The 144,179-nt window shown below is 44.4% G+C and overlaps 1 protein-coding gene across 1 annotated transcript; it reads right to left on the minus strand.

Moving 5' to 3' along the window:
* Positions 1-23,383: 23,383 nt before the first annotated feature.
* B3GLCT (beta 3-glucosyltransferase) lies at positions 23,384-118,358 on the minus strand. The gene is made up of 14 exons (XM_052650025.1): positions 118,281-118,358; positions 112,206-112,245; positions 103,910-104,019; positions 83,197-83,273; positions 82,588-82,699; positions 75,101-75,237; positions 67,183-67,246; positions 60,156-60,275; positions 58,195-58,264; positions 47,799-47,912; positions 45,113-45,212; positions 41,171-41,290; positions 34,723-34,867; positions 23,384-24,543 (listed from the first exon to the last, which is right to left on the minus strand). The coding sequence occupies exons 1-14, from the start codon at positions 118,356-118,358 to the stop codon at positions 24,376-24,378; spliced, it is 1,455 nt and encodes a 484-aa protein (XP_052505985.1). The 3' UTR covers positions 23,384-24,375.
* Between the last annotated feature and the right edge of the window lie 25,821 nt (positions 118,359-144,179).

The following is a 144,179-nucleotide window of genomic DNA, read 5'->3' on the forward strand; positions in this document are numbered from 1 at the left end:
ATCTGGGCCTTTTTGGCACTAGCCCGGTAACCTAAAGTCCCAAAGGTTTGGAGAAGGTCACCTGTTGCCTCTTGGCACTCTTTTTCTGTAGCCACCGCCAGCATAAGGTCATTAACATATTGTAATAAAACAATGGTAGGGTGTTCAACCCGATACTCACGGAGGTCTTCGTCCAGGGCCTCATTAAATAACGTGGGTGAGTTTTTGAAACCCTGTGGTAAGCGAGTCCATGTCAGCTGCACAGGGGTCTGACCACCGTCTTCCTGCCATTCGAAGGCAAAGATCTCTTGGCTTGCGGGGGCAAGAGGCAAACTAAAAAAGGCATCTTTTAAATCTAAAACAGTGTACCAAATGTAGTTTGGAGGCAAGTTGCTTAGCAATGTATAAGGGTTAGGAACCATAGGATGAATATCATTCACCCGTTTGTTGACTTCTCGTAGATCTTGAACCGGTCTAAAATCAGTTCCCCCAGGCTTTTTCACAGGCAACAGGGGAGTGTTCCATGGGGACCGGCACCTTTTTAGGACCCCAGTGTCTATGAGGTGTTATATATGAGGAGTAATTCCTTGTCGAGCCTCCTGACTCATGGGATACTGTCGTACCCTCACCGGGGAAGCACTGGCTTTCAGTTCCACAATGATAGGGGGCCTCTGTTTGGCCAGTCCCATTTCTGCTGTTTCAGCCCAGGCCTGAGGGTATCTTTGAACCCATGGTTGTACTTTGGGGCTTATTGTCCCTGGGGCCTCTGGCAAGTAGAGTCTGTATTCATCTTTTAATGCCAGACACAGGACCTGAAGAGGATGCCCGGTCCCATCTAAAACCGACACTTGTCCGTGGTCGAAATGAATTCGGGCATTTACTTTAGACAGTAAATCTCTTCCTAACAAGGGCGCTGGACACTCAGGTATCACCAGAAAACAATGGGTTACCTGGTGGGCCCCCAAGTTTACGTGCCGTTTTGTAGTCCATCCATATTGTTTAGTCCCGGTTGCTCCCTGCACCCAGCTACTTTTTTTTAGACATGGGTCCATCTTTTTGGTTTAAGACTGAGTATTGAGCTCCTGTGTCCACCATGAAGCTAACCGGTTTCCCCTCCACATTTATAGTTACCCAGGACTCGGGGAGGGGCTTCGAGCCCTGACCCCCTTAGTCGCTATCCTCACCCGTGTAGAGGATATGACTGTCTGGAGAGGGAGTCTTGTTCTTGGGATTCTTGGGCCCCTCTTTTAGATTTTTCTTGGGGCATTTATCTTTCCAATGTCCAAACTCTTTACAAAATGCACATTGGTTTTTCTCAAGCTTACGCCTTGTCATTTTTTTTTTTCAGTTTTTGAGTCCAATTTTTTTTTCCTTTCTGGAAACTGTTTTTGTTTTCAACCCCAGCAAAAAATATCTGGGCCAGCTCTTTTTGATTTTTACAGTTTTCTTCAGCTGTAAATTCTCTTTTTTTTCTTCTAATGCGGTCCTCTCTCTCTTCTGGGGTCTCTCTATGATTAAAAACTCTCTCGGCTGCCCTCACTAGATCTTGCAAGGATTGTTTATTTAACCTCTCTATCTTTTGTAATTTTTTTCTAATATCGGGGGCTGCTTGATTTACAAATGCTAACATAACTGCCGCTCGTGACTCATCTGCCTGTGGGTCCATAGGGGTATACTGTCTAAAAGCTTTCATTATCCTTTCAAGGAAGGCTGCTGGGCTCTCATTTGGCTGTTGTCTCACTGGATTTATTTTGGCCAAATTAGTTGGCTTTCTGGCGGCCCCTCTAAGGCCGGCCATGAGAGTCTGACGGTATACCCGGAGACGCTCCCTACCTTCAGCGCGTTTGAAGTCCCAGTTGGGTCGCACCAAGGGGAACCCCTCCTCAATGAGGTTAGGCTGTATTGTGGGCCTCCCATCCACCCCTGGCACATTTTTCCGGGCTTCTGACAGGATCCGCTCGCTCTCTTCTGTAGTGAAAAGCACCTGTAACAGTTGCTGACAATCATCCCAAGTGGGATTATGAGTAAAAAGGATAGACTCTAACAGATCAATAAGACCCTGCGGTTTTTTAGAGAAGGAGGGAGTCTGGGTTTTCCAATTGTACAAATCACTAGTGGAGAAGGGCCAATACTGATATGTCCACTCTCCACCCTCTCTGGCTGGTCCCGCCCGGACCGGAAACACATGAACAGTGGAGGAGGGGACTTCTGGGTCTTCTTCCGCTACATTGGCCATTTCTCTTGTTTTTCCCCGAGTTCCCTGGGCGGGGCCCCCTTCTCTGGGATGAGCTGAAGGCTCGGTTCTCCTCCTGGCTTCTCCCGATGAAACCTGTGAAAGCAAGGGCGGATGTGGATCTGCATACGGGGGTGGGAACAATTCGGTCTCCAGATCTATCAGATTAGGATACAGAGAAGATTGCTGGAATACCGGCTTTGGTCGATTTTCGTCCTTTTTTTCTTTTTTTTCTTTGGAAGCCTTCATTACTAACACCTGTGGGCTTGGTGAGGTTGGAGTTGGGGAAGAGGGACGGGGAGGTTTAGGAAGAGTGAGAACAAAGGGTTTAAGCCATTTTGGTGGGTTCCTCACTAGATCCTGCCAGACCAGAATGTAGGGAGTCTAATCTGGGTGCCCGGCAGGACTAGGAGTAAGCACCCTCTCTTTAACTGCCTGGATAATTTGGGGATTGAAGGTTCCCTCTTGTGGCCATCCGACGTCAAAGGTGGGCCACTCGACAGAACAGAAAGTCACCAGTTTGCTCTTCTTTACCAGTAATGAAAGATTCTGAGCTCTAGACTTGAAATCAGAGAAGTGGTTAATCATAAGAGATAAAGGAGTAGAAGCTGTTTGTCCCATGATCACAGAAAAGTACACTGGGAGCCAACAGAGCACACGAAGAGCAGCGCAGACACCACAAATAGACAAACAGATAACAAACACAAGGTGGCCACCGACAATGCACTCAATCTTACCTGCAGGATGTTCACAGAGCCAGCTGCCTCCCCAGCACGAAACTAGGCCCCGGCCTTATGCTGACTTAATCCAGTATCAGAGCCAGCTGCCTCCCCAGCACGAAACTAGGCCCCGGCCTTAATCTGGGCTTCTGCAACGTTAGCACCAGTGCTCAGAGCTCTTATCTCCTAACGAGGTTACTCCCTTCTACCAGGAGAGTTGTCCTCCCCAGCGGGATGGAGATCCCGGACGAGCCCCCAGATGTTATGCTCCAAGCCCGTATCTCCGAACCGACCGAGAGAGCAAGTCCACAACAGTAATGCAAAAACAAGAAGGGAGTTTATCTCTAGCGCGCTAGGGCTCAAGTCTCATCCCACACAAGGGAATCTGACAAGAGCCGCGAACAAAGAAGTATGGCGGCTTATATACAGGCAGTTCTTTGTCTCAGTTACAGGAGTAGCTGGCGTTACATGATTGGCCAGGCAGGATGAGCGCATATCCTGTCTCCTTCTGGTAAACATGACTCAGGTCCTAGAGACCGTTGTTTGGTCCCTAACAAGCACAAGGATCAAACTCATAAAATTTAACATAGGAGCTGATCCACAAATTTCATCATTTATTCTAGTCCTTTATCAGCTATTTTCCCCTGACATCCAATATTTGAGGCTGTGTGATACTTACCAAAAGAATTCTCTGATCTTTCCCATTTATATAGATAGAAAACAATCTGTGTGGGACTGGATCTCAAGGGCATGAAATCACGATGGAAAGGATGTAAAATTGGATAAGGCTGAGATGGGCTTGCAAAGCACAATTCTGAATACAATGTTTTAGCTGGAACAGAGAGGAAGAGCTCTTTTTGGTGGACTGTCTGAAATATGGACTAACGATGGCATCTGCCAGGACTGCATTGGTAGACTGCCTTGGTGGACTGCAGAGAAAGGCATCCAAGATTGAGGGATGTTGGAATGTTACAGTGGATTTATCATACAGACCCTGCTCTCCCACCTAGAGTGGGACCAGAATGCACACTATTTACTGTCGGTTCAGTTTATTCATCTCCCTTGGCTCTTGTCTTGTTGTAACAAAGATTTGAAACGACAGCCTAACCCACAACTAGAGCAGATGGGATTTCTCTGCTCTTCTCTCATCCAAGCAAGCATTTGAAACAACAGACTAATTATAGCTCAAGTACGCAGGATTTATTAAAGAGGCAGCAGACAGGGTACCCTCAAGTTTCTTGTCTCGACAGACTAGTTACAGTTCCAAGAGGCAGCAGATACTGCACCCTTGTGACTGACTTCATAAACATGGCTTCCTCTTCCTTCCCCTCTTATAGGGTCTGTCTCTTCTCTCTGGAGCCCGATTGGTTCAGCCTTATGCAAAATAGGGCTTGTATCCACCACCAATCAGGGAAGGGAATGCCAAGAGGCCTACGCCTAAGGCCAATCAGAGGAGGGGAGGTGTTTGGGGCATGTTTGTCCTGTCAGAGGTTCTCAGTCCAGTCCTCGGCTTCCTGTTTCACAGCCTTTTTCTTTTGTTTACCCAATGAGTGGTTCTTCTAGCCACCATCTTGGACTCGTTCTGTTCTAACTACCCTAACACTGTCATGATCGTGAACAGTGGATTTGGTAGGGGGCCCCAGCAACCCCGCGAGCTGTGTGGTTTCTCTTCTTGGACAGAAATTGCAGTCGGAACAACTACCAGACAGCAGGAGTCTCTAAATGCAGTGTGAATTATGGGGTCCCAGGGGTGGCAGAGGTCAGGAGGTGGCACCTAACTGGGAAAGGTGGGAACTATTTAACACGACCCCCACACCCCCAAAGACACCAGCATATTTTCTTTTTCCTCCAGGGTTCAGTAACACAGGCTTGTTCTTTGTATTTCTGTACTTGGTAGGCACTCCTTTTCTGGGGTGATTTTTCTGTGTGCTACAGTGACTAGCCACCCGATCTGCTCCCTCTTCTTTTCAGAGTCACCATGGGATTCTGGCTCCTCCATCTTCTGGAGAAGCAGTATCTCCAGGGAACAGTTCTGAGTTATCACAGTGTTTTCTAACCTGTGCTCCCCCTCCCCACAGTTGGCTGTTACCAATGGAGCCTTCCTAACTCCCTGTGGGCCTGTCTGATCTGACTTGAGGTACCACATGGCCCACAGATGCCTGGCAGTTTCCTCAGGGACTTGGTATTTGGTTCTCTGCTCCCTCAAAGTGCAAATAATAGAACTTAAATGCAATCATTTGAAAACAATTGTAAGAAATAGAAACTTGAAGTGGTCCATTTTCAAGACAACATTGTTGCCTGGACTCTTTAGACAAAACTGAAGCCTGGACTCTTTAGATGAGGCTGGGGGAGGGAGATCAGACTGGATCCTAAAGAGACAGGACTCCACCTGTGGCCTGTGCCCTGGCCATGAACTTGCCTGATGGCTTGTGGATGTGATGCAGCACATGTACCTGGAAGTGAATAGGATGTTGGGGAAGGGACAAACTAGCAAGAAAGTCTTTGTTTTACTTTATTTTATTTTATTTATTTATTTATTTTTTAATTTTTTAACTTTATTTTACTTTACAATACTGTATTGGTTTTGCCATACATTGACATGAATCCACCACGGGTGTACATGTGTTCCCAAACATGAACCCCCCTCCCACCTCCCTCCCCACAACATCTCTCTGGGTCATCCCCGTGCACCAGCTCCAAGCATGCTGTATCCTGCTTCGGACATAGACTGGTGATTCGATTCTTACATGATAGTATACATGTTACAATGCCATTCTCCCAAATCATCCCACCCTCTCCCTCTCCCTCTGAGTCCAAAAGTCTGTTATACACATCTGTGTCTTTTTTGCTGTCTTGCATACAGGGTCGTCATTGCCATCTTTCTAAATTCCATATATATGTGTTAGTATACTGTATTGGTGTTTTTCTTTCTGGCTTACTTCGTTCTGTATAATCGGCTCCAGTTTCATCCATCTCATCAGAACTGATTCAAATGTATTCTTTTTAACCACTGAGTAATACTCCATTGTGTATATGTACCACAGCTTGCTTATCCATTCATCTGCTGATGGACATCTAGGTTGTTTCCATGTCCTGGCTCTTATAAACAGTGCTGCGATGAACATTGGGGTACATGTGTCTCTTTCAATTCTGGTTTCCTCGGTGTGCATGCCCAGCAGTGGGATTGCTGGTGCATAAGGTAGTTCTATTTGCAATTTTTTAAGGAATCTCCACACTGTTCTCCAAAGTGGCTGTACTAGTTTGCATTCCCACCAACAGTGTAGGTGGGTTCCCTTTTCTTCACACCCTCTCCAGCATTTATTGCTTGCAGATTTTTGGATCGCCAACATTCTGACTGGTGTGAAGTGGTACCTCATTGTGGTTTTGATTTGCATTTCTCTAATAATGAGTGATGTTGAGCATCTTTTCATGTGTTTGTTAGCCATCCGTATGTCTTCTTTGGAGAAATGTCTATTTAGTCTTTGGCCCATTTTTTGATTGGGTCGTTTATTTTTCTGGAATTGAGCTGCATAAGTTGCTTGTGTATTTTTGAGATTAGTTGTTTGTCAGTTGCTTCATTTGCTATTATTTTCTCCCATTCAGAAGGCTGTCTTTTCACCTTGCTTATATTTTCTTTTGTTGTGCAGAAGCTTTTAATTTTAATTAGATCCCATTTGTTTATTTTTGCTTTTATTTCCAGTATTCTGGGAGGTGGATCATAGAGGATCCTGCTGTGATTTACGTCAGAGAGTGTTTTGCCTATATTCTCCTCTAGGAGTTTTATAGTTTCTGGCCTTACATTTAGATCTTTAATCCATTTTGAGTTTATTTTTGTGTATGGTGTTAGAAAGTGATCTAGTTTCATTCTTTTACAAGTGGTTGACCAGTTTTCCCAGCACCACTTGTTAAAGAGATTGTCTTTACTCCATTGTATATTCTTGCCTCCTTTGTCAAAGATAAGGTGTCCATATGTGTGTGGATTTATCTCTGGGCTTTCTATTTTGTTCCGTTGATCTATATTTCTGTCTTTGTGCCAGTACCATACTGTCTTGATGACTGTGGCTTTGTAGTAGAGCCTGAAGTCAGGCAAGTTGATTCCTCCAGTTCCATTCTTCTTTCTCAAGATTGCTTTGGCTATTCTAGGTTTTTTGTATTTCCATACAAATCTTGAAATTATTTGTTCTAGTTCTGTGAAAAATATGGCTGGTAGCTTAATAGGGATTGCATTGAATTTGTAAATTGCTTTGGGTAGTATAGTCATTTTCACTATATTGATTCTTCCGATCCATGAACATGGTATATTTCTCCATCTATTAGTGTCCTCTTTGATTTCTTTCACCAGTGTTTTATAGTTTTCTATGTACAGGTCTTTAGTTTCTTTAGGTAGATATATTCCTAAGTATTTTATTCTTTTCGTTGCAATGGTGAATGGAATTGTTTCCTTAATTTCTTTTTCTACTTTCTCATTATTAGTGTATAGGAATGCAAGGGATTTCTGTGTGTTGATTTTATATCCTGAAACTTTACTATATTCATTGATTAGCTCTAGTAATTTTCTGGTGGAGTCTTTAGGGTTTTCGATGTAGAGGATCATGTCATCTGCAAACAGTGAAAGTTTTACTTCTTCTTTTCCAATTTGGATTCCTTTTATTTCTTTTTCTGCTCTGATTGCTGTGGCCAAAACTTCTAAAACTATGTTGAATAGTAGTGGTGAAAGTGGGCACCCTTGTCTTGTTCCTGACTTTAGGGGAAATGCTTTCAATTTTTCACCATTGAGGATAATGTTTGCTGTGGGTTTGTCATATATAGCTTTGATTATGTTGAGGTATGTTCCTTCTATTCCTGCTTTCTGGAGAGTTTTTATCATAAATGGATGTTGAATTTTGTCAAAGGCCTTCTCTGCATCTATTGAGATAATCATATGGATTTTATTTTTCAATTTGTTAATGTGGTGAATTACATTGATTGATTTGCGGATATTGAAGAATCCTTGAATCCCTGGGATAAAGCCCACTTGGTCATGGTGTATGATCTTTTTAATGTGTTGTTGGATTCTGATTGCTAGAATTTTGTTGAGGATTTTTGCATCTATGTTCATCAGTGATATTGGCCTGTAGTTTTCTTTTTCTGTGGCATCTTTGTTAGGTTTTGGTATTAGGGTGATGGTGGCCTCATAGAATGAGTTTGGAAGTTTACCTTCCTCTGCAATTTTTTGGAAGAGTTTGAGGAGGATAGGTGTTAGCTCTTCTTGAAATTTTTGGTAGAATTCAGCTGTGAATTTGTCTGGACCTGGGCTTTTGTTTGCTGGAAGATTTCTGATTACAGTTTCAATTTCCGTGCTTGTGATGGGTCTGTTAAGATTTTCTATTTCTTCCTGGTTCAGTTTTGGAAAATTGTACTTTTCTAGGAATTTGTCCATTTCTTCCACGTTGTCCATTTTATTGGCATATAACTGCTGATAGTAGTCTCTTATGATCCTTTGTATTTCTGTGTTGTCTGTTGTGATCTCTCCATTTTCATTTCTAATTTTATTGATTTGATTTTTCTCTCTTTGCTTCTTGACGAGTCTGGCTAATGGTTTGTCAATTTTATTTATCCTTTCAAAGAACCAGCTTTTGGCTTTGTTGATTTTTGCTATAGTCTCTTTTGTTTCTTTAGCATTTATTTCTGCCCTAATTTTTAAGATTTCTTTCCTTCTACTAACTCTGGGGTTCTCCAATTCTTCCTTTTCTAGTTGCTTTAGGTATAGAGTTAGGTTATTTATTTGACTTTTTTCTTGTTTCTTGAGGTATGCCTGTATTGCTATGAACTTTCCTCTTAGCACTGCTTTTATAGTGTCCCACAGGTTTTGTGTTGTTGTGTTTTCATTTTCATTAGTTTCTATGCATATTTTGATTTCTTTTTTGATTTCTTCTGTGATTTATTGGTTATTCAGAAGTGTGTTGTTCAACCTCCATATGTTGGAATTTTTAATAGTTCTTCTCCTGTAATTGAGATCTAATCTTAATGCATTATGGTCAGAAAAGATGCTTGGAATGATTTCGATTTTTTTGAATTTATCAAGTTTAGATTTATGGCCCAGGATGTGATCTATCCTGGAGAATGTTCCATGAGCACTTGAGAAAAGGTGAAATTCATTGTTCTGGGGTGAAATGTCCTATAGATATCAATTAGGTCTAACTGGTCTAATGTATCATTTAAAGTTTGCATTTCTTTGTTGATTTTCTGTTTAGTTGATCTGTCCATAGGTGTGAGTGGGGTATTAAAGTCTCCCACTATTATTGTGTTATTGTTGATTTCCCCTTTCATACTTGTTAGCATTTGTCTTACATATTGCGGTGCTCCTATATTGGGTGCATATATATTTATAATTGTTATACCTTCTTCTTGGATTGATCCTTTGATCATTATGCAGTGGCCTTCTTCGTCTCTTTTCACAGCCTTTGTTTTAAAGTCTATTTTATTGGAAATGAGTATTGCCACTCCTGCTTTCTTTTGGTCTCTATTTGCATGGTATATCTTTTTCCAGCCCTTCACTTTCAGTCTGTATGTGTCCCTTGTTTTGAGGTGGGTCTCTTGTAAGCAGCATATAGAGGGGTCTTGTTTTTGTATCCATTCGGCCAGTCTTTGTCTTTTGGTTGGGGCATTCAACCCATTTACGTTTAAGGTAATTATTGATAAGTATGATCCTGTTACCATTTACTTTATTGTTTTGGGTTCGGGTTTATACACCCTTTTTGTGTTTCCTGTCTAGAGAATATCCTTTAGAATTTGTTGGAGAGCTGGTTTGGTGGTGCTGAATTCTCTCAGCTTTTGCTTGTCTGTAAAGCTTTTGATTTCTCCTTCATATTTGAATGAGATTCTTGGTGGGTACAGTAATCTGGGCTGTAGGCTATTTTCTTTCATCACTTTAAGTATGTCTTGCCATTCCCTCCTGGCCTGAAGAGTTTCTATTGAAAGATCAGCTGTTATCCTTATGGGAATCCCCTTGTGTGTTATTTGTTGTTTTTCCCTTGCTGCTTTTAATATTTGTTCTTTGTGTTTGATCTTTGTTAATTTTATTAATATGTGTCTTGGGGTATTTCGCCTTGGGTTTATCCTATTTGGAACTCTCCGTGTTTCTTGGACTTGGGTGATTATTTCCTTCCCCATTTTAGGGAAGTTTTCAACTATTATCTCCTCAAGGATTTTCTCATGGTCTTTCTTTTTGTCTTCTTCTTCTGGGACTCCTATAATTCGAATGTTGGAGCGTTTCATATTGTCCTGGAGGTTTCTGAAATTCATTTCTTTTAATTCATTTTTCTTGTTTCCTCTCTGATTCATTTATTTCTACCATTCTATCTTCTATTTCACTAATCCTATCTTCTGCCTCCGTTATTCTGCTATTTGTTGCTTCCAGAGTGTTTCTGATCTCCTTTATTGCGTTATTCATTATATATTGACTCTTTTTTATTTCTTCTAGGTCCTTGTTAAACCTCTCTTGCATCTTCTCAATCCTTGTCTCTAGGCTATTTATCTGTGATTCCATTTTGATTTCAAGATTTTGGATCATTTTCACTATCAATATTCGGAATTCTTTCTCAGGTAGATTCCCTACCTCTTCGTCTTTTGTTTGGTTTGGTGGGCAACCCTCCTGTTCCTTTACCTGCTGAGTATTCCTCTGTCTCTTCATCTTGATTATATTGCTGCGTTTGGGGTGGCCTTTTATATTCTGGTAATTTGTGGAGTTCTCTTTATTATGGAGCTTCCTCACTGTGGGTGGGGTTGTATCAGTGGCTTGTCTAGGTTTCCTGGTTAGGGAGGCTTGTGTTGGAGTTCTGGTGGGTGGAGCTGGGTTTCTTCTCTCTGGAGTGCAGTGGAGTGATCAGTAATGGGTTATGAGACATCAAAGGTTTTGGAGTAACTTTGAGCTGCCTGTATATTGAAGCTCAGGAGTGTGTTCCTGTGTTGCTGGAGAATTTGCATGGTATGTCTTGTTCTGAAACTTGTTGGTCCTTGGGTGGAGCTTGGTTTCAGTGTAGGTATGGAGGCTTTTGATGAGCTCCTATTGCTTAATGTTCCCTGAATTCAGGAGTTCTCTGATGTTTTCAGGTTTTGGACTTAAGCCTCCTGCTTCTGGTTTTCAGTTTTATTTTTACAGTAGCCTCTAGACTTCTCCATCTATACAGCACCGATGATAAAACATCTAGGTTAAAGATGAAAAGTTTCTCCACATTGAGGGACACCCAGAGAGGTTCACTGAGTTACAAGGAGAAGAGAAGAGGGAGGGGGTAGTTAGAGGTGACTGGAATGAGATGCAGTGAGATCAAAAGAGGAGAGAGCAAGCTAGCCAGTAGTCACTTCCTTATGTGTGCTCCATAGTCTGGACCGCTCAGAGGTATTTATGGAGTTATACAGGGAAGAGGAGAGGGAGGAATTAGACAGAGGTGGCCAGGAGGATAAGAGAGAGGAATGAGAAGGAGAGAGACAAATCCTGCCAGTAACCAGTTCCTTAGGTGTTCTCCACCGTCTGGAACACACAGAGATTCACAGAGTTGGATAGAGAAGAGATGGGGGAGAAAAGAGACAGAGGCCACCTGGTGGAGAAAAAGGAGAGTCCAAAGGAGGAGAGAGTGGTCAAGCCTGTAATCTCGCTCTCAGGTAAAGTTGGGTAGTGAAGTTTGGGTTTTTAAATGTACAAAATTGACAACAAAAACCGAAGAGCAAAGATTAAAAATCTAGAGTAGAGGTTTGATTTTCAAAAATACAATATTAAAGAAAAGAAGCAGAAGGAAAAAGGAAAAAAGAAAAAAAAAGCCACAAGAATTATTTAAAAAAACAAACAAACAAAAAACAAACACCAATAACCACCCAAAGACTATATATGGTGTTTGCCTTAAAAAAAAAAGTCTTTTTTTTGAATATTAATAATAGGTTATAGAAATAAAAATCAGAGGAGAAATAGAAGACTTAACTATTTTTAAAAAGTCAGAAAAAAGGGGAAAAAAGGAATGATTTTAAAAATAGTAAAAATACATCTGGCCCTTCTCTGATGTTGTGGGCATTGTGGGGTCACTTCCAAGGCGGTTCCCTCTGTTTAACTTCTTCTTTATGCCAGTTTTTTAGGCTCACTAGTTCAGTCGCGCTCTGGGGAGGGGGGATGCTGCAAACAAATAGTGCTGTCGTGTGCACACAGTGTCTCAGCCCTGCTGGACCTGTTCCTTCTCGCGGCGTACAAACCGCTCCGGCTCTACGATGCTCAGCCGGGAACCGTCTGAGGCCGGCCCTAGGCTGCGTGCACTTCCCCGGTCTAAGCTGCTCAGGTTCGGCGCTCAGGTAGCCCTCAGAGGCACAGATTCGGTTGGGACTGCGCTTTGTGCCCTTCCCAGGTCCGAGTAGCTCAGGAGTTTGGCAAGCGCGATCGCTGCGACTTGTCGCCTTTTCTGCCTCTGCTGCTCAGTTTTCTGGGTGGACCGCTGGCGCCCCTTGTGAGGCAGATGGTAACTGTCCAGCATCCCCAGAAGTCTTAGCAAAGAAGCCTGCTTGCAGTTTGGTAAGTGAAGTCTCTCCAGGTCTGCAATTTCCCCTTTCCAGCCCTTACGGCTCTGGCTGCCTGTCCCCGGCGGGGGATGGTCTGCAGCCGGCTTTTTCCATTCCGTCCTTTGTTCTGTGCTCGGTCCTGGAGGTGTCTTATGTTTGAGCTTTTCGCGTGGTAGCTATCCCACAGTCTGGTTTGCTAGCCCAAGTTAGATCGTTCTGGTTGCACGTGGGGCGTTCCTGCCCGATTCTTACAAAGCACTGCAGCCCGCGCCTCCTGCTCTTCCCTGCCCTGCCCCCACTTCCCAGTGGTGGATGCAGGCGTCTGTGCTGCTTTTCCACTGGGGGAGTTACTGTTGGGCTTGTGATCTCTTGGTTTTAATTATTTCTTTATTTTTCCCTTCCTGTTATGTTGCCCTCTGTGTTTCCAAGGCTCGCCACAGACTCGGCAGGGAGAGTGTTTCCTGGTGTTTGGAAACCTCTCTTCTTAAAATTCCCTTCCCGGGACGGGCTTTCCTTCCTGGGACGGAGCTCCCTCCCCACCTCCTTTGTCTCCTTTGTCGTCTTTTATATTTTTTCCTACCTGTTTTTGAAGACAATGGTCTGCTTTTCTGGTTGCCTGATGTCCTCTGCCAGCCTACAGAAGTTGTTTTGTGGAGTTTGCTCAGTGTTGAAATGTTCTTTTGAGGAATTTGTGAGGGAGAAAGTGGTCTTCCTGTCCTATTCCTCTGCCATCTTAGGACCGCCTTCGAAAGTCTTTGTTTTAAAATGAGGATGTAAGTTGGGAAGGGAGAACGAAGGATACCCTGTAAGGAAATAATGAAACTTAGGTGACATCTGGGAAGATGATACATCCCAATGAGGAACTGGGGGGAGGGACCTGCATGTTAGGAAACAAATTGCTTGTTGTAACTGCCCTGAGGGTGCCTGCCCACCAGACAGCCGATCTTGCAAGACCATCATTGAAAGTGTCATTTCTGCTGTGCTTTGTATCTCTAGGCCATCCCTTGGTTTTGGGCTGGTGAGCGTGTTTCTCAGACAGCTACTTTTCTTCTTCTTTTGAACGCCCAGGTTTCCTGCCAGAAAATTGCATTCGTAAGTCTCATAGTGAGGGCTTGTGTCATTCATGGCATGCAATGTAAAAGCAGAATTTTTGTGAATTTGTGCTTTTCAGAACATCCCTGTTTAAATCCATTTTTCACTCTTAGGGGGAATTGCAGTTGAAATCATCTCTTGGAATAGAATTCACCATGAAAGTGGCAATGAACTCAATTTTTGCAAAGGCTTCTAAAACTGTTTGTTGGAATTCTATTTAAATTTAGCTGTGATTTCATCCATAAGGTCATTTCCCTTACTTGTAGTTCCTAAAGAGCCACTGTGGAAATTTCCTAAATTAGCTAGTGCTAAGCATCTTAAAGGCCAAGCCAGAGACCTTATCCTTGGAAACAGTAAGAAACGGTAGCATGACAAAGGAGGCTGGCTTCCAGACATCACCAGGCAGTCCTCATGTCACCTTGTTGCCAGCATTTCTCTGAGGTGCTCCACCTCCCATAACAAAATGTGAGAACACCAGGAGGTGATGATTGTGTGCAAACCAACATGATGAGCTGTTACAGAACTGTTAGGGGGCCTCTCGTCCATTGGTTCCACACATCCTGTGTGATGACAGGGAGAGAAGTGTGTTCAGCTGTAAACTAAAAACAGAGTTTTAGGACAATGTCGGTTGCGTTCAAGTTGTACAAAAATGCATGCAGAGTTGAGTTGGCAGAGAAAACGTTTGTCACACACATAGCGTCATCATCCACGGAGCCCAAGGTAGCACTGAACAGAAACACACCCAAGTAAATCTGACTTCAAGGAAGAACAGAGCCTCGAATGGTGTGGTGGACAGAACCGCGGTCCCCAGAAACGTCCACATCCTCATCCCTCAGGGCCTGTACACGTCACCTCAGGTGGCAAAAGGTGTGCAGATGTGATGAAGGAAAAGACTTTGAGACGGGGAGGGTATTGTGGGCTTTCCCAGTCAGTCCAATGTAATCACTGGACCCATTAAGAGGGAGGCAGGAGGGCCAGAGGTGGAGAGAGGTTTAAACGTGATGACACGCTGCCATCTTTGAAGATGGAACCAGGAGCCAGGAGCCGAGGGGTGCACGTGCAGGTGGCATCCGGGGGTTGCAGGGAAATAGATCCCTTGCTTAAAGGGAAGGAGATGAGTTCCCCCTTGGAAGCTCCAGGAGGAAAGCAGCCCTGATGACCCTTGATGAGCCTGCGAGACCCGTTCCGGACATCTGACCCCCAGAACTCTAAGATAATAACTGATGTTTTAAGCCTGCTGAGTTGCAGTCATTTGTTACAGCAGCAGTAGGAATCTAATAACAGATGGCAAATCCTCAGCTAGGTGAAAAGTTCCCACATTCCATCTCATATTCCTCCCAGTTGGAAGTTGAAACTTTGGGATTTATAGTTTACAGAGCGCCCCAAAAGTCTGAGTATGTGTTTTATGGTATTATGTTTTCAGAGAGTTTTATGATTCTGTTGCCTAATGCGAAAAGGAAATTGAATTTTTAACTAATCCTTTGGGTCCTTGGAAAACCATGTTATCCCCATTACAACTCTTCTATACCAAAGGTATGTGCAGCTTTAGAAGCAAATATTTGCACCTTTGTTAGAACTAGCGCCAAGGATAGCTCATGCTATTTTTCTCCCAAGATTTCTTGTTGGCAACTTTACTAAATCCCTTTTGCTTGGAAATTTTAAAATGTCCTATATCCTTTATTTCTAAGTTTTTTTTTTCAATTATAAGAGCTATTTACAAATAGCACAGAAATATTTTAAGTTAGCTATATGGCTCTATCAATAATTTTTTTGTTTTACTAGGGAAATTTATCAGAATTAGGAAGATAAGCAAAATGGCATGAATAATTTTTAAACAAGACACAGCTTTAATGTAGGTTTCTATATATTGTGCTGGGTATTCTCATTGATTATATCACTTAACTCATTTATTCCTCACAACAGCCTAAAAGATAGGAACTATGGTTCTATGCATTTTACAGAAGAGAACACTGAGGTGTAGAGAGGTTAATCAACTTGTTCAGCATTACATAGTAAGTTGTAGAGTCAGGATTAAAATCCAGGTTTTATGACTTTGGGCTTCCCAGGTGGCTCAGACAAGGAAGAACCCGCCTGCCAATGCAGGAGACCTGGGTTCGAGACCTGGGTCAGAATGACCCCCTGGAGTAGGAAATGACAACCCACTCCAGTATTCTTTCCTGGAGAATCCCATGGAGAGAGTACAGTCCACAGGGTTGCAAAGTGTCAGAAGTGACTTAGCACAGAGTTCAATCCATGACAATTTATGTTATAGCTCTTATACAACTGTGAAAGGAAAACTAATTGATAAATGCAAATGGCATTCCCAAACAGATAAAACTAATCACATTGATTTACTTCAAGTATAGATGATTTACAGTGTTGTTAATTTCTACTGTATACCAAAGTGATTTACACCCACACACACACATACATATTCTTTCCCATTATTGTCACAGATATTGAATAGAGTTCCCTGTGCTAAAAATATGGCAGGACCTTGTTATTTATCCATCCTATATGGATGGGCTAGGACTAGTGCATCTGCTAACCCCAAACCTCCCATCCTTCCCTCCATACCCTCTCTGCCCCTTGGCAACCATAAGTCTGTTCTCCATGTCTGTGAGTCTGTCTCTGTTCTGTAGATATGTTAGTGTCATATTTTATATTCCACATATTTGTTGTTGTTCAGTCACTAAGTTGTGTCTGACTCTCTGCCACCCCATGGACTGCAGCACACCAGGCTCCTCTGTCCTTCACTATCTCCTGGAGTTTGCTCAAACTCATATCCAGAGTTGGTGATGCCATCCAACCATCTCATCCTCTGCTGCCCTCTCCTTTTGCCTTCAGTCTTTCCCAGCATCAGGGTCTTTTCCAATGAGTCAACTCTTCACATTAAGTGGCCAACGTATGAGAGCTTCAGCATCTGTCCTTCCAGTGAATATCCAGGGTTGATTTCCTTTAGGATTGACTGGTTTGATCTCCTTGGTGTTCAAGGGACTCTCAGGAGTCTTCTCCAGCATCGCAATTCCAAAGCATCAATTCTTCGGCACTTGGCCTTCTTTATGGTCCAACTCGCACATCCATACATGACTACTGGAAAAAACATAGCTTTGACTATATGGACTTTTGTTGGCCAAGTGATGTCTCTGCTTTTTAATACGCTGTCTACATTTGTCATTGCTTTTCTTCCAAGGAGCAAGCTTCTATTTAATCCCTTATAAAAATGAATCCAAAGTGTGGAAATGGCAAATGGTCAAAATAACTGATACTGGAGAAATCCTTAGATGAATTACAGTGTAAACATACATGCAGTGACCACTCTGTGGGATTCTGTTATGGAACAGTGAGCGCATGGAAAGGCCCGTGAGAAAAGCCCGTCACAGGGGACGTGAAACGCGACCCCAGAGCACGGCAGCCTCACTGGCTTCCCTCAGTTTCTCAAAGAAGCTGAGATCCCTCCACCACAGAACCTTTGCATCTTCTGTTTTTTCTTCCTGAAATGCTCTCCTCCTGACCCTTTCCCTGGTTAACTGCTTTTTAGTTTTGTATCTCAAATCAAAGCCCAAGTCCCTGTGAGCCTGTGTGGAAGTTCACGGTCATGTGAGTCAGTGGCAGCAGTCTGCCTGCTTTGTTTGGCTGTGCTGGGTCTTTGTTGCTATGAGGGCTCTTCTCTGGTTGTGGTGGCTGGCGGCTCCTCTCCACTGTGGTGCTCAGCCTTCTCACTGCGGCAGCTTCCCTTTTTGCAGAGCACGGGCTCTGGGGCTCCAGGAGCTGCACCTCAGTGGTTGTGGTGCACGGGCTCCAGTTGCTCCGTGGCTTGTGAGAACTTCCCAGACCAGGGATTGAACCCACGTCTTCCACAATGGCAGGCAGAATCTTTACCACTGAGCCACCAGGGAAGCCCAGTAGTTTTTGATTCCTATCTATGCCCTTGGTGATAAATTCTGCAAGAACAATAAACTTTCTGTTTTTGCTTACTATGAGATCTCCAGAACCTTAAAACCTAAGAGAAAACTTAGTATCGATTGAACGAGCCAAAGTTAACTTTTGTGTCCATACAAAGTATTATCTTAAAACCCTTATTACAGTTCTCCTGGGTTTCTGAATCCGTGAATGAAAGTCAGATGTACTTCAAATTGATTAAACTCAATCTGACAAAATTTTCCAGATTGATAGAGCAGATAATTCATTGTAAATCGAGATTAAGGTCTTTTCAGAATGGAGCACAGATGTGGAAATAGCACCTATGGGGGGATAGTCAGTGATAGGGGCCCTCTATTTAGATAGCAGAATCATAGCATTTTAAAGTTCAAACTGCATTTCATTACCAAACTGAGGCCCAGAGACACGACGTGACCAGCCCAAGGTCACATAATAATGAGGCCAGCACAGGACCGTTTAACTCTGTGCTCATCCTGCCCTGATAAAAAAGGAGCAGAATAACTCCCAATTTGGGTTATAAAATCAGTAGAAACTCGATGGTGGAGTGGGGAGGGGGTGTGGAAATAAGACAGGAAGATAATCTAGTAAAAAGAAATTCTAGGTTTGGGAATGTCTGAAAATGTCCAGCAAACTTGTGGGCAGAGAAGCCCAGAATAATACCAGACAGATCTTTAGGTCATTCTTTCTTTCTTTGGCCACATAGGAAGCAGGATCTTAGCTCCCAGACCAAGGATCAAGCCCATGCCCCCTGCAGTAGGAGCTTTTTTTTAACCACTGGACCGCCAGGGAAGTCCCTCAGGCAGGTCTTTAGCCTAATTTCTTCTCTGTGTAAAGAATGACTGAAGTTAAGGTGTTGGTCGCTCAGTCATGTCTGACTCTTTGTGACCCCAAGTGCTGTAACCCACCAGGCTCCTTTGTCCATGGGATTTCCCAGGCAAGAATATTGGAGTGGGTTGCCATTCCCTTCTCCAGGGGATCTTCCTGACCCAGGGATCGAACCCAAGTTTCCTGCATTGCAGGCAGATTCTTTACCGTCTGAGCCACCAGGGAAGCCCAAGAATGGCTAGCTATGTAAAATAAATTTGTGTTTGTGTGGGTGTTTGCTGGTAAGAGATGATCTAGGTGGCATCACCGAGCACCCAGTGTTTACCACAATGCCTGGCACGAAGTGTTAGTCTCTCAGTCATGTCCCACGCTTTGCTACCCCATGGACTATAGCCTGCCAGGCTCTTCCAGGCAAGAATACTGAAATGGGTTGTTACCACTCCCTTCTCCAGGGGACCTTCCTAACCCAGGGATCAAACCTCCGTCTCCTGCGCTGCAGGCAGTTTCTTTACTGTCTGAGTCACCAGGGAAGCCCCCTGGCACAAGGTAGTTGCCCAAAATATATCTGTCAAGTGTGAATGAATGAGTGAAGGAAAGGAGTAGGCAGGCCATCCTCAGATTCCCCTCACTCACCTGTCTGCCAAAGTATCACATCACATACTGTGGTGAGCTGATGACACTCCCTGAAAAGATATCCAGATACCCACGTCCTAACCCCTGGACAGTGGCATGTCACATGGGAAACAGAACTTTCCAGATGAGGGGTGATTAAGTAAAAGGATTTAGAGACGGGGAGGTAACTACTATCTTGAATTTTGTCTATCCTCTTACTTGTTTTAGATGTGTATCTATATACATTTATTTTTTCATTTTCCACAGTTTCAAGTTACATAAAGGAGATCCAACTGTAAGTTTTATTCTGTGATCTTTTAAAACTTGCTTAACATTGAGGCATGTCATGTAGCTGTATTTCACCCATACTAACCACAGCATAATGTGACACTGTAAAGACATTGCAGAACTTACCAATTCTCCAAGCGGTGGACACCTAGACTTTCAGCTCTTCTGAACTGTGTATGCTACTCTGAACATTCTTGTTCAAGCTTATCAGGGCAAGGATGTGTCTCCTGTCTCCCTAGGGTATGTGCCTCCGGGGAGACCTTCTGGGTCAGTGTATGAGGATCTTAACTCTTACCAGAGGTACTGTTTTTCAGAGTTCTAGAACAAAAATTCAGTTTCAGTGAGCCGGTTTTTCCTTTTCTCACCTCGTAGTACATATTGCTTCTGTAATTTGATATGTAATCATACTTGCCTTTCATCTCTTATGTAGAGTTACTTCATGATTAACTCTTGGATTCTAATAGTCATTTACCTGGCAGCAGGGGATCTTTAGTTGTGGCATGTGAACTCTTAGCTGCGGCACATGGGATCTAGGTCCCTGACCAGGGACGGAACCCAGGCCCCCTGCATTGGGAGCGTGGAGTCTTGGCCACTGGACCACCAGTTAGGGTTAGAATCCCTAACTCTTGATTCATGGCCATCTTTACCTGTGCTGGTGTTTTAGAACCAGATGCACGGTCTGGGAAGAGGCTACGTGTTCTTGACCAGAGGTGGACGAGCAAAGAGATTATATGAATAAACTCTAGAGCCAAAATATCTGGGTTCAAAACCCAGCTCTGCCACTGACTTAGCAGCTGTATGACCTTGGGCTGGATATTAAATCCGTGCCTCAGTTACCACCAGTATAAACTGGGGAACACTCTAGTATTCACTCCAGCGGTTGTTGTGAAGGGTCAATAACATAATGTGTGAAACACTAGGAATCGTGCCAAGTATAATAAGTATCACATAAGTGGTTGTCATCATTGTCATTGTTATTAATGTTGCCATTTCTGTAAAGTAAATCTGTGTAAAAAGTCAGACATTCTCAGCAAGTAACCCTGTCTCACACTTAACAGAAATGATCAATGTCAGTACCCACATCTTCATGTCAGCAAATCGAAAAACCTTCCTCTTGACAGTAGACCCTCCTGTCAAGATTCCTGCACTGGACTCCGGGGATCCCCCACTCCATGTCACCAGGACGCCAGTCCAATCACTCATCCTTTTCCCCTCTACTTATCACTCACATCTCACATTGACGTCTCCTAGAATCTCCCACCTTAAAATAAAAACTCCCGGGATCCCATGGTTTCCCTCAAACTACCTTAGGCTGCCTTTAAATCGTAAAAAGAACTAACTATAGACCCTTCCAGATGTTTATACTTGCTCTCTACAGTCTCAGCTCCCACTCTGCCACCTTCCTGGGAGCCATCTGTCAAGGTCACTCCCATGCTGCTAGGTCACACTGTCCCTTCCCCGTTCTCTCCTAATGGGCCTCTTGGCAACACGTGGCACACGACCACTTGCTTCTCAGAACGCTTTCCTTGGTTTCCTTTACACAAACCTGTCCCGAGTTTCCCTTCCATTCCCCTGACCCTCCTGCTCAGGCTGACTGTTTCCTTCTCTCCCAACGTGATCTTGTCCAGTCCTGTGGGCTTCCAAAATCTTTAAAAATTACTGGTAAGTCCCCAAATTATAACCCTGGCTCTGACTTCTGCACTGAGCTCCAGACTTCCATAGCAACTGTTTATTTGGCATCAGCTGGATGTTTAATGATAACTGTGACAACAGCCAAGCAGTCACACGGGCTCGCTCGTGTTTTCGGACACGCCATGTCTGTCCCCACCTTGGAGCCTTCAGGTCTGCTGTCCCCCCTTTCCTAGACACTGCGCGCATCCATCTCTGCATTCCTGACTCCGTCTGTTCAATGCGGTCTTGACTCGGCTTGCCTTTCTCAGTGGCCCTCTCCGACCACTCCATCCAAAGGAGTCCCCAGCCCCCACCTGGTTCTGTCTCCCTGCTCTCATTGTCTAGTTTAGAGCATTTATTATTATTATAAATCATCTTATTACTGGTTTATGTTCCTTTTCCCTTGTACCTACCCCAACTCCTTCCAGGAATATGTGTCTTTAAAGTGAAAACATGTGCTAAAAGACTTAATGCCAGAAACAAAGTCTTCCCTTTCTTCCAATATTTATTCATCTGTCTGCACTGGGTCTTTGTTGCAGTATGTGGGATCTTCAGTTGCTGTGTGTGAACTCTTAGTTGCGGCATGTGGGATCTAGTTCCCTGACCAGGGATGGAACCCAGGCCCCCTGCATGGGGAGCATGGAGTCTTAGCCACTGGACCAGGGAAGGCCCAAAGCCTTCACTTACTATAGACAGAAGGAAAGCATCTTTTGCAGGTGACATGTTGACAGAAAGCTTGGGGACATAAAATGATAGCACCTACTGTGTGCCAGGCATTCAAGGATGCCGGGAATAACATGGTGAGGAGGACAGACAAGGGGCAAGGGTCATCCTGGAAGGTCCGACATGTAGTAAGGGTTTAAGAAATAGTTGCTGAATGAATCTACTGATTGATCCATTTCAGTCCAGGTAAGTTCCTCTCTGATTATGAATGGAAGACAGCAGAAACATTCTTACAAATGTCTACTCTGTTACAAATGTTTGAGGAAAATACAGAAACAATCGCAATGGATATGTTTGTGGAAGCACTGCAGTATTCAGTAAATCAGGAAACTCAGCACTGGTACTTACACACCCATATTGAGCATCACTGGCAGTCTAGCACGCCCACAGCCTTTGTTCTCAAACAGTCTGTAAAGGCTGTGTTTGCGTTTGGATTTCTATTTTGCTACAAGATGTAAAAGTCCTATTTAGTCAGGCAGCTTGCTTTGGCTCTATCAGCAGAAGTGGCTTAAAAGCAAAAATGGCATTCCAGTGACTCCACCTGCAACTCCTTGACGGTGATACCCCTGTATTAAAATAGCCATTTGAAGTAAATTCCTATTTAAAAGGCACAGAAAGTATGCAAAGGACAGTGTCTGTCCAGGAAAGTTCAGATTCAAAACTAGTCCTTAAGATACGGACTCTATGAGAATCAGTTCCAACATATTTCCAATTCATTATATAATAAAATAGATAATGGTTTTATAGACCATGTGTAAATAGATCTTCAACGTCCATGGTTTTCTCTCAAAAGGATAGGTTTTTCGTTTTCTTTTTAAAAACTGTGTTTACCCAGCTGCCAACTTCCTCCTCTGACTTCATTATTTCCCTTTCCCCATGCCCCCCGCCCCCCACTCCCACTCCACTTGGACTCATAAATAGATTGGTGAAATCAGAAGCTTAGGCAAAGTTCTTTTACTTATTGTTAGGTTTACACAGTCCCAAAAAGTAAACATAATTAACAGAATACCTAAAAGTACCAGAGGAGGCGCCCCGGTATCAGCAGAAGGCACTGGTCGTCGTAACAGAAAGCTTGACAAGGACCTTCACGTAGAGGTGCTTCACGTTCAGTCCTGTCAGAGGAACACACTGTTCTCTGAGTGTGAACGGCCGGCACGAGTAGAAGCTGAAGGCTTTTCTCCATAGGGTCAGGCAGCCCAGCCCTCCAGGCGCACGATTACAGGAGCCACGGAGGTGCCTATGACAGCGGCGGCGGCAGGAATCCCAGCTATCACAACAGTACTGATGTCAGCAGCAGCAGCTCGGCCAGACGTCTAAATCCTTCAGGCGCTTCTCATCCAACCGATCCTGCTGGATCCATTCCCCAGACAGACCACAAAATCCACCTTCAGAGAGATGAATCCAGTGTGTTCAGCTATCACTGGAAACACACCAGTCTCGGTATTGGCTAGTTTGGAAAAATGATAAACACTACTGCATTGTTTTGGAAATCCATATACGCTGCAAGAAAAATGTATCGATAACACACACACATGGGTACGCTTGGTGGCACAGCTTTGAAACCCTATGCTTGGATATAAAAACATTACAAACAAAATTAATAATTTTATTTAAAAAAAAAGTATTTTACTATGTCAAAATTAGTTTAAGACACAGTAAAATCAAATTTTGTGCAAATACCTTTAGAAAATGGAATTATATAATTAAATGTTAAATACAGAATAAGCTTTAAAAATTAATAGTGTATTAAATTACTATATATTAAAGCTATGATGTGGAAATGAGCGCAGTTTCAAAATACTGTTTGCAGATTTCATTCCTTGAGAACCCTCGGAAGTTGCCAAATCACCATGCAGCCCTCCCTGACACTGGGGAGGTCCTTTCTGAGTCTGGAGTCATTACGTAATATATAATAAGAATAAAATACCAGGTACAATTAATTTAATATACTTTCTGAGACTTTACACAGAGCTCAGTGACTTGAATAAAATACAACGCTGTTTTTTAAATACTGAGAACATTTTTCTGGCAGCAGTCAGTACACTTTTGTATTATAAGTAGGTCATAAAGATAGGGCTTCAGGGAGAAATAGAACACAGATGAACCTCTAAAGAAGCAGAAAAGTCTCGCAGAAGACTTCTTATTCTCTTTTTATGAGGCATAAACAGAAAAACAGATAAAACATAACAACCCTGATTACAGACTCCAGGGGATTTTTTCATTTGCTAGACTCTCACGATGTTTTACGAATGATCCTTAATATAGCAGTCTTCCCACTGAGTTACCAGGAAATCATTTTGATCAATAATATGGTTTAAAAGTTGGCCCCATGGTAAGATCCAGGTCAACACACCTTCTCTTCTTTATTTTACGTATAATGATGAAGACAGTCACGTCTCTCCAGCCTTATGCCCAGCTGACACATCCGTTATAATGAAGAGCGAGGACAGGAAGGAGACTTCTGGTACCATTTATTTTTCTGTGACAGAAATAAAGCTGCTGTTTCACAGCTTGAAAAATACACAGTAATCATTGTGTATTACAAGAACTGCATAATGCCAACGCAAGTGATTTTTTTTCCCCAGAAAAGAAAAAAAATCTGTTTTCCCTATGACTTCTTCCCCGCTCCCAACTCAAAAATGACCACGTCACACGTCCACCTGCAGTCAGGACGCTTCCGACGCCGTGTGTCACGCACAGGTGAGCCGTGAGACGCAGCCCAGTAGGACAGCGCGAGTCTCGGCCTCCGACCGTGCCTGCGGGCCCCGTGCCTCACAGCTCCTCTCTGAGGCCTCTTCGACTCTGCTCCCTGGCTCGGTCCTCCTCACCGGGCGCCAGCCACGTGAAGTAGACCTTCACAGGATCAATGTTCCAGTGCTTGTGGAAAGACACGGGAACCTGGTGAGACAGGAAGTCCTTAGGGTAATCCACGGGCCGCGCCTGCAGACAGAACAGAGAATCGCACCCTCTCACTTACCAGAAACAGTCCTGCTTCAGAATAGCATTGAAACGTGGATTGACTGCTTCCCTTCCAGAGCTGGTGTTGGCTATGGGAATCTAACAGCAAAGAGGAGAATCCTTTCCAGGAAAATCTGCCTCTAGGCTCCTTGCTTCTGCATCTCCAATTACTTCCTTACCCCCAGCACAATGCTCCAAACACATCCGTGCTCTGCTCCTAGGTTCCACAGCCATGCCCCTGAGAGATCAACCATGGTAATATGAAAAGGTTTCCTTGGTAAGTCATTTAAGTTACTATTACATGCAGTTTCTGCAGAGAGGCAGAAAAACTTACTTCCCAGGCCTAAAGAAACTCTGGCCGTACATGGTGCGTGTATGGCGAGGTGGGGCAAGGCGTGCTGGGGGTTCCCGTTGCCCGTCTGCTGTTCTGACATGGAATCAAGCATATGTCTTTCAGAGAAGGGAAACACAGATCTCATCGGGGACAAGGACAGGTCTAGAAAAGGAAACACTATAGAGACATATGGTTGATGGCTGGATGGCATCCTTGACTCAATGGATGTGAGTCTGAGCAAACTCCAGGAGATAATGAGGGACAAGGAAGCCCACTGTGCTACAGTCCATAGGGTCGCAGAGAGACACAGTTTAGTGACTGAACAGCAACAGCAGTGGAGACACAAGGCAAACCTGTGGTGCCCTGGGTCTGCAAATGCAGTGGGGAACGGCTGCAAATGCCTTCAAGGGAAGTGTGGGGGGCATGACCATCGGGCCATAAAACCAGGTTTGTGATGGTCCAACTCTGAAAATTTGCTAAGATGTTTCAAGCTGCCATTCACACCATCACTGTGTGAGAATTGTGTATGGGATGTAAATCACAGCTGTAAAGCGTCTAAAATAGTTTTACCCTCCACTTGTTGCGCTGTTCACTGAGCTGTCATCTCTACAGATAAGGTTTACATTTTGCCCAACTTACGTCCTGCAGTTTTAAGCCATCTCTCTCTCTGTGTACACAGCGCCCCCTCTGCCCGTGTCCATTCTCTTTGGTATTTGGGCCCAGAGGCTGGTTATCAGAGGCAGTACAGACTTCTGAGCATCACAGATGCTGCTCTGGGTGCACTCTACTTTTCTGGTTTTGTCTTGTTCTCTTCCGTGACCTCATTTATCAGAAATGATTTCGCAAAGAGTCGGACACAACTGAGTGACTGAACTGAACTGAACTGAATGCTTAATAAGCCCACACTTCACCTGCGTGGATGACTCCTGAGATCCAATCAATTACTTGTGGAATCTGCATCAATAGAGGCAAAGGTATTATGGATTTATTTTTTCCTTTTAGATGTAATTATATTTCCCAACAGTTCATTTTAAAGTGTGAAAAACAAGCAACACTTCTGACACATTGCTAGATTTGGCTGGTTGACATTTGATTATGAATTTTTACATCTGTGTTCAAGAGAAACGCTGGCCTGTGGTTTACTTTTGTGATATCCCATTTTAATCCCTTTGTTAATTGTTTAGCTATTTTTTAAGTGATCTTCTCAGTGCTTGCTCCTGGGGATACAACGTACATCTGTGGCATCATAAACTGAGTTGGGAAACATTCTTGCCGCTTCTCGAATTCAATTTCATCAATGTATAAAGGTTTAAATACATTTTCTATTTCTTAAGAAAAAGACTTGCTTTAAAAGTGTGATTCTAGAAATTTCTCCACTTCATTTAAACTGTCTAATTTGTTGGCATAATTTTGGTAGGGTATATAATAATGCCCCTTTTTCACTTCTGAGTTTGGCAACTTACATCCTCGCTTATGCAAAGCAGGAGACTCAGGATGGATCCCTGGGTGGGGAAGATCCCCTGGAGAAGGGAATGGCTACCCACTCCTGTATTTTTGCCTGGGAAAGCCCATGGACAAGGAAGCCTGGCAGGCTACAGTCCTCAGGGTCACAAAAAAGTTGGGTACAACTTAGCAACTAACCAACAAACAGCAGCAAAAACAAAACAACTGGTTTTCTGTTGGTCAAGCTAGTTAAAGGTTTATCGGATTAGAACTAATTTTTGGTTTAACTGATTTTCTGTTTCCTATTTTATTATCTGTGCTCTGATCTTTAATATGTCTTTTATTCCACAGAGTTCAGATTTGATTTTATATTATTCTGCTCTCAATGTGGAAGCTTAGACTAGTAATTTAATATCTTTGTTCCTTTCTAACATCGCAGAGAGCCGGACATGACTGAGCGACTAAGCACAACCCAGCACGTGTTTAAAACTATCAATTTCCCACTAACACTCTATCTTGTGAAAGTGAGAGTGTGAGTCGTTCAGTCGTGTCTGACTCTTGGTGACCCTGTGGACTGCAGCCCGCCAGCTTCCTCTGTCATAGGATTCTCCAGGCAAGAATGCTGGAGTGGGTCTGCCATGTCCTTCTCCAGAGAATCTTCCCGACCGAGGGATCAAACCCGGGTCTCCTCCACTGCACGTGGGTTCTTTAGTGTCTGAGCCACCAGGGAAGCACAGCACAGCACAACATATTTAAAACTATAAATTTCCTACTAATCACTCTATAGCTGAACTCAGATTTGTGGATATGTTGTGTTCTCATTTTCATTTTCTAATTTTCCTTATGATTTCTTTTTTCAACCCAAGGGTTATTTTAAAACATGTTGTTTAATTTCCAAATATTGGGGGAATTTCCCCCATTTTCTATTGATTCTAATTTCATTCCATTGTTCTGGGGGTATACTGTGTATGTTTTCAATCCTTTTAAATATATTCGGCAAAACAATATTACTTAGCTTATGGTCTCTCCTAGAGAATGGACATATACATTTGAAAAAGAATGTTTATTCTATTGTCAGAATATTATTCTTTATGTGACAAGTCAAGTAGCTAATACTTGTCTGTCTCTCCTTTCAATTCCATTTGTTTTGTGTAATGTGAACATCTGTTAGCTGTAAGCATGTGTTATATTATCATCGTTTTTCCTCTTGATGTTTTGACCTTCTGTCATGAAGTGTCCCACTTTCTGTCTAGTAATATTTCTGTTCTTAAAATGTGCTGTTTTTAATGTTACCCTAGCCACTCAAGCTCTCTTGTGATCAGCTGGTTGCATAGTGTGTTTTTTTTTTTTTTTAGTTTTCTATACCATTTTTTAGGTTGAAATATAGTTAATTTACAGCTTTGTGTTAGTTTCAGGTGTACTGCAAAGTGATTCTCTTTGTTCCAGTGCTTGTGGAAAGATACGTGTATATACACATACAGATATTTTATGCTCACATTTTTCTTAATTTTTTATACATGTGTATATATACACACAAGCATGTATATACATATGGTCTTTCCAGTGTACTTACTCACTCGCTTATATATTCCAGGTACCACATGGTGTCATTTTCTCTCAGCCCAAAGGATTTTCTTTAGCTTTTTTTTAAGGGAAGGGAATGTCTGCTAGCAAAAAGCTCTTCTCACTTTTTGTTTATCTGGTAATGTCTTTATTCCACTTTCATTTTGGAAGGATAGCTTTACTGATACAGAATTGTTGGTTAAATTCTTCCTTTTCTTTCTGCCTTCAGGTCTCTATTATTTCTAATGAGACATTAGCCAATAGCATTTTAATTTCAATTTTCATTAGGTTTTTTTTTATTAAGGTTCTCACTTTGTCACTGTTTTTCAACGACTGAACTATAACATGTTCATGTGTAATTTTTTCTGATTATCATGTAAGGGCCTTGTTGATTTCCTCAGATCAACAGACTGTTTCTCATTACAACATTTGAGAAAATGTTGTTTCTTCTAAAAAAAAAAACAAAAACAAACTGTCCCATTTTTTCTCCCTTCTCTTTTTGAAAAGAACTCCCATTAAATGCATGTTGGTATACTTTATGTTTTACCACTTTGAGGACACGTTCATTTTTCTTTAGTCTCGTTCTGCTCTCTGGATTAGGTAATTTCTATTCATTTGCCTTCAAACTTACTGATGGTTTCTTTTGCATCTCCAATCTACTGTTAAGTTCATTTAGATAATTTCTCATTTCATTTGTTGCGTTTACAACTATAGAGTTTTCATCTGGTTCTTTATCAAAGTTTCTATCTTTCTATTAAGATTTGCTATTCGTTGAGTTACTGTGATATTTTCCTTTAACTCTTTGATTATTGTTTTTTTTTTAATTTTTTAATTAGGTGCTTTGAAGGCTTTCTCTGTCAAATCTAATACCTGGTCCCATTCAGAGTCCATTTCTGTTGACTACATTTCTCCCTGAATATGTTTCTTTGCAACTTTCACCATATTTGGTTGGAAACTGGCTATTTTAAATAATGTGTTATAGCAACTCACAAATTTGTTCACTTTTGCTGCTAAGCTGCTGCTAAGTCGCTTCAGTCGTGTCCGACTCTGTGTGATTCCAGAGATGGCAGCCCACCAGGCTCCCCCATCACTAGGATTCTCCAAGCAAGAACACTGGAGTGGGTTGCCATTTCCTTCTCCAATGCATGAAAGTGGAAAGTAAAAGTGAAGCCTCTCAGTCATGTCCAACTCTTCGCGACCCCATGGACTGCAGCCTACCAGGCACCTCCATCCATGGGATTTTCCAGGCAAGAGTACTGGAGTGGGGTGCATTGCATTCTCCACCTGCAATTGCCAGGCACTGTTAATTTTAAGTGCTTTAAATAAAATAACCCATTCAACTTTCTTGGATTAGGTAATATTATCTCTCATTTTACAGATGAAGTCTCTGCAGTATAGAGTGGTTAAGAAACTTGTCAAGGGTCAAACAGATAGTGAGTGTTGGAGCCAGGATTTTTCACTTTTACTACTCTTTATAAAAGACTAACTTACTTGAACTTATACCATAGACTCCTTCTCCCTGGAATGTGTGGCTGCTTTTTCCCTCAAGTTTTAATTCTCATTTTTTAGCATGATTTTCTAGAAGTCATTCCTATGTGTGAGCAACTTAATCTAATCAACTATCAGTCAGTTTAGTTCAGTCCCTCAATCATGTCCAACTCTCTGCAACCCCATGAATCGCAGTACGCCAGGCCTCCCTGTCCACCACCATATCCCAGAGTTCACTCAAACTCACATCCATCCAGTCGGTGATGCCATCCAGCCATTTCATCCTCTGTCATCCCCTTCTACTCCTGACCCCAATCCCTCCCAGGATCAGAGTCTTTTCCAATAAGTCAACTCTTCGCATGAGGTGGCCAAAGTACTGGACTTTCAGCTTCATCATCATTCCTTCCAAAGAACACCCAGGGCTGATCTCCTTCAGAATGGACTGGTTGGATCTCCTTGCAGTCCAAGGGACTCTCAAGAGTCTTCTCTAACACCACAGTTCAAAAGCATCAATTCTTCGGCGCTCAGCCTTCTTCACAGTCCAACTCTCACATCCATACAGGACCAATGGAAAAACCATAGCCTTGACTAGACGGACCTTAGTCGATAAAGTAATGTCTCTGCTTTTGAATATGCTATCTAGGTTGGTCATAACTTTTCTTCCAAGGAGTAAGCTTCTTTTAATTTCATGGCTGCAGTCACCATCTGTAGTGATTTTGGAGCCCAGAAAAATAAAGTCTGACCCTGTTTCCACTGTTTCCCCATCTATTTCCCATGAAGGGATGGGACTGGATGCCATGATCTTCGTTTTCTGAATGTTGAGCTTTAAGCCAACTTTTTCACTCTCCTCTCACTTTCATCAAGAGGCTTTTTAGTTCCTCTTCACTTTCTCCCATAAGGGTGCTGTCATCTGCATATCTGAGGTTACTGATAGTTCTCCTGGCAATCTTGATTCCAGCTTGTGCTTCTTCCAGCCCAGCGTGTCTCATGATGTACTCTGCATAGAAGTTACATAAGCAGGGTGACAATATACAGCCTTGACGTACTCCTTTTCCTATTTGGAACCAGTCTGTTGTTCCATGTCCAGTTCTAACTGTTGCTTCCTGACCTGCATATAGGTTTCTCAAGAGGCAGGTCAGGTGGTCTGGTATTCCAATCTCTTGAAGAATTTTCCACAGTTTATTGTGATCCACACAGTCAAAGGCTTTGGCATAGTCAATAAAGCAGAAATAGATGTTTTTCTGAAACTCTCTTGCTTTTTCGATGATCCAGCGGATGTTGGCAATTTGATCTCTGGTTCCTCTGCCTTTTCTAAAACCAGCTTGAACATCTGGAAGTTCATGGTTCACGTATTGCTGAAGCCTGGCTTGGAGAATTTTGAGCATTACTTTACTAGCATGTGAGATAAGTGCAATTGTGCGGTAGTTGGAGCATTCTTTGGCATTGCCTTTCTTTGGGATTGGAATGAAAACTGACCTTTTCCAGTCCTGTGGCCACTGCTGAGTTTTCCAAATTTGCTGGGATATTGAACGCAACACTTTCACAGCATCATCTTTCACGATTTGAAATAGCTCAACTGGAATTCCATCACCTCCACTAGCTTTGTTCATAGTGATGCTTCCTAAGGCCCACTTGACTTCACATTCCAGGATGTCTGGCTCTAGGTGAGTGATCACACCATTGTGATTATCTTGGTCGTGAAGATCTTTTTTGTACAGTTCTTCTGTGTATTCTTGCCAGCTCTTCTTAGCATCTTCTGCTTCTGTTAGGTCCATACCATGTCTGTCCTTTATCGAGCCCATCTTTGCATGAAATGTTCCCTTGGTATCTCTAATTTTCTTGAAGAGATCTCTAGTCTTTCCCATTCTGTTCTTTTCCTCTATTTCTTTGCACTGATCACTGAGAAAGGCTTTCTTATATCTCTCCTTCCTATTCTTTGGAACTCTGCATTCAGATGCTTATATCTTTCCTTTTCTCCTTTGCTTTTCGCTTCTCTTCTTTTCACAGGTATTTGTAAGGCCTCCTCAGACAGCAATTTTGCTTTTTTGCATTTCTTTTTCTTGGGGATGGTCTTGATCCCTGTCTCCTGTACAGTGTCACAAGCTTCCATCCATAGTTCATCAGGCACTCTGTCGATCAGATGTAGTCCCTTAAATCTATTTCTCACTTCCACTGTATAATCATAAGGGACTTGATTTAGGTCATACCTGAATGGTCTAGTGGTTTTCCCTACTTTCTTCAATTTAAGTCTGAATTTGGCAATAAGGAACTCATGATCTGAGCCACAGTCAGGTCCTGGTCTTGTTTTTGCTGACTGTATAGAGCTTCTCCATCTTTGGCTGCAAAGAACGTAATCAATCTGATTTCGGTGTTGACCATCTGGTGATGTGCACGTGTAGAGTCTTCTCTTGTGTTGTTGGAAGAGGGTGTTTGCTATATCCAGTGCGTTCTCTTGGCAAACCTCTTAGGCTTTGCCCTGCTTCATTTCATATTCCAAGGCGAAATTTGCCTGTTACCCTATGTGTTTCTTGACTTCCTACTTTTGCATTCCAGGCCCCTATAATGAAAAGGACATCCTTTTTGGGTGTTAATTCTAGAAGGTCTTGTAGGTCTTCATAGAACCATTCAACTTCAGCTTATTCAGCGTTACTGGTTGGGGCATAGACTTGGATTACTGTGATATTGAATGGTTTGCCTTGGAAACGAACAGAGATCATTCTGTCATTTTTGAGATTGCAACCAAGTACTGCGTTTCGGACTCTTTTGTTGACCATGATGGCTACTCCATTTCTTCTGAGGGATTCCTGCCCACAGTAGTCGATATAATGGTCATCTGAGTTAAATTCACCCATTCCAGTCCATTTTAGTTTGCTATTCCTAGAATGTCAACGTTCACCCTTGCCATCTCCTGTTTGACCACTTCCAATTTGCCTTGATTCATGGACCTGACATTCCAGGTTCCTATGCAATATTGCTCTTTACAGCATCAGACCTTGCTTCTATCACCAGTCACATCCACAACTGGGTATTGTTTTTGCTTTGGCTCCATCTCTTCATTCTTTCTGGAGTTATTTCTCCACTGATCTCCAGTAGCATATTGGGCACCTACTGAACTGGGGAGTTCCTCTTTCAGTGTCCTATCATTTTGCCTTTTCATACTGTCCATGGGGTTCTCAAGGCAAGAATACTGAAGTGGTTTGCCATTCCCTTCTCCAGTGGACCACATTCTGTCAGACGTCTCCACCATGACCCGCCCATCTTGGATGGCCCCACACAGCATGGCTTAGTTTCATTGAGTTAGACAAGGCTGATTCATTGAGGCATCAGAGGGCAGACACACAAACCATAATCACAGAAAATAGTCAATCTTATCACCCGGACCACATTAGTGGTCATACCCATTAGTGGCATATAATTTTGGAACCACAGGAAAACCACATGCTCTAGACACTTTGTTTTTAACAGAGAGCTATACTACACATTCCTTGAGGTCTGTTCTGAACCTGTGATTTCACAATAACCTTCCCTGACTCAAAAGAGAAGGAATGGGGCCCAGGCAACTTTGAATCCAGCTTGTTTCCACACACCCACTATAACTCACTAAGAATCCTAGATTTTTTTCTCTTTCTCAGTATGAACAGATACACTCTCTGGTGTGAAAGTATTAGTCGCTCATGTATCATGTCCGACTTTCCAGTGTTCAAACATTACAAATGGAAAGTAATGTCCAAATCAAAGCAAACTCTCTTAAAAGAGGCTTAAGAATTGGAAGATAAAGCAGTGCCTGTTGGGGAGGATGGGTTTTGAGCACACTTTATGACTTTGGAAAGGTTTAAAATGTATTATGTGAATTAGCAAAATCAAGAGTTTTAACGTTTGGGAAACAACACTTTTTTAATTACTTTCAAAGGACTTTTACTTACTGATTATTCTCCCTCTTTCTTTTCTCCTTATCGCTTCATTTACTAATGAATTCTTCCCTAAAGAAGCTGCTATAAAAAACTAAGACTGTGATGTGCGCTGTGTGCTCAGTCGTGTCCAACTCTCTGCGGCCCCTGGGACCGTAGCCCAGCAGGCTCCTCTGTCCATGGGATTCTCCAGGCAAGAACACTGGAATGGGTTCCCACGCCCTCCTCCAGGGGGTCTACCCAGGGATCGAACCTGCAACTCCTGCATCGGGTTCTTTACCACTGAGCCACCTGGGATATTACCAGTGAGAAATTATTTCCCTTACACACCAACAGTTTTCATTGTCCTTCCTCTCTGTGAGTAAAACATTATGAGACAGAACAAGAGAGAGGGGTCAGAGAGGATAACCTGCTTTGCTAAGTCCTCAGAACACCACACATAGGCTCAAGGTTTTAAAAGACGGCCAAGTACCTTCCGACTTGTACCAAGGAGGTGGTGTCTCAGACACTTCTTACTGTAACGTTCTTTTTTTAATCCTTCCTTGCCGTCCTCGAGAACGCAAAAACTGGACTCTGCCTTTGTTGGTGACTTAAGCACTCTGTGCCTTGCTCAAGCTCTCCTGCAGTGCCATTTCTGTCAGGCCCAGGTCTCTGTATGGCTACTGGTTATTGAATAAGCATGGAGACTGTATTTTCAGTGTAAGGGAGGACACTTAAAATACATGCGCATTTAGATATTTCCAATTTCAAAAAGCTTTGAATTTCCTAACAATGGCTGTGAGCTATGGTTATTTTGTAAAATTTTACATAAAATGTAAAAATACTCTAATAGGATTTCCTTCTTACCCCACACTTCATACCCCTTATTAGCGCCAACCACCCCTTGTGAACATAACCTCATCTCTTCTATAACCCCCAGAATATATGCTTATTGAGATACTATACTGAAATTGAATTAGTTTAATAGCAACCAAAGAGGAGAAAGCCCAATAAAAAGGCAGCCAATGCTATAAAGACTGAGGCCAGTGGAGAACTGCAAACACTTGGTGGTAAGCAGGACAATATTGGGTCAGTCCTGATATTTCTAAATAGCATCTGATAGTTTCTAAATGCCATCAATTTTTTTTTAACACAAAAGGGGGTAGGGGGAAGGAACAGCTTTTACCTGGTCCCGCATGCAAGGATGCAGGTCAAACACCATTTCATTTTGCATATGTTTCTGCGTTCCGTCTTCATGCTGTACAGGTACAACATCAACCCTCTGGACAAACAGGTCTAGTTAAAGATGTCCCCTCCTGGAGCCTGTCTACACAGTTCTTAAGACTATTTCCAGAAGAATACGTGAGGAGAAAAAAGTAGGATCTTCAAGTGAGAAGAAAATCCCCATCTCCCACTCTGAGGTGGGAATAAAACCCTTTTTCTCACCTGATGGAAGAGAGGGCTGTGTATCACGGGGATGCCTAACCCACTGAAGCACATCCCTAGGACCATGTCATCTGGAGCATCGTTGCTGTAGCAGCGACACTTGCTGGCGAGAAGTCTCCTGATGGCCTCTCTGCTGAAAACCATTCTGGGGGAAGCCAGAGCAGACAGAGAAGGCAGTTAGGTCCTTGCGGCTGGTAATCTAAACGAGGAAAGAGAGTTGAGAGCCACGTTTCTCATAAAGATGTCAACATCAGTAGTGTTTCATAAAAGTCACTTTTAAGATATTTAATAAGCAATTGTATTTTGTCATATGTATCTTATACACAAATAAATAGGCAGCATTCTTCTTCTAGTATGTCACTGGAAAATCTGAAGAGTTTGTAAGTTCACACATGCTTAATGAGATCAGTAACAAAATCTGCCAATATTCCCCCAGCAGGCAGATGGACCCAGATACACAAGGTACCTAAGTCATACAGGTGATAACTGACAATGAGATCAAATCTAACAGAAAAACATGCGTGGTCCACATGATTCCTGCTCACAGAAGCCTCCTTCAGGTGATTTTGAGAAGGGTGGTAGGAGAAAGAGACAGATTTGCCTCCATTGGTGCTGACACGCTGCCTGACCTGACATGCCAGGCACCTCCTAGTGGGACTCACACTGTTCCCGCCTTTCTGCGCTCTCCCTAGTGCTGCAGGAAGCTGGAAACTTTGCAGTGCCCTCCAGACTCCCTGGTCAGCTACATCCCAGCTTCATCCTGACAACAAGGGGCACATCCCCGGAGGAGGCCGTCTGCTCCTGTCTCAGCTGGTCTCTATACAGCAGGTGTTGGGGGTGCGGGCGCCAAGGGCTCCAGGAGCGCTGGCACAGGCTGCAGAGCTTTAGGGACGGTTCCCAAGCAGCAGTGGGAGCCAGTCCCAGGTCCGCCCCGGGTGCTGCATTGCTAGCCTGACAGCAGCAGTGGCCGCAGCAACCTGTACCAACGGACTTCCAAATCCAGCATCTTCTGCTCCTCCAGCCTCGGGAACAACAGCACTTCCTGGAGTTACTGAGCTCTGGGTAAAGCCACCAGCTCCCTCTTAGTCCTCTGGCCCTTTCCAATACTCTTGTACCAAGTTTCTGCAATAAATTCTCTTCTTTTTAAATACAGATCAGTTTCTAGTTTCCCTTCTGGTCCTAGAGTAGTACTAGATGTTTTCATATCATGAATAACCCAAGAGCTGATAGGACTAAGATGATTCACAAGTTCATTCCCATTAAGCAAAGACTTTACTGACGGCAAAACTATCTATGTATCCATATATTCCCATCGTCAAATAGAGGGTCTCACAGTAAGTCCTCAATAAAGGTCTGATGATCCAACAATGAGAACAAGCCACTTTTGCAAAGCTCTTCCTGAAGGAGGGAAAGAGGATGGAGCCCTTGAGCACAGTCCCTGATGCAAACACATCCGTTCCCGCTCAGTGGGGCTCAGTTCAGAACTGTGGAACCAGCACCAGTGACCACAGCTGGTGAAGCAGCAACATGGAAGACTCCCTGCCTTTGCTGAGATGTCACAAGACTGGACGGAATACGACAAGAGGAAAAAGAAGCTCTTTATTTAAGGTGATCCAAGGAAATACGGCTGTACAAGAAGAAAAATGGTGCTATGAACTATACAAAAGGGAACTCCAAGTTTGAAAACTCACCATGAACTGCCTCTCTTAAAAATCGAGCATTCATCAGTGGCTCTCAAAATGGCTTAAAGACGTAAACGTAAGACATGATACCATAAAATTAGAAAACAGCATAGGTAAAACCTTCTCCAACATAAATGGTACAATGATTTTTCTTATGTCAGCCTCCCAAGACAACAGAAATAAAATAAACAAATGGGACCTAATCAAACTTACAAGCTTTTGTACAGCAAAGGAAGTCATAAAAGAAAAACAACCTATGGAATGGGTGAAAATAGTTGCAAATGATGCAACAAGGGCTTAATCTCCAAAATATACAAATAGCTCATACAGCTCAACCGAAAAACAACCCAAACACTGAGCAGAAGACCTTAATAGACATTTCTCCAAAGAAGACATACAGATAGCCAATAGGCACAGGAAAAGATGTTCAACATCGCTAATTATTACAGAAATGAGAATCTAAAACTACAATGAGGCACCACCTCACACTGGTCAAAATGGCCATCATTAAAAAGTCTACAAATAACAAATGCTGGAGAGGGTGTGGAGAACAGGGAACTCTCTTACACTGTAGGTAAGAATGTAAGTTGATGTGGTCACTATGGGAAATAGGATAGAGGTTCTTCAGAAAACTAAAACTAGAATTACCATATGATCCAACAATCCCACTCAGACAAAACTGTAATTCAAAAGAGACATGCACCCCTGTATTCACAGCACTATTCACAGCAGCCAAGACATGGAAACTAAAATGTCTAACAGATGAATGGATAAAAACGATGTGATACACACACACACACACACACACACACACACAATGCAATACTACTCAGTCCTTAAAAACAAAATGAAATAATGCCACCTGCAGCAACATGGATGCCACTAGAGATGATCACATTAAGTGAAGTTGTCAGAAAGAAAGACGAAGACCATGCGATAGCGCTTTTTATGTGGAATCTAAAATATGGTACAAATGAATCTGTCTACAAACAGAAACAGACTCACAGAAAAGAGACTTGCGGTTACCAAGGCGGAGAAAGAGGGATGGAGTGGGAGCTTGGAGTTATAGATGTAGGTGTTAGTCAGTCACTCATGTCCGACTCTTTGCGACCCCATGGACTGCAGCCCACCAGGCTCCACTGTCCATGGAATTCTCCAAGCAAGAATACTGGAGTGGGCTGCCATTTCCTTCTCCTTATAGATGCAAGCTATTGCATTTAGAATGGATAAACTACAAGGTCCTGCTGAAGAGCACAGGAACCATATCCAATCTCCTGGGATAAATCATAGTGGAAAAGAATATTTGAGAAGAATGTCTATATAACTGAGTCACTTTGCTATACAGCAGAAATGAGCACAACACTGTGTAAATCATCAGTTAAAAAAATAAAAGTAAAAAATGTTAATTATAAAAAAGATGTTGAAAGGCTATAAGACTAATAATATGACTTCCTTTAATATACAATATAGTAATTTTAAAAATAGTTTAAAAATAAGGAAAACTAAAATAGGAGTCAGGGACTTGCCCAAGGGCATACCTGCAAATCAAGACACCTGCAGAAGTGCGTCAGAAACAGGCCAGACCTGTGCTGGGCTCAGATGAACAGGTCATGGTGGCCTCTCTGGGCAACAGTGCCAAGGCCTCTTCCAAGGAGGAGCCAGACCACCAATAACATCCTGAGCACAGCTTCATACCCAAACATATGTAAGCACTTTTTAAGAAAACAGTTATTGAACTAATTATCTCTAATTACCCAAACTTTCCAGAAGTAAGCAACAAAGTGGAAAACAGACAACTGGATTCTAATAGTGCAAAGGTCTCATTTTCCACACATACATCACTGGAGTCCACACTCCTGGGTTATCCCTGATAACTGGGGCTTAAGAGGGTGATTTAAAGCAATGGTTTTCAAAAACTTACTTGACTCTAAACCACAGTGAGGAAACAAGAAACACAGTCCATATGTAACCATTTATGTTTTGTACATGTGTGTAAAACTGAAAAATACACATAACATTTGCTACATAATGTATCTATTTTATTCTGTTCTGTTCTATATTTCATTATTTTTAAATGTTGGCTGTGATCCATTAACTGGTTTTTAAAAGCCATTGATTGATTCCGACTTGCTGTTTAGAAAATAAGCATGTTGGTTCTTAAGCTAGATCATCAGAAAAGTCTCTTGTAACATCAGAGAAACTATTATGCCTGCAGCTTTTATCAAAGGCAGAAATGAGACAATCTCATGAAGAATGTTTCTGGATCTTTGTGAAGTGCTGCTATGAACAGAACATTACACTGGTCCATGTTAGTCATATAAAGATCAGATCAGTACCAGTGTTCACGCATCTGCTTATTCATTTGTCCCCTGGACCCTGAAAACTGCATCTCCACGACAGGAAGTGAGGATGGAATGAGAAATGAGATGCAGGTGCCGCCTTCAAATAATTCATCATTTGGGTGGAAAACAGGAAAGTAAATAGGCAATTAAATGATAATGGTCGGTATAATGTGCTTCGTGTATATGAGGAAGCTATCTAACCCAGATTCAGGAGCCAGACTAGCTTAGGGCTTGAGAGTGATACATTGTCCACAAGAAGCAGGATTAGCCAGCTGACAGAGGCAGAAGGCAGCCGAAGGCGGCCGGGGGCGGGGTGGGAAACTGTGCTATGCAGAGCCCAGCAGACGCTGTATGTGAGGGAAGGGTTAAAAGACAGTGCCTCCAAGGAACTGAAAGAGGTTCAGCACAAATTCTCTCAGAATGAGGGTGCAGATAAATGAGGCTAAGACGACAGAACAGCATCTGCCAAGACAGAGGCAGGCCTGGTGAGCCCCAGTGAGGAACTGAACTTTATCCCAATGGAAATGAGGGGCTGTACAAGGGCACGAAAGACTTCCACTCCCCTGGTCCCGCAAAGAAAAACCCAAATAAGATACAAATCACACTAACCTAAGGAACTGCTGAAGAGATGAGTGAGTGGAAGCCTAGATGAGCCAGCTTCCAGGGAAGAGCCTTGCCCAGGCGAGAGGGTCTAGGGGTGGGAAGGCAGGAGGAAAGACAGGTTAGAGACGTAGCCCCAAGGTCAGGTCTCGAGCACGTGAGGGCTGGGGGTTAGGCCAACGAGAGGTGGTTAAAAGTGAGGCCCGATTCAGGTCAGTGTGAGTCTGGTGAAATCTGAGCGATCATCTTCTAGTGTCTTCTCCAAGGCCCCTGTGGACCCCTACTTCCTACTGCTAACGGCCTCAGGTAGATCAACAAAAGATCAGTACTTGCCCAGGCCTGGTTATCACTAGGAAAGGCCACCTCCACAACCATGCTGCAGTCACCACTGACCAGTAGGAGAGAGTTCAGACTAACAGCAATGGGAAGGCAGCGCAGCCTCTGAGCAGGGAGCCAGAGGACCACAGAGAGTCTCTGACAACAGCACAGCGGGGAGGAGGACGAGGGGCGGGGGGACCAGGAGGCTATGGCTCTGCCCCTTCTGGGGTCAAAGTATTAACACATTCCTGCTGCAAAATATATCGACCCAAGTACAAAGCACAGTTGTTGTTCAGCCGCTCAGTCGTGTCCGACTCCTTGCAACACCATGGACTGTAGCATGCCAGGCTTCCCTGTCCTTCACTACCCTTTACAAAAGGGGAAACTCTGGCTTAATGGACACCAGCCCCTCACCCAGGATACTAATGCATTACCACAAGGCTGCAAAGAGCTGGAACCTTCTTAAATGATGACAAGCTCAACACTCCTCGGCTTGATGCTTTAGTGTCTTCTCCAAGGCCCCTGTGGACCCCTACTTCCTACTGCTAATGGTCTCAGGTAGATCAACAAAAGATCAGTACTTGCCCAGGCCTAGTTATCACTAGGAAAGGCCACCTCCACAACCATGCTGCAGTCACCACTGACCAGACCAGACCAAAACAGGAACCCCTGGAAGACCACCCTGTAGTCGTAGGCCCAGTTCTAACCTAGGGGATTGCAAAGTAAGAATAAAAAGTCCAAGGGTTCAGAAATCTACAATGCAGTGAATGTTGCCTACCACATAGTGGATACTGAACAAAACCTGCTGAATACGTGTAAATCACTACAGTGGATAAGAAGATTTTCCCTAAACACCCAGCAGCAAATACTATAGAAACAAGAGAACTAACTGCTTGACTGATTCACCTACACAAATCACATCAAAATCTCTCCCCATAAGAGATTAGGCAGGAGCTTACTTAAAAGCACTGATTCTTAACTACATTTAAAACCCATAAATCCCACACAAATATCACATGATTGCTTAAATCTAAACTTCGGTAACTACTCTTTTCCCCAAATACAATCAATAAGCACTGGATAATTAAGAAGTCTAATGAATTATTTTCTGAAATGAAAATCTATACCCCAAATTTTTTTTTCATTCAAACAGACGATCAAAACTAACTGGCTACCTAGAAGCAATCACTACTACAGGCACATTTCCACCAACTTCCCTGACATTGATATATATATATATATATATATACACACACACACACAATCTATATATACATACATTTATATATATATATACATACATATATATATATATATATATAAAATTTCTTCAAGGAATAAAATGTTCTTCACTGTGGGTTCTTTTTAATGTTCACGTTCCTATCATAGTAACTGCTCCCCCCATTTACAGAGCACTTAGATATCAGCCTACAGCCTGTGGCACAGACCCACCCCTGCATCCCGGAAACAGAAGTGCAATTTCCAGAAAGCCAAGCTTATAGTTACCCTCCTCCTCCCGTGACGTAGCTGTAGCCACCGGTGCCCAGCCCGTAGCCGTAACGCTCTCCCAGAAACACGGGTTCACGGGCGTCGTAGCAGCTCAGCAGGTGCCGGAGTCTGGAGATGCTAAGATTCCCAAGGGAACAGAAGCAACAGTTCCTGAATTCAAATGTGTTTGCAGCATACATACTTCACAGCTCTTCCACCCCTCTGGTTACACTCTGCAATACTCTCTCTCAGTCACAGAGATGAAATTCAGGAGACTTACAGAAGAAAGATTTTTTAAAAAGAAAAACGAAAAAAACTTGATGTACACTGTACATCACTGGAAACAGGAGAGAAACTGAGAAACAAGGGTCTCCTCCCCAGTTTTCACAAGCCCCGACCAGCAGTGGCCGCCTTGTGTGGATGGGCAGGGTGGCCGGGCGAGGAAGGAGGGTGGCCAGTGGCCTGCTCCCCACTGAATGACCTCATCAGTGTACCTTTTCAGACCTCCCTGGTATCTGTTACAATACTTGCTGGCTAAAAAAGGAACCTGTGAAGTACAGATGAGTCCTTGGCAGGCAGGTGAAGGCAAGGTGGGAAGGGAATTTGGGCAGCAAAGCTTTCCAGGGGGCCTTCGGATTGTGGCACACCACTGCACTGTACTTACAAGCCTCCTCGAGGGAGGCTTCCCTAATCCGTGGCTTTTTGTGTCTGTCTGTTTATACCTCCAGCCCCTATGCCTCCTTGTTGTGTGTCAACAGTGACAGCTTCCACAGGGCTGTGGGAATATCCATGAGCTGCTCAGAAAAATGCATTTATCATTCACTTTATTCTCAGTTTCATCTCCTTTAATGGTTCCTCAGTTTTTTTAATTTTTCATGACACTGGTATTTTTTAAAAATAAATGCCCACCCCCCTTTTAATAGACTGGTCCTCATCTTGGGTTTGTCTGATGTTCCAATGTAACAAAGGCAAGGTTACGCATTCTCACGTGCTGCAGGGATAAAGAAGGCATGCCGTCTGGCCTGTGGTGTCCGCCTGTCCTCCACTGGGAGTGTCTGTTTTGATCACGCAGTGCTGCCCGGGGTCTCGCCTGGACACTTGCTCTTTTGCCTTTGCTGTTTCTCAGAGTCTCCGGCAGACACTTTAACCCTAGCAAGTATCCTGGTCCTCATCAAAACTTATCCCTAGTTTGGCATCCATCAGTTTCTTGCCTGAATCAGTCTTTACTCTGAGAGATGACTTTTCCAACTCCATCAACCAGTCAGAACTCCTCGCTCCCTGCTAGCTGGAACCTGCCCGCTGTGGACTGAACTGTGTCCCACACACAATATTCATATGCTGAAGCCTTAACCCCCCATGTGACTTTATTTGGAGATGGGGCTGAGAGAGTCAATTCCTAGGCAGGTTGATAAGTCTGGAGTCCCCAAGGAGGAGAAAGGGGTCTGGGGCTCTCGAAGCGGAGGGCTCTGGAATTCTCAAGGAGGAGGAAAGGACAAACATCTTTTTTCTTTCCTCTACATTCCTTAGTCTCAGTCACATAAACTGTTTCCTTTAAGCCCAGAACTGATGATTACACAACAAACAACTCAGTTTAAACTCTGTACTAAGGACCATATAACAACAATGTATCCTGCTTGAGGTCAGGCTCTCCTTTCTGAAACCTTCTGGCTAATCCTGTTACCTTAAAATGTAAATTAAGGGAGTGGGTCTAGTAAGATGTTTACAACCTTGAGACATTCTTTCGATTTATAGTAATAACTAATTTTAAAAGTATTTAACTCCCTTGCTTAGGCTATTGGGGGGGGGGGGCGCTCTCCATCCCCTTTCTGATATCTATGTCAGAAGCTTTCTCTGTCCCCATCTATACTTTAATAAAACTCTGCTGCACGAAAACTCTTGAGTGATCAAGCCTGGTCCCTGATCCCGAAGTTAAATCTTCTTCAGAGATCACGAATCCGACACGGTTCCCCATAAGCTATCAGGGCCTAGAAGCAGGTTCAGTGAAGTCACCAGGGTAGGACTTGGGTGCGACAGAACCTGTGTCCATATGAGAGGAGACACCAGGGAACACTCTCCATGGCAGACAAAGAAGAGGTCCCGCGAGCACACCAGACCAGCGGCCACCCTCAAACCAAGAGAAGAGCCTTAGAAACCCACCTCGCCAGCACCTTGATCTTGGACCTCCCAGCCTCCAAAATGAGAAATAAATGTCTGTTGTTTAACATAAATTATTTTATTATTTGGTATTTTGTTATTGAGCTGGATCTGCCTCATTACTTTTTTATTATAAGCACGAATTCACTGCTTCCGAATTGTCATTGTTCATAATCCATTATCATCCTCAATGACACTGATGCTCTTGTCCCAGATTCCACCAATGGGAACCTCTTCAAGCTTGCTCCTGTGTCCTCTTAACATGCACTTTTCTTTCTTTTTTTCCTAAGCACTTCCTAACTCTCTGGCATAAGAAAAAAAAAGTTTAAATGTCTTCCTATATCTTCCTTGCCCCAACCTTAAAATCAGCTATTTCTCTGAGAAGGCCTGGTTCCTTTTAGTAGGATGGTTGCAGTATTACTTCTGTTCATTAGTTGCTCAGTGCTACTGGGGATCTTTGCATCTGGTCTTCTTTGGTGTGAAGAACTAGAAAGATATGTGTGCACACAGATACATACATGAGTAAAAAAAATGAGTCTAATAGAAATTATGAATTCTTGGAGATTTCTCTACTTCCAGTTTTCCAGCCTATCAGCTTCCACAGTGAGAACCGCGGCTCCCAACCAACACTATTAACACTTAGCCATCTACTCAGTCCTACAACCTACCTAATGTGCCTTCAGAGTTGCTTCGTAACAAAAACCAGACCGACTGAAATCTCAGGAGTTGTTTGGCATCCCCACTCCTCTACCCCTGCAGGTGTCTCTAAAACCCATCTTCAGCAGTATTTGCTTTATATTTTCTCTTCAGTGTGATTATGTTTTCATCTGAAATACAGTTGGTTTGTTTCAGCTTTCTCCTCATCCTTATTGATTTTTCCCCTGTCCTTACAGATGCATTTTATTTTTTCAATAGGTAAAATATGAGCACACTTCCCAAAGTCAAAACTAAACAAAGAGATAGAAAAGGGGCCCACATACCCTGACTCCATCTACCCCACGCTCCCACCCAGCCCTCTGTGGGAGGTACTTCATGGATTTCCAGTTTATCTGCCCACTTTGTTTTTGAACAGCTAAGTCCACGTGGGTATGTTTTTTTTCCCCTTCTTTCTTACACACAGGAAAGCAAACAAACTACATTCTTATGCACTTGGCTTTTTCCATGTAGTGGTATCTACTGGAAATCACTTGATACAACTTGTTAATTTTTTTTTTCAAGGAACCAAAATTTTGGCTCTTTAGTTTGATCCTCTGCTTTTTTGACCTCTATCTCATTATTTCTGCATGTATCTTTATTATTATTTTCTTCCTTTGTTTATCTGGGTTGACTTTGTGATTCTTTTCCTAGCTTGAGTTGGGAATTGAATTTTTTATTTTTATTGCTCCCACTGGCTTGGCAAACCTTACCCATCCCTTTATCATTAGACTTTTTGAATGACTATGTTTATGTGTCTTTCATATAAAGCATAGATTTGGGGTGTTTTATGAAGCACTTTGAAAAGTTTGTTCTTTTACTAGGTGAGTTAAACCCACGCACATTTAGTGATATGACTGATGTTTGACTTCAACATTAAAATTATTTTAGGTTTGAATTATTATACATATTATACTATATTGTCTACTGTCCATGTTTTAAAAATAACTCATTTAAGCTACTGTGTCCTTTGGGGGGAACGTGTTTCAGATGTGAGGGTAAAATCTAGTCCCTGTTTCTACATGCTGGCCAGCAGCAGAAGTGCCCATCCTAGTCTCTGACTATGAATACATGTAGAATTTAAAGCCACCTGAGGACAGGAGGGCCCCTTACCTTATTAATGTGTCATCATCCACAATGACCAACCACGGTATTTTGTCATGGCTGTGATTTAGAAATCTTTCCAAAATGGCAAATGTCTTTCCACAATGCCCTAGGAAAGGTGAGAAGAAAACTTACAATGCATTACTTTCCTTAAAACATTGTGAGTCAAAATTTAAACACGGGTATGCACTTAAGTCAAGGCTATGGTTTTTCCTGTGGTCATGTATGGATGTGAGAATTGGACCGTGAAGAAAGCTGAGTGCTGAAGAATTGATGCTTTTGAACTGTGGTGTTGGAGAAGACTCTTGAGAGTCCCTTGGACTGCAAGGAGATCCAACCAGTCCATTCTGAAGGAGATCAGCCCTGGAATTTCTTTGGAGGGAATGATGCTGAAGCTGAAACTCCAGTACTTTGGCCACCTCATGCGAAGAGTTGACTCATTGGAAAAGACTCTGATGCTGGGAGGGATTGGAGGCAGGAGAAGGGGACGACCGAGGATGAGATGGCTGGATGGCACCACTGACTCGATAGACGTGAGACTGAGTGAACTCCGGGAGCTGGTGATGGACAGGGAGGCCTGGCGTGGCGTGATTCATGGGGTCGCAAAGAGCCAGACACAACTGAGCGACTGAACTGAACTGAACTGATGCACTTAAGAATCTGAAATTTTGAAAAGCAGCCTTTTCTAATTTCCATGGACTTAGTGAACCAGGGGGAACAATAAAAATCATGAAATCAGTCATTCATTTCACACATGAGGGACTGAAGACCTAGAGAGGTGAGGGGAATTACACAAAGTCAGGTACAGGAAACGCTGTAGTTCACTCCAGACACATAAGAAATCTGTTAAATCTTGCAGAAATTACAGGAGCCTTGCTTCTTTCCTTAGACTTCCTTATTCTGAAAAAAATATTAGAACCTCAGGCATCACAGCCTTAGGGAAATAATGGTACAAGATACAATATTATCCTGTCAATTATTTATTTTGTAAATATTTGCTATTGTGTTTCTAATATGCCAGACATGGCGGCCAGTTCTAGGATGTACACTAAAGATACAGTGCTATCAGAGGCACAGTCCCTTAGAGGCCAACAGATAGCAAACCTTTAATGGAAAATGCTGAGGCCAGGACAGCATTAAATGCTTGGGAAGAGAATGCAAGTCAATAAATAAGAATAAACCCCTCAATTCAAGAAAGTATTAAGTGACACAGTAGAGAACAAAGCACTCAATTAACCTTTACTTTTCTTATTCTTGATCACTTTATGTATTTTTAACCATTATAGTATGGTTCCATAATACATTTTAGTACATTATGGTATATATTTTGAAAGCCATCTCAAAATTCCTTTTGGATAAGGTAGAATATAAATATAAACAATAATAAGGTCAGACTGAAAATAAAACAAATCAAGAATGAATCAATATATGAGTATTAGAGTCAATTTAGACTCTAAAAAGCAAGATAAATAAAAAAAGAAAATTCAATTTGAAATCATTTTTCCAAAACAGACAGCAACAGACAGACTTAGTGATATATATACTAATCTTGTCAGAATAATCAAAACTATAGGATGGAGTATCTGATTCTACTCTGTACTTTATCAATCAAGACATTATGAGTGACAGTATCATAAAATAATCAAGATAAATTACTCTATAGAACAAGATAATCAACTTACTACTCTTTTTTTCATAAAAAGGTTTGGAGGGAACCAGAAAACTAAAGAAAAATGTGGCAGGAACAATGGATAAAAATTAAGATAAATAAAGAGCATTTGAAGGTGAGGTGGCCAAATTTATACTTCCAATTTTTTGAAATAAAATTGTTTTGAACTAGAAAGCCTGCAATCTGAAGAGAAAAACAGGTATACTTCAACAATTTACTTATATATTATATATTCGTATATGAGCTTATACTACATATGCCCCATGTAGAATGTGGTTAAGTGGTACTCAGAAGCACAAACGAAATGCATCCTGGAACGTAACAGACCATAAGCTTCTGGAAGATGGAAACCATCAGCTTCATTCCTGTTTCCCTCAGTGTCTAACAGGGGCCAGCACACCACAGTCGGATGATAATACTGGCTGAATAAATGGCTAAAATTAAATGAAGAGACACTTTGCATGGGAATATGAAAAGTTAACTCTGGGAGGGGGGCTTCCCTGGTGGCTCAGATGGTAAAGAATCGTCTGCAATGCAGGAAACCTAGGTTTGACTCCTGAGTCAGGAAGATCCCCTAGAGAAGAGAATGGCAACCCACTCCAGTAATCTTGCCTGGAGAATGCCAGGGACAGAAGAGCCTGGAGGGCTACAGTCCATGGGGTCGCAAAGAGTCGGACATGAGTGAGTGACTAAGACACAGGCACCCCATTATGGCCACACTGAATTATGAAGGTACAAAAAATCTGTTATTAAACTCCACCGTAACTGCCATGTGCATAATTGTCATGAATGTCAATCACCTACATATGACCAACTGAAAACTTAGAACCTTTGCTAATACTAAAAGCAGTGCTTAAACTGCAAGAATCGGTCCACATCCATGGATAAAGATGTGAGGAGGAAGGAAAGAAACTTACACGAGGGAAAAATTACAGTATTTATAAAACACTTCATTTTTATCCTAAGCTACTATATTTACAGGATGGACACTCTGAGAAAGAGGATCAGTCGGGACTGAGGACTCACCTCTATCTGTGTTAGGAATCCCCAGATCCACCGTCGGAATGGAGCTGTCTGCGTAATCACTGTAGTATTCGAGGTGACCTGCCTGCCCTGCCCAAGTCTGCTTCACGATGGGGACTGAAAAAACGAGAGAGGGGACCATCACTGACACAGTCACCCAAGAAGCTGGAACCCCAGCATGACGGGATGACCTCCCAGAAAGGAAGGGAACCAGCACATGTTCTTCTCCAGGTGTTCCAAGTTAGAGCTCCCTTCCTACCCTGAGAAACGTCAACAGCACAGGCCCTCCTCACTGCTGGTGATAAACACACTGCTTCCACAGACAGATACATTGTCTAGTCCGATTAGATTGCTGTGTAGAAGTTAATTTTAACCAATTTTTCTCTTTCCCCAGACTGCTTTATTTGAAATTCACAACTGGAGTTTTAGATGTTTTTTAGGGGTGTGGGGATACAATTACTTCTAAGGGCTGGAATATTGTGTGCAGTTCTTGCGGTTCTAACTGAGATGTATACTTGCCTCCCTCACAATGGAGGGGGGAACCTTTTCAAACTACACGTCTCCACCCAAAGATGCCAACAGGACCACCCGATTCTATAAAGGACATGACCCTGCCATTAAGAATCACTACATGTACATCAGTGGCTGATTCATGTCAATGTGTGGCAAAAACCACCACAATATTATAAAGTAATTAGCCTCCAAATAAAATAAATAAATAAAATTTTTAAAAATCACTACATGTGATAGCTGATAGTATCGTGTTGCACTTTTGGAACGTGTAGAAGAAATAAAATTGAAAACCACTGCAGATTCTAAAACAGTATCATGAACAGATAAATTATTTTAATAAACACAAACAGCAGAAAACTTGGCTGATTTTCTGTATTTTAGGGTGAGATGCTCAAAGGTAGCTGTGACTCCACACCCGAAAATCAGCTTGACCACGATTTGATACTAATTCACTTGACCAACTATCTCAGTAATTGCTTTCTTCTATAATTTTTTTTAAAGTTACTACCTGTGCATCTCAATTTTGAAGGGATTCCACTGTTGTTTTAATAGAAAAGATCATCAACATAAAAAAACTAGATTTTATACTGTTGATTTAAGAGTCTCAACTCTGAGGAACCACATCTTCAGGTCAATATTTTGAACCTTTATTAAATCATTTATATTTTTTCCCCCAACCTAAATAAAAATAGATGATATGCAAAAACTACCCATGCAATGTCAAAGTTAAGTGTCTAGCTATGCTAGTCAGCAAACTGGGAGACAAACTCAGATAGCCCATATACAGAAAATACAAAAGCACATCATTCCACAGTCCACTATTTACCAGCTCTTAAGAGAGAAAAGACATACGAATTCTGGACATTTGCTATGGTAACCTCCAAATTACCTATTTTAAGCCACTAAATATTATTTTATATATTAAAATACAATTTTCTGCAATCATAAAAAAAGGCAGATATAAACATTTCTCCAAGCCAGAATGGACAAAGATCCGTTAATGATAAGGTTGGGGGCAGGAGAGGGTGGAAGGAATTGAAAGGGTAGTGCTGAAACATATACATTACCATATGTAAAACAGATAGCAAATGGGAAGTTGCTGTATGACACACGGAGCCCAACCTGGCGCTCTGTGACAACCTGGAGGGGTGGGATGAGGTGGGAGGTGGGAGGGAGGCTCAGGGTGGAGGGGACACGGCTGGTTCATGCAGATGTATGTCAGAAACCAACACAACACTGTAAATTATCCTCCAATTAAAAATAAATAGTTTTGAAATAATAATAATAATAGAGAAGGTTGCTAAGGGAGAATAAAAGAAAAAAGGAGAAATTCTTATTCTGTCCAAATTCCAGCACAAGAAAACCCACGCTTGGCCCTGTGGTGGCCCTTGGCTTTGCACATATAATAAGCAGGACTTATCCAGACAAGACCGGCTGCCCTGGTGGCTCAATGGTAAAGAATCTGCCTGCAGTGCAGGAGAGCAGGGTTCAATCCCTGGGTCGGGAAGATCCTCTGGAGAAGGGAACGTCTACCCACTCTAGTATTCCTGCCTGGACAATCCCTGGACAGAGGAGCCAGGCGGGCTACGGTCCACGCAGCCACAAAGAACCAGACACGACTGAGCAACTGAACAACAGCACACCTAACCTACTTGTTTCCTGTTTCGGTTTGAAACAGGTGAAACGGAAATGTTACCAGAGGTAAGAATTCCTCAGAGCCCAGCGCCCCACACAACCCGAGACATAGTAAGTGCTCAGTGAACAGCTGACTGAAGACTGGGTGCTCTGGGGATTCCAAAAGGCAGAGGCCTCCTTCTGGAACTGGTTTAAAGGAAGGAGTTTTATCTGTCAGTGATTCAGCCTTTGTACAAGACCATGCTAAGTTGCTTCAGTCGTGTGGGCCCCATCAGGGTCCTCCGTCCATGGGATTCTCCAGGCAAGCATACTGGAGTGGGTTGCCATTTCCTCCTCCAGGGGATCTTCTCAACCCAGGGAAGATCTGCCTCTCTTAAATCTCCCACATTGGCAGGCAGGGTCTTTACCACTAGCACCACCTGGGAAACCAGTCCCACCATAACCAATCATGCTTAAATGGACCGACCATTTCAACACAGCAACGTGTTCTGAGTCTCAAACCCCGAAAGCATCCAACAGTGAACAATGTTATCAGCTATCCAGTCCTCATCACGGTAATGCCTGTGCAAAGAACTGAAGTCAAGGTGAAGTCTCCTACAAGAGCAGATGAAGACTGTTTTAAACCAGAGTTGATGCAAAACTGCTTAAAACTTTAGAAATTTTGGTCTATTTTATCATCACTGTTTGAATACTGAATAACTGAATTCTTTATATTATTTATATTTCATATTATATTAAGACACTCTATTCCTAACGATATTAAACTTGGAGAAAGTATTTCAATATAGTTAACGTGATCTACTATTTCATTTTCAATACAGAGAAGCATACTTCCTCCCACATAATAAAACAATAGTGAATGTCTCTTTCAAAAATGTTTGCCACAGATAATTTAAAATTAGGATAAAGTAAAAAGAACTGTACTATTAAAAAAAAAAGCCATCTGCCCAGACAGCATACATCTTCCACCTGGCTGCACCACTGAGAAGCAGGAGATGCAGAGAAATCCCTTCTACTCCCGACAGGCTAATGTGCAAAACTCTGATTACAAACAAAAGGGAACTGACCCTTGAGCAAAATCTACCACACAACCAGATGTGCGTGACCGTTCTGATTTAAGGAATCCACCGTTTTCCCACTGACAAACGGACCTTCTGTCTCGGTGTGAAAGTCAGTGAGCACATAAGAAAGCCCTGGTTTCTCTTCTCTTAGGAGAGGCTTAGCGACAACACCAAGGCTGTGCTCTGATTCCTGGTTTGGGGATGGGATGTCTGCAAGACTGAAAGGCTACTTGACACAGTAGTGTCAGGGCACTCTGGCCCCCCGTCTTCACCTGCACAGCAGCTGGGAGAGAACTGAACTTTGATCAGGAATTAAGCTACTCCAGGCGTTTGTTCTCTACGTCATGTCTCTGCTTCTGCCTTGTGAATGAGATCATCAATACAGTTTTTCTAGATTCCACATATATGTATTAATACCGAATACTTCTTTCTTCCAGACTTACTTCACGCTCCACGACAGTCTCTAGGGTCCAGCCAGTCTCTACAATGACCTAATTTCATTCCTTCTTATGGCTGAATAATAGTCCATGAGGGGGAAGGATTGGGAAATTGGGATCAACACATATGCACTATTGATACTATGCATAAAATAGATACCTACAGAATACCTGCCAAGAGAACACACTGGTCATAGCAAACACCCTCTTCCAACAACACAAGAGAAGACTCTACACATGGACATCACCAGATGGTCAACAATGAAATAAGATTGATTATATTCTTTGCAGCCAAAGAAGGAGAAGGTCTATACAGTCAGCAAAAACAACCGGGAGCTGACTGTGGCTCAGATCATGAACTCCTTATTACCAAATTCAGACTTTAATTGAAGAAAGTAGAGAAAACCACTAGACCATTCAGGTATGACCTAAATCAAATCCCTTATGCTTATACAGTGGAAGTGAGAAAATGATTTAAGGGACTAGATCTGATCGACAGAGTGCCTGATGAACTATGGATGGAAGCTCGTGACACTGTACAGGAGACAGGGATCAAGACCATCCCCAAGAAAAAGAAATGCAAAAAAGCAAAATGGCTGTCTGGGGAGGCCTTACAAATAGCTGTGAAAAGAAGAGAAGCCAAAAGCAAAGGAGAGAAGGAAAGATATAAGTATCTGAATGCAGAGTTCCAAAGAATAGAAAAAAGAGATAAGAAAACCTTCCTCAGTGATCAATGCAAAGAAATAGAGGAAAAGAACAGAATGGGAATGACTAGAGATCTCTTCAAGAAAATTAGAGATACCAAGGGAACATTTCATGCAAAGATGGGCTTGATAAAGGACAGAAATGGTATGGACCTAACAGAAGCAGAAGATATTAAGAAGAGGTGGCAAGAATACACAGAAGAACTGTACAAAAAAGATCTTCACGACCCAGATAATCACAATGGTGTGATCACTCACCTAGAGCCAGACATCCTGGAATGTGAAGTCAAGTGGGCCTTAGGAAGCATCACTATGAACAAAGCTAGTGGAGGTGATGGAATTCCAGTTGAGCTATTTCAAATCATGAAAGATGATGCTGTGAAAGTATTGCATTCAATATCCCAGCAAATTTGGAAAACTCAGCAGTGGCCACAGGACTGGAAAAGGTCAGTTTTTAATCCAATCCCAAAGAAAGGCAATGCCAAAGAATGCTCCAAATACCGCACAATTGCACTCATCTCACACACTAGCAAAGTAATGCTCAAAATTCTCCAAGCCAGGCTTCAGCAATACGTGAACCATGAACTTCCAGATGTTCAAGCTGGTTTTAGAAAAGGCACAGGAACCACAGATCAAATTGCCAACATCCGCTGGATCATTGAAAAAGCAAGAGAGTTCCAGAAAAACATCTATTTCTGCTTTATTGACTATGCCAAAGCCTTTGACTGTGTGGATCACAATAAACTGTGGAAAATTCTGAAAGAGATGGGAATACCAGACCACCTCTCTGCCTCTTGAGAAACCTATATGCAGGTCAGGAAGCAACAGTTAGAACTGAACATGGAACAATAGACTAGTTCCAAACAGGAAAAGGAGTACGTCAAGGCTGTATATTGTCACCCTGCTTATTTAACTTATATGCAGAGTACATCATGAGAAATGCTGGGCTGGAAGAAGCACAAGCTAGAATCAAGATTGCCGGGAGAAATATCAGTAACCTCAGATATGCAGATGACAGCACCCTTATGGCAGAAAGTGAAGAGGAGCTAAAAAGCCTCTTGATGAAAGTGAAAGAGGAGAGTGAAAAAGTTGGCTTCAAGCTCAACATTCAGAAATTAAGATCATGGCATCTGGTCTCATCACTTCATGGGAAATAGAGGGGGAAACAGTGGCTGACTTTATTTTTCTGGGCTCCAAAATCACTACAGATGGTGACTGCAGCCATGAAATTAAAAGATGCTTACTCCTTGGAAGGAAAGTTATGACCAGCCTAGACAGCATATTGAAAAGCAGATACATTACTTTGCCAACAAAGGTCCGTCTAGTCAAGGCTATGGTTTTTCCACCGGTCATGTATGGATGTGAGAGCTGGACTATAAAGAGAGCTGAGCACCGAAGAATTGATGCTTTTGAACTGTGGTGTTGGAGAAGACTCTTGAGAGTCCCTTGGACTGCAAGGAGATCCAACCAGTCCATCATAAAGGAAATCAGTCCTGGGTGTTCATTAGAAGGACTGATGTTGAAGCTGAAACTCCAGTACTTTGGCCACCTGATGCGAAGAGCTGACTCCTTGGAAAAGACCCTGATGCTGGGAAAGATTGAGGGCAGGAGGAGAAGGGGACGACAGAGGATGAGATGGTTGGATGGCATCACTGACTCAATGGACATGGGTTTGGGTGGACTCTGGGAGTTGGTGATGGACAGGGAGGCCTGGCGTGCTGCGATTCATGGGGTCGCAAAGAGTCGGACACGACTGAGCGACTGAACTGAACTGACCTGAAGGCGAACCTACCGTATAGCGTAGGGAACTCTCCTCAATGCTCTGTGATGACCTGAATAGTACGGAAACCCATGAAGAGGGGCTATGTGTACACATACAGCTGATTCACTTTTCTATCCAGTGGGAACACAACTGTAAAGTAAAGCAACTAAACTCCAATAAAATTTAACTTAAAAAATAATTAATCCACTCGCTTCATCTAACACAGGATATGGCCTGCCAGTTGGCTGACTGCATTTTGATTCAACTTTCTGTTTTCAATAAACCTCTCCAACCAGAAGGAACACACTCTTTAGCATCAGTATGTTCACATCTAGAGAAGATCAATATAGTCAAGATACCAGGTTTTTTTTTTTAAGCTGAAAGATGTCAAATGTTTATTTTAAGAGCTCCGGAGGCTGTGATAAGGAACTAAAGGCTGAGCAAATGGCAACTGAACCTCTCTACTTAGAGGGAGGCAGCAGGAGGGGGAACACCTCACAACCACCAGCTGACAAACAGAATCGGGGGTGGCCACGACATCTGTGGGACCCACATAGGAAGCATGTGGCTGCAGGACACACAGAAGACCCATAACATTTTGCTGACAGCTCACATCACACGGAGACACGTAACCCAAGAGGAAGCAATGAAGCTGCTTTATTAAGTCCAGAGAGCTTTTCCTTGCTTAAACCTAACCTCACATGCTATGGCAGTTCATTGCTTTATATAATACCTCCAAAGTTTCTTTAAAAACCCTACCAACTACTTGCATCTCAGCAAACCATGCTTGTTTGATGCTGTTGACATGTACTGCTTTCTTAAGCCAAGAGACAGTGTATATTTTTGCTAACTGTGTCCTAAGATGCTTTAATTCATCTAAATCAGAATCAAGACACAAGTAGTTACGTAAAGGTCTGCTTTACTGGTAGGCAAAAAAAAAGTATAAGATGTAAAATAATTTTTTCCTAATTTTGAAATTTGGCTGTATCAATTCTTCCAAAAGAGTATGAAAAATGAGTTCCGTGTGTACATTCCCTCGCCTTGACCACAGCCTTGGCCGGACTGTTCTATCCCTCACATCCTCACCCCTGGAGGAGCCAGGACTGGGGCGTGATGAGTATCCACTGCAGTCAGAACCCAGGGCATAGAGAACTGCCTCCAGGGAAGTCACTGACAGTGCCCTCAACTGCTCAGAGACAAGCACAGCCTGGTCTGTGTTTATCTCTTCCTTCACTGTTGTCTGGTTTCTGTAACCTCAAGTGTTTCTACCAGAGTGCGTACAGAAAGAAAAAACAAAGCCCCGAGTCCATGCATTCTGCTTGACTGCCGCAATAATATGCGAGGACGGGGGACCACCTGACTCCCCAGCTCCGTGTGTGTTTCAGATCATCTGTGGATTTGAAGTCCTGGCCGTCCTCACTGCTATTCAAAGTAAAAAGCCTCCTGTCACTGCTTCCAGCCAAGTCAGATCTGACCTTGAGCACAGCAGAGAATCAACACAGCTATCAAATACTATTTATCAAGCGTTATGTTCCTAACACATCCAAAAAATTCCCCAGGTGGCGCAGTGGTAAAGAATCTACCTGCCAATGCAGATGTGGATTCAATCCCTGGGTCAGGAAAGAGCCCCTGGAGGAGGAAATGGCAACCCACCCAGGATTCTTGCCTGGGAACTCCCATGGGGTCCACGGGGTCGCAAAGAGTCAGACATGACTATGATTGAGCACACACACACACAAAGAGCTCACAGCACAGCTCTGCTGTGGCAGAAGGAACTGGGGGTTCAGGGCCGGAAACCCTGAGCCCCGCTCCCCTGCTCAGTCTGCCTGACGTTGGGCCAGTGCGTCGTCCCACGGTCAGCTTCCTTCCTCTGCGATATCAAGTGAACAGCAACAACTGCCACGTCACAGGGAGCTGTCAACATGAAATCAGATGACAGAATACAGGTGAAAGGGGCTTCCCTAGTGGTCCAGTGGTTAAGAATCCACCCGCTAATGCAGGAGACATGAGTTTGGCCCCTGGTCCTGGAAGATTCCACATGCCGTGGGGCAACTAAACCCACGCACCACAACCGCTCAGGCCTGGGCTCCGGAGCCCAGGTGCCGCAAGTACTGAGCCTGTGCCCCCCAACTACTGCAGTGAGAAGCCCCTGCACCACTCCTAGAGAGTAGCCCCCAATCGCTGCAGCTAGAGAAAGCCCACACCCGGCAACGAAGACCTGGAACAGCCAACTATAAATAAATAAACTGCTACTTTAAAAAAAAATGTGAAAAACACCAGAAAATGTGTTTTTTTAAAAAAAAGGGATTAGCAGTTAGAAGCAGTTACTGTGGCACTGTTGACTGAAACTAATACAATTACGGGTAATTCTCTTGACAGAACTAGGTTTCCAAAAGGGGGGCCAGAGCCCCCTGGCCTGGTAGACTTCACGTCCATCAGGCAACATGGACATCAGAGTCCCTCAAATCCAGCCACCTTATACTATCTTTTCAAACAAACAGGTCCAAGTCTAAAGACAGCCTGCCACAGCAACTCCACCGCGAAGTTCTCAAGATATCTTTTAGGTCTCAGGCTTCAGTGACCCCAGACCCAGTTAACAGCAGTAAGTCAGTACATCTGATTTGGAGACGTTTGGTCTTTATGCTCCTAACAGACTTGGAAGATTTTATAATTTTTATAAACCTTTGACTCAAAATTGAAATACAAAAGCATTTGATAAATATCTGAAAGGATTATCATAACCTTATGCAAAATAAGAAAGCAGTAAGCTAGATTATTCAGAATGACCAAATTAAAATTAGCTCTTTTTTCATTGCTGTAGAATATGAAAACTACAAGAGACCATCCCTAATTTTACTACTTTACTGCCAACTTGAAAAATGAGTTTCAAAGGAGAACATCACCACCCCCATCCCTAACATCGATATATACTCCAAGGGCAGCTTTAAGATCAAATAAACCAATTCGAGCACTTCTGCTTGCTGTTTAAAAAAAAAGAAGAAGAAAAGCAGTCTAGTCAGTTCCCTTGATGCTTTTTTAATGAAAGGTATTTATCAAAAATCGTCCCTCCAGACTATGTAAAAAACAAAAGGATATTAAACCTAGGTTAAACTTATGGAAAATCAAATTTTTAAGTTCTATATTGATTTTTAATAGTATTTTAGGACTTCTTGTATAATGAATACATATATTTATTTAGACTGATTTTAACAGGACTTAGAATTTATTGTGACTATTTTAGGTAACCATGAAGGTTTATAGCAAATGTACTTTTAAGACAGTGTTGACTATAACCAGACCTGAATTGATGTCAGTGTCTTAAACAATGCCATAATTCCAAATTATAATATTCTTTTATCTGTAAAATATGTTCCTCTTTAAAGCATCATTTGTAAATATCATATTATCACACAAATTATATAAATGCCCCACTTAGCTCCAATCCCACAAAAATGACAGCTGGTTTAGAAATCTCTCCTCTATAAATATCACACTCTTGGTAAAACTGAGAGTCTTTTCATAGAAAAAAATAAAATATGTGCTAAAATTAGAAAATGCAAAAGGCTGTCTAATCCTCAATTTGAGAAAAGTGCTGTTTGAAGTAAGGTGAAAAAACAGATAAATTATGTATTTATATTTAAGATAGGCTTTTTAAAAAACAGTATCACCATAATGCAGAATTCTGGAATGGCATCAAAAAATTAAATAGAAACATCTATGTGCAGGATTTCCTTAAGAAGGAACCATGGCTTGTAAGACAAACATCTTTTACTTTTCTCTGTATATCTACACATGAGCAAATACACATCCTTACTTACAAGTTCTGATGTGTTCATGTGAAATAAATATAAAAAGAAGGAACAGCGTGAGAAAGACATTCTCTCTGACAGTCTGTTACCTTGAGAAATGCCCTCTCATTTTTCACAGCTCGGAGTCCACACTTGGACATAACAGGACACTGTTTTGCAAAATGGATTATTATCCACTTACAGTCTCTGAGATTGCCACAGCTGAGCATTTCCATTTCCAATTTAAAACACTGCTCTAATCAGTCCTTAGAAGGGCCACGGCCTCTCATGTTGCAACACAAAATTGTCTTTTCTAATTGATCTTGGTGATTGAAGTGCTATGAGGAGGAAGACTGATGATATAACTGCTTGCACTTCCAATAATATATCTGTCATTATCCCCTTCTTGAGCTGAGCTCATATCTGATTTGTCCTTTTTTTTCTTTTAAGACAGTGTGGATTTTTAAAGTTCAGTAAAAATGAATAATCCAAAACGTACTTCTATCACCATGAAACTTCTTGCATGTTTTCACTGCAACAAAAATATCCTCCTTCTTCAATGGATTTCCCTTAAAAAAAAAAAAAGCACATGTGAGTCGATGTGTCTTAACAGTACACCCAAATTAGTTGTCACATGCTCTTGAGTTCAAATTCACCAATGTCAGGGACATCAAACTTGTCTCCAGAATCAAGTTTTAGGGGACGACTGTAGCTTGGAGGACCACAAATGCTTTGCTCAGCCAGAGGGGTGCGGGGCGGGGGGGGTCATCCCTGATAGCTCAGTTGGTAAAGAATCCACCTGCAATGCAGGAGACCCCAGTTGGATTCCTGGGTCGGGAAGATCCGCTGGAGAAGGGATAGGCTACCCACTCCAGTATTCTTGGGTTTCCCTGGTGGCTCAGCTGGTGAAGAATCTGCCTGCAACGCAGGAGACCTGGGTTCAATCCCTGGGTTGCAAAGATCCCCTGGAGAAGGGAAAGGCTACCCACTCCAGTATTCTGGCCTAGAGAATTCCATGGACTGTATAGTCTATGGGGTCACAAAGAGTCAGACATGACTTGAGCAACTTTCACTCACTCACTCATAGCCAGACGGAGACCAGAAGCCCAGCCGTGGCATTTCTCTACATCACCTGGACAAATGTCCTCTAAATTTCCAGCTCATTCAGGAAATTGGGATGATAACCACCAGCACAGCTGCTTTTATTACTACAATTTATTATGAACATCACAGGTGCCCAATAAGTGTTGGTTACCTTCCCTTTCCTTTTTCCAGCTCGTGAAAAATTTTTTTTAAAGGGAGAGAGAAGTAGAAGGATGTTTTAGTGCAAAGTAAGAGATGACTCCCTTTAGGGAGCCTGGCCTCACTTTGATGTTTACAGTATTTTTATGGCCCTTAATGGTCCACGCAAGTCTAGGCAACAGCGGTGCTTTGTCCTCTGCCAAAGGCAGGATTACGTCAAACACTTCGTGGGGGTGGGGGTGGGGGTGGGGGTGGGGTCCTGGAGCCCTGCACTGGCTCCAGCCCAGGCTGGTCACTCAGATGAAGGGGTCACGGAGGGGCTTGTGGACAATCCAGCCCCTAGGCTGTGGGCGCTTCTCAGTGGGGCCGGGGCAGGGGCTGACCCCTTTATCACTGTCTCAGGGCTGTAGGGACATTCAATTCTGATTCTGCATCATTTGGGGCTGGTTTACAGCGACGTGCAACTGGAGGTTCGTCATGCCACTCAAGGCACTAGGAGGTCAACCCTTCCAGATTTTCCAGAAGAACATTAAAGAACAAGCAAGCACAAAGTCTGGAAAGACATTTCCCTCTCAAGTACTATGCCAACAGCACAGATTCTCTCCCACTGTTACTGTGTGTGTGTGTGAATACACATACTCCTCTTTGAAAATGCAACCCAGACTTCTGGGTCAGTGACTTGGAAATAACAGACAACATGTGAGGCAGTGAATCTGCTTTTCCTTATGAGGAAAGGCCGCTAACCACCCAGCTGAGCCCATGGTCTTCAGGTTCATCCTGGGGACTGGACCGAGGGCTCACCGTGAGCAGGTGCATTCTGAAGGCTGTGGACAGTCTCAGGTGAGGTCAGAGCGGGGTCACTGGCTGAGAGGAGGGTAGAAGTGGGCTTCAGGAGAGGGCTTAGGAACAACTGCAAATGTCTGACATTGCCTTTCTAGGAAACAGACCAGGAATTGCAGCAGCTCTGTGCTATACCTTCAACCAAAAAACTGACTCGGGGGCCGTGCCTCTGCAGCTCCGGGTGCCCCCTTCTCATGCGTCCAACAGGGTAACAATGGTGCTTACCTTATGGGGTTATCACCCCTAGAAACGTGATATATAGTTCTCACGGGGCACGTGGCAAGTGGCAGTGTTTGTTCAGTGACTGCTAGGGCAACATCATGCACAGCACGCATATTTCCCTTTGACACACGAGGAAGCTGCCCTCCGGTTACTCACACAGAGCGGCAGGGAAGACTGCAACGAGGTGGCGCAGGCGGAGCCCACAACGTCTGTACAGAACTCGGGCACGGGCGTGAGCGGGAGTCCGTTCCCTCCGTCCCAGATGTAGAGCGCGATCTGTCACACAGGAAATCGGCGTGAATGAGAGCCAACACCACCGTCCACGGAGGTACGCCGCGTCTCCGGGGAAAGCTACACCTCCCCTTCTCGAGAGAACATCACACTGAACCACACCTACATGGCAGCATTCTGCAGGCTTCCCAATAGGTGGCGCTAGTGGTAAAGAACCTGCCTGCCAAAGCGGGAGACGTAAGACACAAGGGTTTGATTCCTGGATCAGGAAGATCCCCTGGAGGTGGGCATGGCAACCCACTCCAGTATTCTTGCCTGGAGAACCCCAGGGACAGAGAAGCCTGGTGGGGCTACAGTCCATGGGGTTGCAAAGAGTCAGACGTGACTGAAGTGACTTAGCGCAGCACACACCAAGACAATAATTCCATGTGGAGCAATCAAATCTTTTATTAACCATAAACAATTAATTAAGAGTCAATATCCTGGGGGACTTCCCTGGGGGTCCAGTGGTTAAGAATCCACCTGCCAATGCAGGGGACGGGAGTTCAATCCCTGGTCCAGGAGGACCCCACGTGTCACAAGGCAACTAAGCCCGTGCACCACGACTACCGAGTCAGCGTGCTGCAGCTACCAAGCCCGCAGGCCTAGAGCCTGCGCTCTGCAACAGGAGAAGCCCCCACAATGGGCAGCCCGCGCACTGCGAAAAGCACCGAGAAAAGCCACTGAGCAGCAACGAAGACTCTGTGCGGCCAATACATTAATTCTTTTAAAAGAGAATCAATATTCCGACCTCCAAAAGATCTCAAAACTGTCACAAGCAATTCCACGGAAGCTATTTTAAGGATTCTAAAGCATCACAGAGGAAGATAAAACGTAAGATCATCGTGACTCTGGTTTCCTGCAGGATGGTAATTACACACCCTGAATAACCAACGGGCTGAAACTATCTAAAAATACTGCATAAAATATCTTTAAAAGCTTTTTAATGTACTGCTAAACTGGCACAAAACATGGAGCTCACAAAGACAAAACTGGAAAGTGAGAACCTGGGAGAGACGGTCCCTGAGGGTCGCTTTCCCTCGCAGGCACCAGCTGGGTGCTGGGCATGCTGAGGTTCTGATATGTGTTAAAGAGAATAAAGCCCATGACCCACCCACGTTGGGGTGTCTAACAGCAAACCCCCACATAAAGCTGGGACTTTGGCACTAGATAGGGAAAAATCATTTCCAGCTATCCTGAGATTTTGTAACCAAGAGCCAGGCCTCCCTAATCTGTCACCTACATAGTCTAAAAATACCTTGAACAGCGTGGCCCTGAGTGAACATGAGTCTCTAGCAAGTAGGCAAAAGTTAACACAAAGCCTTACTGAGGAGCCCACAACTTTAATAGGACTCGTGGACTGTCACAAGTGAAGTCCCCAGGAGCAAGAGCACTCAGAAAAATCACAGAAAGTAGAATAAAAACAAGAGATAAAGAGCAAGAGCCAGCGGACACAGCTTAATCAGGCCCACCCAGAAGAATCCAGGGATCGGAGTGATCAAGCACACAGATTAGAAAACTACTGTTTCATATATTTTTATAAAGAGAAACTTTAAAACATGAGCAAAATTTCTGAAAGATTACACAGGAAAGCAAATTTGAAAAAAATATCTAGAACATCAGGACATGAAAAATAGAAGCTGCAAATGAACATTTTAATGGTAAGGATAAGCAGCCTATCATAGACACAGCTGAATAAAAACTAGGGAACTAAAAGATGAAGCCCCCCAAATTATCTGAACTGTATCTCAGCAAGAAACAGAGATGGGGAACATGAAAGAGAAGAGCAAACCTCTAGCATATATCTAAAGTTCCAGAGAGAGCAACAGAGGGGAGGAGAAAATAGTTGAAAAGACAGTGGCCGAGAATTTTGTTTAACTGCTTAACAATTCTATTAAAGAAAGGCCCAATGAATGCTAAGTAAGATGAGGAAAAAAATAGCCTGCGTCTAGACACTGGTGTTGCTGTTCAGTCGCTCGTCATGTCCAACTCTGCAACTGCAGCACCCCAGGCTTCCCCATCCTTCATTATCTCCCAGAGCTTGCTCAGACTCATGTTCATCGAGTTGGTGATACCATCCAACCATCTCATCCTCTGTCATCCCCTTCTCCTCCTGCCTTCTATTTCTCCCAGGGGTCTTTTCCAATGAGTAGGCCCTTTGCATCAGGTGGCCAAACTATTGGAGCTTCAGTTTCAGCATCAGTCCTTCCAATGAATATTCAGGGTTGATTTCCTTTAGGATTGACTGGTTTGATCTCCTTGCAGTCCAAGAGACTCTAAAGAATCTTCTCCAACACCACAGTTCAAGAGCATCATTTCTTCAGCGTTCAGCCTTTATGGCCCAACTCTCACATCTATACATGACTACTGGAAAAACCATAGCTTTGACTGGATGGACCTTTGTTGGCAAAGTAATGTCTCTGCATTTTAATATGCTGTCTAGGTTTTTCATAGCTTTTCTTCCAAGCACCAGGTGTCTTTTAATTTCACAGCTGCATTCACCATCTCCAGTGATTTCTGAGCCCAAGAAAATAAAGTATATGTTATGTGTGTGTATATGTTAGTCGCTCAGTCATGTCCGACTCTGTGACCCCATGGACTGCAGCCTGCCAGGCTCTTCTGTCCATGGAATTCTCCAGACAAGACTACTGCAGTGGGTATCCATTCCCTTTCCCAAGGGATCTTTCAGACCCAGGGATTGAACCTGGGTGGCAGATTCTTTACCGTCTGAGCCACCAGGGAAGCTCTCTACACACACACACACACACAGACACAGGCACACACACACAGACACACACAGACACAGACACAGACACAGACACAGACACACACACACACACACACACACACACCATAGTGAAACTGCTCCTTGGAAGAAAAGCTATGACAAACCTAGATAGTATTAAAAAGCAGAGATATTACTTTGCCAACAAAGGTCCATCCAGTCAAAGCTATGGTTTTTCCAGTAGTCATGTATGGATGTGACAGTTGGACCATAAGGAAGGCTGAGCACCAAAGAATTAATGCTTTCAAACTCTGGTGCTGGAGAAGACTCCCGAGAGTCCCCTGGACAGCAAGAAGATTAATTAAGTCAATCCAAAAGGAAATCAACCCTGAATATTCATTGGGAGGACTGTTGTTGAAGCTGGAGCTCCAATACTTTGGCCACCTGATGTGAAGAGCTGACTCACTGGAAAAGACCCTGATGCTGGGAAAGATTGAGGGCAGGAGGAGAAGCAGGAGACAGAGAATGAGATGGTTGGATGGCATCACCGACTCAATAGACGTGAGTCTGAGTGAGCGCTGGGAGGCAGTGAAAGATGGGAAGAGTGGCATGCTGCAGTCCATGGTGTCGCAAAGAGCCAGACATGACTGAGTGGCTGAACAAGTGAAAACCGCAGAACACCAAAGACAAAGAACAATCTTAAAAGCAGCCAGAGAAACAGCAGATTGGCTACAAAGGATGCACGTGCGAGTGATGGCTTGTCACCCAACACAACAGCAGTAACAGAAGAAAGGGCACTGGGGGGCAGCGCTGCTGTGATGAGAAAAGGCCTCACAACCCAGACTCGAACACACAATGCGACTATGCCTCAAGAGCAAAGCTGAAATAAAGCATCTTCACAGGGCAACCTGAGAATTTGCCACCTCACTAAAAAGGAAATTCTGAATGATATACTTCAGGAAGAATAAAAATGATATCCATTAGCAGGGTCCAGAAGCAAAACAAAATAGTGAGGAAACACAGGGTTTATGCAAATAGTAACCGCATAAAGTAAGGACAACATCTGAGCTGCAGATTAAAAAGGAATGACATAACAAAGCTACTGGACAAAAGAGCATCAAACTGAGAGACGGATATATTCTCAGGTCCTTAAATTTTCAGGATATTGATTAATTAGCCATGGTTAGGTAAGCATCACCAATTCAATGGACTTGAATTTGAGCAAACGCCGGGAAACAGAGAACAGAGGAGCCTGGCGTGTTGCAGCCCATGGCGTGGCAAAGAGTCAGACAAGACTTAACGACTAAACAACAAGGTTAAGCATGCATGTTAAACTGTTTAAAGTAACCATTAAGAAACAGACACGGAGACTGAACTTCCGAAAGGGTTAGGGTTGGAAAAAGAAAAATGGGCGGGGGAACAAAGGTGCAAAGCAGGAAACACGGGTTCGATCCCTGGTCGGGAAGATCCCCTGGAGCAGGGAATGGGAGCCCACCGCAGTACTGTTGCCTGCAAAATCCAGTGGGTAGAGGAGCCTGGTGGGCGACAGTCCACAGGGTCACAGAAGAGTCAGTCACCACTAGGCGACCGACAACAACAAACCCTGAAAAACGTACGTGGTTTGAAGATAAAGGTTGTCCAACTGGGAGAAAAAGATAAGCATATCCTCTTCAAGAGAAACACATCAAAAGATGAGGAGATGAGAAAGAAAAAAGATGAAAAACAATAATGAGGCAAACGCCAACAGAAAGCTGGTACAGAAGTGTTCCTGTCAACAAGATAGACACTGAGGCAACAAGCGTTACTAGAGATGAAGACAAGTTTACCAAGAGAACAGGACGCGTCTAAGCCCGTATGCTTCTTACTGACACAGCCCCAGGCTATGAATAGCAAGAGCTGGCAGCTCCACAAAGAGGCACTGTCACTGCTCAGAGGGAACAGTTTCATATCCCTCCCTTAGTTAATGACATACCAAGCAGACAAAACAAAAAAAAGGAGGAAGGGAGAGAGGGAGGAAATAGGTGAGAAGCACCCAAGATTAACGGATGTAGCTATTTCTTCTTTAACAGATATAAGTGAAAGTGTTAGTCACTCAGTCGTGTCTGACTCTTTGCCACCCCGTGGACTCTAGCCTGCCCGGCTCCTCTGTCCATGGAATTCTCCAGGCAAGAATCCTGGAGTGGGCAGCCATGCCTTCCTCCAGGGGATCTTCCTGAACCAGCGGTCAAGCCCAGGTCTCCTGCATTGCAGGTGGATTCTTTACTATCCGAGCCACCAGGGAAGCCCCAGTAGGTATGAAGAGAATAATATACCCTCCAACCAGAGCACGCATATCGTTTTCTCCATTTGTGAAAGCTGAACATGAACCTGGTCTTAGAGTTAGGCCTAAAAATATTTCAAATGACACTTACACAGACCAGTCACGCTAAGCTGGAAATCAATAACAGAACACAAGAACAACACACAGGTACAGAGTCACAGTGAAAAACATACTTTTTAAAGTGAGTCCCAGTCACAAAACGATCTAAAAGCTTCTGCTGCAGAGAAACTCTTACAGATGATCACCATGACATGTGTAAAAAATGTTCACAGAAGCAGTGACTGCAACAGCAAAAAGCCAGTAGTGACCCAGAAGCCCACTACCAGGAGGCTGGGCAAATGCACCAGGGTATAGTCCTGAGACAAGACTGTTACAGAAAGTGATGATAAATTCATTAAAGCTGCACATAGCAACACAGGTGAGTTTCAAATCAAATTATAATCATATTCATGGTACAGTTCTGTTTATATGAAGCCCAGAAGGATACCAAACTACACAGTATATATTCAGAGATACATTCATATATTATAAAATAATGAAGAAAAGAGGGAGAGGGAGAGAATTCAAGAAAGCTATTCAGTCTGGTGAGGACGAAGCGGGGTCCTCTTGGGAAGAGACATCCAGGCAACCAGTCAAGTTCTCTCTCTTAAACACAGATATTCTGACTGATGTTCATACCTTTCAGGTATGTTAAGAGCTTTTTTTTCTTTTTTTGTATGTTATTCCATGTTCCATAAGCTCCCAAACCTGGGGATCTATACCTGAGCTGATTATTCATTAAAAATATCTAGACAGACCCTGGCTTTCAACTAGTCATTCCCTCCCTCTCATGGAAAAGAATGATTTCTGACATATATTTTCATAATTTAAAAACACCCCTGAAATGAAAATCCTCCGAGTGCCTTTTCTGCTCCTGGCAGGCTGCCAGTGCTGCTGGACTGAGTCACGTGTCATGACTGACCCCAATGTCCTAAGACTCAGAATTCTCTGGAGGGAAAGGAGGGCTGGCCATCAGAGGTACCCACGAACAAGCTGCACAGAGAGATGATCAGAGATTACTGGATTCATGATGGCACTCCTGTCACCTGCCTCAGGATGCCTAGCGACCACTGTCCACCAAGTGCCAGGGGGCTAGATGGCTTCACCCTGCTGCAGAGCGCCAGCACAGAGACGCGATGGAGGCGGAAGAGCAACCAAAGCACCAGATCAGACGAGAGGTATTTTAATGACATTTTGGCAAGTTTTTTTAAACATTCACCTCTGGCTTCCCTGGTGGCTCAGGAAGTAAAGAACCCACCTGCAATGCAGGAGACTCAGGTTTGATCCCTAGATCAGGAAGATGCTTCTCCAGGGGAGAAGGCAACCCACCCCAGTATTCTTGCCTGGAAAATCCCATGGACAGAGGAGCCTGGTGGGCTACAGTCCACGGGGTTGCAAAGAGTCAGACACAACTAAGCAACTAACACTTTGACTTTAGTAATATAGAATTCTACCATTTTCTGTTAACCAATCATAATATAACAGTATTAAGCGAATAATATTACATAATCACAAAAGTAAAAGATGTTTATCAGTTTTCGCAATGAATAGCCAGACAAAAAATAATTACAATTAAAAGCCATAATGGAAATATGATTAACCTAACACTATAAAATAATTACCTACAGTTTGGGGGGTTAAGTGGAGTGATATGCTAAGTGGAAGTGCAAACACGTGGGGGCTTTCATCTTCCAGCCTTTGTCTTCTGGTTGGTACATTAAACCTATTTATCTTTAAGGTAATTATCTATGTGTATCATCTTATTACCATTTAAAAAGACACAGTTTCTTGATTACAAAGACTTTTAACCAAACAAATTCATGACCCACCTCGTGTTTTAAATCTATTGTGAAGTCAGATTTCAGGGATTCACTCTTTAATCTCTTTGTAAGCCTAGAAAGTAAGAGACAATGTGAGGTTTTTTTAAAAAACCAAAATAGGCATCAAACAAGAATAATACATTCTTGAGACCTTCTAATATTGGAAAACAAAAATAGAAATTTTAAGGTAAAAGTAAGACTTTCATTTCCTTAAGGCAAAGGACTATGAAAACAGAATTATTTGTGCACCAGGAAATGAAGGTAAGACTTGTTGCAAACATAGGTTTCACTATTTCAACACCTGGAAAATAACATAAGACACAATGTGACTCAATAAAAGTCTTTCAAAAAGCCATAAAGTGTGTCCACTCTGGATAATCCTTGACTGAGTAACAGAAAGGGAAAGAAAAGCAGCTTGCGGAACAAGGAGACACAAGCTGCTGCGTCTCAGTCCCCGCTTTTAATGACCCTAACGAACGACATGTGCAGTTCTCAGGGGGAGAGAGCAGATGGGTTCAGCAAAGAATAACAGTTTCAAGTTATTTTCTTGCTTCAAAAAATTATCAATGGCTCTTTTCAACACAGAATGATGCCCCCAACCCCACCAGACTCTAGAATCCCTGACTCCTCAGCACCCTCCTGCCACCCCCAGAGCACACCCCTGGCCTAGTTCACCCCGACCCAACCTTCGCCTGGCAGCCTTTTCTTTAAGACCAAATTCAAGGGCTTCCAGACTTTCCCTCAAGACTAAACAGAAGCTTCCTCTGCTCCCAGAGTGGGAAGCACAGCCCATTCATCCATCACACACAGCAGCCCCACAACACCCTCTACACGCCTCCTGCTGTGTACCCCAACGCTGCCCACTGCCCCCCAAAACCAGTGCTCAGTCAGCAACCTGGACGGGTGAGAGCAAATACCAGGATAGTCCTTGATTCCCAGCTGAGAGAGAGGATTACACACTTACCAAGACCACTCAGATGCCACACGGCTCTATGCTTGTTACAGGACTAGAGGTAGGACCCCTCATTTCAATTACAAACCTCCTAATAAACACTCCCTGGTGGCTCAGATGCTAAAGAATCCACCTGTAACACAGGAGACCCGGGCTCGATCCCTGGTTCGGGAAGATCCCCTGAAGGAGGGAATGGCTACCCACTTCAGTATTCTTGCCTGGAGAATCGCATGGACAGAGAAGCCTGGCGGGCTACAGTCCATGGAGTCACCAAGAGTTGAACATGACTGAACGACTAACACTTTCACTTAATAAATATTTTAACTGCAAAGAAATCACAGCGATTTTAAAAAGAAAAGTAGTAACAAATTTCCAAAGTCCTTACAGAGTTTTCAGCCTGGCTGAAGCACAAATATTTCTTTTTTAAAAAAATTTATTTTAACTGGAGGATAGATACAATATTGTGCTAGTTTTTCCCATGTATCAGCATGAATTGGCCATAGGCATACATGTGTCCCTTCAATCCTGAACTGCCCCCCCCCCACCTCCCTCCCCACCGCATCCCTCCAGGCTGTCACAGGGCACAAGCTTTAGACGCCCTGTGTCATACAGAGATAAAGGAGGGGGACACAGGTTGTAATTTACGTTTAGCTATAAAGCACTGGTTTCACGGCTGATATGAATGTGGCTTGACAGCCAATAGCCCTAAAAAAGCCCGAAAGAATCTCTGTCACATTCCTATTGGGTATCTGCCCACGGACCCGTGAGCAGGAGTGGGTGAGGATGTTACATAAAGAGACTGCATTCTCAGTACATTCCTGATATATATTAAGAGGAAAAAACCTGCCCTGGCACGGAATCTTGCCCAGCTCGAATTCTGAACTTGGTTGAAGCCAATTTATATAAATAAACTCAAGTTAACTTTGGAATCTGGACTCATGACAAGTGCCTTCAAAATCTAATCAGACCATATTCAGACTCCAAAGACCAAAAACAAGTCATACCTGAGCTTACTGCCACAGGCAAGGAACAGACAACTGTGATCAGACGCCAATGTCAGACAGCCACGCCACCCCTGCCCCTTCTTAATATAAAATAAACACCTCTGAACTGCCACCCTAAACAGGCTCTCTACTCCTGACTTTCCAAGTTTCTTTCTCATCCAGTTCTTGAACATTTTCCTTTGAGGAAAACCAGAGAAGGACAGAAAGTGACAGCCACTGACAGAGTCTCTTTAAGATGAGCACTGATTGACTGGAGACGGATCAGTGTGTACGCTGGCATCTGTAAGTGGCTGCCTTCAGCAACCCATGGACTCTGCCAGAACCAGTGATGGTTAATCAATATCACGAACTTCCCCTGGATGAGTCAGCCGCATGGGACGCCCGCAGCCTAACCCAGTCATCTTGCAAAGGAGTCCCAGTTCTAAACGTGTACAGGGAGAGCTCACCTAACTGAAAAGGCAAGTCCCAGTGATGGGACCTAGGTGTCATTTTTCTATACACACCAAGGGCTATACTCGAGGGCTTCTCAAATGCGAATTTCAGGAACCAGCAAGGCCAGAAATCCCCATTATTTCATGAAAATATTTCTTCATTAAATATTCAGTTCCCGGCAAATAAGACATTTGACATTCAGCTTTCAGTTCTAATCACACAAGCAGCTAGACTGGAAACTTGCAACAAACAGCGAACCCCTCAACTCTCTATTAGGAAAAGTTCCTACTGACTTTTCTAATTCCACTTGTGAGATAGTCAACAGAGTAAGATAGTGGAGGAAATCAAGATAAGGTTTGCTGGTAGAAAAACAACAGAAGAAACCAATAACTGTGTTGTGTAGTAACACTTATTTGAAGAAATCACCTTATTGAAAATTAACAAGCATTTCTCCAAAAATGCAATTTTTTAAAATTGATGTTAGGAGATCATATTAGATGAATCACCAGGAAACGTTGGAAAGTGTTAATTCAACATTCACTAATGCAAAGAACTGACTCACTAGAAAAGACCCTGATGCTGGGAAAGACTGAAGACAGGAGAAGGGGATGACGGAGGATGAGGTGGTTGGATGGCATCACCGATTCGATGGACATGAGTTTGAGCAAGCTCCGGGAGTCGGCGATGGACAGGGAGGCCTGGCGTGCTGCAGTCCACGGAGTCGCAAAGAGTCAGACATGACTGAGGAAATGAACTCAACTGATGCAGAGTATATTTCCAGTGAGGAAGTATTTCTGATGAGAAAGCCTAAGAAAGTGAGTATCATGAGATGTTTTAAGTAACCAGTTTTTCTGGTGACTTGAGTAGAAGAAATGACAAAATGTGGTCCACTGGAGAAGGGAATGGCAAACCACTTCAGTATTCTTGCCTTGAGAACCCCATGAACAGAGTGAAAGGCAAACAGATAGGACACTAAAAGGTAACTCCCCAAGATGGTAGGTGCCCAATACGCTATTGGAGATCAGTGGAGAAATAACTCCAGAAAGAATGAAGAGACAGAGCCAAAGCAAAAACACCACCCAGTAGTGGATGTGACTGGTGATAGAAGCAATGCCCAATGCTGTAAAGAACATTATTGCTGTAGGAACCTGGAATGTTAGATCCGTGAATCAAGGCAAATTGGAAGCGATCAAACAGATGGCAAGAGTAAACGTTGACTTTTTAAGAATCAGCGAACTAAAATGGACTGGAATGGGTGAATTTAACTCAGATGACCATTATATTTACTACTGTGGACAAGAATCCCTTAGAAGAAATGGAGTAGCAATCATGGTCAACAAAACAGTCCAAAATGCAGTACTTGGTTGCAGTCTCAAAAATGACAGAATGATCGCTGTTCATTTCCAAGGCAAACCATTCAATATCACGGTAATCCATCTCTATGCCCCAACCAGTAACACTGAATAAGCTGAAGTTGAATGGTTCTATGAAGACCTACAAGACCTTCTAGAATTAACACCCAAAAAAGATGCCCTTTTCATGATAGGGGACTGGAATGCAAAAGTAGGAAGTCAAGAAACACCTGGAGTAACAGGCAAATTTGGGCTTGGAGTACAGAATGAAGCAGGGCAAAGGCTAATAGAGTTCTGCCAAGAGAACGCACTGGTCATAGCAAACACCCTCTTCCAACAACACAAGAGAAGACTCTACACATGGACATCACCAGATGGTCGACACTGAAATCAGATTGATTATATTCTTTGCAGCCAAAGAAGGAGAAGCTCTACACAGTCAGCAAAAACAAGACCAGGAGCTGATTGTGGCTCAGATCATGAACTCCTTATTGCTAAATTCAGACTTAAATTGAAGAAAATAGGGAAAACCACTAGACCATTCAGGTATGACCTAAATCAAATCCCTTATGCTTATACAGTGGAAGTGAGAAATAGATTTAAGGGATTAGATCTGATAGACACAGTGCCTGATAAACTATGGATGGAGGTTGGTGACATTGTACAGGAGACAGGAATCAAGACCATCCCCAAGAAAAAGAAATGCAAAAATGACTGTCTGAGGAGGCCTTAAAAATAGCTGTGAAAAGAAGAGAAGCGAAAAGCAAAGGAGAAAAGGAAAGATATACACATTTGAATGCAGAGTTCCAAAGAACAGCAAGGAGAGATAAAAAGGGCTTTCTCAGTGATCAGTGCAAAGAAATAGAGAAAAAAATAGAATGAGAAAGATTAGAGATTTCTTCAAGAAAATCAGAGATACCCAGGGAACATTTCATGCAAAGATGGGCTCAATAAAGGAGAAATGGAATGGACGTAACAGAAGCAGAAGATATTACGAAGAGGTGGCAAGAATACACAGAAGAACTGTACAAAAAAGATCTTCACAACCCAGATAATCACACTGGTGTGATCACTCACCTAGAGCCAGACACCCTTGAATGTGAAGTCAAGTGGGCCTTAGAAAGCATCACTACGAACAAAGCTAGTGGAGGTGATGGAATTCCAGTTGAGCTATTTCAAATCCTAAAAGATGATGCTGTGAAAGTGCTGCACTCAATATGCCAGCAAATTTGGAAAACTCAGCAGTGGCCCCAGGACTGGAAAAGATCAGTTTTCATTCCAGTCCCAAAGAAAGGCAATGCCAAAGAATGCTCAAACTACCGCACAATTGCACTCATCTCACACGCTAGCAAAGTAATGCTCAAAATTCTCCAAGCCAGGCTTCAACAGTATGTGAACCGTGAACTTTCACACATTGAAGCTGTTTTTAGAAAAGGCAGAGGAACCAGAGATCAAATTGCCAACGCCTGCTAGATCATTGAAAAAGCAAGAGAGTTTCAGAAAAACATCTATTTCTGCTTTATTGACTATGCCAAAGCCTTCGACTGTGTGGATCACCATAAACTGTGGAAAATTCTGAAAGAGATGAGAATACCAGACCACCTGACCTGCCTCTTGAGAAATCTGTATGTAGGTCAAGAAGCAACAGTTAGAACTGGACACGGAACAACAGACTGGTTCCAAATAGGAAAAGGAGTACATCAAGGCTGTATATTGTCACCCTGCTTATTTAACTTTGTGCAGAGTACATGATGAGAAATGCTGGGCTGGAAGAAGCACAAGCTGGAATCAAGATTGCCGGGAGAAATATCAGTAACCTCAGATATGCAGATGACACCACCTTTATGAAAGAAAGTGAAGAAGAACTAAAGAGCCTCCTGATGAAAGTGAAAGAGGAGAGTGAAAAAGTTGGCTTAAAGTTCAACATTCAGAAAACAAAGATCATGGCATCCGGTCCCATCACTTCATGGCAAATAGATGGAGAAACAGTGGAAACAGTGGCAGACTTTATTTCTGGGGGCTCCAAAATCACTGCAGATGGTGACTGAAGCCATGAAATTAAAAGACACTTTCTCCTTGGAAGAAAAGTTATGACCAACCTAGACAGTATATTAAAAACCAGAGACATTACTTTGTCAACAAAAGTCCATCTAGTCAAGTCTACAGTTTGTCCAGTAGTCATGTATGGATGTGAGAGTTGGACTACAAAGAAAGGCGAGCACAGAAGAATTGATGCTTTTGAACTGTGGTGTTGGAGAAGACTCTTGAGAGTCCCTTGGACTACAAGGAGATCCAATCAGTCCATCCTAAAGGAGATCAGTCCTGAACGTTCATTGGAAGGACTGATGTTGAAGCTGAAACCCCAATACTTTGGCCACCTGATGCAAAGAGCTGTCATTTGAAAAGACTCTGATGCTGGGAAAGATTGAGGGCAGGAGGAGAAGGGGATGACAGAGGATGAGATGGTAGGATGGCATCAGCAACTTGATGGACATGAGTTTGAGTAAACTCTGGGAGTTGGTGATGGACAGGGAGGCCTGGTGTGCTGCAGTCCATGGGGTCACAAAGAGACGTGACTGAGTGACTGAGCTGAACTGAGCAGAAGAAATTCATAAGTAACTACAAATCGTTGCCCTACCTACTGAGTCATCAGTCAAAGAAAGGAGACACAGGGAATAAACACTCCTGCAGTGGGCTCTGTTGGCTAACCACACAATACAGAGCCTTCTAAGAGAATTCTGATTTTGATTAATTTTTTAGGTCAATAAAGAGGCCCCAGAGTCAGTTAGTTTGGCCCCAACTGATGCCCTAAAGTTCCCTGGCAGCTGTTTATGGTCCAGAGGTTGTAGACACCTTAAGTTGTCCCCATCAACTTTAACTGGACAGGATCCAACTAGACACGTCCCAGGTGCAGGGCCTAAGAGACTCGGGTTCAATCCCTGGGTCGGGAAGGTCCCCTGGAAAAGGAAATGGCAACCCACTCCAGTATTTGTGCCTGGAGAATCCTATGGACAGAGGAGCCTGGCGGGCCTTGGTCCATAGAGTCTCAGAGAGTCAGACACGACTGAAGCAGCTTGACACAAACGCACATCTAGAGACTAAGGATTAGCATACTCTACGGTTAGAGGCTCTCTCCTGCTGGACATGGATAAGAAACACACAGCCCTTACTGCCTTGAAACCACAAAGTGAAACAGATTTAGGATGAAATGATGCTGTGCGCTAAGCCAGAGAGACAGAGAGAACCAGACTCTTGAATAACACTGTTGAACTCCTGCACCAACAAACCACCAATCTCCCCTTTCAATTCCAGCAACAAAATTCCTTTCATCCCCTCTGAGGACTTTCCTGCCTCTTGCACTTACACTGCAAAGGAGAGTATGACACTGTAAAGAACCTTCAGGTGGCAAGGGAGCAGTCCAGAAGTTTTGGGCAACCATGGATGACAACGTATCTACTACCTTCTGCATCCACAATGGCCTAAAAAGCTTTTCAGAGCTCCAACCCCTAGAAACAGGGCACTTAGTGTAAGAAATAATAGAAACACTTTAATCTTTGCAGAAATAAAAGCCACATTTGCATTCTCAACTCTCCATTCCTGAAAGAATAAAAACTCACAAACAATCTGAATTATTTAGGTTAAGAGGGTTGTCAACAGCCATATTTCCCCTGAATTACAATTCCCCTTCTCCTTTCACATCACAAAAGCATCACTGGGATTATCCCACAAATAGCCAGGTACAATTATCTGCAGCATCTTCTGCCCGGGCCCCATTTAAACTCGTGTATGTACCCATGCACATAACCAGCCATCAACCCAGCCCCACAGGCATGCTGCGGATTCATTTCCTTAAGTCACGCCTGAAGATCACCAGGTCCACTGACAGCAGTGATCACCCTCCTGGGTGTAGAGTCCTGAGCACTCGTGTGCCCTCCTCAGCCTCACAGTTCATCATTCAACTCATTTTGCAGCAGGTGAGGAAGAGGAAGCACAGAGCAGCTGAGCCCTGGGACACGATGAGTAAGGGATGGAGCCTCTGTGTCTGGCTCCTGCTGCCCGTCTCCCTGCTCTACCACTCGCTGCCTCTGCTGAAAAGCTCACTCAGATCCACCAGTTACAAGACCCAGCGAAATAAAAGGCGATTCATACACAAAATGAAATGAAAAGAACGTCTAATAAATTCTTACTTGTTTACCAGTGGAATACTAAGGGCCCAGCCGGCAGCCAAGTCTGGATATTTAAAAACTGTAGGATTTTCAGAAAAGGCATAATGGTGAATTATTGTAGATTCTTCGTCATGTAATGCTTTTCCTAAAAACCATTCCTGTTAAATAAAGATAGAAAAAAATTTTTAAAATTCAGGCAAGACTCAAAACAAATAAGTACCATTAGTTTTAGTTAAATATTCTGAGTGATAAAGCATAAGCACAGATTATATATTTTTTAAGAATTTTAACAAAAATACAATACACATATGATAATGAATACAGCATAATCTTTGCCTATGAAGAAAGCAATTTAAGATCACACCATCAGGATGAACAAAATGTTAGTCATCATTACATTATAAACACAAAAATGTTACTTTATAAATATTTCCTATCAAAATACTATTAAAGGAAAGTGTTCCTTTTTTTGTGTAGTTCAACATTTATTTAATGAATTTAGGAACAAAGTGATAGTCTATGAATACAATTTGAATATAAAAACAATCAAATGTAGAAATTTATATACTAATTTATTTGTACTGGCTTCCCTGATAGCTCAGTTGGTAAAGAATCCACCTGCAATGCAAGAACCCCTGGTTTGGGAAGATCCACTGGAGAAGGGGTAGGCTACCCACTCCAGTATTCTTGGGCTTCCCTTGTGGCTCAGCTGGTAAAGGATGTGCCTGCAATGTGGGAGACCTGGGTTTGATTATTTCTATTGACCAAAGCAGAGTCAGTAGGCTGAAAGATGACACACTCAAATTAGGATAATTCAAGAGGTTTATTTGCCAAAGGGACCGTAACCCTCCCAGGTATGAGGGGTCAGGAAAGAGCCGTGAGTGAGATGGCGGGAGTCAGCACGGAGCCCGTGGCTGCAGAGCGGTCCGCACCCTCTGGTGCTTGAGAGATGAGAGGAAGGAGAAAACAGAAAATTCCTTCCAGAACCAGTGCTTACTTTATTCATTCATTCAATTAACATTTACTATTTGTTATCAATTAACATTTATCCCTTACCAGGTGGGAACAGAGCTTATACAACAGTGGGGAGACAGAAAGCAATCAAGAAAATAAAATGAGTTCAGATAGTGACTGCATGTGCTACGATGAAAATAAAACAGAGTGACGGGGACCACCCTGGAAAGAGAGGGAACCTCTTAGGAGATCACCACTGAACTCAGCCTTAAGCTCACTAAGCTGAGCACACATCTGGGGAATAACAGGTGAGGCAGTTGATATAAAGTCCCTGAAGTGGAAAAAAAAAAAAACTTGATATATATTTGATGAAAAAATTTAGTTCGGTGTGGTTGGAAGATACTGGATATGGCAAATAAGGTACAAAAGAGAAGCCGAAGAGAGACCAGGGTTCGTATGTCACAAGAGAACAGCCTGGGTCAGACCTACTCTCCCCCCAAGAACAAGTACAAAAGCTGGAGAAGTTCTTAGAGCAGATGATTGAGAGCAAACAGGATGTGAGGGTTAACATCCCAGAGAGCAGGAGAGCCCACCCATGGGAACCCCATATTCATCTTCTTTACCCTTGAGGAAGTTGCTGGTTCTCAGAGCAAAGGAAAAGCTATGACATACCTAGACAGTGTATTAAAGCAGAGACATCCCTTTGCAGATAAAGGTCCGTATAGCCAAAGCTATGGTTTTTCCAGTAGTTGTATACAGATGTGACAACTGGATCATAAAGAAGGCTGAGCACCAAAGAATTTATGTTTTCGAACTGTGGCGCTGGAGAAGACTCTTGAGTCCCTTGGACAGCAAAGAGATCAAACCCGTCAATCCTAAAGGAAATCAACCCTGAATATTAAATTGGAAGGACTGATGCTGAAGCTCCAATACTTTGGCCACCTGATGCAAAGAGCTGACTCATTTGAAAAGACCCTGATGCTAGGAAAGATTGAAGGCAGGAGGAGAAGGGGATGGCAGAGGACGAGATGGTTGGATGGCATTACCGACTCAATGGACATGAGTTTGAGCAAGCTCTAGGAGTTGGTGATGGACAGGGAGGCCTGGCGTGCTGCAGTCCATGGGGTCGCAGAGTCGGACAAGGCTGAGCGACGGAACAACAAGAGCAAAGGACAGCACAGCACAGAGAATGGCCCCCGGGGGCTGCTGTATGGCTGCACCGCAGAAGCTGGAGCCGGAGGCTGCCACGGAGGTAGGGGCTGGCGGGCACCCAAAGGAGCGACGCCAACATTCTGCCTGCAATCTCCCTTCAACTCCTAGGCTACACGCAAACCAAGAGAAAATCACAGGAACCAAGTGGAAAACAGCAGTGAAGGGCCTAAAATCTAAGCAGAGGAAAACTTCAGCAGTAGTTCTGGGAGCCCAAGGCTGGAGTACAGGGTCTACCAGGGGAAAGGGTCTACAGATAAGGGCAGTCTGTAAACAGACCCACCCAAACAAGGTCTACAACCCCAGAGAAGATCCAGTCTTCCTGCAAGAAGGGATACCACCCACAATCTCTTCAGTTTTTCACATCAAAGAGCTGACACTGAGTGAAAATTAACCCTGCACACCAAGAAACAGGACCACACCAAAAACAGAAAAATGAGAACTAGAGCTTCACAAATAAGATTTTGCAGTTAAACTATAGTTAATATGGTTAAAAAAATAGATGAAAAGATGATTTTTACCAAAGAACTAGAACCTATAAACAAGAGCCAGATAGAAATTCTAAAACTGAATAATGCAAAAGCTAAAATTAAGAATTCAAGTGAATATCAGACATTAATAATATTGGGTTGGCTAAGAAGTTTGAGTTTGTACAGAAAAACCCAAACTGACTTTTTGGCCAACCCCAATACAAGAGATACCAGGGCTTCAGCTAATAGCTGAAGCTGGTAAAGAATCTGCCTGCAATGCAGGAGACCCCGGTTTGATTCCTGGGTTGGGAAGATCCGCTGGAGAAGGGAAAGGCTGATAGACAGGGATGCCGTCTCCGAGATGCGGGAGACTGAGGTGGAAGAGGAACAAAGGGGAACACAGAGTTCATGTTTGAACCGGGCGAGTCTGCAGCTCCTGCTGGGCCGTGGGCACGGGATCAGAAAGCACGAAACTCACTCCCTTGGCTCCTTCACTCGTGGCTCAACCTGACGTGAGCTGTGAAGCTCTTCCTAAATACCCCAAACAGAGAAGGAAGTCCACCCCCAGCCTATCCGGCATCCCTCTCATTTTGTGTTCTTTTTCTCCACAGCACTTACTACCATCTGATGCAGTATTTCAGGTCTGCCTACTGCCCCGTCTCCCCGGCATCACTATGAACACTCCCTCCTTGTGACCCAGGGTGGTGTCCATTTCACCCGCCGCTCTATCTGCAGGCCCCCTCACCTGCCCCAGGTGCTCCAAGTTTTGTGTTAAATGATGCACCAATCCTGGGAGAGCTTTCAAAGGCAACCATTAAAGAAACGTCAGCAGGATCGTTAAGTACCCGAAGTTCTAAAGCTTGGTAGTATTTTCTGTTATCCAGCCATCACGACCTCCCTCCCTATTCCTTATCAGAAAATAAAAGCAGGAGAGAGACAGTGCTGTCTCCTAAGAGCCCTCTTCTGCTCATGGCTGTATTTCAAACCCCTCCCCGTCTCAGTCTGGGTCAGTTCAGCAACAAGTTATAAATGAGCAGACATGAAAGGTCTAGGTTCCTAGTTCCACCCAAGGATTTCTTCCCACCATTTTATGGATATATGAAGTCACCACTGGGCAAGGGAAGTAATTATAAAGCAAACAACCTTGGCTTAAGATAGAAAATTCAACATCTTAAAAATTCAAATGACTAAACATTGACCAACATGAAAATCATCACATTTAACATACCATGCAAATATAGCTTGTTTAAAGAAAATAAACACTTCATCATAAATAAATGATAATTTTATCATTTCAATTTTCAGTATATTTTAGCACTTTTCTCAGTAATCTTCCACTATTATAATCTCCTGTTCCAAACATAAATTTATGCAGAACATGTTTTTATATTGTAATGATTAAGAGCAGTGTTCGGCTATCTAGTATATAAGACTGTTTTTCAATATTTTTGTGAGGGGTTATACTGTAAAGTGGGCTTCCCTGGTGGCTCAGACAGTAAAGAATCTTCCTGTAATGCGGGAGACCTGGGTTCGATCCCGGGTAGGGAAGAGCCCCTGGAGAAGGGCATGGCAACCCACTCCACTATTCTTGTCTTGCCTGGAGAATCCGCACGGACAGAGGAGCCTGTCCATGCTGCAGTCCTTGGGGTCGCAGAGTCGGACACAACTGAGCAACTAAGCATCAGTTCAGTCAGTTCAGTTACTCAGTCGTGTCCGACTCTTTGCGACCCCATGAATCGCAGCACGCCAGGCCTCCCTGTCCACCACCAACTCCCGGAGTTCACTCAGATTCACGTCCATCGAGTCAGTGATGCCATCCAGCCATCTCATCCTCTGTCGTCCCCTTCTCCTCCTGCCCCCAATCCCTCCCAGCACCAGAGTCTTTTCATAGACGCATATTATAAACTACTCTAAGTGAGAAATTGGGAGAAGGCAATGGCACCCCACTGCAGTACTCTTGCCTGGAGAATCCCAAGGACGGGGGAGCCTGGTGGGCTGCCATCTATGGGGTCGCACAGAGTCAGACACGACTGAAGTGACTTAGCAGCAGCAGCAAGGGGGAAATTAATACATATTCTGTGAAGAAGCACTCCCTGTTGTGTCTCTCTTTGCGACCCCATGGACTATACAGTCCATGGGACTCTCCAGGCCAGACTACTGGAATGCGTAGCCATTCCCTTCTCTAGGGGATCTTCCCAACCCAGGAATCGAATCCAGGTCTCCACACTGCAGGTGGATTCTTCACCAGCTGAGCTGCCAGGGAAGCCCAGTGATTTTCCTAATGACTTCTTAATAAAGACTATTAAGACAAACTGTAAAAGAATAACTCAGTGCTCTAGTAGTATCTTAGAATTACTCTTTGCCAGCACTCATGTTTTACCTCTATTAAGAATTAAAAATTAAAGACATTTCAGCAAATGCACACATAATAAAAGCATCCTGTAGGGGAAAAAGAAAACCAGAAAGACTTCAATAAGATATAGAAACTTATAGAAATCACCCAGAAAGGCAATTAACAGAGATTAATTACTTTAATAAAGACTGAAGTTCTTCATTTAAAATATTGTATAACAGCATAAATTTGATTGGTGAGAATGACAAGATATTGAAGGGAAACAATGTCAGAATCCAGTGAAATAATGACATTCTAACACATATTATTTTAATATAGTTTATTTGTGTCAGTGTCAAAACTAGGTTTGTTTTATACTTTTTTCCTAAAATTTCATATGGTCGGGGGAAAAAAACACTGGTTTGAGCTAACTTCAACATCATGTAATTTTTATTCCCTAGTGCTAGTTTTAAATGACATAAAACATCCTTGACTTTTTTTCATGTGGTAGAGCTCACAAAAGAAGAAAATGTCTTATTTTACCTCTGTTCTGTACTTGATTTTCATGAACTTGCTCTGAACTTTTAAATTTATCATTCCAATTTTCATTAAAAAGTACAGTGAGTCACCATCTTCTGTACAGAATTAGAGCTATGGATAATGGGAAAAATAATCTCCAGGTGAAGCAAACACTAGGAGGCGATTAAAACTCCTACATTCAAAAAAAGAGCTGGGAGTTTTTCTCAAGTCAAAGGAAAACATAAAAGCCTAACAAATCTTTTACATAAAATATGACACAAAGCACACAGACACTGCTCAGCACCATCTGAAAAGACTGGATCAGACACATTCATAAATCTTCTCTCCTTTGAAGGAATTTTTTTTTAACCTAACAACTTTCTCATTCAATTATATCTGTGTTTTCCCAGAAGTCAAAAGCATGAAAAGAAATCATAATGGGTCCTTACAGCATTTAAAAAGCATCAAGACCAGTGGTTTTATTGTAGTAACAAACTTTCCAACCAACCTAATGGTTGGAAACCAACCTAATGGTCACCGTTGCCCAATTCTGTGTGTGTCCACATCAACAAACCCCGCAGGCACTAGGAAGCCACGGCTTCCTCACTGAATCTGATTCACTTCTGGAGTGGGCATCAGAACAGGGGTGGGCGGGTGTCCATCAGTACCAGAAAGGACCAATTCCACTTATTCTACATTGAAAGAACCCCATAAATTGATCAGGGCGTAACCTGGACTTCTCCAAGAGAACTGAACAGCCTAATTTACCCTCCAGAAAGCTCCAGAGCTGCCTGTCAACCTTTAGAGATACTGCACGTAGCCCAGCAGGACAGCTGACGTTTCAGAGTTACTCAGTCCTACACAAATATTTAGGGTTTCTCAGGCGGCTCAGTGGTAAAGAATCCACCTGCCAATGCAGGAGACACAGGAGATGCAGGTTTTATCCCTGAGTCAGGAAGATCCCCTGGAGGAGAGCGTGGCAACCCACCGCAGTATCCTTGCCTGGGAAATCCCATGGACACAGGCGCCTGGCGGGCTACAGTCCATGAGGTCACAAACAGTCAGACACAACTGAGCATGCACGCGCACGCATACGCGCGTGCACACACACACATATTCACTGACCACCTATAAGTGTTAAACACTGTGTTCAGCACTCAGAACTTAGAGGTAAACATGATCCATTTGCAACATCCTATCTGCATGAGATAAACTGTTAAAATATGAAGGCAGGGGTGAACTTTTCTCACAAGGTGTATCTGTCTCACCTCCAGCCCTTCTCAGATACTGTTTCCTCTGCTTAGGGTTCTCTCTCCTACTAACTCCTACTCACTCCATGGGACTCAGGTTAAATGTCACATTACGTCATGACCTTCCCAAATAAGATCTGATGCCCTGCTGTGCTGCTCCTAACAATGCCCAGTGTTTCCCTTAAAAGATGTCTCACTTTTAACTGTAACTGCTTCTTCGACGGTGCATCACTCCCTGCTACTCTGCACCATCCATCCAGTCAAGACCCTTGTCTGTCTGTCCAAGCTCCTGCTATCATAGTGCCCAACACACAGTTGGTACTCAAAGTTATTTCTTACCTAAAACAATATGCAGTCATTGTTGACAAAGAGAAATAACCAATTTGAACTTATTTCTGAACTCTGGTTTATAGTTTTCTTAATTTTCTAAAACTGGTAAAACATATAGGTGTTTTGTTTTTTTTTTTTCATTTAAAAATGGCTCATTGTAACTTTCATCTGTCTGATAGCTCCAAACCTCAACAAGAATTATTTAACTTTGTTTCCAGATATTTAACTGCTATTTCATTCTTTTTTGTTTAAAGTTAAAGCACGTTTACTGAGCTACACATTCCATATAATATGCTGCATAGCACAGGGTGAGAGCAGCCTATTTTGTTCTTCTTAATTTTAAATTAAGTGTTTTTGATTGGACTGAAAAACCTGTTAATCAAAATTAAACTTCCTTTAAGCACTTTCTCCATGCAAAATAAAAATACTTGAAGTTGTATTTACCTTTGATGGGTCATATCTTCTGAGTGTTTCTAAGAGTTGTACAATTTGTATTCTTGTCTCTTCTTCACAGAAGAAAATCCATGATGAATTTCTGCTATACATTACAGAAAAGCTGAGAAGGAAACATTCTAGTAATCATTCTTATAATGTGAGTTTATAACAAGGTTTAAAACTTACTAAGGAAGAGAAAGCAGGAAGCAAATAAAGGACATACAAAATAGCATGAAATCTGAATTTTTTCCCCTGTTATTTTTCTTCCATGTATAGTTTGAGCTTATATTAATAGAAAAGCCAGATACTAATGGTTTACGAAACAGCCAGAGTTCAAGTTAACTCTTTCCATGACAAACCCCAGATCAACAGATCTCAAAATCAGTCTCAAAATATCAAATATACCGATATTATATCTTTTAAGAAAGAAACATTTAAAAATAAAAGCTATTCATGATTAAGAATCAATCATTAAGAAATCTGATTAAGGTAGCAGTTATAGAATCCAATGATTTTACTTGCTGACTCTCGGGAAAAACACGCTTAGTGAGAAAACAAGGAAGCCTACAAGTGTCAGGTAGGGAGGCCAATGATGAGCACGTTTCAAGGGCAACGTACTGCGGTAACAACGGAAGTATGGTCCATGCGCCTTCCTGCTGAGCCAGCTGGTGAAGGAGAAGCACTGTGGGCATTTCCTGAAGAAACAACCATCAGAGCAAAACATAAATAACACAATATGGCCACAACGATTTCTTCAAGAGACTCAAATTTCAAACCAGGTATTTTCAAAGATCTGACATTTTATTCTTCATACGACTCTCTTCTTTTTTCTTCTCTTCGGGAGCCGCTAGAAATGAAGGACTTTAACTGAACCCACACGAGCTCCCCAGCGCCCAGGCTCCAGACAGCGGTGAAGCCCTGAAATTTGCATATCTGCAGTCGGACTGTGAAGAAGGCTGAGCGCGGAAGAATTGATGCGTTTGAACTGTGGTGTTGGAGAAGACTCTTGAGAGTCCCTTGGACTGCAAGAAGATCCAACCAGTCCATTCTGAAGGAGATCAGCCCTGGGATTTCTTTGGAAGGAATGATGCTAAAGCTGAAACTCCAGTACTTTGGCCACCTCATGCGAAGAGTTGACTCATTGGAAAAGACTCTGATGCTGGGAAGGATTGGGGGCAGGAAGAGAAGGGGACGACCGAGGATGAGGTGGCTGGATGGCATCATGGACTCGATGGACGTGAGTCTGAGTGAACTCCAGGAGATGGTGATGGACAGGGAGGCCTGGCGTGCTGCAATTCATGGGGTCACAAAGAGTCGGACACGACTGAGCAACTGAACTGAACTGAACTGAACTGAAAGCCAACTGGAAAGAAAGAGCCCAGGGCAAGTGAGGGAAAACTCAGAGGTATAAACACAGCTTTTACTGTGTACCCAACGGAGGAAGCATGTGGAAAATGGAAAATAAAACACTTCGGCTAAACAAAAGGAATAATATACAATTTATCTCATGTGAAGAAAAACATTTTAGAATGCCCTAAAAACACTAAAACACCATCATAATGAAGAGCTTCAGTTCTGAATACTAGAAATAGAATCCTTAAGTATTCAGGCAACAACAGTAACAGTATAATGATGGAATTTCAAAATCTATAAGCTTAGTAAGAATGAAGATCCAGAAATAGACACAACTATAGCTATATATACATGCATACATATACATGCTACTGCTGCTAAGTCACTTGAGTCATGTCCGACTCTGTGCAACCCCATAGACGGCAGCCCACCAGGCTCCCCCGTCCCTGGGATTCTCCAGGCAAGAACACTGGAGTGGGTTGCCATTTCCTTCTCCAATGCATGAAAGTGAAAAGTGAAAGTGAAGTCGCTCAGTCGTGTCTGACTCTTCATGACCCCATTGACTGCAGCCCACCAGGCTCCTCCGTCCATGGGATTTTCCAGGCAAGAGTACTGGAGTGGAGTGCCATTGCCTTCTCCAGCATACATATACATAGAGACTCATATTTTTTAAGCTATAAATACAAAATGATTAAGCAGTATTCAATCTATTTCCAGTTGTGACAAGCCAAAAGTCAGACATATAATATGCTTGAACACCCCACAACACCTCAGCATATTCTGTGCTTTATACAAGCTATATCCAGGTAACTATTACAGAGAAAAGACTTTAAGGATACATGTTTAACTATTTGAAATATTACCACAGTAAAGTAGATTCCATACCATTCTTGAAGTTCATATAAGCTTATTATTTAAGAAAGAATGATTTTCAATATAAATCTTTGGACTACCAAATATGTCTTATTTCTTCATTTTATATAATATTTTTAAACGTTCATGCACAAATATGAAATGTAAAAACAGTAACCTAAGGTTACATTATACTCGGAGAAGGCAATGGCAACCCACTCCAGTACTCTTGCCTGGAAAATCCCAAGGACAGAGGAGCCTGGTAGGCTGCAGTCCATGAGGTTGCTAAGAGTCAGACACGACTGAGTGACTTCACTTTCACTTTTCACTTTCATGCATTGGAGAACGAAATGGCAATGCACTCCAGTGTTCTTGCCTGGAGAATCCCAGGGACGGGGGAGGCCGTTGGGCTGCCGTCTATGGGGTCGCACAGAGTCGGACACGACTGAAGCGACTTAGCAGCAGCAGCAGCAAGGTTATATCACACTAACAATATGGCATGTTACAGAGAAAAGCAAACCCTCAAGTTTGAATTAGCAGCTACCCAATGTAACTCTGGGCTTTCCTACTGTTGATTCTGAATAATGAAGTAATTCTCACTGTCTTTCAAAATTTGTTATATGGATACATATACACATACTAGCTATATGTTTTATACACATATATGCCACACATGTACATGTATATGCCATATATGCCAGATATATATATACACATATATAGCTATATGCTATATACATATATATGCCATATATACACAAATATATACCACACACATATTCATAGGGGATTATATAAGAGAAAAAAATCATGTGTGAAGATAATAACTTTAATACTTGCATTAAAATTTCAAATAAGTATTTGTTGTTCAGTCACTATGTTGTGTCCCAACTCTTTGCAGCCCCATGGACTGCAACATGCCAGGCTTCCCTGTCCTTCACTATCTCCTGGAGTTCTCTCAAACTCATTGGGAGCATGCTAATATGCATTAGCAAGAAAAGAAACACAGACAACACTAAAAAAAAAAAGTCTTACAAGAAAATAAGTAGCAAATGAGCTGTTATGTAGCAAATGAAATTATAATAATGAAGACATTATGACAATGGGAATGTCTTTACGTTAAATATTAAAACAGACATAACTCCAACCATGCAAAATAAAACAGAGACCGTAAGGAAGCCAGAAAAATGAAAATATTTATGTCAGAATGATGAAATGATTACATATACACTTTAAACTATCTGTCAAGTAAAAATCTGTTTTCAGCAGAAATAAATACAAAAATTTGGCTTCCAAACAAGAAGCACCCGTCTGAGTTATATAGCAAGTTATAGGAAATATACAAGGGATGGCAACAAGTATTGATATGACACCAGACAAGTAACCTCAGCAGAAAGACTGTGAGGGCACTTGCCAGGCAAAGATGCAAAGAAGGTCAGGATGATAAAAGTGCAGCAAGGGTCTGGGCAGTGCAAAGGAGGAGTTGAATTCTAGACGAAAATAAGCTCTCTGGGTTGCTAGTAGGTCGCAGTCTTTCCTATCTCCATCACTTTTTGTTTACTAAATCATATGCCTGGATTTCGTATTTGCTTCAGTTGGTTAACACAAAAATGGTAGTCAAGTTTCCTGTACCTCTGCATCTCCAAACAGAAGTATTTCAAAAACTAGTGTGCTGTTGACAACTATCTCCAAATATGTCTCAAAATATAAAACAGGTCCTCACCTGATACTCAAAAACATGATCTTGAATAAGCCAAGGCCATTTGTGAGAGTTGGACCACAAAGAAGGCTGAGCACCGAAAAACTGGTGCTTTCAAACTGTGGTGTTGGAGAAGAATTCCTTGAGGGCTCCGGGGACAGCGAGGAGATCAAACCTGTCAATTCTACTGGAAATCAATCCTGAATACTCATTGGAAACACTAATGCTGAAGCTCCAATACTTTGGCCACCTGATGCAAAGAGCTGACTCATTGAAAAAGACCCTGATGCTGAGAAAGACTGATGGCAAGAGGAGAAAAGGGCAACAGAGAATGAGATGGTTAGGTAGTATCACCAACTCAATGGACATGAATTTGAGCAAACTCCAGGACATAGTGAAGGACAGGAGAGCTCGTCAACTGAACAACAATAACATTTTACTTAGAAAGTTTTGTCTATTAATCCTCAGAAAGTACCAATAGCTTTTATTCTTGTTTTATATATACATATGTGTGTATATATGTATGTATGTGTATATATGTACCGTGTCTGTATGCACACACAGACCAGACTTAGATACACACATACGCATATGTATTGGGTTGTCCAAAATGTTCATTCGGAGTTTTCTGTAAGGTGTTATAGAAAAACGCAAATAAACTTTTTGGCCAACCAAATATTAGCATGCTGTGGGTGTGCTCAGTCCAGCTCTTTGCAACCCATGGACTGTAGTGCCCCAGGCTCCTCTGCCCATGAGATCATCCCAGCAAGAATATAGGAGCAGGTTGCCATTTCCTCCTCCAGGGGATCTTCCAGACCCAGGAATCAAACCCATGTCTCCTGCATCTCCTACATTGGCAGGCGGATTCTTTACCACTGCACCACCTGGGAAGCCCTTATTAGCACCCTGAGATAAAATAATTTAAAAGGTAACAAAAAATGTTCCATCAAATGATCTCTCAGTTCTTAACACTGTAATAATTTATATTCTGTCTGTTCTACCCACACCACAAGACTTATACCTCTTTTAAGTACCATATCGACAGTTTAAAGCACTTTTGGACACAAAGACCATTTTTTAAAATGTAATGCCTGGCTGAATAAGAAAGAGTTTTCAAACAAAAAATCAAGGGAAAAGTAAGAAAATGTTCTATCAACAGAGCCCTTTGGAATAAAAGCTAGACACTATAGCAAAGGCACTGATGTGCGGAGTACTGCCTCTCACCAATCTGCTGCTAAGTCGCTTCAGTCGTGCCCAACTCTGTGCGACCCCATAGATGGCCTCCTACCAGGCTCCTCTGTCCCTGGGATTCTCCAGGCAGGAACACTGGAGTGGATTGCCATTTCCTTCTCCAATGCACGAAAGTGAAAAGTGAAAGTGAAGTCGCTCAGTTGTGTCCGACTCTTAGCCACCTCATGGACTGCAGCCTACCAGGCTCCTCCATCCATGGGATTTTCCAGGCAAGAGTACTGGAGTGGGGTGCCATTACCTTCTCCATCTCACCGATCTAAAGAATGCTTATTCACCAAACCATGCTACTATTTTAAACCTAAAAGCTGAAGGTAAAATTCTATCAAAAATGAGATAATACCATTTCAGAGGCAAGCATAAGGGAACTAAAAATACAAATAATCAAATAAAGGTAAATAACAGAAGAGGAAAATTTTAAAAAATGGAAAAGTTGATCACGGTAATTTAAATACTTTTAATTCTATCTGTCTCATTGAACCAAAAATCTACATTTCTAGCAGGCATCTGCTTCTATCCTAATAAGCACTTTGAAGTCAGAAAGCCTAGAGGACCGTCCCACAGTACTTCCTTTGAACATTTTTTCTCAAGGCACATTCGCATTTAAAGACACTAATAATTACTGAGAACCAAAAATGCAAAACCAACACTCTCCCTTGTTACCTGGCTCTCATACATATTCATCATCTTCATTCACAAAAATGTTCAGATTCCACAGCTGAGCATCTGAAGATGCTCTGAGAGGAGAAAGCCCATTATTCTTGATATGGAGGGAGAGAAATCAGTCAAAGTTTATATCTAGAAATATCAGTAGCATGAATGAAAATGCCAACATGTCAATGTGGACCAAAGCAGATTAATGTTTTAAATGTCGTAAGTAACTTTAATCATTAGGCAAATTTGGTTTAGGACCACTTCAGTCCTTCTGCCTCTCTCGGAAAAAAAAAAAAAATTCCGCTAATTTAAGTCTGTGATGCTTTCCTTTTCCCTTGTCACAGACTGTTTCCCAAAATCTGAAACTTTTCCTTGCATGTGTGCTAAGCTGCTTCAGTCGTGTCCAACTCTTTGTGACACTATGGACCATCGCCCGCCAGGCTCCTCTGTCCCTGGGATTCTCCAGGCAAGAACACTGGAGTGGGTTGCCATGCCCTCCTCCAGGGGATCTCCCTGGCCCAGGGATTGAACCCAGGTCTCTTATGTCTCCTGCACTGGGAGGTGGGTTCTTTACCACTAGCACCACCCATACCTTAATATAAAATATAAGCCTGGCAGTACATGAGTTTATGGTCTAATTCAGTCTCATTATTCAGACCAAGCACTCAGAAAGCAAAACCCAAGACATTTGTTCAGTATTAGGCAAACGTTCCAAAGGACTCAATTGTGTTTTAAGACTGATCCCAATTCAACTGCATTTCCAAAGCCCAACTATTATATACTTTCTAGGCACTGAACTGAGCTTTTAGACTAACAAATAAATCATGACAAAAATTAACACGTTTATTGTTATAATTTCTTCCATATGAAGTAGGCCTATCTTATGAGATAATAATAGAGATGTATAATGTCTTGTTGGGAACATATATCAGACAGATTTACTAGACTTTAAAAACCCACCATTCATTTGTGGACCAGAAGATTACATGTGATGTTATAATAACAAACCTTCCAAGAACCTAAGCCTATATTAAATATATTTTCCCCCAGAAATTTATCTTACTCATTAACTGTCATTTCTTAACAAGAGAAAAATATTACCTCATCATTAATTTATTTTAATTTATGTAATTTATTTACTTTGAAATGCTCTACTAAATACATTTTTATAGTTCATAAAACCTGCTTTAAAAATCATTCACTCATTCATGAAAGGCAGTGAAGCTTAGCATTTTAGGAACCTGATTTCTGGAGCCAAAGTGCTTACATCAGAATCCTAGCTCCAGCTCTTCTGAACCCTGCAGCCTTGAGCAAGTTCCCAGATCTGCCTGTGGTCTGTTCTCTCACCTCTAATACGCGGGTAACAACAGTCCTGGGGATCAAGTGAGTTAATATATGCCAAGCACTTGGCACATGCTTGAATGTGATGGTTACTAATATTATTATTGATTGTATGATATTTGTTGAACAACTGCTATGTGCCAGGCACTGTTCTAGGAAGATGGCAAACAACTATGGAAACACAGGGCAGAGTCCCTGCCCTCTTGGATCTCAAGTTCTAATGAAGGAGGCAGGCTTTAAGCAAAGAAATCTAGAATACACTGTCAACAAAAAATGGTATTAAAAAAAATATAAAGCCAGGTAAAGTGAGAGAGGGCTCAGGCATGGAGTTACTTGCACACAGCAGCTGCAGCAATCTGCTGCCTGGCCCTGAGGTTACGGCCCCAGCTGCGTGTCAGGAGACAGGCCAGAACTGAGAGGCAGACCCGACAGCCTCTCAGAGCTGTCGGGAGCACGGGCAGGGCGCTGAATCCTGCGAGGCCTTGGTTTTCTCTCTGCAAAGGAGGAGAGTTACAGAAACCACATAGTAACTTAGATGAGCTGAGGCTTCAAAAGCGGCAGAGCGCACTGACATGAGCTCGGAGTAAGATGAAGATGACTGTGTGCTAAGTCACTTCAGTCGTGTCTGACTCTGTGCGACCCCACGGACCATAGCCCTCCAGGCTCCTCCGTCCATGGGAGTCTCCAGGCAAGCAGACTGGAGCGGGTTGCCATGCCCTCCTCCAGGGAATCTTCCCGACCCAGGGATCGAACTCAAGTCTCTTACGTCTCCTGCACTGGCAGGCGGCTTCTTTACCACTAGCGGGCACTCAACAGAAGTCAGCTGTGATCACTCCTGCAGACGTGAACCCTCCTCGAGGGTCTCCACTGCAGACCCCAGCCCCACGTCTTGGGAGTCTCGCTAATCCCACCAAGTTCACCTCCCCAAATAGGAACTCAGGGTGCTGTGTGAGCTCAGAGTAGCTGACCCCTCTGCTAACATCCCAAGGGACTCCAGTTCACTGTCTCCACCCATGGGAGTCCCTGCAGCCACCCCAGGCAGGACTCCAGCAAACACTACTTCAAGGCTCAGTTCAGATGTCACAACAAAGCCAAACTTTCCAGCCAGGACAGGCTGCTGCCTGGCTGTGTTCTCATGGTGGCTGCTGATGTGGCTGCAGAAAGGGACGTACAGTGTCCCTCGATCCCAGCATGGGCCTCCCAGACGGCAGCTCATGCGGGGGCCTGACCACAGGGAATCACAAGGAAGGGGTCACCCCACAGGGTGTCACCTGGCCCAGAGCACTGGCATCCTCCACACACCAGCATGTGCTGCCGCCGCATCTGATCCTAACTGTCACCACCAGCCTCTGGGCACCAATGTCACCACCAGGGGAGGAAGAGCTGGTGATCACTTTAGGACTTCCCTGGAGGTCCAGTGAAGACTCCATGCTTCCACTGCTCTCTGGTTGGGGAACTAAGATCCTGCATGCCAAGCAGTGTGACCAAAAAATAAAAAATTCTTTAAATTAAAAAAATTAAGTGACCACATCTATGGGTCCTGGCTCCAGACTCAGAATCCTGAGTTACAACATCCAACATCTTCCCTGAGTTGGAGAGACCCTGAATCTGGCCTCTGATATCTTTAGTGGGCCGAGCCCACTCCCTCCAGACTCACACGGGGTTGAGTTTGCTGGTAAGGGAAGGGGTCCGAATGCTGGGGGCTGAACAGAAAGGCATGTTCATGACAAGATGTGAGGAATTCATCACTGCTAGGCAAGCCCCTGAGGAAGTGGACTGTCTCACTGCTCCATGTTCCGGGGCATCTTGCCCAAGCCTTGCCTGAGTCAATATTCCACAAAGACTTAGTAAATGGATGCATAAATTCTTATTCAATAGCAATGTAATAAAAACTTATTACCTAACACCTGTCAATTATGACAAAAAACAAACTTCACCAAGAAATTAAGCATTTGATTGGTCTCACCTAAAAAAGGAAAAGACCTTGATGCTGGAAAAGATTGAAGGCAGGTGGAGAAGGCGGCAACAGAGGATGGGATGGCTGAATGGCATCACCGACTCAATGGACATGAGTTTGAGCAAGCTCCGGGAGATGGTGAAGGACAGGGAAGCCTGGCATGCTGCAGTCCATGGGATTGCAAAGTCAGACACAACTTAGCAACTTAACAACAACAAAAAGGGAAGCTTAGTGAAAGCCACTTGACTCACAGCTCGCCTTTCAAGGAAGTGCTTCACCCTACCTCCTTGCCAACAAAAAAAAAGTCTAAAAATAGAAAACACAAGGCCATTTTCTTAAGCTTCTTCACACTAATCCACGAAAAGCTTTGCTCCCAGCTCTCCTGGCTTATCGCATGGAAATAAGGTGTTTTTTTTTTTTTTAATTAATAAGCCAAGGCCTAACTCTTCTCAAGAAAACAGTGATTTCCAAAACTTTCTGCAAATAAGCAGAAAGAATCATTTATTTGTACTGTTATAATTCTGCCAGGTTTTAAATAAAGTTCATACCACAAAAGATGGCAACAAAATTAGAAGTGTCTGTTCTCTTCACTTTGGTTATTTGATTTCCATGTAAATCTTAAGAGTCAGCCTGGCAATTTCCAGAGAAACATCTACTGGGGTTTTCATTGGGATTGCATTTAATCTCTTGATAAATTTAGGGGAAATGGACACACTATTGAATCTTACAATCTATGAGTATGCTTTTTCTCTGTTCATTTAGGCTTTCTTTAATTTTTCTTTAATTTTCCTGAGAAACCTGTCTGCAGGTCAAGGAGCAACAGAGCCAGACGTGAAAGAACTGACCGGTTCACAGTTGGGAAAAGAGTATGTCAAGGGTGTGTACTGTCACCTTGCTTATTTAACTGATATGCAGAGTGAAGTGAAGCGAAGCAAAAGTCGCTCAGTCGCGTCCGACTCTTTGCGGAGTCATCATGATGCAGAGCACATCATGAGAAAAGCCGGGCTGGACGGACCACAAGCTGGAATCAAGACTGCTGCGAGAAATAACAACCTCAGATGTGCAGGTGATGCCGCCCTAACGGCAGAATGAGAAGAAGAACTGAACAACCTCTTGATGACGGTGAAAGAAGAGAGTGAATAAGCTGGCTTAAAACTCAACATTCAAAAAACAAAGATCATGGCATCTGGTCCCATCACTTCATGGCAAATAGATGGGGAAAAAAATGAAACAGTGACAGACTTCGTTTTCTTGGGCTCCAAAATCACTGTGAATGGGGACTGTAGCCATGAAAGTAAAAGACGCTTGCTAGTCGGAAGGAAGCCTATGATAAACCTAGACAGCATATTAAAAACCAGAGACATCACTTTGCCAACAAAGGTTCATCTAGTCAAAGCCATGGTTTTTCCAGTAGTCATGTATGGATATGAGAGCTGGACTCTAAAGAACGCTGAGTGCTGAAGAATTGATGCTTTTGAACGGTGGTGTTGGAGAAGACTCTTGAACTCCTTTGGACTGCAAGGACATCAAACATGTCAATCTTAAAGGAAATCAGTCCTGAATATTCACTGGAAGGACAGATGCTGAAGCTGAAGCTCTAATACTTTGGCCACCTGATGCAAAGAGCTGACTCACTGGAAAAGACTCATGCTGGGAAAGACTGAGAGCAGGAGGAGAAGGGGACGACGGAGAATGAAATGGTTGGATGGCATCATCGACTCAGTGGACATGAGTTTGAGCAAACTCAGGGAGATAGTAAAGGACAAAGAAGCCTGGCAAGTAAAGGACAAAGAAGCCTGGCATGCTGCAGTCCATGGAGTCACAGTCAGACATGACTTCGCAATTGAACAACAATTTTTCTCAGTAATGTTCCCTACCTTTCAATGTAGAATCCTGAACATTTTTCATTAGATTTATCCCTGGGTATTTAATGCTTTTTAATGCTATGAATAAATGATATCATTTTAAATGTTTCAATTCTAATCGTCACTGCTTATATATAGAAATACAACTGATTTTTAAACATTGACCATGATTTAAAATTAGTGACCTTGATAACTCTTTTGTTGGTTTTGTACATTCTTTTTTTTTTCTTCATGCACAATCTTGTAGTCTCTGAATAATGACGTTTTCTTTCCATCTTTTTCTTTTTTAAGCTATTGTGGGTAGGAAGAGTCCAAAGATTTCTAAGCAGCTAATCTGGCCCCTTTTGGTCTAAAGCAGAAAATGTAATCCAACATCTGCCATAAAATGAAATGTACTCGCTCAGTCATGTCTGACTCTTTGCAACCCCATGGACTATACAATCCATGGAATCCTCCAGGCCAGAATACTGGAGCGGGTAGCCTTTCCCTTCTCCAAGGGATCTTCCCAACCCAGGGATCGAACCCAAGTCTCCCACATTGCAGCAGATTCTTTACCAGCTGAGCCACCAGGGAAGCCCAGGAATACTGGAGTGGGTAGCCTATCCCTTCTCCAGTAGATCTTCCCCACCCAGGAATCAAGCTGGGGTCTCCTGCACTGCAGGTGGATTCTTTACCAACTGAGCTAGCAGGGAAGCCCAATGGGGGCACCATGCCCACCTAAAACATAAAACACACCTTGTAAGCCTAATCCACTTCTGAATTTTCTTTTCTGTATTTGGAGGATTCCTTACAAATGGATCCATGATTCACCTGTGCTTCTGCCCCTCCCGCAGGTCCTGCCTTCATTCTCAGCTCCGCCCATCCCCTTCTCTGCATACTCATCCTGCAGGGACTTCTTCCCTGTTCCTCATTCAGAGCGATTCCCCGACCAAGCAGGACCTCGTGCTAAGGTAAAGGGCCACACTTCAGAGTCTTCAAAACATACATGAGTCTTTCTTTCATTAGAACCTACTTTAAAACAACAACCGCGCTTTAGCCTCTCTTCTTCACTGTTTCACATTTAATCTCTTTTAAAAACCTTTGCACGTATTTACTTCTGGCTGTGCTGGCCTTCAGGGCTGTGGGGCTTTCCTCCAGCTGCGGCGAGCAGGAGCACCCTCCAGCTGCGGCGCACCGGCCTCTCTCTGTGGTGGCTTCTCATTGCTGAGCACACGCTCTAGGTGTGTGGGCCTCAGCAGTTGCGGCTCCCGGGCCCTGGAGCACAGCCTCAATAGTTCTGGTGCTCAGGCTTCACTGCTCCGCGACATGTGGGATCTTCCCTGATCAAGGATCAAACCCATGTCTCCAGCATTGGCAGGTGGATTCTATACCACTAAGCCACCAGAGAAGCCCTCTGATTTAACCTTATTTTGAAACTCTTTTGTGAACTGGGATATTGGAATTGAAATATATACACTATCGGTACTAGGGATAAAATAGATAACTAACAAGAACCTACTGTATGGTACGGGGAGCTCTACTCAATGCCGTGGTGACCTGAATGGGAAGGAAGTCCAAAAAACAGGGGATATACAAATACATGTAACTGATTCATCTTGCTGTACAGCAGAAACTAGCACAACATTGTAAAGCAACCATACTCCAATAAAAGTTAATGAAAGTAAATAAAAAATTTAAAAAGAAATTCCTTAGGAGAACAAAATGGTTCCTGTAATTTTAAGCAAGTGTTCCTACATTTCTGAAGCTGCAGTAAAAATGATCTGGGCTCAACCATGGTTACTGGATCCCAGGACGCAGGAGAGGGGATAAAAACAAAACCTCTCACTGGACAATCTCTGCATCACAACACAGACCATAGACACAAACTTCTTCAATAGAGTCTTCACCAGAGACTGAACTGTCAGCACCCATTTTTATTTAACAAAAAAAAACAGAATTTTCCCACAAACATCCACTCCAGAAGGAATTGTTTTCAAGTTCAAAAACCTAAGTCATAACATAATTGACACACAGACGCCACACAGAATAGGTATTTAGGACAAAACACACTGAAGTGCCTGATTAAATCAGAGACTGCCACACACACTCTCTTCCTGGGTTTCCGGTCAGCCTCACCTCCACCTGGCTTTTGTTCATGTGCCTCTTTAAATAGTCAGGCTCTATAGCTGCACGTTACCCTTCCATCTGTAATGCAGGGAGAAAACATTTGAGGAAAAACAGTAGCACTTCTTCCAAATCTGCAGTCTTCTCTCGAGAGATGTGCACTCAGGAACCCCACACTAGGCAACCACATCCCCCACCTCGCCAGCTCTACAGTCCACCCATTTCAATCTCAAAAGACCACTCTTCCTGCTAAAACACACTTTACTCATCCCCCCAAACAAACCCTAGGTCTCTAGGTGCCCCAAAGCCGACCATACTGATGCTTCATGTCTCCATCTTCCAGATCTGTTCCCTGTTCTAAACCAGCATCCCTCCAGCTCAATTCCCGTCCCCCTTTCCGGACCTGACACAAGTCTTCCCTCTTTATCTCCTCAAGCTCCACCGTGCACTGTCAGCATGATATTCACTCATGCTTTTTACACATCACTCTGCTTCCTAAACAGCTTCGTGACTACTGTCTTTTCAAGGGTCCCATGGACTGTCTAGAGATGTTTGAAAGTACTTAATAGAACTAGAATTGTGCAGTTAATATTTGTCAAATAGATAGGTTAACAGACTTAACTTGATTTTAAATTTCTACTTATATGTGTGGTCAGTCATATCCAACTACTTGCGACCCCGTGGACGATAGCCCACCAGGCTCCTCTGTCCATGGGATTCTCCAGGCCAGAATACTGGAGTAGGTTGTTGCCATTTCCTTCTCCAGGGGATCTTCCTGACCCAGGGATCAAACCTGCATCTCCTGTATTTTCTATTATGAGATCGTTACCATCTATCTTATTCCATGGGATCACAAAGAGTAGGACACGACTGAGCGACTGGAAAACCACCACCACCATCTATCTTATAAGTAATTCAAGGAACTGGAGTATCTTTGTTAATTCCTCTTGAACTGCTCCACAACAACCCAGAATGGTTCTCTGCACATACGAAGCACTTGGTAAAGTCTGCTGCCTTCCTCTTAGAAGAAATGTCGCACTATAGACTTCAAAGCCATTATGAACTGCACTGTAAGCTTCAAATCTAGAGATGGGAGTGACAACCCACAATGACCCAGACTGTTTCAGAAAATAATAGCTTCACCACCCCAGTAACAACTCCACGTACAGTATTAAGTTTCAGGCAGAAAGTTCGCTTAGGCTCCTGGTTCCTACAGTCACATGAGAAGAATGAAAATTGTCTTGTGTTTTCAGCAAGACTGCATTTTAGCATCTTGAGGCAAAACAGGCAGAGAGGACAACTTGCCAAAGTGAAGAGAACAGCTAAAAGCAGACGCACGACAGCAGCAACCATTAAATTTTTACACCTTAGTTTTTGGCAGATTTCGTAGTCAAGTGCAACCCAACAGGAGTAATGAATAAATAAACAGCAGCTCTAGACATCTGGTGGTGTGGGAGGAAGAGATATTTTGGGCTATCAGATAAATATTCACATGATAAAAATTACCGGGGATTCTTTCCTCACTAAGTAACCATTCTGAATGCTCATGGTAGGCAAATCTATGGAAAAAACCAAACTGCAACTGAAGACGTCGAGTTCAGGTTGCAGGTAACATCCTGTCCCATTAGAGGCACAGCACACACCTGGCAAACGATGGGGCTGGCCCCTCGGAGGAGGAGCCGGCCGCTCCATGCCACAGGCTGGAGAGGCCCTGATAACTCTGCCTGGGGTTCGGACATCCTCAGTTTCCTCAGTTGATGACTAGGCCGTCAATTCTTTCTCAAGAATGTGTCAGTTTCAGGCATAGAAAATAGACTTATGGACATGGGGAGAGGAGAGGTGAGGGTGAGATGTATGGGAAGAGTAACATGGAAACTGACATTACCATATGTAAAATAGAATTTGCTGTATGGCTCAGGAAACTCAAACAGGGGCTCTGTATCAACCTAGAGGGGTTGGGAAATGGGAAATGGGAGGAAGGTTCAAAAGGGAGGGGATATATGTATACCTATGGCTGATTCATGTTGAGGTTTGACGTAAAACACCAAAATTCTGTAAAGCATTTATCCTTCAATAAAAAATAAATTAATTTTTTAAAAAAAGGAAAAAAAAAGTCAGTTTTTTAAAACAAGTTTCAGTCAAGCTATAACCAGGGAGCCACTACCTGCCTCTCCAACTGACCCTGCTGCCCTATATTTTGTGCATCTCAGCACTTAATTCTCTGCACAGCATCTTCTTTCTCTATTTTCATGGAGTTCTAGGTCAGGGTAGCGTATCACTGCTCAAAGAACTGTCTGTAGATCCAATGTGAGCTTTCAGCCATCTGTGGATCTCCAAAATGCTACCCATGGAATAAACTTGACTCTCAATCGTATAAGTAACATGAAGAATTCTACAAAGGTAAAAAATGAGCCAGCACCATGTACAGTTACAAATGCTTGAAATCGTTCCAGCTATTTCAACTACCACAAGATTTGCTAACCCAAAGATGAAATTACTTTAAGTCGTAACAGGACACCCTGGATCTTGTGAGCAAATTAAACCCAAGTGCTAAAACAACGTTCTGCCATAACTACTTCAATACTCATAGCTGGCTTTCATGCTAGGAAGGAATTTCAGAATAAGAAAAACATACCTTCTGATAATTAAAGGGAGCTTTCCTATTGCTTCAGTCTAGACTCCACCTAAGACCATGGAAACTTCGGGATGGGGAGAGGGGTTTCTTGATGATGCTGCTTAATTAGGTGTCTTTAAATGTAAAACCAATACTGCCACCTAGTGGCCGTCTAAGTCACTGGCTAAACAGGCGATCTAACCAGCAAACTGCCTTCCCCAGGGACGGGGGAGCCTGGTGGGCTGCCGCCTATGGGGTCACATAGAGTCGGACACGACTGAAGTGACTTAGCAGCAGTAGCAGCAGCAACCAGCAAATAGTGAAAGCAAATGACAATACAAATTAAGCAGAAGCACAATGAAACCAGACAGACAGACAGCACATTAAAAAGCAGAGACATCACTTTGCTGGCAAAGGTCCATATAGTCAAAGCTATGTTTTCCAGTAGTCATGTACAGATGTGAGAGCTGGACCATAAAGAAGACTGAGTGCCGAAGAACTGATGCTTTCTAATGAAATCTGGTATTGGAGAAGACTCTTGAGAGTCTCTTGGACTGCAAGGAGATCAAACTAGTCAATCCTAAAGGAAATCAACCCTGACTATTCATTGGAAGGACTGATGCTGAAGCTTCAATACTTTGGCCACCTGAGGTGAAGAGCTGACTCCCTGGAAAAGACCCTGATGCTGGGAAAGACTGATGGCAGGAGGAGAAGGAGGTGACAGGGTGAGATGGTTGGATGGCAGCATCAACTCAATGGACATGAACGTGAGCAAGCTCGGGGAGATAGTGAAGGACAGAGGAGCCTGGCTACAGTCCACGGGGTCGCAGAGAGTCAGACACAACTTGGCGACTGAAAAACAACTTCAAGGTCATGTCCTTAAAAGATCCCTACTTGTCCTCCACACACCAGGATGCAAAGTAAGGGTGTCAGCCAGCTTCAACCATGTAGTAAGGACAAGACCCCTCAGCTCACAGCAAGCAACAGACAGCAGGAAAGCAGAGCAGGGCTGCCTGCTCCTGCCCTCCTCATGTGGACTGTTTATGGGGGAGTGAATTCCCACCTTCCTTAGCCACTGTTACGCTGGCTGTGTGAAAGCAGTCAGTGAACATTCTGATTCTTTTCCATACTGTCTCTCAAAGATCCACCTAAGCGTGAGATCACACTTTCCAAGCAGCGACTCATGCCCGTTCTATTCTACTCTTCTCCCTAAACTCTGTGGCTTCCTGGGGAGAAATAAAATAGTTGTTATATTCAACGTAAGAGGTGGTGGCTCTAATCATTTTAAAAATTAAGACAAATAATTTTAACAGATAAAATAATTTACTTAAAATAATGCTTAGTTTTCATTTGTTCCATTTATTCTGAATTCAGTTCAAATGCTGCATGCTCAATATTCACTATGCGAAAGCTACTATGAGAGAATTAAAAGCAGAACAAGCCAGAGCATCTGCCTTCAAAGAACCTGTGATTTCATACGAGTCTGTGTGCTTTGTGTGTTTGTGTGTAGGCAAAACTGTTCATTCCAGCACTATTCACAACAGCCAGGACATGGATGCAAACTCGGTGTCCATCCACAGATGAATGGAGAAAGAAGATGGGGTACATATACAACGGAACACCACTGCTGCTAAGTCGCTTCAGTCGTGCCTGGTTCTGTGCGACCCCAGAGACGGCAGCCCACCAGGCGCTCCTGTCCCTGGGATTCTCCAGGCAAGAACGCTGGAGTGGGCTGCCGTTGCCTCCTCCAATGCATGAAAGTGAAAAGTGAATGGAATGCTACTCAGCCATAAAGAAGAACAAAATGCCATTTGCAGCAACATGGACGGATCTAAAGATTATCATCCTAAGTGAAGTAGGCCAAAGACAAATACATGTGCAAACTAAAAAAAAAAAAAAAAATGCACACAAACTTATTCACAAAACAGAAACAGACTCACATAGAAGACAAACTTGTGGTTACCAAAGGGGAGGGGAGAAGGATAAATTAGGAGATTAACATATTCATACTGCTGTATGTAAAACAGATAAACAACAAAGGCCTACCGTGGAACACAGGGAACTATATTTAATACCTTCTAATAACCTATAATGGAAAAGAACCTGAAAAAAAATTTACGTGTGTGTGTGTGTGTGTAAGGTAAGGTGTGTACACACATACACATAACTGACTCACTTTGCCATACACCTGAAACGCAACATTGTACATTAACTAAACTTCAATTTTAAAAAGGCGGTTTAAGAAAAAAGTGACCATACTGTAAGAGAAATAAAAGGAAACTTCTATTACAATAGAAAAGAAAATACGGAAAGAGTTGGATGATTAATCTCAGGGACTGAGTTTAATGAATATTCACTGAGGACTCAGGTTCTGAACATGGAAAGCTCTGTGTTTGGTTTTGAGGATCAAAAACCAATAAGACATTCTCTGCTCTCAAAATTTATAAAAAGAGAGATGGAACAAAAATAGTACAAAAGTGAAAACTATACTATGAAAGCAGAACCAAGGAGGAAGCCATTTGTCCCTGTGGGTCAAGACGCTGCACAGAAAGACATGCCCAGGAGCTTGTCAAGATGAAGGAGGTCCTATGCAAGGTCACAGAGGCTTGGCATAGCCAGGCAGGCCCAGGGACTCCAAGGAGTCCGCAGTTACCGGCAAAGAAAACACAAGGGGATGGGGGTAGCAGGGGGAGGGGTGGGAAATGAAGCTGGCGCCAGAGGTGGGACTACAGTTAGCAAGCTCTGGTGTGGCCTCGTGGCAAAAGGTAGGGAGCACGGGAGGCCCCACAGCTCTGCCAGACCCACACCCTCAGCTGCCGCCACCTGCCTCCACTCCCAGGAGATGCACACGCTCTCCATCCATAAATGATGGCCACACTCTGTTTAGACACGAACCTGCAACCATCCTCCCCAGAGTCTACTTCCAGTTTTAAGCACCTCATGGTCCTGCATGTGAGCCCCAGATACCTGAAGAAGCAGGCATTCCCAGCCCCTAGCAGCACCTTCTGCCTAAGGGGCAGGAAAGAAGAAGGAACATTTTACAATCCCTCTTCAGTCCCGTCTATCAGTTGTGTCCGACTCTTTGCGACCCCACGGACTGCAGCACGCCAGGCCTCCCTGTCCATCACCAACTCCAAGAGCTTGCTCAAACTCATGTCCATCGAGTTGGTGATGCCATCCAACCATCTCCTCTGTTATCCCCTTCTCCTCCCGTCTTCAATCTTTCCCAGCATCAAGGTCTTTTCCAATGAGTCAGTTCTCTGCATCAGGTGGCCAAAGTATTGGAGTTTCAGCTTTAGCAACTTCCTTGCAATGAATATTCAGGATTGATTTCCTTTAGGATGGACTGGTTGGATCTCCTTGCAGTCCAAGGGACTCTCAAGAGTCTTCTCCAACACCACAGTTCAAAAGCATCAATTCTTCGGTGCTCGGCTTTCTTTATAGTTCAACTCTCACATCCATAGATGACTCCTTGAAAAACCATAGTGTTGAAAATAATAATAATCCCTATTGCTTCCCTCCAAAAGGTACCCACATGCCTTTTCCCCACTGTAAACAAAGTGCTGGGAGCACTGTCCTGTCCCTGGTTACCGGGAAGCCACTCTTCCCAGAAGAGCAGAGGGGATAAGACAGGTAGGGAGACAGTGATGAGTACCTATCAGAACAAAAAAAGTACCCATTTGCCAAAAAAAAAAAAAAAATTAAACAGCAAAAAAGGAGCTGGCAACTAGTAGAGGAAGTACTGGGGGTGTACTTAATCAAGTGGCCTTGGCTGGCAAAGTATGTAATCAATCACATTAACAGTGAGGACTACCAATATGGAGTAAATGCGGAAGGTATATAATCTAAAAGGCACACGGGGGACTTCCCTGGTGGTCCAGTGGTTAAGACTCCGCGCTTCCACCAGACAGGGCACAGGTTCAATCCCCAGTCAGGGAACTAAGATCCGGCATGTTGCAGTCACAGCCAAAAAAAAGAAAACACACATGAATCTGCCTCTCCAAGAAGGAAGGTATTTCTGGGAACAAGCTACTCAGAGATAGTTATACCCTTAATCCATACATGAAATCAAATGATGCATAACTCTGTCCTGATGTTATCACTGACTTCCAGTCTGGGGTAACTGCCAAGGCCTGGTTGAGTTCAGTTCCACGAACACTCGCCTGGACCCCACTGAGGAACTATGTGGGCTCCTGGCTTCCCCTCCACCCCTCCACTTTCCCCGCCCCCACCCCCCCCACCCCACCGCTGCCCTGCATCCGCCTCTACCAGAGCCCATGGGGGAAGGCCAGCCGTGCAAGGTTGCTACAGGAGTTCCTCTGTGATGGAATCTGAAGAGTTTTAGTAGAAGACACTGCCCCAAGCTGGGTTTCCAGGCAAACAATAACGAAAGTCACTCAGTCAGGTCCGACTCTTTGCAAACCTTGGATTCTCTAGGCAAGAATACTGGAGTGGGTAGCCTTTCCCTTCTCCAGGGGATCTTCCCAACTCAGGGATCAAACGTAGGTCTCCTGCACTGCAGGCAGATTCTTTACCAGCTGAGCCATAGGGGAAGCCCAGACAAAGGAGAACTTTAATCAAGCTGCTATCTCTAATTACTGCCCCGCCCCGACCAAAAAAAACCCACTTGTCTACAGCCTGCAATCCTTTCCTGTCGCTTGAGAAGTTCTGATGCTCCAAGGAGAGGAACCAGGATCTGTCCTCATGGGGACATGGGGAGGTTGGATGAATTTCTCACACACAGCATTTAAAGAACAAACACAATAAACCTCACTGCCAGCAGTGCCCTGACGTTGAACACCATTAAGTTTGTTCACTTTTCCATTGTTATTTCCAACCCTTTACTTCCGCGCTCCCACCGACAGAAAGCAAGCCATGCGCCAACCACACAGGTCTGTGGTCGAAGAACTCTTGATGGCTTTTACCTCCAGACAAGCACTTCTGCCTCGAAGGCCAAGGCCACAACATGCAGTGTACTGGGCTGGGAGGACTGTCTCTGCTTGGCTAAGGAGGAACGCTTCCACACGGCTACACGCATGGGTAGATCTTCCTTTGCCCCGAACCTCCCACAATATGCAGAGCAGATTTAAATTCAGTTCACGCTTATTTTAAACTTTATTAAAGTAAACCTGGATGTGTCAATCTTTCTCTCCATAATCCTCCTCAGATATTACATTATAAATCGAATCAGAAGTTCAGTTAATAATACCCAATCAAAAACCAGATTAAGAAACTCATAGAAGCACTACTGCACAAAGGTTAATGAAAATGTTATTTCAACATAAAAACTGCCTTAGAACCTGTTACCAAAATTTCGAACATTAATTATCTTTGCTATTTTAAGCTCCGCCTTTAAAAAGTTATTTCTTCCACTTTTTTCTGTCATATTTTATGATGAAACCAAGCTAGCCCTATATATTTTTACATGTTTGTTAAAATATGTATATAATAATTTAGAACATGATACTTAAAGCCTCTGAAATTAACTAGAGCATTTTAAACAATAAATAGTCCATATTAAGCCAACAAAACAAACCAGAAGATGTATTCTGTCTAAATAGAACTGACTCTCTATGGACCAAGAGCTTTGGAAAACATAAACATATTAAGAAAAAAATCAGACATCCCAAGTCATCTTTACCCACCTGTGAAAGAGCTGTAGATTGCTTTAAGATGTTTTGTTTTAACTGTTCTGCCTTCTTCGCATGAAAAGAATTACTTTGACTCTGGATGACAAATACAATTTCTTTTAAATCTAGAACAACAAAAAAATTTGTTCAGGTTTTTTTTTTCTCTTTTAAAACAACAACTGAAATAAACTTGAAAACAAATCACAATGAAAAGAAAAGGGAAAAAAACAGTCACAAGGCATGCCTTCAGGCAATAAACTCTTGGGAGGGAAAAATCAATTTATATGTAATTCTAGTGACAAAATCTCTCTTTTTAAACTGATCTCTGCAACTTCCTTCCTAGAAGTTAGCAAATAAATACGCTGGCTGTACTAGACCCAGTCTGGTAACAAACTGTGAATTTGTTCCTGCATCTGCCACAAAGTATGCAAATGTAAATGTGAGAAAGGATGAAAATGTCTAGAACACTCACCTCCCCAGTCACTGAAAACCCACTGTGTTTGCAAGAAACCTTTTAACAATTACGCAGAATCCTACAATGTGGCTCCCTGTTAGGGGCTGCACTGCGACCCCCAAGTTTCACAGGATGAAGTGTCCTCAGCCCCAGGACCTCAGAACGTGACCTTATTGGGAACTGGGTCTTTACACAGGCAATCAAGTTAACATGGGGTCACTAGTATAGGTCTTCACCCAACATACTTGGTGCCTTTATTAAAAGAGGACTGTAACCTACCAGGATCCTTGATCCGGGGGATTCTCCGGCCAGGAAGACTGGAGTGGGTTGCCATTTCCTCCTCCAGGGGAATCTTCTCGACCCAGGGGGTTGAACCCAGGTCTCCTGCATTGAGGGCAGATTCTTTACCAGCTGAGCCACCAGGGAAGCCCCTAACCCAATACCCTCGTGTCTTTATGAAAAGAGGCGATCTGGGCGAGAGACACAGAGGGAGGCTGCTGTGAAGACCCAGGGGAAAAAGGGCCACCTTCAAGCTGAGGAAGGGGGCCTCAGAGGAAACCACCCCACCTCCAGAACCTGGAGACACATCTCTGAGGAAGCCACACAGTCTGCGCCACTTTGTTTCAGCAGCCCCGCGCAAACTGACACTCAACCGCAAGCACGCTCTGGACGGCCCCTCAAAGCGACACTCAGCAGGGACCTCAGGGGGCACCTGGCCAGGCTGAAGTTCGTCTCCAGGAAAACAGCCGCAACTGCAGGGCAACAGGGCTGCAGCGGGAATGAGCTGCCCATCAAGCCTGGGTTCAGGGCCGTCGGGGTCTTGACCGGGGCTGGGAGGGAGGCAGCCCTGGTCTGTCACCCCCTCCAGACCAGACCAGAGGAGGGTCTCGCCTGCAGAGGGGGAGGCCCAGACCCCACATCGGGAAAGCATGTCAGGCCTGCCCAGGTTCCGAGCTCGTGATGAAGGAAAGAAACTGCAGGTGTGTCAGGACCCTGCCACCAGACAGGGGTGTTGGCCAAAGGCAGACATCACATGAAGTTGCAGCCTCCAGCAAGGTTGACTACAAACCAATATGGGGACCCTCCCCACACTGTGAGCTCTTCCCTTTAACACCTCAACTCCCAGGTGGCGCTAGTGGTAAAGAACCTGCCTGCCAATGCAGGAGATGAAAGAGACACAGGTTTGATCCCTTGGTCGGGGAAGATCCCCTGGAGGAGGGCATGGCAACCCACTCTAGTATTCTTGCCTGGAGAGTCCCATGGACAGAGGAGCCTGACAGGCTACAGTCCATGGGGTTGCAAAGAGTCAGACATGAATGAGTGACTAACTTTTTTTTTCAAGGACACTAACTTGGTTTCTATTTATTCCACTGTATTTTACCATTCTTGTGTTGAGCTCTACAGTTCCGTTCATTTATTCACTCACTCAAATATTCATACAACAAACAGCCCCACAGTGAGCCATCCAAATCCTAAAAATTGTCCAACATGCTTTTTGAACAACCTGCTGAATGTGACCTAATTCTTTCTATGTAGGAGTTTATATAAATTTGAACCTTCCACATACTATCTCTATTTCAAGTCAGCATCCTGGCTCTACAAATCAGACACACAGATAATGCTCAAATAAGTGTCTTCTACTTCAACTGACATGTAACTTCCGATCCACTACATGTGAAACATTAACGTAACTCACTTATCAGAATGAAACAAGGTTTATTTCTGTTCAAGAATGGAGTCAATAAACCTCAGAGAATATTTTTGCAAAATGTAATAAAGCTGAAGATGCACATTTGCAATGACCCAGAAACTCCACTGGTGTAAGTCATTCTTGAGAAGCCCTCGTATATGTTAAGAAAAGTGCTCACCGCAGCATCACTGTGTGAAAAGAAAAAAGCTGGAAGCAAACCAGACACTCACAAGACATACAAACTAGAATACTACACAGTGGTATTCCCACAGCAAGAAAGATTAACTGGCTGTATATGGATCAACCCAGACGGACGCTGGCGATGAACCCTCCAGACAGAACGCTGAAAAAAATGTGGGAGGTAATGACCATACAGCATAAATCAATGGTTTTCAAAACTATAAACATAAATCTATATAAAATGGATATATGCTACATAATACGCTTGTATACACATATCTAACTGATGTGAAAGTAGTAAAGACTACAGGGGAGCTTCCCTGGTGGCTCAGTGGCAAAGAACCACCTGCCAAGGCCGAAGACGTGGGTTTGATCACTGCTCTGGGAAGATGCCACACACCACGGAGCAACGAAACCTGTGTGCCACAACTGCTGAGCCCGGGCTCTAGGGCCCAGGAGCCACAGCTACTGCAGCTCGTGTGCCCTAGAGCCCGGGCTCCAAGACAAGAGAAGCCCCTGCAATGAGAAGCTCGCATACCACTAGGGAGTAGCCCCCGCTCACTGCAACTAGAGAAAAGCCCCAAAGCAACAAGGACCCAGCACAGCCAAAAATAAGATAAAAAATTGTTTGGAAAAACAAAAAAGGCTATAGGAGAGTGATGAACACCAGAATCAAGATACTGGTTTAAAGGCTGCAGCCATGCTAGCAATGTTTTGTCTCTTAATCTGGGAAGTAGATACCTGGATGTGACTCTTTGTAGCTCCTGGTATGTTCAAAATAATTCACAATAAATTTTTTAAAAGAGTAGCTCCACCTATCAAGAGGTTAACCCAGCAGGAATCACCTCCCACCACCTCCTCTACCAGATCAGCACAGTTTCCACCGTTCGCACACACAGCAGTTTTTTCGCATGGGGAAGAGGCTTAGCAAGAAGAAAGGAAGCAAATTCTCCCCCTTTCCATCTCCTGGGTCCCGTGCCATGACTTGTATTCACTTCCCCTCCTTTTATCACGCACTTGGATCTCACATGCTGTGTGCACTCAGTGAACATTGAGCATCTCCTAGCACAAGAGTCCAGGGTACAAAAGGAGCAAGCGCGGCTCCGGCACGGGAGTCCAGCTCAGAAGACAACACAGAGCATTCCGTGTTGGGAGCCAGGTGGGGACGCTGGGGCCCTGGAGGCAGGGAGCCAGGGTAGGGAGAGCTTCTGGGAAGGACACTTCCTGCGTTTCCTTTAAAACACAACAGTGGGGCTTCCCTAGTGGTCCCAGTGATTAAGACTCCATGCTTCCACTGCAGGGGGCAAAGGTTCCAGCCCTGCTCGGGGAACTAGGAGCCCACAGGCCATGGGATGCAGCAAAATATATATACATATATATATAAATTAAAAAATAAAACTGAAATGCAGCCGTTTCCTGCAGACACAGGCACAGAAGGGAGCAGGTGAGTGGCAGAGAAAGAACTGGGTTATCACAGAGCCCTCAGCCCACCTCATCTCTGCAGCAGCCCTAAATGGGTGACTGAGGAGTTTATCAGGCATTTCTGAGAAAAGGATGAAGAGAATGGCCAGTGATGAAGTCAGAGAGCGGTGTGGTCAGATCAGGAAGAACCTATGTGCCACACAAATAGGCTGGGTCTGTAGATTCAGTTCAGTTGCTCAGTCGTGTCCAACTCTTTGCGACCCCATGGACTGCAGCACGCCAGGCTTCCCTGTCCATCACCAACTCCTGGAGTTTACTCAAAACTCACGTCCATTGAGTCAATGATGCCATCCAACCGTCTCCTCCTCTGTCGGGTCTACAGATTAACAGCTTTCAAGCTGGGGAAGGGCCCCGGAGCCACCTGGGACCCCAGACAGCAGGGCCTCCCCAGGGGACATGACGAGGGCAAGGAGTCCTGGGGACCCCAGGGGGCCCTTTCCCAATGGAGGGAGCAGCGGAGGTTTGCAACGGCAAGTGGAACACAGGGCACCAGCAAAGATTACAGCTAGAAGAGATGGCACCATGAGGCAAGGGACGGACGCACAGAGGAGTTACCTGCATGAGGCAGGAGAGGAAGAGATGCCCCGTGTGCCCAGCGCTATAGCCCTGATACAGTGCATGACAGAGGACCGCATTCAGCCCCACCCCCATTCCAGACAAGAACCAGGAGAGTCCAGTCTGATTATGTGTTTGTGCCCTCCCAGAGTGGAGTCTCTTTCCTTCAGTCCTGTGGCAGGCAGGCCTGGAATCAAATTCTGCCAGCCTTCAGAGTCAGACTCCCTGGGGATCCCCAGGCTGGGGAGCCTGATGTAGAGCCTAGAACCTTCACACGAGTGCAAGAACATCTCTGGCATTAACGTTCTCCAGTTCGTGGGTCGCCCACCCGGTGGGTATGGGATTTGATTTTACCGTGCTTGCACCCTTCCGCCGTCTTGTGTGGCTTCTCCTTTGTCCTTGGACATGGGGTGTCTTTCTTGGGGGGCGTTGGAGAAGGAAATGGCAACCCACTCCAGTGTTCTTGCCTGGAGAATCCCAGGGACGGGGGAGCCTGGTGGGCTGCCATCTACGGGGTCGCACAGAGTTGGACACTACTGAAGCGACTTAGCAGCAGCAGTGTCCTCCTGCGGATGGCTGTTCAGCAGCTAGCTGTGATTTTGGTTCTCTTGCAGGAGGAAGGAAGCGTACATCTTTCTACTCCACCATCTTGAACCTAGTCCAGTTTAGTTCTTAAATTCCTGCTGTTCTTTTTCTTTCCAAATGGGGTATTTTCTTTAAAAAAAAAAAACGTTTATCCTTATTTATCTGGTCTTAGCTGCAGCATGTCTAAGCTGCAGCATCTCTAAGCTGCAGCACTCAGGATCTTTAGTTGCGGCATGTGAACTCTCAGCTGCGGCATGTGGGATCTAGTTCCCCGACCAACAATAGAACATGCATGCATGCTAACTCACTTCAGTCGTGTCCGACTCTTTGCAACCCCATGGACTATAGCCCAACAGGCTCCTCCTCTGTCCATGGGATTCTCCAGAAAAGAGTACTGGAGTGGGCTGCCATGACCTCCGCCAGGGGATCTTCCCAACCCAGGGGTGGAGCCCAAGTCTCCTATGTCTCCTGCACTGGCAGGCAGGTTGCTTACCACTAGCACCATCTGGGAAGCCCAGCTGAACTTCAGGCCCTCGCATTGGGAGAGCAGAGTCCCAGCCACTGGACCACCAGGGAAGTCTGTCCTGCTGTTCTTTGTATCAGCACCAAGAAATACTTCCTGATATACATCCTAAGCTCTGCAGACTGCATTCATCGCATGTTGACAAAGTCCAGACCCCAGGGCTCACCTCGGGAGCTGTCTTCTCTATTCAAGTGGCTCAGCCCCTCAACTCTTAAGCTCCCACAGCCTGGTCACTGGAGTCAAATAAGATGATTCCATCCCTTTGCTGATACTTCCTGAAACCCACTGTGATCTGCCTTTTGCAAACACTGTCACAATTCAAGACAGACTGTCATTGTCTCTCCTCCAGGAATGAGCAATAAATGGGAGGCACACCAAGTGCCTGACAATAATGATGAGTGTGACGGGTGAGAAGGGGCGATGAAGACATCCATCACAGGTGCGGAGAGGACCCAGGCGGTGCTGAAGCGGACAGAGGCTGCGAAGAGCTTCCAGGAAACAGAACCAAAGGGGGCTACACAGGAGGATTAACTCTTCTGTGCAGGTAAAGCAACCCAAGGTTCTTGGAGTCTCATTTCTGAGTATGCACCATACTAAACATCACACCATGTGCTAATCTGTCTCGGTCAGAAAGTATCTAGAAAGATGGACTTCCACACACTGGCATTTTTCTGATGAGAAATCAACGTGATGTTCTTCAGACAAAAGCTACATGACAAGCAGCCTGTGATGTAAGGCAGAGGAATACACACACGTGCACGCCTACACACACACACGTGGAGAGCCATACAGTGATGCTGGTGAGAACAATGGTCACTGGTGGATGTACTGACTAGGCACTGAGTCAAGAGATGAAAAGCCCACCCCAACCCTGGAGTCGGTCACCAGGCCCTGGGGACCATGAGACCATGGCGGCGTGCAGATTCTGCTGGGTCAGCTGCTTTGGTAAACCCCAACCCCACCCCGTCCCACCAACTCACATTAAGGGTGTGGCAGATAAGCCCTCTGGGTCTGTCTTCAGATGAACAGATACCAAGTCAAGCATTACCCGCTCTGCCATGTACGAATGCGAGAATGCAGATTCACCTGCTCGGGGAGCTTCCCAGGTGCGCTGAAAACTCTCGCTCTAGACCAGCACCAACGTTCATTTAAGAGCCACCTACAGGCTCCCCTGGCGGCTCAGCGGTTAAGAATCCAGCTGCCAATGCAGAGGACACAGGTTTGATCCCTGACCCAGGAAGATCCCACATGCTGCGGTGCAACCAAGCCCACACGCCACAACTGCTGAGCCTGTGCTCCAGAGCCCGGGGGCCGCGGCTACTGAGCCACATGCCACAGTCACAGAGCCCAGGGCCACGGCTACTGAGCCACACGCCGCAGCCACTGAGCCTGTGCTCCAGAGCCCGGGGGCCGCGGCTACTGAGCCACACACCACAGCTGCTGAAGCCCACACACCCCAGAGCCCACGCTCCACAGCAAGAGAGCAGCTCCGCAGCCACAACTAGAGAAAGCCCAGGCGTGACAACGAAGGCCCAGTGTGTCCTGAACTAAATCAATCTGAAAAAAAAGAATTTGCTACCAGGAGGCCCACCAGTTTCCACAAAAAAAAAAAAACACACGGAGGGGATATATGTATACCTATAGCTGATTCATGTTGAGGTTTGACAGAAAACAAAATTCTGTAAAGTGAGTATCCTTTAATAAAAAAGTAAATTAATTAAAAAAACAACAACAACAACCACAGACAAATGCCCAAACCCACCAAGGTTGGCTGCAGAGGTAAAATCTCTATTTTAAATCTCCTGAGGAGTGGCTGACCACACAGGGTATTGTCGTGTTGTCATGTAGGGAAGACAAGCAGTGAATCACTGTGGCTTCTAAAACATGGCTACTCTCAAGACCCCAAGACTCCAGCCCGCACCCCTGTGGTCCCCAGACACCTGGGCCCCAGCACAGCCCATCCTACCCCCGCCACCCAGCAGGGCCGCTACCACCTTCCAGACTCCTTAAAATCCAGGCCCAGGCAAGGAGGACCTTACGAAGGAAAGTGTGTCCCTTTCCCCTCATCCAAGGTTCACCTCCCGAGTCTCCATCGCCCGTCCTGGGATGACCCATGACACACGCTTAGGGAAGAGACCCAACATGCAGAGGTCAGCCTCACCCTCCTGTCAACACCCAGAGCCTGTTTCCCAAAACTGAACCCAGAAAAAAAAAAACACACACAACAAACTCACAGTCACAACCCTGATAATGCTCACGATACATGGGGGAGAAAGATGGGTTTATAAGGCAGTGCATGCAGACTGGGAGCTGATGGGGCTGAGAGATACGTGCAACGTCTGCAGAGAAGCCAGGAGCCACCTCCGCCAGAGGATCTGACAGAAGACGTGGTCCCCAAGCTGACCCGCAGGGGACAGGCTGCCTGTAGCTCAGCAGTGGTGCCCCGGCTCCAGGCAGAGGGGACACAATAAAGGCCACAGCTGACCCTTCTTCCCACAAAGCGTGTGTGCGCCCCTGAGAACAGACTCTGTCTCCATCACCACTGTACTCCCCACGCAGCCCCCCAGCACGGAAGTCTCTCTTTACCAGCAGCTCAATACATTGTGGCTGAGGGAAATAAATCCAGCTTATGAATTATTACTTCCAATATGTCCATCTGAAATGTGTTCTCGTGTCTCCATAACGGTAAACACTGGGCTGAGCAAAAGACGAAGTACTTGGCCAACAATATTTATCACATAAATAAAATCAGAAAGAAAAATTCACTTCACTGAAATGTAATTTACAAGGAATAGCCCCTGGATATCAACTCTTAAGTTAAAAAAAAGAAATCGTTACTCACCTATGTCATTTTTCTTTGATATATCACTTTTCTCCAAATTCTGTATTTTAAATAAAAGAGAAAAAGATCAATCTCGTCACATTTAAAGAAAAACAAACAAACAGCAATACATGAAATAAACAAGTATGATACATATTAACATCTGGGGGTAAGACATGGAAAATGAGAGCTTGGACGTGCTTCCTTAAAGAAACAGACAAAAATTAAGGCAGGAAAAGCAGCAATAATATATTTCTGCATCAGAACAGAAGACTCCTAGGGGGCTGTTCCTCTCCTACGTGATGGTGGGCAAGTCACTGAATCGACCTGAGGCTCTTTCTTCTCATGTAAAATGGTTCACAATGTTCCTGGGAGAGATCGTTTTAAACCCTGATACATGGTAAGCATTACAAACGCGCCAGGACTGTACCCATTCTGCCTATGCGTTCCTTGGGAAGATGGGCTCTACCAAACACCGTATTTATTATCTGGGGGGCTCAGCCATGCTGCCATCAGCAATGTCACCACTGTATTCGCTCCTGCCTGAGAAGCAGCCCTGGGGGGAGGGGGTCCGCTGGGGCTCACAAGATTTCCTGAGCACGGAAGGGCCTCTCAGAGCTGCAGAGCTTCAAACACAGAAACGTGGACGTGGGCGCGTGAGCACGGATGTACCTGATCCTGATCAAACCAGCTCCTCAAAGACTCCTCCACAAAGCGCAGAGTGTCAGCAGCTAAATCTGCCATCGTCACTGTCTCCTCTGGCAGAAGGAATTCTCCCTCTAATTGCCCCTTTCCGTTTTCAACCACCACACGCTATAATTATGACAATTGGACGGTGGCAAATATCCTTCCATTTCCCGCACGACTGCAACAAGAAATGCAGTCGTGAGCCGCTATCAGCAAAACATCAGCAGCTTACAAGCCAAGATACTGCCACCGAGACATGTCCTCTCGGGATGCAGGAGGGACTGTGACAGCAGACGGGGGAGCGGCCACCTTCGGCAGCATTTTCTGAAATTCTCTGTCTCAGGGGTAGAAATAACAGCGAGCGGAGAAGAACCTCAGAGTTATGTACTGATCTGCTTGCTACACCTTGGGGTCAAGTGACACCTGACCTAATGATGATAAAACACATACTTCTCAGAAGAGCCGCCAAGAAGACTGGAAGGCTCAACCACTTCCCTAAATGTGCTCAACCAGAGCCGGGCTAGCATCCTAGGTCGGCACATGTGGACTCACTGCCTCTCTGGCCAGGAGCACGGCCTGAGCCCGGGGACGGAGCCCTCAGCTTCGCCTTAGCCAGGCTGCCTCCTCCTTGCCAGGCCACGCCTTTGGCTGCTAGACACGGGTTATAGAAAACTGGAAATTTCAGATCCAAAAGTAGCACTGGAGTGGATAAAGAAACCGTGGCCTCTTTGTACAATGGAATATTAATCAGCCTTAAAAAAGGAGCGAATTCTAGGACCTCCTTGGTGGTCCAGCAGTTAAGAATCCACCCGCCAATGCAGGGGACACCGGTTCGATCCCTGGGCAGAGAACTAACATCCCACATGCCATACGGCAACTAAACTTGTGCACCACAACCAAGAGCCCACAGATCCCGAGTGCCACAACTAAGACCCGACACAGCCAAATAAATAAATAAGTAGATTTTTTTTAAAAAAAGGAAGGGAATTCTGACACAAGCTACAATACAGATGAACCTTGAGGACAGGATGCTAAGTGAAATAAGCCAGTCATAAAAAGATAGAGACTGTATGACACCACCTACGTGAGGTACCTAGAGCTATCAGAGATGGAAAATGGGCTGGTGGAGGGCCAGGGGCCAGGAGGGGACGCAGAGCTGTGGTTTCATGGGGGCCAAGGTTCAGTTCTGCAGGATGAAGAGAGTTCTGGAGACTGCTTGCACAACAGTAAGAACATACTTAGCCCTACGGAACTGTGCACTTAAACTTAGCTAAAATGGTAAATTCTATGTGTCTTCTACTGCAATTTTCTAAAAATAGCATGGGAGATGATCCAATCCAACATTCCCCTTCTGCAGATAAAACAAAAGAGGCTCAGAAAAGGTACAGGATTTGCACAACATCTAACAGCCATTCTAGCCACAGGCCAGGACTGGAATCCAGCTCTTTGGCTCCTTTCCAGCGTTCCTTCCTTATACCTTCCAGTAATGCGTGCCCAATCCTCCCCCAGAGGCACTGTTCAGAAAACTCACATCGTGAGATGGAAACATACTTTGAGAGTAAGCTAAAAGATATGCAGAGTACATCATGCAAAATGCCAGGCTGAATGAAGCACAAGTTGGAATCAAGATCCCTGGAAGAAATATCAATAACCTCAGATATGCAGATGACACCACCCTGATGACAGAAAGCGAACAGTAACTAAAGAACCTCTCGATGAAGGTGAAAGAGGAGAGTGAAAAAGTTGCCTTAAAACTCAACATTCAGAAAACTAAGATCACGGCGCCTGGTTCCATCACTTCATGGCAAATAGATGGGGAAACAATGGAAACAGTGACAGACTTTATTTTCTTGGGTTTCAAAATCACAGCAGATGGTGACTGCAGCCATAAAATTAGACGCCTGCTCCTTGGAAGAAAAGCTATGACCAACCTAGATAGCATATTAAAAAGCAGAGACATTACCTTGCCAACAAAGGATGGTATAGTTAAAGCTATGGTTTTTCCAGTAGTCATGTATGGATGTGAGAGTTGGACCATAAAGATGGCTGAGCACATAAGACTTGATGCTTTTGAACTGTGGTGTTGGAGAAGACTCTTGAGAGTCCCTTGGACTGCAAGGAGATCCAACTAGTGAATCCTAAAGGAAATCAGTCCTGAATATTCACTGGAAGGACTGATGCTGAAGCTCCAATACTTTGGCCACCTGATGCTTAGAGCTGACTCATTAGAAAAGCCCCTGATGCTGGGAAAGATTGAGAGCAGGAGAAGGGGATGACAGAGGACGAGATGGCTGGATGGCATCACCGACTCGACAGACATGAGTTTGAGCAAGCTCCGGGAGTTGGTGATGGACAGGGAAACCTGGCGTGCTGCAGTCCATGGGGTCTCAAAGAGTCAGACATGACCGAGTGACTGAACTGCAACAGCAAAAGGATTAATAATACCTACAACAAAAGCCACCTTTACCGGAAGCTGCACACAAAAAGTATCCTGAACTCGAAGATTCCAGCAGCCGAGCTGAAACAGGAACTAGACTTTCTGCCAGATGCCTTGGCAAAACCAAAGAAAATCAACTGAAATTCCACAGCTTTCTGTTATTAAGCACTGCAGCTCTGACTGCTGGATACAAGAGGTAGGAAATGACTGACCATTTCAAACGGCTCAATTTGTAAACTGTAAAAATAAAATATCCAAGGATCGCCTGATTTAGGTGAACTGAAATGGAACCAAAATGGTCTTCATTAATTTCCCCTTTGAGAAAGAAAATCGGAGTAAATGAACTAATTGACAGAACATTTAAAATTCTGTCTCCAGCTTCCCTTGTGAAAAGGCTTAATTCTTCCTAAGAAGAAACACATGGTTTATTTTATTATCTCTTCTGCTGTGTGTTTCTGACACCATCAGTATCCATCAAAACGTGCTCACTGTCAAAAGTTCTCTAGGTCAACGGAACTGCTACCCAGAAACAAAAGACATCTGCTACCAGGGCACCCACCCCACAGACAGCTCCTACCCTAGCCAGAAAAACACAGATCTAAGACAACCTTCAGTACAGCTTTTATCTTTAAAGCACAAGAGATTTGAACACTTGCAATCCATATAGCACTTGCATGCTTAGTTTATAAATCCTTCATTAAAAGAAGATTAAAAAAAAAAGCCTCACAAGAATTTGCTATGAAATCTTTTAAGTAAAGAATTAAACTGGCATCTTCAGCTTGATCACAACCACCCAGCCACCCCTGTGTTGGAAACTTCTTGAAAGGCTGCATGGGGCCTTTCTTGCTGTCACAGCAGGTAAACGTGTAAATAGGGACGGGCACTGCTCTCAGTGGCAGACATACAACATAATCTTCAAAACCGCTTTGTGAGGGCAGTCCTGTTCCAGATGAGGGAACTGGGCATGGGTGTGTCCGCCGGGGGCCAGGGTGGGAGAAGGACCGTGAACCACAGCAGTCTGGCTCCAGAGCCTGGCTCCACGCCTATGTCCCACAGGGCCCAGAGTCACAGGCCAGCGCAGGACGGAAGGCAGGTCGAAGTCACCCCCAGAGCTTGGCTGAGGCCATGCATAGCATGAGCTGGGAAGGGCACGCTCCACGGAAAGTGGGGGTGGGCCAGAATTCAGCAGAGCCAGGGACCCGGGAGCCAGGAGACGCATCTGGGCCAGAGGGCAGGCCCCGGTCTGGACGGCAGGACGATGGCCACCTCGGGATTCCCTTGAGGAGCCTCCTGACGCCAACCAGGGAAGCTGAGTGGCTTCGGGGAGGCCCCCAGCTCTGAGCAGGACTGGCCTGGTTCTAGGGAACCAGCGCCCTTGGCTGCAGTGAGCAGTGGGGCGGGCAGGACGGCCTTCTGGGCCGCAGTGACGGCTCCCAGGTGTGCTGAGCGTTTTACGCCAAGGACAACCCCAGTGAGCATGATTACTGTCAAGCACCTTAAGTCCTATCTCAGGTTCATCCTCAGACAGACTTCAGATGACCTTGGACAAATTGATTCTCCTCCGTCTCCCAGCCTTGGCATGGGCTACAGTAGACATTTCATCATTGCCTCTCCTCAGGGGATTAATGGCTTTTTGGCTCCGTAGCCAAGCACAGATGGGGTTAATGACACTTTTCAAGGACTTTGGACTTACCTTATCTCTGCTTATATTCATATATGTATTTAAGGCCAAAAATATATGTATTTCCTCTTTTGGAAAGATGAGTAAAAACCTATATTTGAAAGTATATGCTATAATTGCTAAATCTATTATACAAAATTTTAAATCCCTATTAATAACCCTTAAATTCAGAATCAGCTTCATTACGGCCAAACACATGCCAATGCACAGGGCAGCGTAATACAAAATTACAGCATGAAAAATTCACGGAGTCCGAAAGTGTGGATTCTGACTTCACCTTTTAATAGTCACGTGACCTCGATCAACTCACTTCTCTAGGCGTGTATTTTCTCTGCTCTGTATGTGAGTATCTGCTTTGCTTAGCAATAACACGACCACTGAGTAAAGCAAACCGAATTAAACGTCTGAAATGCTTTATTAACCATAAAGAATCATAAAACCATAAGGAATTATTCTCCTCAGTTCCCTTGTGTGGGAAACCCATGGTATAGTTAGAACAGATCACATTCTGTTGGTAAAAGAAACATTCTATTTAAAAACACTTTTATACTAATTGTGGGGTAAAAAAGAGAGTCAACTGAGCCTTAATTAATGCGACAAAAACAACTCATATTTTAAACAATATTCTCTTTCTCAAATGCTAAACTGATCTAATGCAACCCCAAATGCTAAAATTTAGATGCAGTTCTTAAATGCAACCACTGATTGGAGAGGAGCAGCTCTGAGATCTGGGAAAATGCTGTTCCCTCTCATGGGTCCCCCATGTCTTCATTTCAGGTTCTGACTGTACCAGGAGCCTGGTGGTCACCTTTGGGGTCTCTCAGCCAGTCCCCAGGATGCCCTCTCACTTAAGGTCACCTCAAGGTGAGGGGCACTCAGGGACTTGTGACCCCGACACAGCACACATTTCACAGGCTGGGAAAACTAGGTCCAAGGTCAAGTCCATGGGGTCTCAAAGAGTCAGACACGACTGGGCCACTGAACAACAACCTAAGACGTGGTAAGACCAGAAAAAATCTACAGTGTCCAAGTTAAGACTTCTAAAATGTCTAGCTCCATATCCAAATACCTTTTTTCTTAAGATAAAATTTAAAACCAAGTGGATCTACCTTAATGAAGGTGGTTTTTTTTTTTAAGCAAGACGATCTGTGAGTTGCTGCTGTGGATTCAAAAATCAATGTTGACCAACATTTCATTAATTCTTTGAAAGATGTAATCATTATAGCTCCCATTAAAGAAAAGACAGACAAATCTCAGACCGCAATAATAGATTTGATTTTAGAATTAGTACCTTAGACTGTTTGGCTTCTTTCTTCACATCTTCAGAAACCAAAGCAAAAGCTGGGGGGAAGGGAGAAATAAGAAACATTTGTACATTAAAATCAGCAATTAAGATTCATTCTCATATTCAACAGTTTTGCTTAAAATAGAAAAAAAAATTATACTTTAACAGAATAAATTTTGCTCGTTTTAAAAGCAGCTGCATTGCTGCAAACTAGTACCGAAGGCCGCCGTTCTCCAGACCTAAGAGCATCCACTGGTGTGAAGTCAACAGGCTCAGGTGCCCAGCAAAGGAAACATTACATCTAAAGAAAGAGGATACCATTTCTATCTGTAGCTAAAAACCACAAGACAGAGGCATACAGAGGACAACTTCCTAGAAACCTGAATTCTGGTGCCTACCAAAGCAAAGGGGAATTGCTGAGATTCCACTGGGAAGAAGTGCAAATTCCCACTCTCACATCCCTGCCAGAGCCCGGCGGGCAGCGGAGCGAAATCTGGGGCAAGCTGTCCACCTCCGCGGATTTGGGTCAGTGCTGTGGTGTAGAGGCTGCTCCAGGCACGTGGGGAGAGCTACCAGAACCCAGCTAAAGCCACGGTGCCAGGGGAGAGAGAGGAAGTAGAATCATTCCCCATTTAGAATGACCTTGAGTCGGAGCCCATAAATAGACAAAGATATCCCCAGAGACACATCTAGGCTCTACATTAAAATAATAATAATAATCTGACAGTAACATGTGGAAAATAGGAAGTAAAATGATAAACCAGTCAGGATGGTTAACCAGACAAAACCATAATACCTTAACTTTACAGTGCATTTCTCCTGAAAAGGTAAGAGGAAAGCATTTCATAGAGTCTGCTTTCTCCAATTAGCATTCCCAAGAGAAAACAAGAAGGTAGGAAGGGATGGCCAGACAATTCCAGGGAACAACAGAGGAGTGCAAGGCGCAGGGGTGGTGGGCAGGACAGGATTCTCGGCAACGGAGAAGACCCTGCACAGCAGCAGGAGACAGGACCACCCATCCTGATGCCTGGAATCCTCCCACCCCAGCCCCAGACATCCACTGCCTCAAATCTAAAACATATTCACACTCGGAAGCAAATGACTAACGTGGTTTAATCACTTCCACTTCAAGGATGACATTTCAGAAGGCAGGTAAAATCCAGACGAACCTCTCTGTGGGCACTGAGATCCCAGGTAGCACTGTAGGAGGCTCTGGAGAGTGCAGTGCCCCCCCCCCCCATGGACCCCAACACCCCTTCCCCACCCTTCACTGCTTTATTCTTCTCCAGAGCGCTTACCACCACTGACACAGTCTATAGCTATTTGTCTATTGCTTGTCTTCTATGTTAGTTTAATGTAAGCTTCATGATGGCAGGAATGTGGTTTCATGTACTGTTTTCCCCCTACAACAGGGGCAGCACCCAGAAGAAAGTCAATAAATATTTATCGAATAAGTGAACAAATGAATGAAAGTCTTCCCAAACCATCATTTAAGGGCTGTCTCTCTATACTGACATCACCAACCCTGGAGAACAAAGGAGTTTAGTGCCCCCACTGAATTCATGGTCACTAAGATCGATGCTTAATTCACTTTTTACACACACACACCCCCCAAGACAAATGGAAAGCCCAAATCATTCATAAAGTTCTAAGAAGGGAGGAGAGATTTAACATCAAACACCATTTACATTCTGCTTCTGGGTATTTAATATTTTGGTTTTGTTTTACTTATCTTTAAACTAGCAAACACATTTAAAACCCTCAAGAAGATCCCAAAAATGGATTAATAAACATCTTGCAAGGAGGTTGCAACACATCAACGCCCCTCAGCATCACAGAATTCTAGAAAACAAAACAGTGTGTCAACCTATGGGATGTAAAAACTGTGGTCGATCTAACACAGGACTCTTGAGTCTCAAAAATCCATCTCCCCAAACCCTGTGCATGTCATGCTAAGTTGCTTCAGTCATGTCCAACTGTAGCCCATCAGCCTCGTCTGTCCACGGGACTTCCCAGGCAAGAATCCTGGAGTGGGTTGACATGCCCTCCTCCACGGAATCTTCCGGACTCTCCTGTGGCTCCTGCTTTGCAGAGGGATTCCTATCATGGAGCCACCAGGGGAAGCCCTCCCCCAACCTCATGGATGCCTAATTCTAAGCATGGACAGTCAAAGCTCTCTGGACTAGAATTTCCTTTTATCAAGAAAAAATAACCTTCCCAGTGTAACAAATTCAGTGACTCCTCAGCTAACGAGCAGGGTTAGTCTTAACCTAATTTTTCTTCCTAGGCCACGTGGCCTTGTGAAAAAGAAGAGTGTGTCAACACAAAAGCCCTTACCCTTCGGAACAGACTCTGTACTGAAGAAAAAGTGTCTTTAGTACGAATTGGTTCTAAATACTACTAACACATCACTTTTCATAAACAAGCAGCTAATGCTAGCTGACAGTGTTACTGTTTAAAGTAAGAATTACCTTCAGGAAAGATGCTCCCCATAAATCAAGTGAATTCCACAAATCCTCCTTGTCTTTATGGAATAAAAACACCATACTTTTATTCAGACAAGGATTAACTGAGGGAAGGGTAAACTAGATTTTAATTCTCTGCAAAAAATATACCAGCTGCCCAGGTGACTTAGTGGTGAAGAATCCACCTGCCAATTCAGGAGATGTAGTTCATTCCCTGGGTCGGGAAGATCCCCTGGAGGAGGGCATAGCAACCCACTCCAGTATTCTTGCCTGGAGAATCTCATGGACAGAGGAGCCTGGTGGTCTACAGTCTATGGAGTCCCAAAAAACTGGAGATGACTCGGCCACTAAATGACAACAAAAAGTTAAAATATCCTTTAAAAACAAGTAACAAACAAAACTTATTTCTCCCCATCACTTTATGAAATTAAAAACTCCTTCTTCCCATGACAGAAATAAATTATATAATATTTAAAGCAATAACATAAGAAATGCAGTTACTTGCACGTATAAGAGCAAATCAGAACATGGCAAGATAATCCCCATTAGGTGAATATTAAGAAAAACACTAGCTGGTTTTATCTTTGCATAATCTGAAATCATCAAGGAACCAAATGCATTTTGAAGGCACAGGCTATGCTATCTCATTAACAAATCCAAATATAAAATGATGAATCACTGACAGAATTCCTACCAGCTTCCCTGTTGGCTCAGATGGTAAAGAATCTGCCTGCAATGCAGGAGACCTGGGTTCAATCCCTAGTCCAGGAAGATCTCCTGGGAAGGGAATGGCAACCCACTCCAGTATTCTTGCCTGGGAAATCCCATAGACACAGGAATCCACGGGTCACAAAGAGTCGGACACAACTCTGCGACTAACACCTTACCAGCAGAATCCCAGCTTTTGCAGTTTGTGGAAATGAAGGAGAAACGGTGCTGACAGAGGAGGAAAGTGAGAAAAATCAACGAGTGAGGTCAGAAATTATCTGTTACCTTCGACAACCATAACAAGAATACAGAGTGGGACTCTCCCACAGCAGGAGGGAGGCAGAGACCTCAGCAAGGAGGGGTGGCTTCCAGGGGCTCATTGTTTGCTGTTTGGCTTCATACTAATTTCCAGATTCAGTGGGGGGAAAAAATATTCTTGAAAGCTTGGCCTTAATGCACACTTCGAGAAATATTCTAAAAGGTAAATCATGCTCTTCTATGCCAAGCGGCTGTTTAAAAAGTAATTTTCCCTTTTCTATCTTCAACATGCATTCCTGTAACAGCTACAGGGAACTATATTTAAAGTGCAAATCAGGGCAGGCAATAGAAATAAGACCTTCCTCGTGATAACTTTAGATAATTCAAGCCAACGAATGTGTGTGAGCACACCTACCCCGAGAGATACATCAAATTTTACAGCGATCCCGGGCCTGAGATTTATAGGCTAGCCTCGGCCCTATGAGTGTAAGAAACGGGAGAGGAATTAATTCCGATGCATTTAAGCAACACTAATCAACTGTCTTCCGTCCATCCCCCCAGGGGAGGGAGGAAGCAGGACCAGCCAAGGCAAGAAAAGACCCCTGAGCCTCCCATCTCTGCTTTGTTCCCCTAGCCAACTCACCCTCCCAAACTCTCCCTGTAACCTTTATCACAGAAATCAAATTAAGTACCAAACATGGAAAGCAAGACGCTAAGTGGCCCCCTCAGAGGAGAGCTGCCAGGATGGGAGAGCTGTGGGATGGGCAGAAAGGGTTTAGTGAAGGTTCAGCAGGACTAAAGGCTCAGGAGGTGTCGGTGGAGGAAATAAATGAGCACCACGGGAGCAGGCGGTCCTGGGCCCCCACCCCAGCGGTCTGGGACAGCGCCCAGCCCTGGAAGCCTTGGCTGGCGCCCCCAGGCTCAGGGCTCCCCCTGGTCCGTTCTCTGCCGTGACCTACTTCACATAACAGGTTTCAGTGGCAAACCCGGCTCCCTAGGGCTTCCAGGTTTAATTCCAGCTCCTCCAAAGGGGCCTGGACTCCAGGATGCAAGGCCTGCAGCCAATTTAACGGGTCCCACACCCTGCTTTGAAGATAATCCCTGGCAGCAGAGGGAACAGAAACAAAGGCGTCTACCCAAGCACCTGCATTCCTCACGCTCCTCTCACAGAGCCACTGTCTCCAGGGTTGCAGACATGGGGGCGGGGGGCACCCTGCATGGGGCTCCTGTGACTCTGCGGGGCCGAGGCCAGAAGGGCAGAATCAACGCAGCTGAAGAGCCCATGGGTGAGCCCACGCAACACACCACACGGGCTCAGAATGGGGCCTGCCTGGCACGTGCTGGGGGCTCTGGGTGTGAGCAGCCACTGTCAGTATCATCATTAATGTATGCTTTCGCGTGTTCAACAGAAAGTCAAAGAGGGGCTGCCTGAGTTAAAGCACCAGGCTTTATGCTAGGAGCTGGGTGACGATGACAAAGCAGTGGTTCCCCAAGGAGGTCTAACCCCACAGACAAGTCCTGTGTCAACAGCCAAGGGCCGACGGGCGCCCTCTGACGGCACCGCCGCCCAGGGAGTCCCTGAGAAGGAGGGAGGGCAAAGCACCAAGCAGGGCAGCAAGTTCAACGCCAGGCAGCAGAGACTCCAAGCACAAGAGGAGGAGGCCCAGAAACAGGCTTCTGCACACAAAGCACGTCCAACAGTCCTGCGTGCCGAGCATGGGCACCTGGGGGGCGGGGAGGAGTGACCTGGGCATGGACACCTTGGCGGGGCGCAGGGTGGGGGTGTTGTGTGACTGGGGCCAGGGGTGAGGCTGGAATGGCAGGGCCACATCCTGAAAGGGGTCAGTCTGGTTTTACTCTGAGTGCCACTGAAAGCTTTCTGAGGCTTTTAGGAAGGGGGATGCCATGCTGAAAGGTGTGCCTGAGACCAGTTTCCAGAGGCAGCGTGTGGGGTGGGCTGTGGAGAGACAAACAACACGCCACCAGCCAGGAGGGTGATGGAGCCAGACACCGAGAGCTAAGGGACCTAATGAAGGTGAGCCGACTCCTGGGCACAGCAGGTGGGGACCCAGAGTCGTGCTGAGGTGTTAAAGCAGCAGCATCTCCAGCTTTGGAGACGGACCCCACGAGTGGATGAGGGCAGGGAAGGGCCAACGGGGAGACGAGCGTAGGTGACTCCAGGTTTCGGATCCGAGCAACGGGGTAAGCCTGGGGCTCCATTCAGATGCTACAGGATAAAGGACGGTGAGCAGACTGTGGGAAAACTCAACGTGGTTCCCAGTTTCCCGAGCTGCTGCAAGGGATTCAGGTGGAAACACCCCCATCGCGGCCTGGTCCCCAGTGCAGCTCAGCGCAGAGGCGCGAGAGGAGTTTCCACACTCGGTATCTCCGCGGCATGGTGGAACCAGAGCCACAAAGCTGGATGCTCAAGACGGAAGCAGGGGAACCCCAACATCTCAGGGACTAAACTGCCAAGGAGACAGAAAGGCGTGGCCAGGCAGAGAGAAGGCAGGCGTGTGAGATGTTTTCTGAGCCCTCTCCTTAAGAGCACCTGAGAAGGATGGACGGAAGAGCTAGAGACCGTTGCTCAGGGACCAAATATAAACAGCAAACTCTCGGGAAAAGAGATCCCCTGCTCTGGGGACCACGCCAGTGCCATTCCACCACCACGGCAGGTAGAGAACATTCAGGTTCGGGAACCTCTTCACTGTGTTCCTTGGGATTCCCAACCTTTTCAAAGGATGCAGCCAGTTGGGAGAAGTCAGGAGAGGCGAGGCTCCCCCATGACAGGGAGCACACAGACCCCGCTTTCTTTCTGCCTGAGCCCCCGGCTGCCCACACTGGATCTCACTCCATCTGAAACACGTCCCCTGTTTCCTCACAGAAATCAGTGCGAAATGGAGTCTGGAACACAGACTTTCCCTCACTCAGCAGCAACATTTGCCAGGACCAATATACTCTACATGCCAGAGGGTTAGCATATGTACAGGAAAGACAATAAACGGGCGGGGGGGGGGGGGGAGAAAAAGGAAAGAATTATATATTTTAGGAAAGAAAAGATCTTTTGCTTCTTTGATTCATATCTCATTTAAACAGATGATATGAAAACCCATATGCCACTCAGGATCTGAAAAGAAGTAAACTCCAACTCAGAGTTTGGCGACGAAGCAATAAGCAGGGTCCACAGGCGGAGTCGTGGGTTGGGGCAGAAGAACCCTGCGCACACACCCCACCCCCGAGAACACCCGGAAGGGGTCCGGGAGAGCAACATGCAAACACAGGAAGTCAGAGCTCCGTCCCACTCCCTTTACGCTGCTGGAGAACATTCGGCAGTCAACTGTCAGGCTCGTTTTATGCCTGACTTCTAGTATCTTAGTTCTAAAAAATAAAATGTGGGTCCCAGGGCTTCCTGGTGGCTCAGTGGCAAAGAATCCGCTGGCCAGTGCAGGAGACACAGGTTCAATCCCTGATCCGGGAAGATCCCACATGCCGCAGAGCAGCTAAGCCCAAGGGCCACAAATACTGAGCCTGTGCTCTGAAGCCGGGGAGGGGTCACAAGAGAAGCCACCGCAATGAGAAACCTGTGCACAGCAACAAGGAGGAGCCCCCGACTAGAGAAAAGCCTGTGTGGCGACGAAGACCCAGCACAGCCACACAAAACAAACGGGTCCCCAACAGCACACCGCTCAGTGCCGCTGAATCCATGGCGCCCACAGTCTGAGACGTTCCAGGAACTCATCTAAAAAAACCTTTGATCCAACAGCCCACTGCTCCAGGTTTTGAGACTGACACTCCAGGTACTAGAGTCCCTCCAGTAGCATCTATAAATCTGCCAAACAATACTGGAACCAGAGGAAGACTTCTGAGTTCCAATTCTGGGGTTTCTCATTCCCTTCCCAAGAAGGCAAAGCCCCTGAATGCCGAGTATCAGGCCTCACCTCCACACTCTGCTTTCCCCATAACAGCTCCTTACTCCACCTTAAGACAAAGCAACCAGCAATCACCTTTACATTCTACAGACGTGCAGTCACAGTCCCAGTTCAGATCTGGGCCAGGATGGTCCCAACAGGGCTCTGCAATGTGCCAGCAGACACAACTCACCTGGCGCCTTGTTAAAGACACAGATCCCCGGGGCCTTGTCTTGGCTCTCCTGAATCAGAAAAAGCTGGAGCTGGAACCCAGAAATCTGCATTTTAACAAAGGGGACTCTTTAAGACCCTGAAGTGTTCCCATGCGTGCTGAAGTCCGACACCCACTCAAAGGAACAGAACGCCTTTTTTTTTTTCCTTCCCCCAGCTGAGTTTGGCCATTTATCTTCCTTTGCTTCCTTCATCTCATAAATGACAAACAAGCTCCTGCCTATCCACCCTCGAGGATCTGGAGAAGATAAATTCAGTGTGATGTGTAAAGAGCCTTGAGCTTCTTACGGGAAGCAATGATGTAAACCAAAACATATCACCTTGTAAGATCATAAAATATTCCTTTAGGAGTGAAAGTAAGTTGTATCCCTAGGAGAGACTGGCACTGCTGTAGTTGAGATGCATTCAAATCGTATTTGATGATACTTTAACTCAATCGTTTTGGTTAAACTTGCTGCTCTACATCAGATCAGCTTTACAGATAAGGCCTATTTGCTTCTCCAATTTCAGTACACAGACATTTTTAGTATTAATAAATGTTTAAATAAGTTTATGTTGCCAATCAAGGCTCTCTTCTTTAAAAAAAAAAAAAAGGAAGAAATGAACTCAGATTTCCCCTTAAATCTCTCTCATGCAGATCTCTCCTCTGAGGTCCAGACCCTCAGTGGATCTCACTGCTACTGGACATGGTACCCGAGCATCTTACAGGCACCCCAAACTCAACCTGTCCAACCAGAACTCCTCATCTTCGCCTCCCCCTAAAATCAAAAGCAAATTTTAGAAAACTATCTGGATACTTCATGCCACCAAACTGTACACTTAAAAATGGTTCAAATGATTCATTTTATGCTATATATATATTTAACTACAATAAAACAATTTTTTCCTTTGACCACATCTGGTCCTTCTCCATCAGCTCCTGCATCAGTAAACAGCTCTGCTCTCCACCTACACTCAGAGCGGGAGCCTGTGACTCATCCTTGGCCCTCCTCTCTGCCCACTGGACCAGTCAACCACCGCGCCTCTGACTCTTAATCAGCTCTCGCCAGGTTGACTCTGGCAGCCTCCTCACTCGTTCCCCACGTCCACACCGGCCCCCGCCCATCCCTGTTCTACAGAACCACCAGCCTGAGCTTCTTAACACGTTAGGTCAAATCACATCACTCCCTATGACGGCCCTGCAACAGCTCCCCACCGCTCTAAGGACCAAGTCCAAAATCCCCATGCTGGTCTGCGAGGCCCCTGTGGGCCTTCCAGCCCCCTCCCCTGTCCAGTCTCGTCCTTTCTCCACCAGCTTCCACCAGCCACAGCCTTGTCCTGGCCCCCTCCATCCTCCCCATGGTAGCTGAGCTCTGCTTCCCCTTCAGGTCTGAGCTCCACGGCCCTGCCTTGAGAAACGTCAGGGCTTCTCAGCCTGGCGTTATTGCCGGTTTGGACCGGAAAGCTGATTCTTTGAGGGGGGAAGGGGATGCCCCATGGCACTCTGGGTTGCTCAGCAGCGCCCTTGCCAAACAACCCCCTGTGACAGTCCTGAAATCTCTCCGTATGGACAAGGATTCCCTGGGGGAGCAAAGTGACCGCCCCCCATCCCCACTCCCCATTGAGAACCTCAGCTCCCAGATTTCCAGTAAAGCCTCATCAGTTCCTGGTGGCCCAGCAGTAAAGAATCCGCCTGCAATGCAGGAGACACAAGAGGGTTTGATCCCTGGGTGGGCAAGATCCCCTGGAGGAGGGCATGGCAACCCACTCCAATATTCGTGCCTGGAGAATCCCATGGACAGAGGAACCTGGAGGGCTACACTCCATGGGGTCGCAAAGAGTCGGACACGACTGAGCGACGGAACAACATCCCTGAAACACCTGTCACAGCACCCTGGACAACTCCACAGCACTGGGCAGACCGCGGTCCTGCCCCTGGTGCTCCTGTTCAATGTCACCTTCCCTTCTGAGACTGCAAGCTCCATGAGAGTAGAGACAGGCTAGATCGGGTTCTTCCTGCAACAACCTCAGTGTCTGGCGCATACTAGATGCTCAACACCTTCTGAACAGATGAAGAAACTCTGAGTCCAGTTTTTCCCTTTAATACTATGTAAAACTTACTAACATGTTTCTGGTAGTTCAAATTAGCACTTAACCTGGTTTCTTTGGAAGCAGCTTAGTGATCAGACCTCTAAGACGTGGCCTTAAGCGAGACTCTCAATCAATAAGAGATCTAGTGAATCCCTGACGCCTACTGTGACTTCTCCTTTATACTGGGAAAGGTGTGTGTGTGCGCTCAGCCCCTCAGTCATGTCCAGCTCTGTGCGACCCTATGGACTGTAGTCCCCCACCAGGCTCCTCCATCCATGGGATTTCCCAGGCAAGGATACTGGAGTGGGTTGCCATTTCCTTCTCCAGGGGATCTTCCCAACCCAGGGATCAAACCCAGGTCTCCTGCACTGGCAGGCAGGTTCTTTACCATCTGGGCCACCAGGGAAGCCCTTAAAAATCTGTAACATCTGCAAACTATTATAAATAATGTTTCTAAAGGAAAGCAAAAAAAGCTGGCCCTTAATGGTCCCAGTGAGGTCAGTAATTACAACTTGAGTACCGGGTCCACAGTGTTTCCCTCAGAAGAACTGAGCACAAGGGTCAGGATATCTCCTCCCCTCCTCCACCTCATTTGACACAGCTGCTCTTCCTCCCTCTGCTTCCACCCCCTCATCCCAAGAGCCTGACTACTGGCTACAGGCAAACTCCTGGGTCAAGCTGGTGACCACGGGGGCCACACCAGCCTGGCGTCCAACAACAAAAAGAATCCACCCAGACAGTTAAAATCTGTGCCGGTATTATCCGAGTACTGCTGAAGAAATAAGAGAAGGGCTTAAAAATCCAAAACAGAAGAACACAAAGCAACCTGGAGCCAGGTGTGACTCTTGGGGTCCTAACGTGTCTGATTCGCTGCCATGAAAAGAATCCAAGCAAGACCTGGCTCAGAGTGGAAAATCATCCCTAATTTTGGCAGGTACTAAGAAATATAACCCTGACTCAGTAGAAACAGGGATAAGAAAGATAAATGTTACTATTTATTATCATTGGTTCAAATAAGCTTCTTCACAGATATATCAATTACAATTAGGTTTGGCTGCATGTAGGTAAAAAAAAATACACACCAACAACTGAGGCTTAAACAAGACAGACTGTTATCTCACGCAATACATGTGTGGAAATAGGCAAGGGTGGGCTGGCACAGTGCTCCAATCTACCTGTTCCCAGGTGGCACCATCCTTTCTGCTCCACCCTTGTAACTACTGGCTTCTGCTTTCAAGGTCACCTCATGGTCACAAGAAGGCCACCGTAGCTCCAGCCATCAGATTCACATAACAGGCAACAAGGAGGAGGAAACGGAAGAAGGCCTGCACCACGGCTGGGTCAGTCACTTTTAATAAACTTTACCGAGAGACGCACTCAAAACTCCCTGCAGACAGCTCCCTGGCTACCCCTGTTTGCAAGGGCCACTGAAAATGTCGTTCCACCGGACACGCTGCTGCCGCCACCGCTCCTCCACCTTTCCCCTCACCCCCTGTATTATCAGTCTGCTCAGTTCAGGGGCTCGGCAACCCCATGGACTGCAGCTCGCCAGGCCTCCCTGTCCATCACCAACTCCTGGAGCTTGCTCAAACTCATGTCCATCGAGTCAGTGATGCCATCCAACCATCTCATCCTCTGTCATCCCCTTCTCCTCCCGCCTTCAATCTTTCCCAGCATCAGGGTCTTTTCCAATGAGTCAGTTCTTCTCATCAAGTGGCCAAAGTACTGGAGTTTCAGCTTCAGCGTCAGTCCTTCCAATGAATATTCAGGACTGATTTCCTTTAGAATTGACTGGTTTGATCTCCTTGGAGTCTAAGGGTCTCTCAAGAGTCTTCTCCAACATCACAGTTCAAAGGCATCAATTCTTCGGCACTCAACTTTCTTGATGGTCCAACTCTCACATCCACATATGACTACTGGAAAAACTGTAGCTTTGACTAGATGGTCCTTTGTTGAAAGGGCTGCTAGGGCTGCCGTAATAGAAACTATGGGGGGTGGGGTGGGCAGGGGGCTTAGACAACAGAAACTTATTTCTCCCACTTCTGGTGGCCAGAAGTCCAAGACCATGGAGACAGCAGGGTTGGTTTCTGCTGAGACCTCTGTGCTTGGCTTGAAGCTGGATGAGCTCTCCCCGTGTCCTCACACAGCCGTTTCTCTGTGAACATTTCTGGAGTCTCTACCTCTTACTCAGAGTCCTGCTAGATTAGCCCTACCTTTATGACCTCCTTCAACCTTGCTGTTTAGTCACTAACACCAGGCTCCTCTGTCCATGGGATTCTCCAAGGAAAAATACTGGAGTGGGTTGCCACTCCCTTCGCCAGGGGAATCTTCCCGACCCAGGAAGAAACCCGGATCTCCTGCCTAGGAAGGCAGGTTCTTTACAACAGAGCCACTTTAGTCATCTCCTTAAAGGCACATCTCCAAATACAGTCGAATTGAGGATCAATGCTTCAATATATGTATTTGAAGGGCAAAACTCAGTCCATAACACTGCTGATTATCTAAGATAGTGATCATCAACCTGTTTGGCACCAGGGACCGGTTTTGTAGAGAACAATTTTTCCCTGGTGGGGGGTTGTGGGGGGGGACGGTTTTAGCTTCACCAGGTATTTATCTCCTGCTGCGCAGCCTAGCACCAGTCCCTGGGGACCCCTAAGAGGTTAAAAAACTAAGGGTTTGGAGGGTAACGGATAGACTCTGCCACAAGAAAACCAGTTGACACCGTAAGAGATGGCAAAGTTCTAGTATTTTATCGAGTCTATGCCTCCCATTTTATAGGAAAAAAACTGAGAGTCAAAGCAAGGAGAAGCCACATAGTGGCTGACCCAGAGGCGTGAATAAATCTTCTGAGTCTAGTCTTGGCTCTGGACTTTAGAACTGAAGTTGCAGTGACTTTTGTCTGTATAACCATCTGGGTTTAAAATAAATGTTCTTGTCGACTTCTCTGAAAGCTTAAGTGAGTACACTATGCTTGGGAGAGAACTAAAGTACACACAGTCAGGTCCCCTGATCAGGGAATATTTCAGGTATTTTTACACTGTCTGAATTGTTGACATGCCTTGGAACTCCTATCATGTCTTCTATTTCAACAAGAGTCCAAGAACCCTGATTTCAAGACATATGAAGACTAGGTACCACACCTTTCTATTTCTCCACGTCCTTCCACAACATCAAAGCAGAACGCAGTAAAAAGAACTCATGATTTACTTCAGATTTGGAAGAACACAGCTTCCTGTCTATACCAACCCATGAAATCCCCTTCACAAAACCAAATGTTTCACAAGGACCTTTTAATAGGTTTTATGTCTTATATATTGTGCTTATCTGACAACTTCACAAGGCTAAAACACATCTTTTAAGAACGTGTGGACATTTCAGTTCATTCGGAATGTCCGGTAATATATTATCAAGTGCTGACATTCCCTTTCCTGCAGTGAAAAACAGATCCACAGAGCAACAGAAGTGTGCACTTCAGCCCCTATAGTGTATATATTACACACAAATATTGCATTCCCAGTACAGCAGTTACAAAGTGCAGAGCTATAAATAGAACGCCAATTTCAGCTCCCACCCACCCCATTTGGTGAGGTGCAAAACGTCCAGGCAGCAGGCCAACTGATGCAGCCGGGAGTCTCATAGTCCCTCCAACCTCCTCTCCTCTCCGGGCGCCCCCCACCCCAGCAATGCACTCCTGCTAAAGCAGATCCCCGCCAAATTCAGTAGCGCCCCCACCGTCAATTACAGCCTTCGCTGCCCAAGGTGCCCAAATATTTTTAATTACATTGTTACTTAATCACGCGTGTGAACAATTACCAATTAATTTCACTGGCTTTTCCCACACTTACTGAACTGCTATAGACAGGCCAGGGGTACACAGTCAAGGTCCTTATTCCGAGAGTTTTAAGTCCAAGTAGAAACGGCTGCCAAGGTTCCGGTGGGCTACCGAAACATCAGTGCACAATGACGCTACGTCTTTTCCGAAATCGCACCATTCTGCCATTTCTAAAAATCTGAAATCACTGCCTCTTAGGCTGGAAACAAAAAGTCTGTGATGACAACAACCCCAAGAACGCTAAAAGGAATATTCTTCCTCCAAGGTTTCAAACTTGAACACACCTCAACCATGAAAGTCAATTGCAATGATTTTTTTTTTAACTTTTATCACATTATTTTAAGGGGGGGGAGCATGCTCTTGCGAGGAACACGGTAGAAAAAAAGGGAAGGGGCATTACAGCAGCAGCAGACAAGCACCGTTTGCAGAGTTCTCTAATTCTTCCCCAGGCAGATGCAGGGTTCGGAAGACTCCCTACAGCCTCCCCCGCGCCCCAACCGACACCCAGAGGCCCAGCCGGGCACCCGGTCCTCCCTTCCTGGTCAAGGATCCGGTAGAAGGGGCTGGGGCCGGGTGGACATCCCAGCCTAGGGGGCCCGGGCAGATTCGCGAGAACCCCACAGGGAGCCCCGAGCGAGGTGGGGGGTGCACCGCTGGGCGACCGCGCGGGCGATGCGGGCCAGAGCGCGCGGGAGCCCGGGCCGCGGACCCGGCCCGCCCGCCTCCAGCCTCCGCCGCCAGCGCCGGGCGCGGAGGGCCGCCGGGACGCGGGCGGAAGGCAGGGGGGCGGGCCCGCGGCCGCCGCTTCCTTCGCTCCAAAGTTTCTCGCAGTTGCACATTCACTCCGCGCTTCCTGTGGGGGTGGACGCCGCGCCCTCGCGGCCCCGCCGGCCGCCCGCTCCCGGCGGAAGGAAGCGCGGAGACGCGAGTCGAACCGGAGCGGCGGCGGGACCCCAGCGAGCCGAAAGAGGCCGGCCAGGCGCACCCCGGGGTCCCGGGGTCCCGGGGAGCCGGGGCCGGCCGGGACGCCGGGAGGGGGCGCTGCCGCCGCGGGCGCGGCGGGGACGGGACGGCGGGGCGCGGGCGCCCGCGGGGAAAGGCAGGGCTGGGCCGCCCGGCGTCTCCCCCGGCGCGGACGCGGGGCGCGGGCGGCTGCACCCGGGGAGCCCACGCCTCTCCAGTGCGCGCCCGGGCCGCCCGCTACTTACCCAGGGAGCAGGTGAGCAGCGAGAGCAGTGCCGGCAGCGCCAGGCGGCGGCCGCGGCGGGCGGGCGGCAGCATCCCGGCGGCGGGGCTGCGCTCCCTATACGGGCGCGGGGACTGGAGACGCGCGGGGAGCGGAGCTGCACCGCTGCCGCCGCCGCCGCCGCCCCTGCCGCCGCGGCTGACCCGTCTCCGCGGCTCCCCTCCTCCCTTCCCCGGCCCCGCGCCGACTCCGGACGCGCCCTCTGGCGGCCGGTAGCGGGAACGCCCTCGTGCGCGCTTCCCGCGCCCGCCCGGCTCGTGGCTGTGGCCTGGAGGTCCCCCGGGGCCGGGCTGCCGGTAGAGGCGTCCGCCCCTCTGCGGGGACAGCCGCCTCCTTAAGGCGTCTGACTTCTGTTCACTGCGGTCTCCACGTCCCCTTTTCCTTTCTCGCATTTAACCTGGGCCTCATCCTCTGCCTTCGTGCGCTCCTGCCTTGTTCCATCACCTCCCTTTCCTCAATTGCCAGCAGTAGATCAGTGTCCCTTCTTAACCCCAAAGTGAAGCTAAAAAGGGGATGGGCGGGAGAGGAAGGAGAATCGTTTTTCTTCCCTGCTAATGTACCACCTGTTATTAAAAAAAAAGAAATCAATAATTCAACTCAATATTGTTGGCACCAACAGTTCTACTTTGATGAAGGTGTTTTTAATCAGCTCAACTAATTTACTTCATATCTCTTTTGAAAGGGAATGTTGCCAATAGCTTAGGCCTGGAATTTGGCTTTTAATTGAAGTTTGTGTAAATATAATTTTAAGTGTTCACCATAATGGAAGAGGAAGGGTGTAATTTTATTCAAAAGTCTGATTTTAAAAATAAATTACATTGGAATGCAGAAAAGTGGAGGGACCATGGAAACTTCCTTGGGAAGGTCCCCCAGGTGAGTGGCCCTCCCCAGCAGGGAAGATGGTGGCGGAAAAGGAAGCAATTACAGAGGAACTGCAGCCCCCTCTGAGGGTCCTGCACCACACCACACCACACCACACCCACCCACACACCCCCCACCCACACACACACACACACACACATGCCTCCCCCGGAAACTTCAACCCACTGCTGCCTCCCTGGAAGGAGGTAGGACCTAGTGCCCGTGCTCACCGGCCTGTAGCCTCCTGAAGGTGACGCCCATGTTTTCATTCCCATTTCCTCATATTTTTTGGATGCCCACTCTGTGCCTGTCACTGCACCAAGCACCCTCTGAACACCAGTATCTTCCACGTGGACATGCAGCGTCCACCCACTTGCTGAACATCAAGTGAAGACCAGTGCCAGGCCCTAGGGATGCCAGTAAGATGTGGGCGAGACAGAGAAGCAGGTGCTGAATGTTTGCTGTCTTTAGACCAATAAAGGTGAATGCCCTCTGGGAGGTCTGATCTTGAGTGCCTGGGACCAGTACAGTCATCTGCCCTTACAACAGCTGCTGCTGCTGCTGCTGCTGCTGCTGCTGCTAAGTCACTTCATACAATTATTTTAAAAAGATGTCTGGAGGCAATGGTGTTTTTTTTTTTTTCTCTTTGATTTACATTGAAGTCTTAAAACTGGGGATTGATTTTGTGTGAATGCAAATAGTGCCATTTGGTTCCATTCAGCCAAGGTTTGTGGCCCCCTGTCAACACCATTTTTCTGGGAGGGAAAAGAAATGTAAGACTCCTTCCTTCCATTTTTTAGTGAGGCTTTGCAAATTTATGACTGACTGCATCGATCCCTTCTATCCTTCTTCAAAATTCACCTGCCTGGTTTAGGGTTCTAGAAGTTTTCCAATTTCCAAAGCTGTTCAGCTTTCTTCCAAGAAAAACTTTCTCGCATATATTAGATATTAAATATTAAAACAAGAGACTTCCCTGGTAGTCCAGTGGCTAAGACTCTGTCTGCGGTCCAATGCTTAAGTTCAGTCCCTGGTCAGAGAACTAGATCCCACATTCTGCAACTAAGAGTTCACCACAACTAAAGATCTACACGATGCAACTAAGATCCAGTACAACCAAATACATAAATAAAAATCCACTCAAACCAAAACAAACGAAACATTAAAGTGTTTAAACAAACAGAAACCTAGAAATTACGCAGCTTACTTACTATGTGTTCACATATCTACTCCATGTTTGATAACAAGCAACTCTAGGTGCTTAATATTTTCATCCATGTGTAGTAAAGGTGTGGGAAACAGCCCTAAATACAGCCGAGAGCACCAAGTCGTAAACTTGCCCTGGCGTGCTTCCTTGCCACGGCAGACACAGACAAATGGCACATCACAGAGCTCCATAACTCACGTTTTAAAAAGGGTTACTCTTCACTTACCCTAGTCACATGACCAATGGATTTGCTCGGCGCGCTCCCTCCCCATCCGATCACAGGTTGAGAGTTGCCTAGAACAAGACGTGCCCGTGGGGACACCAGTGTTCACAGTGACACACCATCTGCCTCCATGCCTCTTTTGCCACCTGAACCACCCACCATTAAGGGGAGACCTTTCAACAGAAAAAAAATTCCTCTCATTCACTGTAATGCCATGAAAGTGAGCAGGTCACAACTGTCTTCCTGGGGCTCACTCTCCTGAATTTCAGGTGCCACCTCCACACACGCCCCTGAAAGCATGCCCTTGCTCTGTGCAGGGCAGAAAACCAGGGAGTCACCTCTTTTGGGGGTGGGGGGCTATCGTATTGAAGAAGGAATTCACAGGGCCTGGACTCCATCTTAGGGCTGTTCATGCTGATCATGCTCAGCCACCTTTCCAATGGACTCTGAGCTCTGTGTTTAGTGCCTATGAAAACAACAACAGCAGGGTAAGACCCCCTCCACACAGGGGAACCTTGAAGATCGTATCTAGGTTACTCATCGCCTGAGAGAAAACATACACTAATCACCCCTTCCTCCAGACAGGCCATACATTTTTCTGTATCTATCGGAGTGTAACCTCGGGTTTATTGATTACTGGCTAATTGTTTGACTGTTTGAGCACATGAGCATGCAGCACGTGAATGATGGGGTTATTGGGATTGTATTTTCCTTGGTCTACGTAAGTCTCAAGGAATTTGGAGTGGTGGGTTCAGACACGTACACATGGGGTATAAAAGATTTTCACAAATGCTGGTCGGGGTCCTTGGCTAAGAGGAGACTCTGCCTTGGGCCCGCCAGTGTAATAAACTGCACTCCACTATCTGCACTGTCCTTCTCAGTGAGTTTGTTTCCCAGAACGCGTGGCTACAACAGTATCATGATTGAGACAGACTGGTAATTTTTAAAAAGAATTTTCTAAATGCTGAGGGAGAACATAATACTATATGGAGAAAACCATAGATCACCAAATAATCTCATAAATTTCTGAGATTATTACAAAGGTGGTTTCTGATCACTTTACTTATACATTAGGCCCAAAAGGTTGGACTGCATTCATTCATTCAACCAACGCTGACCCACTGAACGCCTTCTAGCTGGCATGCCCATTGCTCAGCTCTGGGGCAGATGCAAAGAAACACAAAGATGGCCCTGGGTGTAAGAACTCCCAGTCCAGTGAGAAAGAGAGAAACATTCAGAAGTGGTACTTCCCTGATGGCCTAAGACTAAGGATGGCTAAGACTGGGTTCCCAATGCAGGGGGCCTGGGTTCAATCCCTGATCAGGAAACCAGATCCCACGTGCTTCAGCTAAAGATACCGCATGCCACAACTAAGACCTGGCGCAGCTGAATAAATAAATGCAATCATTTTTGTTTTAAGTTCAGAAGTAATGTTCCTGCTATAATGAAACACTATAGCACAGGTGGGAACACTTCAGAACATACAGAGGGAAAACGGACTCTGTCAGGGCCATAGGATTTGGTTATTAGAAAAGCGGACGTGACCTTTGGACAGGGTCTTAAAGGGGAAATAGGAGTTTCTGGGCTGAGAGAAAAAAGAAGGGCATCCAGACAGAAGCTCACATGCCCACCGCAAAGCTCAGAGGTGTCTGGTGTAGGGGGCAGTGGTGACAGGGTGCAGGCTTCTTGCCCAGCCCAGCATGGGTATCCTGCCCGGTGCCAGCAAAGACCGGGGGACAGACCCCAGCTCCCCATTCTCAGGGCCCTCTCATACGACATCAGGAGGACCATTCCTCTGCATACAGAAAAGTGGCCTTATGAATTATGCATGCGCCTTGAGGGTTATTTTCCCAAACTAAAATCCGCCCTGAGGTCTGACAGTGGAGTAGAATGTCTAAAACTGGGTCTTTGTGATACTCAAACCCATGATATAACCATCCACTAATCTTGTCCCATGGGCTTCCCAGGTGGCTCGGTGGTAAAGAACCCACCTGCATATGCAGAAGACTCGGGTTCGATCCCTGGGTTAGGAAGATACCCTGGAGGAGAAAATGGTAACCCACTCCAGCATTCTTGCCTGGGAACTCCCTTGGACAGAGGAGGCTGGTGGGGGACTACAGTCGCACAGAGTCGGTCACAACTGAGGGACTGAGTACACAGACAACCATGCCCCACCCCCCCAGAGTCAGTGCACACATGATTCTAGGGAAGAAATCAGTCGCTTCACCTGAGGCCTTAGCCCTTAGGGAAACAAGGGGAATCTCATCGCCTATAGGAGAAGAGACAGCCAATGACAATTACTCAGAGGCTGTCTCCCACACCTCTGATGAGCTTCTCTCCCTTTGCTTTCAAAGCTATTCCAAGACTAGAAGTGAAGCCCATTCTATCAAGCCACATTTTGAACCACTATTTTTACCCAGAGACTAAATTCCCACAGACTATCAGCCCTGAACCAAGATCCAACAAATAGAACCGAGGTTACTGTCTCTGTAGTCCCCCAGGATAAGCCCAGAAATCTGAAGCTGTTGGTTTTTTTGAAGATAGAAAAAGGTGTAGACTCTTCTCTACCAAAAAAAACCCATCTCCTAGAAACTTCTGACCAGAAACAGATTAACCACTTGGTTCTTTTCTTCTCCTTTCTAGAATCACGTAGCCTCTGGTTCTCAGAAAAGATCAGGAATCTCTCCTTTTAGGCGTATCAACAAGAGCAACAGGAAGCATCCCTCTTTTTTTTTTTTTTTTTTTTTGCAATTTTGTGTATTTTATTTACTCTCTATGATCCATTTTTAAAATTCAATTTATTTAAATTTTTTAAAAATCCATCCATTTCTCCCTTCCTCTAATCCCTTGCTTCTGGCACCCACCAGCCTGCATCTATGAGCTTGGAGTATGCATGTATTAACTTCCACATAGATCAGGGGGTGGGAGGGGGCTCCAGATGGAGGGGATATACGTGTACTTATAGCTGATTCACATTAATGTACAGCAGAAACCAACACAACATTGAAGAGAAAATATCCTCTAATTAAAAGAAAAGAGGGTTCATACAGTATTTGTCTTTCTCTGTCTGACTTACTTCACTTAGCATTAGGCCTTTGGATTTATCCATGTTGTCACAAAACAGCAAGATTTCATTTCTTTTTCATACCTGAATAATACTCTATATACACCACCATTTATCTATTCATCCAACAATGGACATTTAGGACAATGGGCATTTCCATCTTTTGGCCATTGTAAATAATTCTGTGGTGAAAATAGGGCGCATATCTTTTCAAATTGGAGTTTTTGAAAAAAAATTAATGTTTTTGTTTTCATCAGATAAATATCCAGAAGTGAAATTGCCAGATCTGGTAGTTCTATTTTTAACTTTTTAAAGAAACTCTTAACTATTATCCATAGTGGCTATACCTATTTATATTCCTACCAACAGTGGGATCTGTGCTCTTTGTGAATAACATGATTTTATGTACAGAAAACCCTGAAAACTTCATCAGAAAACCATGAAAACTAATAAAGGAGTTCAGTAAAAAAAAAGAAAAGAAAAAAATCGGTACAACAGTGTTCCTATAAACTATTAGAAATCTAAAAAACAATTCCATTTGTAATTGCATCAAAAAGAATAAAAATATCTAGGAATAAATTAACCACAGAGGTGAAACACTTGTACACTGAAAATTGTAAAACATAAATAAAAGAAATTAAAGACAAGTAAATTAAAAGATATTCCATGCTCATAGGTTGGAAGAATTTATACAGTTAAAATGTACTAACATGCACTGAACACTTGCCATAGCTAGACACTCTGCCAGCTACTTTTTCTTTTACTTTTATTTTTAAATTTTTATTGGAGTATATAGTTGCTTTACAATGTTATATTAGTTTCTATTTTTACAGCAAAGAGAATCAGCTATACATATATATGTATCAGTTACTTTCAAATTTATTATTTCAGTTAATCCTCACTAGAAAAAAAAATATATATATATAAAGACTATTTTTCCCACTTTACAGATTAGTAAACTTCAGTTCAGTTCAGTCGCTCAGTCGTGTCCGACTCTTTGCGACCCCATGAATCACACCACGCCAGGCCTCCCTGTCCATCACCAACTCCCAGAGTTCACTCAGACTCACGTCCATCGAGTTGGTGATGACATCCAGCCATCTCATCCTCTGTCGTCCCCTTCTCCTCCTGCCCCCAATCCCTCCCAGCATCAGGGTCTTTTCCAACGAGTTAACTCTTTGCATGAGGTGGCCAAAGTACTGGAGTTTCAGCTTTAGCATCAGTCCTTCCAATGAACACCCAGGACTGATCTCCTTTAGGATGGACTGGTTGGATCTCCTTGCAGTCCAAAGGGCTCTCAAGAGTCTTCTCCAACACCACAGTTCAAAAGCATCAATTCTTCAGCGTACCAACAGCCAGAACTGTCTTTGGTGGCAGTCTCTTTCCACCAAACCATCCTCTGTAAGCCGGCTGGTGGCAGCAGGAAAATGGAAGAGAAGAGACCATCCTGAGGACCTGAAAGAGGTCACATCAGCAGTGTTTGTGAGTGAGTAGACACTGGCTGAGTGGAGAGAAGGACCACAAGAGACAGATGGAGCCATTAACTACAAGGGAGATCTGCCAAAGGAATGAGTTTATGGAGAAAAATGAAAGTGTATCATCATTGCTGCTATTATAAATGATAGCTACACCCTCACATATCAACAGATTACATTAATAGTAATAGCGAACATTTAACAAACACTTGTTATATACCAGCACAATACTAGGTGCTCTCCATGCATTATTTCTTATTAAATAATATTTTATTTACTTCATAAAACAACTTTATTCCTATTTTAGACAGGTCAGGCAGCTTACATTAGGACAGCATTTCTCACGTATCGTCTACGATCCTCTTGGTGTTCCCAGGATTCTTTCGAATGCCCAAGTTCACAAGGTCAAAACTTTTTATAACAGTACTAAGTACAATGTTACCTTTTTTTCCTGTGTTGAATTTCTACCAATCTTGCAAAACTACTATGGGAAAAATTATTATTGTCTTAGCACTAATCAAGGCAGTGGCAACAACAAAAAAGCCAGATCACTTAAAAGGACCCTTGCTGCAGCAGGACAAATTAATAATTTTATTAAATTACACCCCTGAGTAGACATCTTTTTAACATTTTGTGGGGGAAACTGAGGCATAACATAAAAGTCCTTTTGCTGTATATCAAACTACGATGTTGTCTCAGGGAAAAGCACCTGTATGATGCTTGAGTCGCAAGCTGAACTAGCTGCTTTTTTCACAAAACATGGTTTTTAGTTGACAGACTGACACGTAAACTGGTAATTCACCCTTAGAGACCAGGCAAACATTTTCTCAAAAATAAACTGAGCCTTCCACTTCAAAGAAAACAGCTGATGTTATTTGTCACAAGATATAAGCTTTGACATGAAACTTGAATTTTAGACAATTTGTTTCTGCTACCAAGAGCTTCAAAGCCTTCCCATCCGTGAAGATTTTTCAGTGACATCAATGATAGTGTTAATAAATGTGAAGTTTTGATGATGTATAACAACATGAGTCAACATTTGTAAGTCCTGCAACTCCTGGAAACTATTTTCCAAGGGACCTATGTAAGATGTTACAAAATCATGAATGAGTTTTTTAAAGTGGGCTTTTTTTAAAGTTTTTTAAAAGCCCTGTTGTTGCCACTGCCTTGATTAGTGCTAAGGCAATAACAGTTTTTCCCATAGTAGTTTTGCAAGATTGGTGGAAATTCAACACAGAAAAAAAAGGTAACATTCAAAGTAAAAGACAGACCAATGGGTTTTAATGAAACCCCATACAGAAGTTCCCTGATAAGACTTCAGTTTCAAGTTGCAACTAATCTTTAAGAAACTTCTGATTGTCTTGAGTCTTGGTGTAATATCAAATAGTGCCCACAATTTCATTGAAATATTATTAAAAACCCATTCTCCAATTCAGTTCAGTTCAGTTCAGTTCAGTCGCTCAGTCGTGTCCGACTCTTTGCGACCCCATGAATCACAGCACGCCAGGCCTCCCTGTCCATCACCAACTCCCGGACTTCACTCAGACTCACGTCCATCGAGTCCATGATGCCATCCAGCCATCTCATCCTGGGTCGTCCCCTTCTCCTCCTGCCCCCAATCCCTCCCAGCATCAGAGTCTTTTCCAATGAGTCAACTCTTCCCATGAGGTGGCCAAAGTACTGGAGCTTCAGCTTTAGCATCATTCCTTCCAAAGAAATCCCAGGGTTGATCTCCTTCAGAATGGACTGGTTGGATCTCCTTGCAGTCCAAGGGATTCTCAAGAGTCTTCTCCAACACCACAGTTCAAACGCATCAATTCTTCGGCGCTCAGCCTTCTTCACAGTCCAACTCTCACATCCATACACGACCACAGGAAAAACCATAGCCTTGACTAGACGGACCTAAGTCGGCAAAGTAATTTCTCTGCTTTTGAATATACTATCTACGTTGGTCATAACTTTTCTTCCAAGGAGTAAGCGTCTTTTAATTTCATGGCTGCAGTCCCTGTAAAGCTGGATCTTCATTTACTTCATCCAAAACAGCATATCCCGACAGATTAAGAAACAAATATGAGAATCCACCTTTATTAAACTAGATATTAAAGAATTTGGGGGGAGATATAGTTGCTGCTCACAGAAATATACTAACGTGATAGAGTGATGCGCACCACGGTTGTGTGCTCAGTTGCTCAGTCAGGCCTGATTCTGTGATTCCATGGACTGTAGCTCACCAGGCTCCTCTATCGATGGGATTCTCCAGGTGGGGATGCTGGAATGGGTTGCTATTTCCTACCCTAGGGGATCTTCCAGACCCAGGGATTGAACTGACTCTCCTGTGTCTCCTGCGCTGGCAGACACATTGCTTACTACCAGTGCCACCTGGGAAGCCCTAGGTATCGTACAGGTTTGGGGTGGGTTTGGCCAGGGCGGGGGCAGTTTGGCCATGCCTTGAGGCCCAGGGGATCTTAGTTCCCAGATCAGGGATCAAACCTGTGCCCCCTGCGGTAGAAATGCAGTCATTAACCACTCTACAGCCAGGAGAGTGCCACTATAATTATTTTTACATGAATTAATAAAGTGAAGTCACTTAGTCATGTCCAACTCTTTGCGACCCCATGGACTGTAGCCTACCAGGCTCCTCCATCCATGGGATTTTCCAGGCAAGAATACTGGAGTGGGTTGCCATTAATAAATCACTGTAAAAAATCTTTGGTCTTGTATCTAAAACACCAAATATTCATAGATGTGACCCATAAAAACAAAAGTTCTTTGGGGTCCTCAATAAGTTTTAAGGGTACAAAGGGATCCTAAGACCAAAAAGCTTGACAACTACCAGTTCAGGACATACAACTTGTAGGAGCCAGGATTCAAACCCTGGTCAGTCTGACCCCAAAACCCTCCTTCTTGCTCTGAATTGCTCCCTGTTTTAGTTTAGATTTGTTGCATTTAAGGTGCCATATTTCCCACTTTGGTCCTCAATTACCTATTTAACCTCCTAACCACCAAGGATTTACATAATAAGTATCCATTAGATGGGCAATGCTATGCTTAGGTAACAACCTGCAAATGTCAATGGCTTACAGCCACCAAGGCTCTCTTCGTCCTGCCAGTTCTGCTGTTGGCCCGGATGCCCCTCCAGGCCAGCTGTTCTACATCGTGGGTGACCTCTGGGCTGACTGCCATCTCAGCTCAAGTTCCTTTTCATGGCCCTCATTGCTAGAGCACCAGCAGACAAATGCTTCCTGCTCGGGTTTCATCACAGAGTGGGGAAGGCACAGTGCCTGCAGCCGGAAGGGAGGAGAGCTGGGTGCTGCTGAGCCCAGGACGACACCCCACCCACCCTTCCTCTGCACCTCCCTCCTGGAACACCCCAACACCTGCTCTGAGGATTCTGTGCCAGGTGTGAGGGGTACCAACAAGGTTCAGTTTTTTATTTTGCTCAAGTACAGTTGACTTACAATATCTGATTAGTTTCAGGTGTACAGTATGATGATTCATATCTACATTCTTTTTCAGATTTTTTACCCTTATAGGCTATTATAGAATATTGAGTACAGTTCCCTGTTGGTTATCTATTTTATATATAGACTATTTTCTATATTGGTGGGTCTATTTCTGTTTCAGAAATAAGTTCATTTGTATGTCTTTTTTTTTTTTGGCCACACTGCTCAACTTGTGGGATCTCAGTTCCCCAACCAGGGATTGAACCTGGGCCACGGTAGTGAAAGCCCAGTATCTTAGCCACTAGGCCACCAGGGAACTCTACATATTCTTTTATTTAGCCATATATACATATATATGGATATATAATGTTTATATGTATACATTATAATGGAATATTATTCAGTCATCAAAAGAATGAAATGATGCCATCTGTGGCAACATAGATGGGCTTAGATGTTATCATACTACGTGAAGTCAGACGAAGACAAATACAGTATGATACCAGTTACATGTGGAATCTAAAGATTCAGTGTTTAGAACTTAGCCTCTGCCCTTCAGAAACTCATAAAATATCTAGGAAGAAAATAGCAAAGTATAAATATCTATAGTTTTGTATCTATAACTATGAAAAGCTATAAGTTATCTCACCTGTGTATGTCTCCTCACTAGGTACCAGGTAACCACACAAATAATCAGGGCACCAGGCAGTTAGAAGAGAAATCCAGATGACTCCAACAGTCGTGAGCGTTCTTGGGAGAAAGAACTGGCTTGAATAATCAAGGATGGTTTCAGGGAGAAGGTGGGATTTGAATACAAGTCGGAAAATGAAGAAAGGACCCAAAGTGATAGACATGGAAAAGAGGAGTGATAAAACACACACACACACACACACACACACACAGAGTCAGTGAAGTAA

Source organism: Budorcas taxicolor, chromosome 12 (genome assembly GCF_023091745.1).
Source record: "Budorcas taxicolor isolate Tak-1 chromosome 12, Takin1.1, whole genome shotgun sequence".
Taxonomy (NCBI): Eukaryota; Metazoa; Chordata; class Mammalia; order Artiodactyla; family Bovidae; genus Budorcas; species Budorcas taxicolor.

Bases quoted from the DNA above. Each gene is read 5' to 3' on its own strand.
- B3GLCT (XM_052650025.1), bottom strand. From the start codon at position 118,358: ATGTTTCTTATTTCTCCCTTCCCCCCAGCTTTTGCTTTGGTTTCTGAA. The intron at 60,276-67,182 runs GTGGGTCATGAA...CCTGTGTGACAG, and splicing joins CAATAGATTTAAAACACGAG to ATCGCGCTCTACATCTGGGA. The intron at 41,291-45,112 runs GTAAGGGGCCCT...TGGGAATCTTAG, and splicing joins GATGATGACACATTAATAAG to CATCTCCAGACTCCGGCACC.